This window comes from Pituophis catenifer, unplaced genomic scaffold (genome assembly GCF_029215685.1).
Source record: "Pituophis catenifer annectens isolate HBS135680 unplaced genomic scaffold, rPitCat1.0.hap2 SCAF_15, whole genome shotgun sequence".
Taxonomy (NCBI): Eukaryota; Metazoa; Chordata; class Lepidosauria; order Squamata; family Colubridae; genus Pituophis; species Pituophis catenifer.
The window spans coordinates 12,430,560-12,572,418 of record NW_027256895.1 but is presented as its reverse complement, the minus strand read 5'-3'; the positions used below and the strand labels follow the sequence as shown (position 1 = coordinate 12,572,418).

Below are 141,859 nucleotides of genomic sequence, written 5' to 3'. Positions count from 1 at the left end.
AGTCATTTATGAAGATATTGAAGAATATTGGGCCTAGGACAGAACCTTGTGGTTCCCCGCCGCTTACTTCCCTCCATGAAGATGTAGTCCTGTTAAGGTCTACTCATTGAGTACAGTTTGTCAGCCAGTTACAAATCCAGATGGTGATGTTATCTTTCCCACTTTTTCCTAGCTTACGAAGAAGAAGGTTGTAGTCTACTTTGTCGAATGCCTTGCTGAAATCTAAGTATATTATCTCCACAGTATTTCGCTGGTTTACTAATTTAGTCACTATGTTGAAGAATGAAATAAGATTGGTTTGGCATGATCTGCTTTTAGCAAACTCAGGTTGAAACCCTCGATCAAGAACTGAACGACTTCAGAACAGTTGCTCTAACATCTGTTGTTATGAAGACCTTTGAAAGGCTAGTGCTGGCCCACCTGAAAACCATCACGGATCTGCTGTTAGACCCCCTGCAATTTACCTATCAAGCAAATAGATTGACAGATGATGCTGTTAATATGGCTCTGCACTACATCCTACAACTTCTTGAAACTCCAAAGAACTATGCAAGGGTCCTCTTTGTTGACTTCAGCTCAGCATTCAATATCATCATTCCAGAAATTCTTCTAAGTAAACTAAATCAGCTAGCTGTACCTGACCACACTTATAAATGGATCATAAGCTTCCTAACAGACAGGAAGCAGCAGTGAACCTAGGCAAAATTACATCTGATACCTGTACAATTAGCACAGGAGCCTCCCAAGGCTGTGAGTTCTCTCCATTTCTCTTATCTCTATATACCAATGACTGCATCTCAAAAGATCCCTTTGTTAAAATACTTAAGTTTGCAGATGATACAACAATGATTGGTTTCATTCAAGACAATGATGAACCTGCATACAGATGGGAGTTGAACAACTAGCCTTGTGATGCAACCAGAACAATCTTGAACTAAATACACTCAAAACTGTAGAATTGGTGGTAGATTTTAGGAGAAACTCTCCTGTACTACCACCTCTTACAATACTAGACAACACAGTATCAACAGTAGAGTCCCTCAAGTTTCTAGGTTCTATCATAGCTCAAGACTTAAAATGGACACCTAATATCAAAGACATCATCAAAAAAGCACAACAAAGAATACTCTTTCTGTGCCAACTCAAAAAGCTCCAACTGCCCAAAGAGCTGTTGATTCAGTTCTACAGAGGAATTACTATGCCATCTGCACCTCTATAACTGTTTGGCTCTGCAACTAAACAAGACAGACACAGACTTCAACGGATAATTAGAACTGCAGAAAAAACAATGGCTACTAACCTGCCTTACATTGAGGACCTGTATACTGCACGAGTCAAAAAGAGGGTTGTGAAAATATCGACAGACCCCTCACAGCCTGGACATCAATTGTTTCAACTTCTACCCTCAAAACGACGCTACAGAGCACTGCACACCAGAACAACTAGACAAAAGGACAGTTTTTTCGCGCATGCCATCACTCTGCTAAACAACTAGAATAGAATAGAATAGAATAGAATAGAATAGAATAGAATAGAATAGAATAGAATAGAATAGAATAGAATTTTTTATTGGCCAAGTGTGTTTGGACACACAAGGAATTTGTCTTGGTGCATATGCTCTCGGCGTACATAAAAGAAAAGATACGTTCATCAAGAATTATAAGGTACAACACTTAATGATAGTCATAGGGTACAAATAAGCAATCAGGAAACAATATCAATATAAATCGTAAGGATACAAGCAACAAAATTACAGTCATACAGTCATAAGTGGAAGGAGATGGGTGGTGGGAACGATAAGAAGATTAATAGTAGTGCAAACTTAGTAAATAGTTTGACAATGAATTATTTAACAGTGAATTATTTGTTTAGCAGAGTGATGGCATTCGGGAAAAAACTGTTCTTGTGTCTAGTTGTTCTGGTGTGCAGTGCTCTATAGCATCGTTTTGAGGGTAGGAGTTGAAACAGTTTATGTCCAGGATGTGAGGGGTCTGTAAATATTTTTACAGCCCTCTTTTTGACTCGTGCAGTATACAGGTAAACAACTAATTCCCACAACACTGTCAAAGTATTTACTAAGACTGTATTATTATTATTCTTTTCATTGTTCCTATTACCTATCTCCTCCCACTTATGACTATAACCATGTTGCTTGTATCTTTTCAATTTATATTGTTTTATTTGTTTCCTAGTATGATTTGATTGCTTATTAGTAACCTATGACTATCACTGTTTTATCTTATGATTCTTGGTGAATGTATGTTTTTTCTTTTTATGTACACCGAGAGCATATGCACCAAAGACAAATTCCTTGTGTGTCCAATCACACTTGGCCAATAAAGAATTCTATTGTATTCTATTCTATATTTGCCTGCCACACCTATTTGTCATTGCCCCCTGCCTTTTATCCCCAGAGCTAGGGTGGGGCTTAGCTAGCAGTGGTGGGAAGAGGACCGGCCTATAGATTCTTGCTGCTCTCCTCTTCTCTGCCTTCTGCACATTTGCACATCAGGTACTGGACCCAGCTGTTCCTCCTCCTATTCATCAGCCACTTCTGGATCTGGGGGATGTTGAGTCTCCCTCTGAGGGCTGATGGATGGCCCAGGCCCAGTCTCTGTCTCTATCTCTGACAGCTCCATTCCTTCTTCCCCCTTGGAGCTCTGAGATTGCCTTGATGCTGGCCCCGACTTCCACGCTGCCTCCTCATCTGACTCAGCTGCCGGAGGGGCCAATGGCTGACAGCCCACAACACTCACTTTTAGATCTAAGGTCAATCCCCCTAAAGAATATTGTGGACAGATCTTGAAATTACAGATATGGTAGTTTCTTACCTGCCACCACATCTGATTATGAAATGGTTTCCTTCTTTTTTTCACTATTGTTGTGTCCCTGGATTTGGATAAATACAGAGATTGCAAAGCGTGTGCCACAGCATAGACTGCATTGTAAATATTGTAACTCTGACCACTGATGCGTGTTTCAAATACAGATGTAGGAAGGGTCTCAAGCTTCTCCTGTCCCGTACAAGTTACCTCAGATGTCTCCATTCTTGAGTTTGAGAAGAAACAGTCAAAGGCTTGTTCCCAGAAATCTTTCCGAAAATGATCGTGACGGTCATTGTTTGGACTTAGATTGTGAAGAAATTCCTGGAAATCTTGAACCTCTTTTGTGTGAACTGCAAAGGATAAAGCCCCATGTAGGAAATGGATGTCCCAAGATTTATGAATGGAAAGTGAAGTGAAGTCTGCCTGAGCATTTATAAGCCAGATCTTTTGCTTCTTTGGTATGTCCTCCACTTCTGAAAACTGGAGGAAAGTTCTCAGAACTGATATGGTCTGAATTTTACCATATACGATTATCACATTGGCCCTGCTCTTCATGAGAACACGGTATATCTGTAGTCCTTCATTCATGGCATCAGTAAAATCACTGTAAAAATCTATGTTTGGTAACTCTGCTATGAACTCAGTGCAGATGCCATACTCGGAAAAGGAAGGGACGACCTCCTGGACAAATTTCTCTGCTTTCTCATCCTTGACTACAAGAACCCCAACCCAGATCCATCTTAAGTACTTCAATAGGTGCATGAGGCCCTTATGTTCGTGGGATTCATCTGGAAACATTTGCTGGAAGAAAACTGCCTGAGTCTCTTTATCCATGGCTGGAGCAGAGCCATAGGTCAACTAAAGGAAGACAAACAGATGGAAAGGTCTAAGTGAACCTCCGACACTGTGTATATTCATTTGAGTCTCTTGGTGGCCTTTTGTTTATATACTGAAACATTATGCAACTAGTTGGATTTATTTAGGAAAATCAACCAAGATGTCACATTTAAGGCATTAGGAAATGCCCTTTTGTGGAAATAGTTTGATTGTGAATTTTTCAAATTTGAATTTCATTTCAGTGTGTGGAATTGGGGAAACAAGAGCTTGGAGTTCTTTTAGTCCAACCTCCTGCTCAATCAGGAAACCCTATACCATTTCAAACAAATGGTTGTTTAATCTCTTCTTAAAAACCTCCAATATCCGAGCATCAAGCTGTTCCACTGGTTAGTTGTTCTGTCAGAAAATTTCTCCTTAGTTCTAGATTGGTTTTTTCCTTGATTAGTTTCCATCCATTCTTTCTTTTCCTGCTTTGGAGAATAAGTTGACCCCCATCTTCTTTATGGCAGCCCCTTAGATATTTAAAGCAGGTAACTAACAATCTGAATATATTGGTGCAGATAACTAACACTCTGAACTGGCTTCTCCACGTGTCATCCTTAGTGAGGTGTGGAAACCAGCTTCTCATTTCCTGCATCAGATGAGGAGAGCACATCTTTCTCCTTCTGTCCTGGCCACTTTTTACAGAAGCATAATTGAGAGCATTTTAACAAACTGCATCACTGTTTGGTTTGGGGGCAGCAGCACTTCAGATAGAAAGTTCCTACAGAGAGTGGTAAGGATAATAGGAAACTCACTTCCTGTTATTCAGGATACTGCTTATAAGAGCTATGTGCTTATTGCTCAAAGTATTGTTAGAGACCCCATACACCCACTTTATGGTCTGTTTCGCTTGATCCCCTCTGGGAGGAGATTTTGAAGTATTTCTAGCAGGACTACCAGATTCTGTAACAGCTTTGTGCCCTGTGCCATTCATCTGGTAAACTTACAAGATTCGCTCTTGTTGTTTTTTTACCATGTATATGTATACATCCAAACTAGACTGTTTTATTTATTTATTTATTATTTAAATTTCTATACCGCCCTTCTCCTTTCAGACTTAGGGTGGTGAACAGCCAAAAATAAAACATTTGTACACAAAAGTTAAAATAGTTTTAAAATAATTAAATAAAGTTTGGCCCATAATTTAAAACATTCCAATTAAAATCAGTATCAATTTTAAAAACCAATATAAAATCAGGCCAGCCCGGCTAACTGAAAGAAATAGGTTTTAAGGACCCGACAAAAAGTCTGGAGGTCTGGGATCACTCGTATCTCCGGGGGTAGATTGTTCCAGAGGGTAGGCACCATCACAGAGAAGACTCTCCCCTGGGGGTCTCCAGCCGACATTGTCTGGCTGACGGCACCCTGAGGAGGCCCTCTCTGTGAGAGCGAACTGGCCAGTGGGGGGCAATTGGTGGCAGAAGGCGGTCCCGTAAGTACCCCGGCCCTAAGCCATGGAGCGTTTTGTTTCTTTGTGTCATATAATATATAAGGGTCTATGTATAATTTTGTATTTATTTATTTATTTTGTTTATGTAGTGTATATTGGAAGTGGTGACCCTTTGAGAGCTGTATGCAACAAAATTTCATTTTAACGTATGCTGATTAGTGTGATAAAGTTAGTCTAAGTCTAAGTCTAAGCCTGCTATCATGTCACCCTAATTAGTTTAATTTCATTAAACTAATCCAATTGCTCTTCATATGTTTTAGCCTCCAGTCCCTTAATCATCTTGGTTGCTTTCTGGAGTCTCAACATCTTTTTTTATATTGTGGCAACCAATGTTTAGCCGTATCCAATATCCCCACCATCTGTTCAGAATTATGATTACTCATGCTGCTGTGGTAATCTTATCAAGCAAAAAAAATAATATCTTCGAATCTGAAAATTGTCTCTTTTTTCAGTTAACAAAGCATGCCGACTTCTGGGGAAGTATGGCAAAATAATAATATATATTTTCAGCACATCTTACCTGAGGAACTTTGTAGATGCACAATACAGCTGCCATGTGAAGAGAGATATCAGGTCCTCCAATCACTGCAGCCAAAAGTTTTGGGACTCCACACTTGTAGTTAGGAATGAATTTGCCACGAGTAAAAGGCAGCACCATTGAGGCAAAGGAGGTCCAGCTTGGACTGAAATGGCTGTTAAAAATGTGGAAGCCCAGAGTGATATTGGGAAGGATCTGACGATTTTCATTGATTTCTTTTAGAGTAAACGCTAAGGCCAGGACATGCTGGTAATTCTGAAAAAATACTCTGTAAAGAATAATAAAAACAACAACATTAAGAATGGTCTGTTTCTTGCTTCAACTTCCGGCAGTGACGTAGAGTTGTGGCGGCACAGGAGAGAAGCGGTCTCTCTCTGGTGTCGATTTTCTGAGCTTTGGTGCCTTTTTCGGCGGAGACCGGTCCCAGAGAGATCGGGAATAAGGAGGGGAAGCTTCGGGGGAGGCGAGGAGAGGTGCGATTTCCCTCAATCCAGGCTTGGGAAGAAGCCAGCTGGCGCGGCGAGTGCAGCCGGCCCGGAGACCTGATGAGCCGATTGAGACCATTGGGAGCAAAGGAGTGAGTACAGTGCAAGATCGCTGAGGTTGAGCAGAAAGTGGAATTAATTTGGATTATCTATTTTGGTGCAAAACCGAGGAGAAAGTATTTTCCGGAGGGGCAGTGTGAAGAAAGAAGAACCCAGAGCGTAAATGGGCGGCAACCGAAGAGGCGAGCAAAAAGGAAGGGGATGGAATACAGAGCAGTGAAGAAAGACTAAAAAATATTAAAACAGGGAAGATGAAGGTGAGGAGAAACAGATTTAAATTGTGGAGATTAAAAGAAGAGCGGACATTTCTTGTACCCTCTTTTTTAGCTGCTCTAACGGAAGGATAGAGGTAGTTTGGCAAAGAGCCTTGGTGGTACAGGGGTTTAAAGCACCCTGTTATTAAGCTTATTAAGACCAGCTGCCTGCAATTACTGCAGGGTTCGAATCTCGCCAAGGCTCAAGGTTGACTCAGCCTTCCATCATTTCTAAGGTAGGTGAAATGAGGACCCAGTTGTGGGGGCAATAAGCTGACTTTGTATAAATATACAAAAGGATGAAGGCTATTGCTGAGCACATTGTAAGCCGCCCTGAGTCTTCGGAGAAGGGCGGCATATAAATCAAATTAAAAAAAAAAAAAAAAAAGTAAGAACTGCATACTGTGACTGTGCAGATTAGAGATCGCCATATTGAAACTGGAAAGGACTCCAGCAGTAATAAAAGAACTTGTCTTTTTCCTTCGCTGAAAATATAACGAACAAGGCTTATAAGAACACTGAAAATATACTGCTCCTACTTGCCCTTTTTATTTAGACATAGATAAATTATTATTGGTATTTATTGGAATTAATTAAGAATTATAGTGATATTTATTTATTTATTTATTAGCAAATAAAATAGTGTTTAACAATTTAGAAAAATATTTAAAATTTATAATAAACATAGAGATTTAGAAGTAATTATTGGGATATTTTTCTTCTTGATTTTATATAATAAGTAGGATAGCTACTGATTACTGAATAACCAAATATTAGGCATTAAGAATTGATCAATTGTTTAGTCTTTGATTATATAAGATATATATATATATATATATATATATATATATATATATATATATATATATATATATATATATATATATATATTTGTATTCAAATTTATATTTTTACTACATTTTTACGGAGTATTACATAGAGATAATTAATTATTTAAAGGAATTTATCTAAAGAAAAGAGATCTAGTGATTGAAAGGTTATTGAATTAAACTTTCATAAGAAAAAAGGAAAGGAAAAGAAAGAAAGAAATTATATAGAATTTGGATGGTGATTTGGGAAAAAGTTGATAAAATATTGGGGGAACAATATAGGATTTTGAAAGAAATGACTAGCACCACCACAACACATTGAAGACAGGCAAGAAAACAACATCAATCCTAGTGGGAACATCGGCCTCCCCAGTGACACAGAAAACCTTGGAGGGAATGTTTGCATCAGAGAAGCAACCTAGCACACCCAATATGCCAACAATGCAGGCCACGCTCATAACAATTCAAGAAACCATGGCCAAAATGCAAGAATGCATGACTAGAAATCACGAACAATCTAGAAAAGACATGGACAAGGTAAAGAGAGAAGTTAAGAACGATATCCAAAAGATAGATGGGAAAATGGATTTGATACAAGAAATCATCCCAAAAAATGATCAAAGGATAAAAGAAATAGAACAAAAAACCGAATTGACAGAAGAAAAATTAGAAGCATTGGATACAAAAATGACAGGATTAAATAAGGAACTTGAGAACACCGTGTTGCAATTAGAAATGGAAAAAGCAGCATTTTATCTGCGTTTCCAGAATGTAGCGGAAGACAGGGAGGAAGATCTGACAACGGTAATGGCGGAGATGATAGCAGAGGCACTTCAAAGAGAAAAGGACGAAATAGTTAATGAATTAGATGAAGTCTACTGGGTTCATACAAATTACGCCAGACAAAACAAACTTCCCCGGGAGGTACATATAAGATTTGTAAGAAGGAAGGTGAGGGATATTGTATACAAGATAACAAAGGATGAACCAATGTTCTACAGAAACAAAGAAATAATCACTTTAAAACAAATACCCAAAAGAATAAGAGACTTGCGAAAAGACTATTGGTTTCTGGCCACGTTATTAAACAAAAGATACATACCCTTTAGATGGACAACGCCGGAAGGAATGTTGGTAACGTGGCAGGGAAAGAAAATAAAGGTGGACTCGCAGAGTAAAGCAAGGGAATTATATGATCAAATGATGGGAGTTGAGACAACAAATGGCAGTAAAGAAAAGGAAGGACGGAACACCAAAGGAAAACAGAGACGAGAACGTGAAAGAACCCCACAACAAGGAGGGAAAGTAGACGAAGGAGAGATTCAGGAAGAAGAAGGAGTGCAAACAAGAGGCAAAAAAAAAGGAACAGGAAGAAACAAAGAAGAAACAACAGGAAAGTCAGTAAGAAATGGAACAGACTCTAAAAATTATATCGGTAAATGTTAATGGCCTCAACTCACCATCCAAATGACACCAAATTTACAAAAAAAATTTGAAACAAAAATCAGATATTGTGTGCCTCCAGGAGGTACATATAAGAAAACAGGATATAAAATATATACAATATAAGAAATTAGGTAAAGAATATTCATCATTGGCAGAAGAAAAAAAAAGAGGAGTAGTGGTATATATTAAGGAAGGAATAGATAGCAATATAAGATATGTGGATACAGAAGGCAGAGTAGTGATGATAGAGCTAAAACTTGATTTCAAAAATATATTATTGGTAGTAATATATGCTCCAAACAGTCAACAATTAGAATTCTATAAAAAAGTGCATGAGAAAATTATGGATCAAAAAATGGAAAATGTATGTCTGATTGGAGACTTCAATGCTATTCTAGATGTAAGAAAAGATTATAAATGTAGTCAGCAAAATAAAAATAAGAAAAACGTATTACCCAGAACCTTTACAGATATGGTGGAAGAGTTAAATATGGTAGATAGCTGGAGATTCTTTAACCCCGAAATAAAAAACTTTACATATTATTTGAATCCGCATAAGTCCTGGTCTAGGTTGGATATGGCTTGGGTAACCAAGATGTTAATGATGGAAATTGAAGAGGTAGAAATTTTATCAAATAATTGGGCTGATCACAACCCAATAATGATGACGTGGAGGGGGCAGCAAAGAAAGAAGAATAGATGGACAATGAACACACAAAGAATGTAAGAAATACATGGAAAAGGAGTTAGAATGGTTCTATAAGGACAATACAAAACAACACACCTCACTACAAAACTTATGGGATACAACAAAGGCATATGTAAGGGGCCTCACAATAGCCTATAATGCAAAACGGAGAAAAGAAAGAGAAAAAGAATATAATAAATTACGAGAAGAAATTCAAAATTGGGAATGTAAATTGCAAGGAAACCCAGGGGATGAAAAAATAAGGGTAAATTGGATAGTAGCAAAACACAAATTGAATATATTAGAACAAGGGAAATATGCAATGACTCTGAAATATATAAGGCAAAATTATTTTGAATACGCAAACAAACCAGGGAGGTGGTTGGCGTATAGGCTGAGGAAGGAAAGGGAAAAAAGAACAATTCAGAAGCTACGAGACGATGAGGGAAGGATCCAACAGGGCTTAGAGAAGAAAAAGGAGATAACAGTTCAATATTACCAAAAACTTGGTACAGACCATAGAAACAGAGGAGGAAATTGAACATTACTTAAAAGGGGAGGGATTGCAAACACTAACAGAGGAAGATAAAGAATTATTAGATAAGGAGATTACGATAGGGGAGCTAAAAGAAGCACTGAAGAGACAAAAAAAATAATAAAACTCCGGGGACGGATGGTCTACCAACGGAGTTTTATAAAACATTTGGAGAATCATTAAATGGAATACTATTAGAAACATACAACGAAGCTTTAATGGAGGCAAAACTACCAAATACATGGAAAGAAGCATATATTTCTCTAATACCCAAAGAGGGGGCAGATACCACATTAATAAAAAACTATAGGCCGATTTCTTTATTGAATACCGATTACAAAGTCTTCATGAATATAATTGCCAATAGGATGAAAAAATTATTATATAACAAAATACATCAGGATCAAAACGGTTTTTTGCCACAAGACAAATAAAAAATAATCTAAGGATGGTAATGGATGTTTTAGAATATTATGAGGTGCATCCAGAGAGACAGGTAGCGCTGATCTTTCTGGATGCACAAAAAGCATTTGACCAAGTAAACTGGCAATTTATGAAACAGCAAATTAAAAGTATGAATTTTGGAGAGAGATTTACTAAAATGATAACATCAATATATCAGAACCAAAAAGCATGAGTCTTGGTGAATGGAGAGCCAACAAAATTCTTTGGAATAAATAAAGGAGTAAGGCAGGGATGTCCGCTGTCACCCCTACTTTTTATTCTAACTTTGGAAAACCTGTTAATTAGAATTAGGGCAAATAAAGAAATACAAGGATTAAAGATTAAGAGAGAAGATTACAAGGTCCAAGCTTTTGCGGACGACCTTGTTTTCTTCATAGAAGACTCAATAGAAACAACCCCGAAATTAATAAAAGAGATTGAAAAATTTGGAAAGGTAGCAGGCCTAAAAATTAATAAAGAAAAGACAAAAATGATAACAAAAAATATGACAACGAAACAAGTAGAGAAATTAGTAAAAGATTCTGGACTACAGGCAGTTAAAAAAGTAAAATATTTAGGGATAAATTTGACTAGAACAGCAACAATAAAAGAAGATAATTATGACCCCTTAGTCCAGAAAATAAAAGAGGACTTAGATAAATGGGGGAAATTAAAACTGTCCCTGCTGGGGAGAATAGCAGCGATAAAATCAAACATACTTCCAAGACTCCTTTATTTATTCCAAATAATTCCAATAAAATTAGATAAGAATTTTTTTGATAATTTGGATGAAACAACTATAAAATTTGTGTGGGAGGGGAAAAAATCAAGAATAAAATTAAATATATTACAAGACGACAAAATTAGAAGCGGATTTGGGTTCCCGGCATGGGAAAAATACTATAAGGCTGCAAGCCTATTATGGATCAAAGAATGGATAACCTTGGATAATCAAAGACTGTTAAATCTGGAAGGACATGACTTAATGAAGGGATGGCATGCCTTTATATGGAGCTCAGGAAATAAAATATATAAACATATATTTTATTTAATAACCACACTATCAGGAAGTCTTTAATCAACACATGGCAACAAATCAAACGCAAACACTATATGAAAATTCCCGGCTGGCTATCAACGATAGAAGCAATAACTCACCCCAACATATTAACAAAACAAAAAAATCTTAAGATATAGAGAAATAGTAGATGTTCAGGGGAAATTGAAAACTAGGGAAGAGCTCAAAGAACAAGGAATAGTAACAGACTGGTGGCCCTATTCACAAATAAAGGTAAGATACAGAAAGGACCAAGAGGAGGGAGGAATAGACTTAAAACAAAATCGATTGGACAAATTATTAGAATCTAAAGAAGGGAAATTAATTTCGAAAATTTATAAATATTTACTTGAATATGATTTGGCAGAAGAATTGGTCAAAGGGCAGATGATAGCGTGGGCGAGGAACATTGGACACAGCATACAGTTGGAAGATTGGGAAAGAGCATGGGAAAACAACTATAGCATGACAAAATCGGTAGCTTATAAAGAAAATCACTATAAGATGTGGTACCGATGGTATCTGGCACCCGTAAGGTTAGCAAAAATGTATCCGAATGTAAATCCGGCCTGCTGGAAATGTAAAAAAACACAGGGAACTTTTTACCATGCTTGGTGGCTTTGCCGAGAAATTAAGAAATATTGCAACAAAATAAAAACATGGATATTAGAAATAACAGACTACGAAATTGAATTAAAACCCGAAGTCTTTTTATTAGGCATGATTAAAAAGAATATTAGAAATGATATAAAATATTTAATACTCCACATTATTACGGCGGCTAGACTGGCGTTAGCACAACTCTGGAAAATAAATCGTTTGCCAACTGACCAGGAGCTAATACAAAAAATCTATATATGCGCAGAGATGGACAAACTAACTTTAGAGTTACAGAACAAGGAAGACTCAAAATACTTCACAATATGGAATAGATGGTACCAGTGGATAAACCAGAGGAGGGGGGAATGGTTAAAGATGAAATTTAAAAGAAATCAACATAATTAAAAACAGCACTGTCAGATGGATAGAAAAGGAAATAAGTCACTGTGCGTATGTATATATGTATATATAATAATAGAAAGTAGTCAATAGATGAAGTTGAGTACTGTATATGTACTGTATATGTAATTTTGTCTTTGATTAAGAGAAACTTGTATGTTTTTCTTATATTTGTTTTAAATGTTTTTTAAGAACAAATAAAGTTTGTTTTAAAATTAAAAAAAAAAAAAGAATGGTCTGCTTTGTCACTGCGTTATTTTATTTCCCAGCTGAGCTTCATTATTTCTGGACTGTCAGACTCTCCGTAGCTTGCCAACTTCTTATCAGTAAGCTACGTGTTTCCGTATCCACCCACATTCCTTCACTTGCTCTCTCACACACTTTTTCCTTTGTTCTTTTTCCAGAAAGGTCCGGCTGAGAGATAGCCGGCCCGAATTACTTTCAAAAATGTAGCAATTACTTTTCTTAGTTAGTGAGGTGTTTTATTTTCTTTATAACAAATAAATGAGTTTTATTAGAAACTTTTCCTCACGTTTCTTTTCAGAATATTGCAACTTAGAATAAGCCACGATCCATCTCCTCTAAACCAGGGTAATTAGTCCCAGAGCCAAACATGGGATTAATAAATGCCCTGACATGCTTCATACCATGGCAACTGCAATCTTTCAGTACAACACATTTAGTGCAGTGGTGGGTTGCCCCCCCCCCAGGGTTCGGACCGGTTCTATAGAACCGGTAGTAAAATCAGAGAGAGGCTCCGTTCACTGACCCGGACGTCATCAAAAGTGATCTGCACATGTGCGTGCGGGCACGATGCAAACCGGTAGTAAAGGTAAGTAGAACCCACCCCTAATTTAGTGGAATGTGTTTTAGTAGCATCTTTTCACTGTTCAGCTAAGATCCTGGATATTGCAAAGCATGTCACTAGTTCATATACACCTCTACAGGAACTGGAGTTATTTTTAAGACAAAAATTAACTTGAAATTACAAGCATTATTTCTGAAAACATGAGAAAGGTCAAACCTCAGTTTCAAACCTCAGCTTTTAAGAATGGCTTACATCAGGAGGGAATTGCAGAATTTTGCAGGAATATATATATATATATATATATATATATATATATATATATATATATATATATATATATATATATATATATATATATATAAAATTCTGTGCTATAATTGCAGAAATATTGAATGAAAAAAATTATCATGGGAAATAGATCCCATCCCTCAAATCTTAGCAGTAGTTACATTGTCATAAATTAAGTCATTCATATCTCTATGGTTATAAGTAATTACATGTGATTTATTATAAACTTTTTTCATGGGGAAACGGAAGCTAAATATAACTTCACATTAAATAAACAGCAGTGTCCAATATCTAAGAGGCTGTCATGAAGAAGAGGAGGTCAACCTATTCTCCGAAGCGCTTGAAGCCAGAACAAGAAGCAATGGATCAAGGAGAGAACCAACTTAGAACTAAGGAGAAATTTCCTGACAGTGAGAACGATTAATCAGTGGAATGACTTACCTCCAGAAATTGTGGGTGCTTCAACCTTGGAGGTTTTTAAGAAGAGATTGGAAAACATTTGTCTGAAATGGTATAGGTTCTACTGCTTGAAGACCTCCAATATCTTTGTTTTGTTATCCTATCCTATCCTATCCTATCCTATCCTATCCTATCCTATCCTATCCTATCCTATCCTATCCTATCCTATCCTATCCTATCCTATCCTATTAAGATGTTTCTTTCTGGAGCTTTTGTCATTACAATACATTGAAAATAGTTCAAGCCTCCATCTCTAGTTCAAGCATCATATAATTTAACAGTAAGATCCAGAACTTGACAATGAATGGATGAGGTACTTACATAAGTCCATCCTGAAGTGCCCGAGAAGGATGTTGACTGAAATCAATGGGAGTAGAAAATGTAAACAACGCAGAAATGATGCCAGCGATGTTGATGTCTCCGAGCTGGTGATATGTGTGACGAATCGGAAGAGGCTCCCTATGGCCACATTGACGGCTAGGATTCTTGCACACTATTTGAGGCATTACTATTAACAGCAACTCCATGAAAACGAACATCTTCCATGAGTGTCTTCTTTCTGTGCACAGATGCCTCTGTTTGCCAGAAGATCTTTGAAGTAGATCAGACCGACCTGTCATCTGGAGATGTTTTTCAGACACAAATAGCAAGTGCAACGTACTATCAATTCAATTCACAGAGCTCTGGGGCTCCCAGCCATAGAATGGAGTATTTTTGGGAGAATAAATAGCATTCTTCAGAGTCAGTTTCTCCTTTTTCCATGGGATTCCCGTAGGATCTGGAGGAGAGAAACTGGCTAATTTCTTAATGATAGTGAGACAGTCACGTATGTGAACATCTTCAAAGCAGGTGAAGGTCTCCTGAGGCAGGAAGGCAGGAGTCAGAAGACAAAAATAAAATCATTATATCCCTAAAGTAAGATACAAATATAGGCATTATTATCTAGGTATATTCTATTCTATTCTATTCTATTCTATTCTATTCTATTCTATTCTATTCTATTCTATTCTATTCTATTCTATTCTATTCTATTCTATTCTATTCTATTCCATTCCATTCCATTCCATTCCATTCCATTCCATTCCATTCCACTCCACTCCACTCCACTCTATTCCATCCAGTTGTGAAATCTGAACCAGTTTACTACCAGTTCGCTGGCCGCACATGTGCAGTGCGTGCAAAATGCGAGGTGTGCGGACGCATGAGCAGTGTGAACCAAAAGGAGGCTTGGAAACATAAGTAGAACAGCGTGCGGGCGGGGGGGGGGGGGTGATCAGCTGTGGTGCGTGATCATCCGAGCCTTTTTTCTACCTTTTAAATGTATTTTTTTACTACCGGCTTGGGCGAATAGGTTATAAAAAAGATGCTTTAAAAAAGTAAAAAAAAAGGCTCTGATGATCGTGTGGCACAGCTGTGATCGTCCGAGCCTTTTTAAAAACTTCTTTAAAGCATTTTTCTACAACCTATTCACCTGAGTCGGTAGTAAAAAATGCTTTTAAAAGGTAAAAAAAAAAAAAAAAAGGCTCAGACGATCACAGCTGTGGCGCGTGATCGTCAGAGCCTTTTATTTACCGAACCGGTAGCATTTCACCCCTGATTCTACCCCACCCTATCCTACCTTAACCTACTCTACTCTACCCTACTCTACAATTCTCTAGCCTGGAGTGTCTAGTCTAGTCTAGTCTAGTCTAGTCTAGTCTAGTCTAGTCTAGTCTAGTCTAGTCTAGTCTAGTCTAGTCTAGTCTAGTCTCAATTCAATTCAATTGAAACCTTTATTGTCAGAGTACAACATGTGTACAATGAGATTGGCTGAGCCTCCCTTTGTGCACCTCTCCAACACAATACAACCCATAGTGAAAGACAGAAAATCCCTAGCCCAGTGAATCCTGCTAAACAAACACCCAGTCCTATTGCGCCATGTGAATTTACTGCACATCATGCCCCATCAGCCCCATAAGTCAGTCATACTGTATTGTTGTAGGGTTATTTTTCATTCAGGAGTCTGACAGCCAACAGATAAAAACTGCTCTTCAGCCTGTCTGTGCAGCTGCTTAGGCTTCTATATCTCTGTTGTGGCCCGTCAGCAGCCAATGCAGATTGTAGCTGATTCCGACAACGAGGAGGCTGGTGTTGTGCTGCGCCAGCAGCCTGTGCAGCTGGCGCTCGAGTCAGACAGTGAGGAGGCTGGAGAAGATGTGGTGCCAGAGGCGGGGATTCAGCCAGGGCCTTCAGAACCTCTAGAAGCTCCTTTAAGTGAAGAGGACGAAGAGGAGGAGCCTCTTCTCAATGCATGGGCACGCAGAGCTGCCAAAAGGCAGGAGTGGCTCCTCAGGAGGAGGTCTCCTTGAGAGTAAGCTTGGGGCTAATTGGCCACTCCCTTAGCTTATTTAAGGAGGAATGCTGCTTGTAGCAAGCTGTAGGGAACAACTTCAGTTCACTCTCCTTCGCGTTTGGATTCTCTGCAAAATTGCTTCTGGGCTTTCTGCCAACTCTAGCAAGACTGTGATTACCTTATCTTAGAATTTTGGTAAGCTATTAAGACAGTTTATTAACAGCCTTTGGTTGATAAAGACTAAGTTATTTGAGTAAAATAAGCTTTGAATAGAGTTTGTGTGTGCTGCGTTCTTTGGGGTCCGTAGCTGGGGCAGAACAATCTCCTTCCCGATGGTAAGAGAACAAAGAAGTGCTGACCAGGAAGTGAGTCATCTCTGAGGATTTTCCTCTCTTCTAAGGCAGCGAGCCCTAGCAATGTCATCTAGTGGTGTCAGGGGACAGCCCATGATGTTTTGTGCTGTGCTCACCACCTGCTTTAGTGTCTTTCTATCGATGGCTGTCAAACCAGCATACCACACCGTAATGCAATGAGTGAGGACGCTTTCTATTGTGGACCGGTACAAGGAGGACATCAGTTGTTGTTCCACTTTGTTTTTTTGCAAGACCCTGAGGAAGTGTTGGGCCTTTCTGGCCACCTGGGTTGTGTTGATTTTCCAGGTGAGATCTTCACTGAGATAGACTCCCAGGAATTTAAAGGAGGAAACTCTCTCCATACAGCCCCCTTCGATGTAAAGTGGGGCAGGTTCAGAGGTGGTATTCAGCTGGTTTGGACCGGTTCACCTGAACCGGTAGCGGAAATTGTGGGTGGCTCTGCCCACCCGCCCCAACTCTATGCCATCCTATTTAGGTACGTTTTTGAAGCTGGGAGCATGCACAGAAGATGTGCATGCCAGCAAAGCACATGCACAGAAGGCCTGGCACATGCGTGAACACAAAGCATGCACTCACATTTGTGAACCGGTAGGGAAAGTAAGTGAATACCACCACTGGGCAGGTTCCTCTCTTTTCTTCTGGAAGTCTAACACCATCCCCTTCCTAATTTAATCTTCCCTTCTACTAGACTATGGTACACCACTCCCCCTCTCCATTGCTTTGCTTTGCATTGCATTATGTTCTGTTCCATTCTGTTCCATTATGCACAAAAATGGAAGCATGCCCTTATTCCCACAATTGATGAATGGCTGCAAACCTTAATGGAGTTGGCAGAGATGGCTAAATTGATTGCTTTTATTAATGAAAAAAATATATACTTTTGTTTCTACTTGGAAACCACTTCTGGACTTTGTGCTTGAGATAGAAAAAAAATGAAACTTTGATTTGTGGTGTTACCAATTAGATAGGTTTATTGTTATAGAACTGGCTAGTTTATACTATTATGTAAAAGTAAAAAGTTGATGATTGATGCTATTATTTTACTGTAGAAAAACAGTTGGAAGTCAATGCCTTTTCTTTCTTTTTCCCTTTCCCCTACACTTTTCCCTTCCCTTCCCTTCTCCCTCCCCTATTTTTGTATATTTTCTTTTGCAATTTTGTATTTTATATTATAAATTAATTTTTAAAAAAGGGTGGGGGGAGTCTACAATGGTTTCTTGGTTATCTACAAATAATTATCTCTGATTTGGTCAGGATTAAATACCCTCTTTTGGTTCTTAATAGTGAAATCTTTTCTTAGGTTTTTAATTGGAAACTTTTCCAACAATTGCATCTCATTTCCAAAGTTCATAAGTCTCTTTGTAAATTCTCTCTGCCGTATCCAGTGTTGAAAAATTAGCCTTCAAAACACAGCATTCATCTTGTCAAGAAAATCCAGTCTATCCTTCAGCTATACCCATGGTGGCAAACCTGTGGCATGCGTGCCAAAAATGGCATGCAGAGCCCAGTTTGTGGGCATGTGAGCCGTCGCCCCAGCTCAGCTCCATCACGCAAATCCCACTGGCCAGCTGATTTTTGGGTCTCTAGTGCGCATGTGTAGGGGGCAGGGAACATGTGGGAGTCACGTGCGCATGCATGCGGGGTGGTGGGTGGGTTGCACACATGCATGGGGGGGAGCATGGGGGATACGGCGCACCTCCCATGGCCCATTGTTGGTCCCAAAAGGCTGCAGGGAGTCCTGCTAGGCCGAAAATGAGGTGCAGGGTTGGTGCGGTGCTCCCCGTGACCCGTTTTTGGTTCCAGGAAGCTGCAGGGAGGCCTGCTAGGCCCAAAATGGGATTCAGGGAGCAGTGGAGAAATCTAAAATTTGTTACTACCAATCTGTGGGCGTGGCTTGGTGGCGGGGTAATGTGACTGGGTGGGAGTGGCCAATTTTTTCTTTTTTACTTTTAAAACCACTTTTTCTACAACCTCTTCGGCAATCCAGTCCGAACCGGGAGTATTTCACCTCTGGCAGGGAGGTTGTGCATGCATGCGTGGGGGTGGGGGCGGGGTTCACACAGGCAGCCCAGGGGGACAGACGGAGCATGGGGGGATCGCAATGCATGCATGGGGGGCATAGTGTGGGGGGAGCATCATGCATGCATTGCATTATGGGTGCTGGCAAGTGCATGTATGCTGTTGCGTGCACAAGCACTTTCGGCACACGGAGACAAAAAGGTTAGCCGTCACTGATCTATACCATTATCTCAGAATTTCTTGTATTCCTATTCCTTTCAATCATTTCTGGCAGATCTATAACTTTCAAACCAAATAATTTTTCATGGATGAAGGCAAATATATGTGTCCCAGGATAATGTTGCAGCATCCAATCTGGATCGGGCACCAGGGTTAGAGGCTTCCAAGCTTTTGGACATGTGCTGAAATCTATCCTCAGGGAATTTCTCTCTACCAAAATGTGTGCTTTGGGCTATTTTATGCACCAATTGGAAGGCACCACAAAAATATGACATATTTAAAATGGCTGTGGAGTTTCCGAAAGATGCCCTAATTAATTCATGAGCCATAAGCCAAACTTCAAAAGAAATACAGTCATTTATTAGGAGCACCATTTCGGCAATATTCGGATGCAGTTAGAACTAATCCCACATAGATTTACGTTCCCCTATGACCCTGTCTCTCCCCTCCTCCCTGGCCATGTCATAAATCACATTCTCCAATTAACCACTTTGGTTGGCTGTGAAATCCAACACCCTTCCGCTGATTGCGGAAAGAAAGCATGTATGGAATGTGGCTTCAGTTAGGGAAATCAATCAGCTCTATCAGTTCTCCCTCCCTCCTGCTTATGGCAACTTGAAAGCTTTGCAAGTTGACAATGGTTTTGTGACTACTCTACAATCTATACACCTTTCAAGGCATGCATATTTTTGACATGAACATCCAGAGGATGGGTACAGACATATCAGGGACGTGATGCATGCATGCATTCTGTGCATGCATGTATTCCACACAGGCAAGATTGTGACAGGCATGTTCAGGACATGTTTGGATTTGTCCTAGGTTAGGAAAAGAACTAAGATATATCACATTAATGAAAGTGATTGCAATATAATAATTAAGCCCTGTCATTGTCTGTTATGTCAGACATCCAATTGTATTAAAATTAGTATTTTCATTAGTTGAAACCATCAGTAAAATCTATGATATTTCTTCTTTTAGATAGGAATTTTCCTGCGCATTACTGGAATATCAAATATTCTTAAGGCACGCATCGTAAAAATACCACATCCTTGTTTAATGCGCTGCCAACAAGAAGAAGACCAACTGGGTGGAGTTTATGAAACAGATATTATTAAAAACCATTCAAAACTAACTGGTTAGACCTGAAGAAGCTGATGATATCTTATCCCATGGTGTTGGATAATCTCACCCAGTGCAACATCATTCTTAGTTTTCCTCCAGTGGCACTCTACCAACTTTTGGCCCTTTTCAGCACCTTCACCTTCACTCCTCACATCAGAAAGATGCACCCAGGCATGATCCTGTCCAGGGCCTTGCCTGCTTTCTTATTCCATTTGGGACAAACACCTCCACAGGACATTGTCCATTTGTGAAAAAAATCTCCACAGAGCTATATAGCAGAATCTCTAGGATATCTTCAAGCTCCTTCTGGAACCCAACTGAGTGGTCAAGGATGAACTATTCAAACAGGTGAGCATTGAAAAATCTCAGAGCCACCAGGGCATTGTCTGGCCATGACAGGGATAATGACAGATTCCCCCACCAGATCATATTACTATTGGTTTGAAAAAAGATAATAATATCTGGAGTATGACCATTATCCCAAATCGAGCGTTGGATGATCTGGGGTACACCCATGGTCATCTCATTGGGGTGAGATAGTTTCTCAGATCACCTAGTTGCAATAGCTCTGCAAATTCCAGGCAGATCTTTTGAATTTAGCTCATTTTTCATAGGTAACCCCTACACATGAGGTACAGTAGAAAACTGCGAGTGTTTGCTAACTTCAGAAACAATTCATAAGCCCTAAATTTTAAAATAAAAAGTGCATTTATATTTAACTCCAGATGATCAGTCAAGACAAATTCACAATCCATATTTAATCCATATATTTAGTCAGAGCTGTCCATCATACATGAACTATGTCCATACATCAATTTGTACTATCATTTGTTTACTCGTATGCTTTTATGGTCCCCATTTATAATTGCCTTCCAGAAAGGAAAAAAGTTCTGATTTTTTTTGTTAAAAAAAATGTTAAATCTATGTTAAATCTATGTTAAATCTCAGACACAGGGCAATATAAAAGGCCAATCTTCTATATTGCACATTGTTCTCTGGCTTAAAGGTGCCAGTGGGGAAGATCTCCCATATCTATATCTAAAGGCTATCAGGCAAATGGAAATATTAAAAAAACTTAAAACTTTCTCTTCATGAGCTGATGTTTGTCGTTCAATTCAGGTCTCATCACAATAATAAAACACTTGGGAAGGAAGATGCACATCAATAATCCAGCACTGGAGGAGATCATGGAGAAGATCTCCACAGCCAATGTATATTTTCCCCTTGTGCTTAGATAGGTTGGGATAAAGCACAGCCAAACACTGCAGAAGACCAACATGCTGAAGGTGATGAATTTGGCTTCGTTGAAACTGTCAGGTAACTTCCTAGCTAGGAAAGCAGCAGAGAAGCTAACCAGAGCAAGAAAACCCATGAAGCCCAAAACACAGTAGAACATGACCGAGTCTTCATTGCACTCCAGGATGAGTTCTTCAGATATTGAGTGAGCATCAAAATCTGGGTACGGTGGAGATGTTATCAGCCACACAGCACAAACACACATTTGAACAAGGGAGCAGGCTAGAAGAATGAAACTGACCATTCTTCCCCCCACCCATTTCCTCAATCTGGAACCAGGTTTGGTGGCCATGAATGCGAGAACCACCACAAAGGTTTTGGCCAAGACACAAGAAACCGCCACAGAAAAGATGAGGCCAAAAGCTGGTTGTCGAAAGAGACACACCATCGTATTGGGTCTCCCAAGAAATAGAAAGACACAAAGGAAAGAGAGAAGGAGGGAACCTAGGAGAAGGTAAGTGAGATTCCGGTTATTGGCTTTGACGATGGGAGTGTCTTTGTGTTTCATGAAGATTGTGATGACCAAAGTTGTCATTAAGGAAAAGCAAAGAGAAAGAACAGTCAGACTGATCCCCAAGGGTTCTTCATAGGACAAAAAAGTGATCCGCTTTGGAATGCACATATTTTTCTCAGGATTTGGATATTGATCTTCTGGACATGGAAAGCAGTCATCCACATCTGGAAAAGAACACATTGATTAGAATTGATACAGTGGATTATAGACATTGTTGTACCGTCATGTCTTAATCACATTTTAGTTGGAAATTTCCTACCCTTCGTTTTTGATATTTTCCCCTCTGGACACAGATGGCAAGCATAGCAGCAAAACGACTTCCCTTCTATCTTTTCCTTGCTGTATCCTGTCTCACAAGGATCATTACAGAGAGATAGAGGCAATGCCTATCAGTGAATGAAGAAGATTATTTTAAGATGGAGAGGAAAAAGAAAGTGCTTGGAGAGATATTGTTACTGTGGAATCAACTGCATAAAATGGATTGATAAGGAGAAGTAATGTGATTACATCGATTTGAGATCTAATTCGTCTGAAATAATAATTCATTAAATATCTTCAATTATTGGTATAGATGGCTTTCTACATCCATCAACATCAGATTCCAAAGATAATTTTTGTGCTGGTTAAAGGTGTTTTTTCTCAATTTCTTAATTTTTCAATCACCAGACTGATGAAATTTAGTACACTGGATTGTAGCTCTTACTTTAAAATCATGCATTGTTAACAAAGGCCAAAGTAATGAGTACAATATTCTATGTCAGGGTGTCAAACTCAATTTCATTGTGCGCCGCATCAGGGTTGTGTTTACTTTGGGGAGGGGGGCAGGGACCATGGCCAGGTGAGCATGGCCAGGGTGGGCATGGCCAGATCAATATCACTTGTGTCTGGGGCACCTGTGGGCCCCCCCAGACTCCATATTTGGCTGAGATTGCTGTTGTGGCCCGCCAGCTACCAGTGGAGATGATGGAAAATGGACTATAGGGAGGTTGGGAAGGAACTTGGGCCAGTCCTGGATGCTCTGCATCAGAAGCAGAGAGAGCCAAGGCCATCTGACATGGCCCAGCTGCCTTCAGAGTCAGAGATAAGTGGTGAAGAAGAACAGCTGGTGCCTATTCCAGATGCACGTATGCGCAGAGCTGTCAGGAGAGGAGAATGACTGAGGAACAGGGGCCGACTTGGGGAAAAAGGCACACGTGGATGCTGAATAGCCTCTCCCTGGCCGCGGAATAAATAGAATCAAAAGGGGAGTGGTGGTTGCAGGAGACAACGGTTCGTATTTCGTTTGGAAGATTTGCTTATCGTGGTTCGTGCCTGAGAGACGCTACTTACCAGGAATTAATTTACACTTTGCGACTGGAAGCTCTCGGCCTGGCAATTATCCAAGGATTGATAAAGTCTGTTATTGCAATTAACCTTTGGAAGGATTATTGCCTGGACTTTTTTGTGTGTGAATGCCATGAATTCACAGTAATTAAATAAAGACGTTTTTATCGGGACAAGGAATCTGGTTTTTGGTTCTGCTAAGGCTGGGTTAGAACAATGGCCTCCTACAGAGCTCTGCCAATGAAAACGGACGCAACCCCCATGAGCTCCGTATTTGCTGGCAGAGGCGGGCAGCCCCGCGGGCCAGATCTAAACATTCTGCAGGCCAGATCCCTCCAGCAGGCTTGAGTTTGACACTCCTGTTCTATGCCAACTATTAAAAAAGTAAACATTCTTATAGATATTTTTTCCCTTCTCTAGAACATTGGTATTTAGTTAGTTTACAGAAGGTGCTCTAAGACTTTCATCAATAAAGATATTTTTATGCTACATCAATGAAGGCAGACCAGTCTACATTCAGACAGCTAACCTGATTAAAGCCTACTGGCCACGTGATGGAATCTACAGAAATATTGAAGAACTTGTCCTCTGGAGCTGTGGGATCTATCATCCCAACTTTGATCCTAACAAAGGACTGGTTTGGGAATGTGACCCAGTTGATAATATCATATCCACCGATGAATTCTCCCTTTTCATCAAAGGAGACCTTCTCACCAACACTGTTGTTGAATCTGGCACTTCTCAGAAAAGAATGAAGCTGAAAAACAGGGACAGCCAAAGAGGGACAAAGAGAGAGAAAAGGACAGAGAAGAGAGAAAAAGTTCATATATTCAAAATGTAGATACGGATGTTTAAATAAAGAAAATATAAAAACTTTTATTTTAGCTGTAGGCCAGGATCAAACAAATAACATAACAATAATTCCAACATGGAGGTAAAATATCAGATTACTGAAATAAAATTTACATAGAATTGTAAATTCTACAGCAAAACGTTTTAACATTAAACTTTGTAGTTTAATTGCTAACCTTTTCATCAGGTTCGCCTGATCTGCCAGTTGCGTCCCTTTCTGGATCGGGACTCCTTACGCATGGTCACTCATGCCCTCGTCACCTCCCACCTGGACTATTGTAATGCTCTCTACATGGGGCTCCCCTTGAGAAGCACCCGGAGGCTCCAACTGGCGCAGAGTGCAGCCGCGCGGGTGGTAATGGGAGCGACATGGCGTTCCCATGTAACACCCCTCCTGCACAAGCTGCACTGGCTCCCGGTGGTCTTCCGGGTGTGCTTCAAGGTTTTGGTCACCACCTTTAAACGCTCCATGACTTAGGACCTGGGTACTTGCGGGACCGCCTACTACCACCAATAGCCTCCCACCAGCCGGTATGCTCCCATAGAGAGGGGCTCCTCCAGGTGCCGTCGGCCAAACAATGTCGACCAGCAGCCCCCAGGGGGAGAGCCTTCTCTGTGGGGGCACCTACTGTCTGGAACGAGCTCCCCCCGGAGATACGGAGGATCCCGGATCTGCGCACCTTCCGCCGCACTCTTAAGACCTTTTTATTCCACCAGGCGGGCCTGGCCTAACTTTCTCCCTCTTTTTAAATGATTTTTAATATTTTTTAATATTTTTAATATTCAAAGTTTAATTTGTTTTAAATTGATTGGGATTTTTTAATCTGTCTGGGCCAAACTATTTAATTCGATTTTATTTCTGCTTTTTAAATTTTGTATGTATGTATTTTATTGTTGGCTGTTCACCGCCCTGAGTCCTTCGGGAGTAGGGCGGCATATAAATCAAATAAAAGTAAAGTAAAAAGTAAAGTAAAGATGACTTCTGATAAATATATGTGAAATAATAAGACGTATATAAGGCTAAAAAACTTCTGGAGGCTATTCGTTCCATTGATTAATTGTTCTAATTGTTAGGAAATTTCTCCTTAGTTCTAGATTGATGGAAGCTGGAAGGAAGATGTAAGTTGTGATCACATGAGATCCTTGCTTAAAAAACTGTGCAGTCCTCAATTAACAGTGGGTCTGATCCTTCGCTGTTTCCAGGGTGGCCCCACGGACAAGATCTAAGCACCCTGATCTGGCCCACAGGCCTTGAGTTTTATATGATGTAGAGTGAGTAGAACATATCTTCCATTAACTTGCAGATTAAATTTATGGCAGATTGATCGAACGTAGTAAGGAGTTCGATTCCCAGGATGAAGGGAAAGCATTTCAGAGAAGTAAAAGGCAATTCATTTGAGAGAAAGAAGATGAAGGTAACCCCCTCCCTTATAGTTCACACGGTGTATAGTAGAGACATATAGTAGAATGCTCAGTCCTGCAAGATTTTGCCTACAAGGGCGAAACAATAAAGAAATCCACTTGGAAGAATCATCATGTGTTACCAAGAGGTTTTTGTACTTGGGAGGCAGTCAATGTCATGGACAGAAACACAGTCTAAGTATTTCAAATGGTTAATTCAATGCGACTTTTAGAACTAAGGTCAATCCCCACAAAGAATATGGTGGACAGATCTTGAAACGACAGATATGATGTGATCAAACAAACAAAAAAATGGAGCATGATTCATATTTTAATACAGAAAATTTTGAAAATGTAGATAAAGATAAAACCAGAACTTTCTCTTTTGGGTCTAATGGAAAAAGGCCTGGGGAAAAAAAATTGGAACTTTGTTACTATATATCTCAACAGCAGCAAGACTATTTTATGTGCAAAAATGGACACTTCGATTCCTCCCTATGGACAAATGGTTGCAGAAGTTGATGGAGTTGGCTGAAATGGCAAAATTGACTATCTTGATTAAAGAAAAGAATATAAGCAGGGGAGGGCTGCTGGGGGTTCGCAGGGGTTCAGGAAAACCTCGAGCTAAGATTCTGTGCAGTTCGGAGAACCCCCAAATCCCATTCCTGGCTGGCCCCACCCCATCCTGCCCCTCCCAGGAGTCCCCACGTGGCCCATTTTGGATGCAGGTAAGTGCAGGGTGTGCACCTTTGGGGAGGGCAAAAAACAGGCCTACCGGAAGTTCAGGAAGGCCGGAAACGGGCCTGTTTCCTGTTTCCGGCCTCCAGAGGGCCCTCGGAGCCTGGGGAGGCCATTTTTGTCCTCTCAGAGGCTCGAGGAAAGCCTCCAGAGCCTGGGGAGGGGAAAAGCACCCTCCCAGCCATGGTGCAGGAGGTCAACTAGGCCACGCCCACCCAGCAACCAGGCAGAGAACCCCTTGCTAAAAATTTTTTGAAGCCCACCCTTGAATATAATTACTTTTGTTTCCAGATGGAGGCATTTTCTGAGCTTTGTGCTTGAAGTGGGAAAGAATGAAACTTTGATTTCAGATTTTACCGATGAGACTGATAGATTTTTATAGAAATGGCTTGTTCATTTTATTATGAGAAAACAAATAAGTTGTGATTTGATGTTAATGCCTTATTTTACTGCAACAGAGAGAGTCAGAATTCAATGCGTCTTTTTTCTTTTTTTCTTATCCTTCCACACTTCTCTTCCCCCTCTCCCTCTCCACCGTTTTCCTATTTACTTTTGTATTTTATATCTTATTTTATCTTATAACTCAATAAAAATATTAAACTGAAATTACAGATAGGGTAGTTTCTTACCTGCCACCACATCTGATTGTGAAACTGTTTCCTTCCTTCTTTCACTATTGTTCTGTGTCTAGACTTGGATAAATACAAAGATTGCAAAGCGTGTGCCACAGCATAGACTGCATTGTAAATATTGTAACTCTGACCACTGATGCGTGTTTCAAACACAGATGCAGGAAGAGTCTCAAGCTTCTCCTGTCCCGTACAAGTTACCTCAGATGTCTCCATTCTTGAGTTTGAGAAGAAACAGTCAAAGGCTTGTTCCCAGAAATCTTTCCGAAAATGATCGTGACGGTCATTGTTTGGACTTAGATTGTGAAGAAATTCCTGGAAATCTTGGACCTCTTTTGTGTGAACTGCAAAGGATAAAGCCCCATGTAGGAAACGGATGTCCCAAGATTTATGAATGGAAAGTGAGGTGAAGTCCGTCTGAGCATTTATAAGCCAGATCTTTTGCTTCTTTGGTATGTCCTCCACTTCTGAAAACCGGAGGAAACTTCTCAGAATTGATATGGTCTGAATTTTACCGTATACGATTATCACATTGGCCCTGCTCTTCATGAGAACATGATATATCTGTAGTCCTTCATCCATGGCATCAGTAAAATCACTGTAAAAATCTATGTTTGGTAACTCTGCTATGAACTCAGTGCAGATGCCATACTTGGAAAAAGTAGGGACGACCTCCTGGACAAATTTCTCTGCTTTCTCATCCTTCACTACAAGAATCCCAACCCAGATCCATCTTAAGTACTTCAATAGGTGCATGAGGCCCTTATGTTCGTGGGATTCATCTGGAAACATTTGCTGGAAGAAAACTGCTTGAGTCTCTTTCTCCATGGCTGGAGCAGAACCATAGGTCAACTAAAGGAAGACAAACAGATGGAAAGGTCTAAGTGAACCTCTGAAAATGTGTATATTCATTTGAGTCTCTTGGTGGCCTTTTGTTTATATACTGAAACATTATGCAACTAGTTGGATTTATTTAGGAAAATCAACCAAGATGTCATTTTTAAGATATTAAGAAATGCCGTTTTCTGGAAATAGTCTCATTGTGAATTTTTCAAATTTGAATTTCATTTCTGTGTGTGGAATTGGGGAAATAAGACCTTGGAGTTCTTCTAGTCCAACCTCCTGCTCAATCAGGAAACCCTATACCATTTCAGACAAATGGTTGTTTAATTTCTTCTTAAAAACCTCCAATATCCGAGCATCCACAACCTCCAGAGGCAAGCTGTTCCACTGATTAATTATTCTGTCAGCAAATTTCTCTTTAGTTCTAGTTGGTTTTCTCTTTGATTAGTTTCCACCCATTGTTCCTTGTCTGGCCTTTGGGTGCTTTGGAAAAATAGATTGTCCCCCTTTCAGATTCCTACATATTATTTTTTGTTCTATAAGATTAAGTATAAGATTAAGCTTGGTGGCTGTTATCTGCAGATACAATCAAGGTACGAGAAAGATGTAAAAACATGGGGTCTAAATAAAAAACCAACAACAGTTGAGAAGATCTTAATGGGGACAGATATATATATACCTATACCTATACTATACCTATACCTATACCTATACCTATACCTATACCTATACCTATACCTATACCTATACCTATACCTATACCTACACACACACACACACACACACACACACACACACACACACACACATATATATATATATATATATATATATATATATATATATATATATATATATATATATATATGTGTGTAGGTCTTTGGTTATTCGGGTTTTCTCCCGCGTAAAATTGGAGGTGTCTTGGCAACGTTTTGATGAAGTCTCATTCGTCATCTTCAGGCTGGTGTTTTCGGCTTCATGCTTCTAGGAGCAATGTGTGTGATCGCAGCTGTTTCTTCCTTTTAACTGCCAGTGGGGGTGTGAACTGATTCTGTGGGAGCTTGGCTGTGTTCTGATTAGGTGAAGGTGTGTTCTGATTGGTTGGGGGTTTGGCTGTGCTCTGATTGGATGGGGGGTTGGCTGTGCTCTGATTGGATGGGTGTGTGTTCTGTTTAGGTGGGGGCTTGGTTGTGCTCAGGTTAGTCTGAGTAGCAGGGGGATTTGAGCTGGTGAGCTGTGTTGCTGTTGTTTGGCTTCGTGTTCGTGGCCGTGCCACCTCTTCATGGTGGGTGTCAGTCTGCTTCATGTATGGATTGGAGGGGTTTAAAGTGGCTAATGATGCAGCTGTGGTCTGGCTTCTGGTCCGTGGTCGTGCCTCATCATCAGTGTGGGTTTGAGTCTGCTTTCTGCGTGGATGTGTGGTAGTTACATCCTGCGTGGCTCTCGTGAGTGTGAGTCTGGTGTCATTCTTTGTGTTAGGGACTCGTTTGTCAATAAGGGCGGGTTTCCAAATGGCTGGTAGGCGGGAGGTATCATCTCGTTTATTCATGCTGTGTGGACGTTTTTCTATCTCAATGGCTTCTCTGATTATTCTGTTGTTAAAGTGTTCAGTTTTGGCAATAGTTCTGGTCTTTTTAAAGTCAATATCATGTCCTGTGGCTTTGAGGTGTTGGACCAGGGAAGAAGTTGGTTCCTCTTTTCTGACTGAGTTCTTGTGTTCTTCAATGCGTGCACTTATTCTTCTGTTGGTTTGTCCGATGTATGTGGTGGGGCAGGCGGTGCATGGGATTTCATATACTCCTTGATTTTCTAACTGCCTGCCCCACCACATACATCGGACAAACCAACAGAAGAATAAGTAAATTTATCTAAATTTATCGGCGTGGTTTGGAATAGGTATAATAATTTGGGCAGGATGTTCATCTTTATTCAGGCTATCCAGCCTAGAAGTGATAATTGTAAGTCCCCCATCTTTCTAAATCTTGTTTGATTTTCCTAATCAATGGTATATAATTATCCTCTTTCAAGGCTGAACATCTTGATGTTATCCATATTCCTAAGTATTTGATTTTTTTGACAATTTGTAAGTCCATTATCTTCTCTACTTCTTCCTTTTGTCTCTCTGTCAAATTCTTTACCAACATCTTTGTTTTTTCTTTGTTCAATTTAAATCCAGACATCTCCCCATACCTGCCTAATTCATCCAGAATTTTTTTGCCAGATTCCAATGGCTCTTCCACAATCAACACTATGTCATTGGCAAATGCCTGCATCTTATATTCCTCATTCCTAATCTTCAGCCCTTTTATTTCGTTGTTTTTTCTAATCCTACTTAATAATACTTCTAAGGCCATAATAAATAATAATAGTGATAGGAGGCATCCTTGTCTTACCCCCTTCCTTATTTGGAATGGTTTAGTCATGTCTCCATTTAATATTATATTTTCCCTTTGTTTATTATAGATTGTCTTTATCATTTTTTCAAAATTCACTCCAAATTTCTTTATTTTAATTTGTTCAATCATAAAATCCCAATTTAAATTATCGAACGCTTTTTGGGCATCTAAAAAGACTAGGGCCATTTGCTTTCCAGGATGGGCCTCGTAGTATTCTAAAATGCCAATAATTATTCTTAAATTGTTTCTTATTTGTCTGCCGGGGAGGAAGCCATTCTGATCCATGTGTATTAGGGCACTTAATATTGTTTTCAATCTTTCCGCCACTATACTCATAAATATTTTATAATCTGAATTTAAAAGTGAGATTGGCCTACAATTTTTTATTTGTTTTGGGTCGGTGCCTTCTATTGGTAGTAATGTGAGGTACACTTCCCTCCACAAATCAGGTATTTTGGCATCCAATAGGGCTTCATTATAAATCTCCAATAATTTTGGTAGTAATATATCTTCCAATTTTTTGTATAATTCTCCTGGGAGACCATCTAGACCTGGTGATTTGTTGTTTTTTAATCTAGAAGTTGTCCTCTTTAATTCTTCCATCGTAACCTTTCTATTTAACATTTCCCTTTCCTCTTCTCCTATCAATACAAGTTCATCTTCTGAGAGGTAGTGGGCTATACTTTCTTTAGAAACTTCTTCCTCTTTATAGAGTTCCATGTAGTATTCATGAGCAATTTTGAGCTTGGCTTCTTCTTTGTTTTGCAGCTCTCCCTTCTTATCTTCCAATTGGTGGATACTCTGTCTCTCGTTTTCTTTCTTTAATTTATACGACAGTCATCTGCCTGGTTTGTTGGCATCTTCAAAGTAGTATTGCTTTGATTGTTTAATTTTGTAAGCCAATTCATCCTGTTCTAATATGTTCAATTTATGTCTTAACATTATCCAATTCTCTTTCGTCACTTTGTCTCCCGGATTTTGCTGCATCTCCTTTTCCACTTTCCCCAGTTCTTCCTGGAGGGCATCTTGCGCCTTCCGGGTTTTTTTTGTTCTTATATGCATTATATGATATCGTTATCCCTCTTAAATATGCCTTCATTATGTCCCATACATTAACTCGGGATGTTTCTTGATTATCATTTTCTTTGAAGAATAGTTTTAATTCTCCCCTAATTTTATCTATGAAATCTTTATCTCTCAGGAGTTGTGTATTTAATCTCCATCTCCTCCTTTTTTTTCTCTGTGAGGCCCTCCATCTGATTTCTAGTGGGTTATGGTCAGCCCATATATTAGTTGTGATTTCTGCAGTCTCGATTTCTAATCTCAATTGTTTGGTGACCCACATCATGTTTATTCTAGACCAGGATATTTGCGGATTCAAATAAAAAGTAAATTGTCTCTCATTTGGGTGTAGGGCCTGCCAAATATCTATTAAGTTCATTTTCTCCACTAAGTCAAAAAACGGTTTGGGTAGGGCATCTCTTTTTTTATTTTTCCCTTTGCCACTCCTGTAGTCTTTGTCATGGTCTACAATCCCATTAAAATCACCCACAATACAGATTTTGCTATGTTCCATTTTACTTATTTGTTCATGAAGTTTTTTATAATAATTTCCCTGATTTTTATTTGGGGCATATATAGCTACCAATAATATTGATAAATTGCCTCTTTTTATCTCAATCATTAACGTCCTCCCTTTTGAATCACCATATTTTTTTTTTGCAATTATCCCTCCCTTAACATATATTACTACCCCCCTCTTTTTTTCCCCGCTAGTGAAGTGAAGGCCTTCCCTAATTTTTTGTATTCTAAATATCTTTCATCCTGTTTACGTATGTGGACTTCTTGAAGGCATATAATATCGGCATTTTGTTTGACTAGTTTTGTAAATATTTGTTTTCTTTTTCTACTCTCATTCAATCTGTTAACATTAATTGATGTTAATTTCCAATCTTCCATATATTATTCTCCTGGGTGACTTTAGTATTTATTTGCTCATGTAACTCTTTGGGTTCTTGGTTTCTTTTCTTTTGTGTCTTTGCTTTCTTTTTCTTCTAATTCTTTCTTTTCCAGAGATCCTTCCTGGGGTTCCCATTGGGAATGTATTTCCTCTTCTTGAGCTACTGCTTCGGTATCTTCTTTACTACTCTGCTCTTCCTCCTTCCCCACTAGCTGATCGAGGAAGTCTTGCGCAGTTACTAAGCTGTCAATCTTGATTTTCTTCCCTAGCCATGTAATTATCATACCTTCCAGCAGAATCCATCTAAATAGAATATTTCTCTTGGTCAATTGCATGGCTAGAAATCAATAATCCCTTCTTAGTTCCCTAACCCTTCTGGGAACTTGTTTCAGCATTGTTACTTCCTTCCCCTTATATATCATTGGTTCCTCCCTTGTAACATTATACAGTATATCTCTGACTTTCTTCCTAGCAAACCTGATGTGGACTTCCCTTGGAAGCTTGTTCCTTCTAGTGTAATTGGTCTGTACTCTGTAGACTTCATCCAGCTCCCTTATTATTTGCTGCTTATCTTGTTGCAGAGCTTTCGCTATCATCTCTGCCATCACTTACCCCAGATCTTCCTCTTTGTCTTCCACTATATTTTGAAAGCGCAAGTAAAAGGCCGCCCGATCCATCTCTAATTGGATGATTGAGTCCTCTAATTCTCTATTTTGCACCACCAACTTCTGGTCCACTGATTTGAGCTTTTTCTCATTCTGTTCCACCCTTGTTTCATTATCGTGGATCGATTCTTGTATCTCATTCATTTTGCAATCTCGAGCTTGTATATCTGTCTTCAACTCAGCATGATTATTGGACATTTTTTCTTGCATTTTCATCATTGTTTCTTGGATTAATGTCAGGGTGGATTGCATAGTTTGCATTGTCGGAATAACCAAGGATTTTTCTGCTTTAGATAATCCTTCCGTCAATTTTTGGGTTGCAGGAGAAGTCATAGTGATTGTAGGATTAGAGGTTGTCTTCTTTCCTGTTTTCAGCACTGTTGAAGCAAGACTTGTCATATATTTCAGGATTTTTTTTTGGTCTCTCACTATCCTGTCAATGTTCCTCCAAATTAACATCCACTGGTATCCCCTGATCTACTTGCCTCCTTTGGCTATCTTTATTGCACTTTTTAATATCGTCTTAGGCAGTCTAAATATCAGTCAGTAATAAATTAATCAATTTGCTTATAGTCATAAGTATATCTCAATATGGTATAAGTAAATATATATATAAATATAGTTTAGTTATAAGTATAGTTAATCAATATATCTAGTTAATTTAATTCATTAAAATATACAATTGATCTTAGTTTGCTACTATCTAATTTCTAATTGGTTAACAATCAACTACTAACTTATATCACAAATATATTTCTACTTATTTACTGAATAATAATTACATATTAATTAGATATTAAATATTACTCTGTCAACCATAAAGGGGGAAAGAGAAAAGAGAAAAAAAAAAAAGGGGGGGGTAGAAGTCACCAAGGAATATCAAACTAGAAATAAAATGTTTTGCCTTTAAAGGCTAAATCCAACGTTCTTTTACTGTGTTTTGTTAGTGAAAGTCCCTGTTGTTTAAACTTCCAAAGTCCTCTCAGCCTCAATCTTCTTCTCCACTCTAAATAGTCAATTTCTCAGCTTTATCACAGTTAGTTAGAAATCCACATAAGACATTTTTTTCCAGGTATATTTCTCAGATCTCAGTTCTTTTAGCTCTTTGATCCATTTATCTCCCTTCTGTTTCTTTCTCCGTCAGTTCCTTGCAATGACCGCACTTCCTGCTTCTTTCCTCTTCAATCCTTAAGTCTCTTCTTGACAGCAACGTTGCTTTTTTTTTTCCCCCTTCCCACTTTATTGCTGCTTACAGTGTCCCGCCGGTCTTTCTCTTTGCACTGTAACACCTATAAAGCGCTCTTCTTATTCTCTCGTGCCGACCTGTCAGTTCTCCACTTTTTCAATCTGTCTCCTCCCTTCCAATCGCTGCTCTGTTTCTTTCAGTGAGTTCTTTCGTCTGACACGGCCGACCTTGTTCTCTTCCAGATCTGAGTCACTACAATCTCTACGGTAGTCGGGGCTGTTATAAATCCCTCGTCTCACACTGTCTTCTCTGATCTTCTTCTTTGCTTCCCGTCTCTTTGCTGGTTTATCGTGGCCTCAGGTCCACCATTGAATGACAGACGCACCTGTGTTAGGATCAACAGAGGCTTGTTTCCATACATTGCTTCTTGTCCTGCCTTCAAGTGCTTTGGAGAATAGAATGACCCCATCTTCTTTGCGGCAGCCTCTTAATATTGGAACACTGCTATCATGTCACCCTTCATCATTCTTTTCATTAAACTAGATGTATCCAATTGCTTTTCATATGTCCACTCCCCTAATCATCTTTGTTGCTCTTCTCTGCTCTCTTTTTGGAGTCTCAACATCTTTTTTTATATTGTGGCAACTAATGTTTAGCCATGTCAAATATCTCCACCGTTTATTCAGAGTTATGATTACTCATGCTGCTATCATAATCCTATCAAAAAGAGGGCTGTGGAAATATCTACAGATCCCTCACATCCTGGACATAAACTGTTTCAACTCCTACCCTCAAAACGACGCTATAGAGCACTGCACACCAGAACAACTAGACACAAGGACAGTTTTTTCCCAAATGCCATCACTCTGCTAAACAAATAATTCCCTCAATACTGTCAAACTATTTACTAAGTCTGCACTACTATTAATCTTCTTATCGTTCCCACCACCCATCTCCTCCCACTTATGGCTGTATGACTGTAATTTTGTTGCTTGTATCCTTACGATTTATATTGATATTGTTTCCTAATTGCTTATTTGTACCCTATGACTATCATTAAGTGTTGTACCTTATGATTCTTGAAAAACGTATCTTTTCTTTTATGTATACTGAGAGCGTATGCACCAAGACAAATTCCTAGTGTGTCCAATCACACTTGGCCAATAAAGAATTCTATTCTATTCTATTCTGTTCTGTTCTGTTCTGTTCTGTTCTGTTCTGTTCTGTTCTTTTCTATTCTATTCTATTCTATTCTATTAAAAATAATATCAAGGAATCTGAAAATTGATTCTTTTTTTTAGAGAACAAAGCATGTAGACTTCAGTGGAAGTATTGCAAAATAATAATATATATATATATATTTAGCACCTCTTACCTGAGGAACTTTGTAGATGCACAGTATAGCTGCCATGTGAAGAGAGATATCAGGTCCCCCAATCACTGCAGCCAAAGGTTTTGGGACTCCACACTTGTAGTTAGGGATAAATTTTCCATGAGTGAAAGGCAGCACCATCGAAGCAAAGTAAGTCCAGCTTGGACTGAAATGGCTGTTAAAAATGTGGAAGCCCAGCGTGATATTGGGAAGGATCTGACGATGTTCATTGATCTCTTTTAGAGAAAACGCTAAGGCCAGGACATGCTGGTAATTCTGAAAAAATACTCTGTAAAGAGTAAAAAAACCAACAACATTAAGAACAGTTTGCTTCATATCATGGCACTTGCAATCTTTCTGTACAACATGTTTAATGGAATGTGTTTTAGCAATGCACTTAAACTTATATACCACTTCACAGTTCTTTCCAGCCCTGTCTAAGTGGTTGACAGAGTCAGCCTCTTGCCCCCAACAATCTGGATCCTCATTTTACCCACCTCGGAAGGATGGAAGGTTGAGTCAACCTTGAGCCTGGTGAGAGTCGATCTGTCAAACTGCTGGCAGCCAATGATCAGCAGAAGTAGCCTGCAGTACTGCCCTCTAACCACGGCGCTACCATGGCTCTTAAGTGTCATATTTTCACTATTCAGCTAAGATCTTGGATAATGCAAAGCATATCATTAATTCATATATACCCCTGCAGGAACTGGAGTTATTTTTGAGCCAAAAATTGGAAGCATTATTTCTGAAAACACAAGTTTCAAACCTTAGCTTTTAAGAATGGCTTATATCAGGAGGAAATTACTGAATTTCAGTACCAGAAATATCGAATGAAAATAGTTATCATGGAAAATATATCCTACTCCCCAGATCTTAGCAGTAGTTACAGCTTCATAAATTAAGCCACTCATATCTCTACAGTTATAAGTATATAGATGTGATTTATTATAAATGTTTTTCAACTTAATGGGGAAACGGAAGCTAAATTTAACTTCACATTAAATAAACAGCAGTGTCCAATATCTAAGAGGCTGTCACGAAGAAGAGGGGGTCAACCTATTCTCCAAAGCACCTGAAGCCAGAACAAGAAGCAATGGATCAAGGAGAGAACTAAGGAGAAATTTCCTGACAGTGAGAACAATTAATCAGTGGAATGACTTACCTCCAGAAATTGTGGGTGCTCCAACCTTGGAGGTTTTTAAGAAGAGATTGGACAACATTTGTCTGAAATGGTATAGGTTCTACTGCTTGAAGACCTCCAATAACTTTGTTATCCTATCCTATCCTATCCTATCCTATCCTATCCTATCCTATCCTATCCTATCCTATCCTATCCTATCCTATCCTATCCTATCCTATTAAAATGTTTCTTTCTGGAGCTTTTGTCATTACAATACATTGAAAATAGTTCAAGCCTCCATCTCTAGTTCAAGCATCATATAATTTAACAGTAAGATCCAGAACTTGACAATGAATGGATGAGGTAATTACATAAGTCCATCCTGAAGTGCCCGAGAAGGATGTTGACTGAAATCAATGGGAGTAGAAAATGTAAACAACACAGAAATGATGCCAGCAATGTTGATGTCTCCGAGCTGGTGATATGTGTGATGAATCGGAAGAGGCTCCCTATGGCCACATTGACGGCTAGGATTCTTGCACACTATTTGAAGCATTACTATTAACAGCAACTCCAAGAAAACTAACATCTTCCATGAGTTTCTTCTTTCTGTGTACAGCTGCCTCTGTCTGCCAGAAGATCTTTGAAGTAGATCAGACCAACCTGTCATCTGGAGATATTTTTCAGACACAAATAGCAAGTGCAACGTACTATCAAATCAATTCACAGAGCTCTAAGGCACCAAGCCATGGGATGGGATGGAATATCATGGGGATGATAAATAGCATCCTTCAGAATCTGTCCCTCCTTTTTCCATGGATCCCATAGGATCTGGGGGAGAGAAACTGGCTAATTGCATAATGATAGTGAGACAGTCACCTATGTGAACAGGTGAGTGCCTCCTGGGGCAGGAAGGCATGAGCCACAAGACAAAAATAACATCTTTATATCCATAAATGAAAATACAAATGTAACTTTAGGCATTGATATAGTTACATTCTATTCTATTCTATTCTATTCTATTCTATTCTATTCTATTCTATTCTATTCTATTCTATTCTATTCTATTCTATTCTATTCTATTCTATTCTATCCCATCCCATCCCATCCCATCCCATCCCATCCCATCCCATCCCATCCCATCCCATCCCATCCCATCCCATCCCATCCCATCCCATCCCATCCCAATCTTCTGTTCTGCTCTGCTCTGCTCTGCTCTGCTCTGCTCTGCTCTGCTCCACTCCTCTCCACTCCACTCCCATTCTCTAGTCTAGTCTAGTCTAGTCCAGTTTAGTCAAGTCTAGTCTAGTCTAGTCTACAGTGTAGTCTAGTTAATCACTGTATTATTTTACATTACTGCACTGCACTGCACTCCCATCCCCTTTCCAATTCTGTTACACATGGAAAATACCTAACTATATGTACATACTTAAAGCCATGTAAAGGTTAATCATTAATACATCAATTGTCCCTCCCACTAACTCCTCCTTACCTTTGACTCCTCCTACTGTGTATATATACTGATGTCCTGGACTGCTTGCTTGCCTTGCCTGATGTTCTCCTGTAATAGAAACAAAGAAATAAATACTGTTTATATTCTCATGACTTGCATCCTGATTATTGGGCCTCTATGAAAGAAAAATAGCAACAAGTTTGGTAGCAGAGGATGGTTTAAAGGCCCAACCAATCCAAAAATGCAAGAAACTCCAAAGCTGGATGAAGGTAAAAGAAGACCTATTACCAGATCACTCAAAAAAAGAATGGCAGCTCAACTAACTCCTACAGAAACCACACTGAAAGAAAAGAGAGAGAAAGAAGAGAAACTTTCCAATAATGAGATACTGCCAGATGTCAAAGAACAACAAACCAAAAATGAAGATACCCCATCAGTCATCAAAAAAGAGGATGACATGAAAAAACTGATAGAAGAAATCCCGAACAATCCAAATTTGTTAGCGAAACTCCGCAATCTCATAGAAAATCACAGAGCAGCGACAGATGAGGAAGAAGATGAATCCAGCCAAGATGAAGAAAGCGAGGTAGGAAAACCAAATACTAAATATATAACTGATGATGAAGCCGGCGACGATTTTGTGCCTTTTTCATAGCGGCCATCTTGCATGACTAACTCATTAAAGATGGCTGACCAGCAGCCAATGGGATTCCAAAATTCAAATCCCAAGGCGGGAAGCGGGGCCTACAAAAAAAAACACCTACCAAACAACAGAAACAAATGATAAACTATTAAAAGATAATTTACCTAGCCAGCCTTCCACACTAGAAATAAATAATGCCATGCAAGTATTAACCGCAGCATTTGGAAAGAAACTAAAATTACCGGACCCACAGGCAGACAAACAGAAAAAATCCACTAAACCTACCTATAACAAACAACAAACTGAATTAAACTACATAAAAGAAGAAGCCGCCATAAGCAAAAAGATTTACAAGCCACCACCCATTGAAACCAGCTGCCAGGCACACTCACGAACCTCGCAAGAAACCAGAAATAAAAGATCATACTCACCAATCAGAAGACATCATGCTGAGCAGTCAATGTATTCCGATAGCGATGATCCAGACCAGGCCCAGTTCTGCAGCCGCGCAGAGGAACAGAGCCGCCGGACCCTCCGCTGACCAGCAGAGCAGCAGGAATGCCCCGGCGACTCGAACGACCTCCCAGATGACCATCGACTACTTGAGGCCTCCCAGAGTTGAGAAAGAAGAACATCCTGAAGAATGGGGCCTTCTCCCGAGAGCTGCGAGCACAGGATCCTTCATCGGCGACTGCTGGAGAAAAATGAGATCCGAGCATGCACAGAATGCCTCTGTAAGAAAAAATGCAGAAAACATAGACACAAGTCAGTACAGATATACCTCTAGCATTCCAACACCATATTGTGAGTTCAATAAAGATCTAAACCATGGACAGCGACAAACTGTAAGTAATTCTTCACACAACCCAGGGGCTTTACCAGCAGACTTTATAAAATTAAAGCTAGATGGATCAAACTTATTGGAATGGAGTCAACAGCTCCAAGTTATATATTTAAGAGAAAACATATTATTTTTTATTAATGATCCACCCAGCAAACCCTGGACTTTTGAAATGGACTGTTTACATCATAAAGCTTATTATATTCTCATTGCCACTATATCACCTAGCATTTACCCTAGCATTGAACACAATTTAACTGTTTCTGAAATATTTCAAAAATTGTTTAACTTGTTTCACAGTAAGAGTGTTGCCACAACAACCAAGATTTCTAGGGAGTTTCACTCTGCCAGACTAAAAAGTGGAACACCCACAAGTGAACATATTCTAAATTTAATTGCCACCAGAGCTGAGCTTATTCAAAGGGGGAAAAATATTTCAGAAGGAAGTTTAAAGAGCATTATAATCAACTCATTAGATTCTAGCTGGGATAACTATATAACCCTGTTGGACAGTCTCAGATTAGAGAACCTATCAGAGGATAATCTGAGAAGGGAACGTTCCATGAACCACAGGGAAAGTAGAACTACAAAGAAGGTAGAGTTCCAAAGCAGAGGTAGATATATACCAGAATGTCACACATGCGGTTCAAGGAATCATTATATGAGAGACTGTCCAAAACATACAAGAAATAGGGACCAAGCATATCGCAGGGAGAGGTCAGATAGAAGAGTTAACTTCACAGACAGACATTCACCTGATTACAAATATAAATATAGAGATTCATCCATCACTAAAGATAGAAAAAGTTACAGAGACAATTATAAGGAGGATAGACATGGATCATTATATAGACTAGGAGATAACGAACTCACACCAACAGAATCAAGTAACACATGGCTTATTGACTCCGGAGCCACTAATCATACCACCAATAATAAGAAACTCCTCAATGATTTCATAGAAAAGAGTTACCATGTTAAAGTGACTAATCAAGACAAAGTACTAGTGAAAGGAATAGGCAACACACACATCAAAGGCATAGGAAAAATAGAGGGGGTATTATTTATTCCCGAAATTCCACATAACCTATTAGCTACCCTTAAATTAAGTGAAGAAAAGGAGATAGAAATTACATTCAAAAATGGAAAAGTGTATATGACTAAAAACAAAAGAGATATAGGAAATATTGTTACTAAAGAAGGATTGACATACTTTCACCCAAAAAATGATGAAGGAGCACACACAAACATACTGTCAGGAAACAAAAAATGTAAGATGGGTAATCATGGAGGTATTGAATATGACATGAAAAATGACCACATTAATGATGATGTTTCTATTGAGAAAATATCCAATGGTAAGCCAGTGCATGATGAGTGTGCACATTTACTCCATAGAAAACTGGGACATGCCAGTTTCCCTGTTATTCAAAAAATGTTAGAATGTTCTGATGATGTAAAAGTAAAAAATTGTAAAAATTATTTAGAATGTTCTGTGTGCAAATCTTCAAAACTCAAAAACAAACCTAGGCCAAGAAAAGCCACACACACCACACATTCAATCTTCCAACTGGTACATATGGACCTAGTTGGTCCCATGAAACCATCAATTAAGTATAGAAAAAGATACTTCCTGACCATAGTTGATGACTTCAGTAGATATGGTTTCGTATACACACTCAACCACAAAAATGAAGTGTTTAAAAAATTTAAAGAATTCCACAAAAGAGTAGAGACCCAACATAATATAAAAATCAAGCAAATAATGACAGATAGGGGATCAGAATTTTTGTTAAAAGAATTTTCCAATTGGCTAAGAATGCAGGGAATACTTCATTTCAAAACTTCACCTTTTTCCGCATTCCAGAATGGGGTCGTAGAATGCAAAAACAGTTTATTACAAACCATGGTTAGATGTGTGTTAGATGATGCTGGACTAGGAAAAAATTTTTGGGCCGAAGCACTTACATATTCAAATTATACCATAAATAGACTATGGTCTAGTGTAATTGGCAAAACACCTTACGAAGTCATGTATGGCAGAAAACCTAAAATTGGCCATCTACATATATTTGGTGTCACTGCTGATGTCTATGTTCCAAAACAATTAAGACACAAAGGAGAAAAGGTATCAAAAAGATTAAAATTCATGGGATATGAATCAGGGACCAAAGGGCATCGATTTATAGACAAAAACAATAAATTCATAATATCTAGAATGGCTGTATTCCACGAGCATGCAAATTGGTCCAAAATACATCTAAATGAATTATACCCTGAAGTTGAAAACACAATAGACACTCATAGAAAACACATACCATATGCAACCGAATCCAAAACCCGACAAATTAGCAAACCCAAGCACCAGGAGATATCAAATAGAGAATGGAATAAGAATCATCCCAACATACAAGTAGATACACTAACTAAAAAAGAAGCAAGGTATATGCATGATGCTGAGGCACCTCCAAATAGACCCATCAGATACAACAGAAACACAGTACCAAAAAGATTAGAAGATTACATACTATCCATCAATGCATACAATAAAACACCCAGTACATATGAAGAAATACTAAAATTACCACAAGAGGAGAAGATCAAGTGGGAACAAGCAATGGAAAGGGAGATGGATAGCTTAAAGGAATTAAATGTATATACACACGCAAAACCACCTGCAGGTAAAACCCCCATAGGAACAAAATGGATATTCAAAATTAAGGAGCTAGAAAATAAGGAACTCTTATACAAAGCTAGACTTGTGGCTCAAGGGTTCGCGCAACGGTTCCCAGATGATTATGTAGATACATACTCTCCCACAGTAAGGTCAGAGAGTGTCAAAAGCGCACTAATGATAGCATCCATTCTGAATTTAGATGTGTACCAGTTTGATGTACAAACTACTTATTTACATGCTAACCTTGACAAAGAAATATATGTGAAGGCACCCCCCTGGAAATAATATACAGAAAGGAGAAACTTGGTTATTAAACAAAAGCTTGTACGGATTAAAGCAATCCGGAAAGAGATGGTATGAGTGTTTGGCAAAGATACTTAGAGAAATGGGTTTTTCAGCCACATCCACAGATTTATGCTTTTTTATCAAAAAAGGGGAAAATTCCATAGAGTATGTACTCATATATGTTGATGACATTCTATACTTGGGCAACAAAAACATGAATGTGATGAATTCGCTGAAAAATTGGGCAAACGTTTTACGTTGAAAACCTTGGGAAAAGTAAATAAATATTTAGGTGTTCAAATTGACAAGACCAAAGGGGGATTCAAATTATCTCAAAAAGAAAAAAATATTAGAGCTTTTACAAAAATGCAATATGATTAATTCGAAACCATGTGAATCTCCCATGCAAACTGATTTTATAAAGAACATGAATAACGAAGGTGATCCATTTAAAGACAATACTTTGTACAGATCAGTCATTGGTTCATTACTATATATCTCTAATTGGACTAGCCTGATATCACTCTTGCTGTTAACCTTCTGTCCAGACACGTAAGCAATCCTAATACATATCATTGGGAAGGGGTAAAAAGGGTCCTTAGGTATCTAAAATTCACCACTGATGTTTGTTTATACTTAGAACCTGTACATTCAGAAAAACCTATTCTGTCATGCTATGTTGATGCGGATTGGGCCAGAGATTCAAAGAGTAGAAAAAGCACATCTGGTTATGTCTTTCTTATAAACAATTGTCCCGTATATTGGTACACTGGTAAACAAAATTTAATTGCAACCTCCACAGCTGAAGCTGAATATATTTGTCTATCAAAAGTGGCCAATAATTTAACGTGGTTTGACGATCTGCTATCTAACATCTGGTCTGAACCCAATTATCCCATAGCCATCCATGAAGATAATAAAGCTGCCATAGAAATTTCAACTTCTGAAGCAATAGGCCAGAGGTCGCGCCATATAGATATTAAATATAAACATGTCAGACAGCTATCTAATATAGGATTTATTAAAGCTATTCATTGTGATACGAGTGAACAAGTTGCAGACATTTTAACAAAACCTTTACCAGTTAAACAACACGCTTATCTAACTTCGAAATTGAATATATGTATATAAATTGTAATATTGATAACCGTTAGGTATTTTAGAGGGGGATTTGTTACACATGGAAAATACCTAACTATATGTACATACTTAAAGCCATGTAAGGGTTAATCATTAATACATCAATTGTCCCTCCCACTAACTCCTCCTTACCTTTGACTCCTCCTACTGTGTATATATACTGATGTCCTGGACTGCTTGCTTGCCTTGCCTGATGTTCTCCTGTAATAGAAACAAAGAAATAAATACTGTTTATATTCTCATGACTTGCATCCTGATTATTGGGCCTCTATGAAAGAAAAATAGCAACAAATTCCATTCTAGGAATTGGAAAGAGAATGAGATTCTAATTCCAATTCCAATTCCAATTCTATTCTAGGATGAAAATCACCAAGAATCCATATGGGTCAATATAAAAGGGGAAAAAATGATATTGCTGTAAGTGTATACTACAGGCTACCCAACCAAGCAGAAGAAATAGATGTATTGTTTGCTAATCAATTAACAAATGTCTGTAGGAAATATACCACAATAGTAATGGAAGACTTTAACTACTCTGATGTCAACTGGGAAACAAACTCTGCAGCAAGTGGGAGATCGAACAGATTACTAACCAATTTAGCTGACAACTTAGTTATCCAAAAGGTAGATGAGGGAGCTAGAGGAAAATTATATTGGACCTATTTCTTACTAACAGAGAAGAAGTGAAAGAGGGAGTTGAAGTTGCTGGTACCTTGAGTGAGAGTGACCATGTCATACTGGAATTCAATATAATGCAAACACAAGCAATAGAATATAATTCTATATAATTTGGAAATAACAGAGTTGGAAGAAACCTTGTAGGTCATCTAGTCCAACCACCTGCCCAAGCAGGAGACCCTACCATTTCTGACAAATGGCAGTCCAATCTCTTCTTGAAAGCCTCCAGTGATGAAGCTCCCACAACTTCCAAAGGCAACTTCTGTTCCATTGGTTGATCGTTCTCACTGTCAGAAAATTTCTCCTTATTTCTAGGTTGAAGCTTACCTTGTTTAGTTTCCATCTATTATTCCTTGTTTGGCCTTCAGATGCCTTGGAAAATAGCTTGACCCCTTCCTCTGTGTGCCAGCCCCTCAAATATTGGAACCCTGCTATCATGTCTCCCCTGGTCCTTCTCATGAAATCAAAGAAGAAACCAGCATGGTTGCACAAAGATCCCTCTGATAAACTGAAAGACAAAAAGGATAAGTACAAAAAATGGAAAGAAGGGCACATAATTATTTATTTATTTTTTATTTTATTTATTTCATCAAGCATATATTTTATGACAGATACAAGTGTAAACATAATTATAAATACATGAAAATGATACAAATAAAACAAAACATTAGGACGGGGACGGTAGGCACACTGGTGCACTTATGCACGCCCCTTACAGACCTCTTAGGAATGGGGTGAAGTCTACAGTAGACAGTTTAAGGTTAAAGTTTTGGGGATTTGGGGAAGAAACTGCAGAGTCAGGTCGTGCATTCCAGGCATTGACAACTCTGTTACTGAAGTCGTATTTTCTGCAGTCTAGTTTGGATCGGTTTACCATGAGTTTGTATCTATTGTGTGCTCTTGTATTGTTTTGGTTGAAGCTGAATTATTCATTGGCTGGTAGGACATTTTAGCAGATGATTTTATGTACTATGCTTAGGTCAGACTGAAGACGGCAAAGTTCTAAGTTGTCTAAACCCAACATTTCGAGTCTGGTGGCATAAGGTGTTCTGTTGCAAGCAGAAAAGTGGAGGACTCTTCTTGTGAAATATCTCTGGACTCATTTGATTGTATTAACTAATGCAGTGCGGGTTCCAGACAGATGAGCTGTATTCAAGAATTGGTCTGGCAAAAGTTTTGTATGCCTTAGTTTGCAGTTCAATATTAATGGAGAAGAAGCTATGCAAGATTGGGTTAACAACTCTTAATGCTTTTTTTAGCAATGCTGTTACAGTGAGCTCTGGCATTTAGATCATTGGAGATGAGTACTCCAATGTCTTTGACAGAGTGAGGGTCATCTGTTAGGTCATTTCCATCCATCTTGTATTTTGTGTTCTGATTTGCCAATCTGTAAGACAGAACGTTTGTTGGTTGATTAAGGCAGAATATCAGCAGATAGCCTGGATCCACAAAGATGAAGTCAGGAAACCAAAGGTTCTGAATGAACAAAGACTTGCAACAAAAGTCAAAGATAATAAAAATATAAATAACAAGAAAAAACGTCAAGGAAACAGTTGGTCCTTATAACAGGCAGTAGAGACAGACAGCAGAGCTGTTTAACTCATTCTTTGCCTCGGTCTTCACACAAAAAGAAATTATAGCCGAACTTACCAAAAACATAACTGTAAATGATAGACTAGAAATAAAAGTTAATAAAAGCAAGAAAATGGTAAGATAACACCTGTCTGACCTTAATGAATATAAATCTCCAGCACCTAATAGATTACATCCCAGAGTTCTAAAGGAGCTGGCAGATGTCATCTCAAAACCATTGTATGGTATCTTTAAAAAAATCTTAGAGCACTCGGGAATTGCCAGAGGATTGGAAAAGAGCTGATGTGGTTCCCATCTTCAAAAAAGGAGAGAGAGAGAAAAAAAAAACGGATCCAGGAAACTACAGACGAATCAGCCAACATCAATACCCAGGAGGATACTGGAAAAGATAATAAAAAAATAGAGCTGCCAACATCTAGAAACGAGTAAAATAATAAATAGAAGTCAGCATGGGTTTGTTAAAAACAGATCATGCCAAACCAATCTTATTTCATTCTTTGACAAAGTGACTAAATTAGTAGACCAGCTAAATGCTGTGGACCTAGTATCTTTAGCAGTGCTGAAATCCAATTTTTTTTACTACTGGTTCTGTGGGCGTGGCTTGGTGGGCATGGTGTGGCTTGGTAGGTATGGCTTGGTGGGCATGGCAGGGGAAGGATAGTGCAAAATCTCCATCCCACTCTAGGGCCAGCCAGAGGTGGCATTTGCTGGTTCTCCGAACTGCTCAAAATTTCCACTACTGGCTCTCCAAACTGCTCAAAATTTCCACTACCAGTTCTCCAGAATCTGTTAGAACCTGCTGGATTTCACCCCTGATTTTTAGACTTCAGCAGGGCATTTGACAAAGTAGACCAAAACCTACTTCTTGGTAATCTAGAAAAATGTGGGATAGACAGCATTACCACAAGATGAATTTGTAACTGGCTGACAAACCTTACTCAACAAGTAGTCCTTAACGGTTCTATATCTACATGGAAGGAAGGAAGCAATGGGATACCACAAGGTTCTGTCATAGGCCCAGTACTCTTCAATATCTTCATAAATGACTTAGATGATGGAATAGAAGGGGAACTCATAAAATTTCAGATGACACTAAGCTGGCAAGAATAGCTAATATCCCAGAAGACCTCAGGATCTAAAATGATCTTGACAGACTTGAACAATGGGCTCTACCCAACAAAATGAAATTTTACCCCTGGGCAGGAAAAACCAAAGGTACAAGTACAGATTAGGCGAAACATGGCTCAAAATCAGTAACCATGAGATGGATCTTGGAGTCCTAATGGACGATCGCTTAAATATGAGTCAGAAGTTTGCGGCGGCAGCAGCCAAAAAAGCTAATACAATCCTTGGTTGTATAAACAGGGATAGAATCAAAATCATGTGAAGTATTAATATCGCTTTATCAAACCTTAATAAGGCCACACCTGGAATACTGTATCCAGATTGGGTCATCTCATTACAAAAAAGATGTTGAAACTTTGGAAAAAGTGTAAAGAAAAACAACTAAGATGAATAAAGGCCTGGAGACTAAAACATATTTATTTATTTATTTATTTATTTATTTATTTATTTATTTATTTATTTATTTATTTATTTATTTATTTAAATTTCTATACCGCTCTTCTCCCGAAGGACTCAGGGCGGTGAACAGCCATGAGATAAAACACATAAATACAAAAAATTTAAAATGAATTAAAAACGAATTAAATAATTTGGCTGAATTTAAAATACTCCATAATTTAAAACAAATTAAAATTTACATTTAAAAAGGGAGAAGATTTAGGCCAGGCCAGCTTGATGGAATAGGAAAGTCTTAAGCGCGCGACGGAAGGTGCGCAGATCTGGGATCCTCCGTATCTCCGGGGGGAGCTCATTCCAGATCGTAGGTGCCCCCACAGAGAAGGCTATCCCCCTAGGGGCCACCAGTCGACATTGTTTGGCCGACGGCACCCAGAGGAGCCCCTCTCTATGGGAGCGTACTGGCCGGTGGGAGGCTATTGGTGGTAGCAGGCGGTCCTGTAGATAACCAGTTCCTAAGCCGTGGAGCGCTTTAAAGGTGATAACCAGAACCTTGAAGCGCACTCGGAAGACCACCGGGAGCCAGTGCAGCTCGCACAGGAGAGGTGTTACATGGGAACTCCACATTGCTCCCATAACCACCTGCGCGGCCGCACTCTGCGCCAGTTGGAGCCTCCGAGTGCACCTCAAGGGGAGCCCCATGTAGAGACCGTTACAATAGTCCAGACGAGAGGTGACGAGGGTGTGAGTGACTGTGTGTAGAGAGTCCCGATCTAGAAAGGGATGCAACTGGCGGATCAGGCGAACCTGATGAAAAATCCTCCCGGTCACGGCTGTCAAGTGCTCTTCTAAAGACAGCCGTGAATCCAGGAGGACGCCCAAGTTGCGAGCCCTTTCCGTGGGGGCCAATGATTCGCCCCCAATAGTCAGCGATGGCACCAGCTGACTATATCGGGACGTCGGAAACCACAGCCACTCAGTCTTGGATGGGTTGAGCCTGAGCCTGTTTCTCCCCATCCAGATCCGTACGGCCTCCAGGCACCAGGACATCACTTCAAGGGCATCGTTGGGGTGGTCCGGGGTGGAGATGTACAGCTGGGTGTCGTCAGTGTACTGATGGTACTTCACCCCAAAACCATGGATGATCTCGCCCAGTGGCTTTACATAAATGTTGAACAAAAGGGGCGAGAGGACTGACCCCTGCGGCACCCCACATATGAGGGGCCTCGGGGTCGACCTCTGCCCCTCTGTCAACACAGACTGCGACCGGTCAGAGAGAAAGGAGGAGAACCACCGTAATACGGTGCCTCCCACCCCCAACTCTTCCAACCGGTGCAGCATGATACCATGGTCGATGGTATCAAAAGCCGCTGAGAGATCTAACAGGACCAGGACAGAGGAGCAACCCCTGTCCTGAGCCCTCCAGAGATCATCAATGGTTGCAAGATTTGGGTATGGTCAGTGTAGAGAAAAGAAGGACTAGGGGTGACATGATAGCAGACTCCAGCATTTGAGCGGCTGTCACAAAGAGGAGGGGATCAACTTTTTTCAAAGCACCAGAGGGCAGGACCAAAAACAATAGATGGAAACTAATCAAGAAGAGAAGCAACTAGGAATTGAAGAGAAGCTTCCTAACAGTGAGGACAATTGTCTGGTGGAACAGCTTGCCTTCAGATGTTGTACGTTCATCACTGGAGGCTTTTAAGAAGAGACTGAACAATCACTTGTCTGAAATGGTATACGTTCTCCTGCTTGAGCAGCAGGCTGGACTAAAAGACCTCCAAAGTCCCTTCCAGCTCTATTCTTATTCCCATTCCCATTCCCATTCCCATTCCCTAGTCTAGTCTAGTCTAGTCTAGTCTAGTTTTTCACTGTATTACTTTACATTACTCTCCATTCTCCAATGCACTCCCACTCCCACTCCCACTCCCACTCCCACTCCCACTCCCCTTCTCTATTCTATTCTATTCTATTCTATTCTATTCTATTCTATTCTATTCTATTCTATTCTATTCTATTCTATTCTATTCGACTCTACTCTACTCTACTCCAATTCAATTCAATTCAATTCAATTCTATTCGACTCTACTCTACTCTACTCTACTCTACTCTACTCTACTCTACTCTACTCTACTCCTATTCTATTCTATTCTATTCTATTCTATTCTATTCTATTCTATTCTATTCTATTCTATTCTATTCTATTCTATTCTATTCTATTTTCTATTTGACTCTACTCTACTCCGATTCGATTCGATTCGATTTGATTCGACTCTACTCTACTCTACTCTACTCTACTCCAATTCTATTCTATTCTATTCTATTCTATTCTATTCTATTCTATTCTATTCTATTCTATTCTATTCTATTCTATTCCACCCCACCCCACCCCACCCCACCCCATTCTACTCTAGAGAAGGTTTAGATGTCACTCAAGGGACATGATGTTCCAAGGAACAGGCTCTTCTCCTGGATCTTGCCAGCCTAAATCCCTTGACTGATGGGATCTACAGCATACTTCTTCTCCTGGTGCTGGTGGGGGCAGGATCATCCCAAATGGTTGACAAAAAAATAGTAAGAAAAAATATTGCAGGTCACAGCGTGCTTCCCCTTCCCTCTGCCAATCACAATCACAATACTTAGGTATTTCTTCAGGAAGAGGGGAAAGGTCAAGATGTTAATCATCATCATGCGACCAATACTCTGCCCCTTTTAATCTGGTTCAGGAAAAAGGGGCAGAGTTTCAGCCCCATGGCTGTGGCCACAATCTTTTTTTTTAATCTTTTGCCTGAAGACAGCCCTATATAGCACTGATGATGTTGCCTTGCAGAAACATCTGCAAGAAAATCACTAAGCTAGGAGAGCGTCAAGCAACCCTCAGTTCAACCTTCATACAAATATTTTCTTCGATTGGTACACCCTGTAAAAAAAAAACCCTGAATTTATGCTAGAAAAAAGTGTGATAAAAAAAGATCTGGAGAAAATAGAAAAAATAGGTGAGGAAAATCTAAGCCTAAAGATTCCATCATGTTGAGTTTGTCTTCTGATCTTAGTACATTGGTGTATCATACAACCCAGAAGTTCCCTAAGCTTCTTCCAAGATTTTTTTGACTTTCCATCAAGATTTCTACAATGTCTCCCATCCAAGTTTGAACCAGGTCCAACCCTACTTAGCTTTACCCACTCTTTTTAAAATTTAAATAAATCTATATAGAAAACCTCTATTTCTTAATAGAATATAGAATATAGAATTCTTTATTGGCCAAGTGTGATTGGACACACAAGAATTTGTCTTAGGTGTATATGCTCTCAGTGTACATAAGGAGAATAAAATATATTCATCAAGAATAAAAACATATAACATTTAGTGATAGTCAAGATTACTAATAAGCTATCAAATTGTACTAGGAAACAAATAAAAACAATATAATTGAAAGATACAAGCAACATAGTAATAGTAATAAGTGGGAAGAGATAGATACTAGTAAGGAAGAGAGGAATAATAGTAATACAGTCTTAGTAAATTATTTGACATGTTGTGGGAATTGGTTGTTAAGCAGAGTGATGGCATTCAGGAAAAAAACTGTTCTTGTGTCTAGTTGTTCTGGTGTGCAGTGCCCTATAGCATCTTTTTGAGGGTAGAAGTTGAAACAATTTATGTCCAGGATGTGAGGGGACTGTAGATATTTTCACAGCCCTCTTTTTGACTCGTGCTGTATACAGGTCCTCTACGGAAGGCAGGTTGGTAGCCATTGTTTTTTCTGCAGTTCTAATTATCCTTTGAAGTCTGTGTCTGTCTTGTTGGGTTGCAGAGCCAAACCAAACAGTTATGGAGGTGCAGTTGACAGACTCAATAATTCCTCCATAGAACTTAATCAGCAGCTCTTTGGGCAGTTTGAGCTTTCTGCGTTGGCACAGAAAGAACATTCTTTGTTGAATTTTTTTGATGATGTTTTTGACATCATCAAAAAGCAACAACAATAATAATAATGAAAAAAAAATAAGCAAATGTGGAAAAGACAAATGGGGATAATTTTCCTTTTTCTTTTCTATTCCCCTGAGATTCTCAGCTTTATGAAGTGATGGCAGCAACTTGGGATTTCATCCAAGCATAGCATGGGTGCCCCTTTGAGATCCGATCCTCCCTTCTCCCTTAGCGACAAGCATTTTTCAGATGAGCCTGGATTCCCAATGGATCTATAACAAGGTTGCACAATGTGCATTATTACGAATAAAATATGTGGCACAATTACGTGCCTTTTTTAAAAAAGAGCTTTGAGCAGAGGGACTCCATGTTGAAAAGAGATGCTTGAGAGTGCGACAGAGTTATAGAGACAACGTGAAGTGACTGGAGAGGTAGAGATGTCTTCCGCATAGAATTACTCTGAGAAAGGAGAACAGTTTGAGAAGCTTATTCATCAGAAACAATATTGAACAAGTATTCCATCTCAGTAATGGCTTGATGGGTCTTCGCGTCCATGATAGTAGCTAGCTACCTCTAAACATGGAAAGGATAGATCTTAACAATCGGTAGGTCAGACACAAATAAAATTCTAGTGCCAACCTGGATATTATTTGGCTCTCTCCTTCCTAATGTTCTTGGTTGACAGCTCGGTGTCGTAGTTAGGCAAAATACAAAAAAGAGAGAAACCATATGGAATCGTTTAACATGGAAGCTCTCTTCCATATAGGTTAAATGCTGCTGGAAGAAGAGGTGGTAGCTGAAGTATAAGATTCATGATTGAAGAATTCTCTTTTTACGGGACTTCCCTGATATCCAGATCAAAACCAGGACTTTTAGGTCGAATGAGCCTTAAGATGAAGTGGATCTGTTCAGACCTGCGAATGAAACTTGCTTCTTTGAAGAACCAAGATTAAGAAATCTTTCAGAAATCATGGCATTTCCCCATCTTACACCATCCCCACAGAAAGGTTAGTGCTCTTCAAAAGACACCCCCCCCCCGTGGTTGCTAAGGCTGTCTAAATTGTGTGCATTGCAGAGCTCAACGTCGCCTACGTTGCCTGAAATGGTATGCGAAAACCAAACAACCCTGATGCATTTTGTCCTCTTGGGGTTCCCGTACCCACCCATATTACATGTCCCGTTGTTATTCTTTTTCGTGTGCATCTACCTGTTGACTCTTCTTAGTAACTTGCTGGTTTTCTTGGCCACGATCCACGAGCCTCAGCTACATAAGCCGATGTACTGGTTCCTTTGCCACTTAGCCGTTGTGGATATTGCCACCTCCACCATTGTGGTACCCAAGATGATCGCTTCCTTTCTGGACGGCAACAAAGGCATCTCATTTGCAGGCTGTGTAACTCAGCTTTTCTCCTACCATTTCGTGGGCTGCACAGAATGCTTCCTTTACACCGTGATGGCCTACGACCGCTTCTTGGCCATCTGTTGGCCGCTTCACTACAGTATCTTCATGAACCGCAAAATCTGCCTTTGGCTTTGTATGGGCACCTGGTTTGGTGGGTGCTTGCATTCAATCATAGAGACAACCCTGACTTTTCAGTTGCCTTATGGACCAAGGAACGAGGTGAGCTACATCTTTTGTGACATCCCAGCCATGCTGAAGCTGGCGTGTGTGGACACCTCCTTCAATCAGATGTTCACCTTGATTGACATTGGTCTCGTCGCCATGAGTTGTCTTCTGCTTATTCTGGTGTCCTATGTCTACATCGTCTTTGCTATCCTGAGGATTCGCAATACTGACGGCCAACGGCATGCCTTCTCCACCTGCACGGCTCATGTAATCTTGGTGATAACCTTTTATACGCCTCTCGGTTTCACATTCCTGAGGCCAGGAGCAGAAGTTCACCTCGGAGGGGCGGTTGCTATATTCTATACCGCGGTGACTCCTTTCCTGAATCCGGTTATATATACGCTCCGAAACAAGGAGATGAAAAATGCCATCTTGAAATTAAAAGGCAGGAAATCTTAATTCTTTGATAACCTGGATGACCAACTTTCTGAGTCAGCTTTTGCTTGTACCAGAAGGAGAGATGCTATCTCAAAGTCTTATTTCTGCACCTCAACTCGATCTTGCCCTCCCCCTTTTTTACTCCTTTCTTCCCAGAACTGTTTCCTCCAGAGATTGGATCACACTGGACAAACCACATAGCCTATGTACTTAAGTATTTGTGTATCCTTTCAAATTTTCAATATTTCTGCAAACTTATGACATGATCTGTTTTCCACATTAATCCTAGATAAAGCAAACACAGTTAATCAACAATCGAAAACGTTGTTGTTTATTTATCTATTTCATGATGAAAATGGTCCAAGTCGCAACCTTGGTTAGAGATTTGAATTCAGTGGGAGCCCCTGCTAGACGGTGTGCTTCTGAGCATATGCAGAGTGCTCAAACAATGCCAGGTATTTCAGCAGCAAAAGGTTCCATTGAAAAGAAGAAAAGGCTTTAAGGACAGTTGAATGTAAATGTAGCAATAGCAATAGCACTTAGACTTATAGATCACTTCACAGTGCTTTTACAGCTCTCTCTAAGAGATTTATAGAGTCAGCCTATTGCCCCCAACAATTTGGGTCCTCATTTTACCCACCTTGGAAGGATGGAAGGCTGAGTCAACCTTGAGCCTGGTGAGATTTGAACTGCCAAATTGCAGGCAGCCGGCAATCAGCAGAAGTAGCCTGCAGTACTGCACTCTAACCACTGTGCCACTCTAACCACTGTGCCACCACTAATGTAGTGTTAATTCCGCTGCTGATAGATCTCCATTATATTTGAGCTAGAAATATTTATGTCAGATGTATTCAGAAAAACATAGGATTGAAAAGCCTCACCTCCCTGTAGCTAAACTCCATCTCAAAGAAAGAATACAAGAGAAAAAGAGATAAAAAGTTTTCACCACCTTTGAAACACAGAGAATCGTTTAACTAACAGCTTAGATACACAGATTTTTCCCTTATATTACTCTTGCCATTTTATTGAGTGTTCAAAAGATGGTTCAGGGTGACGAAATAATGCAGTGTCCAACATTTCTGGTGGACAAGATTTGCCAATTGGTAACAAGCTTAGTATGATGGACTATGTGGGTTGAGGGACAAACTTAGTGAAATGGACTTGTGGGTTGAGGGAAAGAGATGATGGTTAAGGAGTGGTCAGACAAGAGAGGAAGGATCCCAGTCACTTAACAGTCAGGAAAAAAACCTAAGGAAAGACCCTTCTTAATGGATCAGGCCTTTAAAAGTGACAGGTATATTTGATTATACATATAATAACTGCAGCGAGGATAGTATTTGCGCAGAAATGGAAAGTAGAGAAAATCCCTTCAGAAGACGAAGTAATTAAGACAATATTAGATTGTGCAGAAATGAATAGACTGACTTTGATAATTAAAGAAAGAGAGGATTCGGAATATTACAAGGTATGGAGACAATTTTACAATTGGTTAGAGAAGAGATATAGATAAATGTATTAATAGTAAACAAGAAAATGTTATAATAAATGAAGTATGGGGAGAATGTTATAATAAAGAAATGGAAAAAATAAAGAAACGATGAAGATTGGAGGAGTAAGAAGAAGAAGAAGATGAAGACACACTAGAAACATCTAGATGATACACTGAATGATTGATTATGTATTGTATGTTTGTTTGTTTATAAAATAAAAAAAATTATATATAAAAAAGTGACAGTGGGAGCTTTGTACCTTCAAATCTACAAGGTTTTGCTAATGAGCTGCGGTGGCACAGTGGTTAGAGTGCAGCACTGCAGGCTACTTCTGCTGACTGCCTGTAATTTGGCAGTCCAAATCTCACCAGGCTCAAGGTTGACTCAGCCTTCCATCCTTCCGAGGTGGATAAAATGAGGACCCAAATTATTGAGGGCAATATGCTGACTCTATAAACCACTTAGAGATGGCTGTAAAAGCACTGTGAAGCAGTATTTAAGCCTAAATGCTATTGCTAATGTAGATTTACAATAAAGCAGAATTAGTTATTCTACTTCTCTTTCCTGACTGGTTTACTTGACACTTAGAGAACATTTTCTTAGAGACTATCTTCTTCCATTGGTGTCTTACGATTGATCTCTTGCTGTTTGTATTTTATGATGAATGATTGTAATTATGATTTATGACCTATGACCTATCCCTCCGTGGCTATATGCGTGTACACCGAGACCTTATGCACCAGAGACCAATATTCCTTGTATGTTCAATCAGACTTGGCCAATAAAGAATTCTATTCTACTCTCCATTAGAAAAACATGGAGATCTTAAAACCGGAACTTTTTTTAATTAGGTATAGCACCAGAAAAATTTGATAAACGAAGTGTATATTTAACATTGCATGTATTAACAGCAGCAAGGATTGTATTCGCTCAGCATTGGAAAAATGAAGAAGTACCACTAGATGAAGAGACAATTAAGAAGACATTGGATTGTACAGAAATGGACAAACTTTCATTGAAGATCAAACAGAAAGAAGATACAGAATACTATCAAACATGGAATTTATTTTATCAATGGCTGGAAAAAAGGGGGTAAAAAATAGGAATATAATTTGTATCGTTCAGCAAAAAAAAAATAACCCAGACAAGACGATGTTTATTAAGCACTAATTAAATGTAGTAGTAGAAAATTAATAGAACTTTATTTTAAAGATCAGAAAGAGACTTTGCTGGTACAAAGACATTTGGAAAAGGCAGAGCTGGAATCTAAAAGAACAGTTGGATCAAAATGGTGGTAATACCAGAAACACACAAACACACAGACACACACACACAAACAAAACCATCCGTTTTGCCTTCTTTCCTTCTTCCGCTTTAAATTATGGGACGTAAAACGACAATAAACAGGTGTTTAAGTGGGTGAGCTTATCCGAGCACAGACAAGGAATTCTAGTATGAATTTGGAAGGAGACAGTTAAGGGACAGTAAGAAGCCAGGTTTAGATACAGATGTGCAGATAATTTGATAATAGACAGAGTTATTATTTAGTGAAAGACAGATAAAAGAACGATAGAGCTCTACCTAGGAATAGCTAGAGCTCAAGATAGCTGATGTATCTAGAGTTATATCCAGAGTTAGATGGATAGATATGGATAGGTGGCAGATTGATAAATAGGATCCCCAGATTATGTTCAAGGTCCGTCTGGGGAAGTGCCACCCCATTCAACACCAAGGACATTAAACTCCTAGATTTCAGCCCCCGCTCCCACACAGCGAGGCCAAGTCTTAACGAGCATTGCTGTCACATGTCTTATGCGCTATGTCTTCTACCCCAGACATAGCGCATAAGCGATGCTTGAGCAGGGTCTACAGGATTGTGTGGGACGCTACACATCCTCTTCACAACCGTTTTTCCTTGTTAGCTTCTGGGAGGGGGCTTCATGGCATCCAAAGCAGAATATCCAGCTTCAGCCACAGTTTTGTTCCACACAGTTTCAACCTTGTGAACGCACAAGCTTCCTCTTTCCACTATGTATTCAAGATGGACTGTGATTAATATTTATACGTATTATATGTTAGGATGTAAGGAGTGGTGCAGTGGACTAGAGGTGGAGCTCTCATCTCACAATCAAGAGGCTGTGATCCTAGGTAGAAGCAGATATTTCTCTCTCTGGGCATAATGAGAATATATCTGCTGAACAAAACTCCGCATTGGTGACAGGAAGTCACCAATTTGGCCATTAAACACTGCTGGCTCCATTCAGTTGGCCAGACTCCACCCCACAAGGAATTTGGGGGTCATTAAAAGATGATGATGATATGTTAGAGTGTAGGTTTACTGTATACATATGTATGTATGTAGCATATCTATAGAGGGATGAGGGGCTCAGTGGCTAAGACGCTGAGCTTGTCGGTTGAAAGGTCAGCAGTTCAGTGGTTCGAATCCCTAGTGCCGCGTAATGGGGTGAGCTCCCGTTACTTGTCCCAGCTTCTGCCAACCTAGCAATTGAAAGCACGTAAAAAATGCAAGTAGAAAAATCGGGACCACCCTTTGGTGGGAAGGTAACAGAGTTCCATGTGCCTTTGGCATTTAGTCATGCCAGCCACATGACCACAGAGACATCTTCGGACAGCGCTGGCTCTTCGGCTTTGAAACAGAGATGAGCAGCGCCCCCTAGAGTCAGGAATAACTAGCACATATGTGCAAGGGGAACCTTTACCTTTACTAGGATATCTATATGTGTGTTATGTATGTGTACACTTTTAAGAGCAGGCAACAGAATTTCATTTTTAATGTGTGCTAGTGTGCCCACAGGAAAAAGATGACACTAAAGGTTATCTATCTAAAATAAAAATAAACACTCTTTGATTAGCCAGCATACACTTCTCTTTTTATTTATTTGTTGAATTTATACCCAGCCCACCTATTCCTTCAAGAATCTCAAGGTGGCTAAATGTACAGGGCAATCTCTATTTTATTCCCAGTGCAACAGTTACTCATGTTGAGAAGAGGTTGAGCAGCAAAATAGAAGCAACTGATGCCGACTGCCCCACCTTTCTGGAAGCAGCAAAACTCCAGTCCCCTTCATGTGCTCTACATGGCGCTACCCTTGAAGAGCATTCGGAAGCTACAGGTGGTGTAGAGTGTGGTGGCATGGGCAATTCTATAGTATTAATCAAAGGTCTTGGAGAATTGTCCTTGGTTAAACTATTTTCTGTCTCCGCTCCTTGGAGAGAAATCATAGAGCATAGAATCATAGGGCTGGAAGGGATCTTGGAGATCTTCTGGTCCAACCCTCTGCTCAAATCAGGAGACCTTATTCTATCCCAGTGGAATAAGTCAAATGTTTATCAAGTCGATTTTTGAAAATCTCCAGTGATGGAATATTCACAACTCCAGAAGGCAAGCTGTTCCATTGATTAATTGTTCTCACTGTCAAGAAATTTGGATTTCTCTTTAATAAGCTTCCACCCATTACTTCTTCTCCAGCCCTCTGGTGAGAGAATAAGTCCCAAAATATCCTCTGTCAGAGTATATTCATCAACTGGAATAGGACAATTTTTTTTTCTATTATGGTAACAAGATGGTAACAAGACATGGTAACAAGATCAGCCAATGTATAGGCATAGCAACTAAGTCAGCTAATGGGAGCAGAGACAGACTGGAGCCAGGGCGTGTCTTAGTCTGCAGCTTCTGAGTCTATGCAGAGGAACTGAATCTAGTCTGCTCTGCTGAAACAAAACTAACTGTTCTCTGCCTTATCGAGGCCCTATCTGTGGGGGCACCTGCCATCTGGAACGAGCTCCCCCCGGAGATACGGAGGATCCAAGACTTACGCATCTTCCGCCGCACCCTAAAAACGTTTTTATTCCAACAGGCTGGTCTGGCCTAACTCTCCCTTTTAAATTGGGTTTTAAATGTTTTTAGATAAATTGGATGTTTTAAATTTGTTTTTGAGCCCAAATTATTTAATCTATTTTTAATAGTTTTTAACTTTTGTATGCTCTTTGTATTTTTATCTTGGCTGTTCACCGCCCTGAGTCCTCCGGGAGTAGGGCGGTATACAAATATGATAAAATAAAATAAAATAAATAAATTTGTGAAAGCCCCTCAGCTACCGGAAGACAGTTATCATGTATCCCCTAAGCCTTTTCTTCAATTGGTCGCTAGACATATCTAGCTCCATCAACTATCCATCATATGGTTTAACTCACAGACTCTTTATCATCCTTGTTTATCAACCACAGTTTGAAATAAATATAATTTCAGTGGTGAAATCTAAAATTTGTTACTACTGGTTCTGTGGGCATGGCTTGGTGGTGGTCGGGGTAATGTGACTGGGTGGGCATGGCCATTTTTTTTTTACTTTTAAAACCATTTTTTCTACAACCTCTTTGGCAAAGAGGTTGTAAAAAAATGTTTTCAAAAGGCTCTGATGAAAAAATGGTTTTAAAAGCCTCTGATGATCCCAGCTAAGTTGCCTGATCGGCAGAGGCTTTTTTTCTTTTAAAAGCCTCTGATGATCAGGCAACTCAGCTGGGATCATCAGAGGCTTTTAAAACCATTTTTTCTACAACTTCTGAATTTTTTTTAAAAAAAGCCTCTGATGATTGCGTGGCTCAGCTGGGCATTGCGGGGGGGGGGGGGGCAGGGATTTTTGCTACCGGTTCTCTGAACCACCCACCTCCATCGCTACCAGATCGGGCGATCTGGTCCGAATCGGGAGCACTTCACCCCGGTATAAGTTTATTGTAAGCTAAAAACACACACACACACTCCCAAGCCCTCCACTGAAGACAGAGTAAAACCCATAAATGCAAATGGCCTTAGTTGTATAACTGTCCCTAGTTATATGTTGAGGTGGTGGTATGCTAGGATCAAAGTTGATTTACTCTTTGCAAAGAGGTCCTTTAGCACTCATATCTTAACACAATGCCACTGTATATCACTGTAATTTATAGAAGTAAGATCTCAATCACAATCAGAATAGAGCTGGAAGGGATCTTAGAGGTCTACTAATCCAACCCCCTGCTCAAGCAGGAGACCCTATATCAGTGATGGCTAACCTTTTTGCTGTCACCTGCCAAAAGTAGGGGGAGCACGGGTAGGTCATGCGCACATGTGCCCACACCAATAATTCAATGCGCCCCACACATGCGCATGCTTCCCCCTGCACTCCCCCCCATTTTTGGCATGCAATGGCATGGTGGGCCTGGTTTTTGCCCTCCTCAGGCTCCAGAGGCTTTCTTGGACTCTGGGGAGGGCAAAAAACAGCCTTCCCCACATCCCTGGAGACCCTCTGGAGGCCAGAAATAGCCCGTTTCCCGACTTCCGGTGGGCCCAGAAGGTCTGAAAATCAGCTGGCTGGCAAATGAATGTGCGCTGGACCTGAGCTAAGGCAATGTTTGCGTGTCCTCAGATATAGCTCCGCATGCCACCTGTGGCATGCGTGCCATGAGTGCACCATCACGGCCCTATACTAAGGGGTGTCAAACTCGTGGCCTGTAGCCCGGCTGCATCACGTGCTGGCCATGTCCACCTCTGGTTTAGCAAAGGGGAAAAAAGTTGTGACATGTCATGTGATGACAACGTGTCATTGCAAGTTTGACAGCCCTGCCCCAGAGGTGGGCTGCTGCCGGTTCAGACTGGTTCGGGTGAACCGGTAGTTGTGATCCGCGAGTGGGCCCGCCCCAGTGCTATTCCATCCTATATGGCTGTGTTTTTGAAGCTATGCGCATGTGCTCACATTTTCGGTGCTGGGCGAACTGGTTGTTACAACCAACAGCAGCCCACCACTGCCCTGCCCTATACCATTTCAGACAAGTGGCTGTCTAGTCTCTTCTTAAAAGCCTCCAGTGATGAAGCACCCACAACCTTTGAAGGCAAGCTGTTCCATTGGTCAATTGCTCTCACTGTTTCTGAGTTAAGGAAGTTTCTCTTTAATTCCAGGTTGCTTCTCTCCTGATTAGTTTCCATCCCTGTTTCTTATCTTGCTTTCTGATGCTTTGGAAAAAAAACCCCTTTTCTTTGTTGCATCCCTTCAAATACGCTATCATGTCACCCCTCATCCTGGTTTTCTCTAAACTAGCCACACCCAATTCCTGCAATCGTTCTTCATAAGTTTTAGTCTCCAGGCCTTTAATCATCTTAGTTGCTCTTCTCCGCACTTTTTCCAAAGCCTCAATATCTTTTTTGTAACATGGTGACGAAAACTGGAGGCAACATTCCAGATGTGGTTTTACTAAAGTTTTATAAAGCGGCATTTTGATTCTGTGCCTCTGTTTATCCAACCAGGGATTGTAGTAGCTTTTTTTGGGTACTGTTGCACACGGCTGGCTCATATTTAAATGATCATCCACTAGCACTCCAGAGTCCCTCTCACAGTTACTCTTTGTAAGCCAAGTTTCACCTAATCTGAACTTGTAACCTTGGTTTTTCCTGCCCAGATGTAAAACCTTGTGTCAGGGTTCCACGTAACACCCCCAATGAAAGAAGACTCCGAGGCTTAAGTTTCCTCAAAGTTCCATTTTATTAGAGGTATCATATTGGCAAATCTGGGAAAACCCAAATCTGAAAGTGTCCAGGTTTTCCCTACCCAAAAGAAAGTTCAAGTCCCTGCCCACCACCCACATGTCCATCACATGGTCCAATCAAGCACCATCCAAAACTGGAGATCTCTCCCAGTCACCTCATCACAGCTGCAGGGCATGGTGGCCTTGACTCTCTGAGAAAAAAATGTTATTTTGACTATATATCACCCATACTCTATTCAATCCCCCCTCCCAGTTTCCCACAGTAGAAAGGCCCAAATGTAAAAGATGGCTTCCAGATCTGACCGGTCTAAACCAGTAGAATCCTAACCCCTGTAACTAGGTAACATGTTCAGTGCTAATCAGTGACTAGCACTGATGATATTACCTAGTTAGGCTAATGAAACTTCTGCAAGAAAACAAGCTATGGGAATGGAAATCCTCCTGAGACCTGGATGGCCCCAAAACCTTGCTTTTCTCCACATTAAATTTCACCTTGTTGGATATGTCCTACTGTTCAACTCTGACAAGATCTTTTTGGATCCCGAGCTTGTTTTCTGGGCACAAGAAGAGAAAAGGATCAGAAAGAATCAGTAAGCAAGTAGTTACTGAAAATCAGCTAGAATCACGAAAAACAGATTGAACTGGGTGAGCCCTGATACACCTCCTCTTAAAAGCTTTGGTGCTCATGCCTATGAGTTAATGCATAGGAAACCATTCCTGTAGAGTTTGTAGAATTAAAAGTCTTCCAATTAACATTGTATAGCAATAAATGTAACAACAAGCACCTTTTGATTAACTGGATTGTCAATAATCATGCTCTGATGGCATCCAGTTCTCTTTTTATTTATTTGAATTTGAATTTATGTCCACCCCAGCCAAACAATCTCGAGATGACTTACATGGTGCCTGTGTTTACAAGTTAATTCCTATAAAATGTATGTATGGAATTTGAAGTCCTCTAATCAACGTTGTATGGCAATGCCAGTAGAGATTCTCTCTACGAGATTCCAGAAATGTTCACAGAACCAGTTTAGGATGATCTCCTCGACAAGTTTACAAGGGCAACTTTTATGTCCTTGTTCCTCAGCGTATAGATAATGGGATTCAAAAGTGGAGTCAGTGAGGTGTAGAAGACAGCCACCACTCCATCCAGTGGATCCTGAGATCCTGGTCTCAGATAGATGAAGACAAGGGGCACATAGTAGGTCACCACCACAGTTATATGAGCAGTACAGGTAGAGAAAGCCCTTTTACGACCTTGGGCACTGCGGATCTTCAGGATGGTGGAGACAATGTACATGTAGGAAGTCAAAATCAGAAGGAAGCACGTGGTGGCCACAAGACCGACATCCACCATGGTTACCATCTCATTGAGGGTTGTGTCAGCAGAGACCAGCTTCAACACAGCAGGGATATCACAGAAGATGTAGTTGACCCGGTTTTCCCGACCAAAGGGCAAGCGAAAAACAAGGGCTGTCTCCATTATGGAGTGAAGGCATCCTCCAACCCAGGTACCCATGGCCAGGAAGAGACACGTCCTATGATTCATGAGGTTGCCATAATGGAGCGGTTTGCAAATAGCCAGAAAGCGATCGTAGGCCATCAACGTATAAAGGAAGCATTCTGTGCAACCCAAAAAGTGGAAGAAGAGTTGACAGACACAGCCTCCAAAGGATATGATTCTCCCACCTTCTAAAAATCCCACAATGACCTTGGGAACAATCACGGTGGAGACTGTCATGTCCAGAAAAGACAAATGGCAAAGGAACCAGTACATGGGCTTGTGGAGATGGGGATTAGATACAACAACCAAGAGGATCAGAAGATTGCCAAACAGTGTCATTAAATAGATGAGTAGGAAGAAGATAAGTAAAGGTTCCTTCAGACTATCGGGATATGGAAAGCCAACAAGGATAAACCCATTCAATGAAGTTTGATTCTTAGCTGCCATCTGTGCAACCAAAAAATAAATAAAAATCAAGGGTATAATCAATCATGGAAAGAGGGCAAACAATAAGCTTAAAGTCTCTATGCCACTCTCTTTGTTCTTTGCTGATCCCCTCAGCCTTGGACATTCCCACAAAAGGCTGCTCAAATGTCTTGTGGGAAGCTTGAAGCTTTCACATCCAACTCCTTTTGCAGCTGCATATATAGATAGAGTAGAATAATAGAGTAATAATAGACCTTGGAGGGCTTCTAGTCCAACCCCCTGCTTAGGCAGGAAACCCTACACCACTTCAGACAAATGGTTATCCAACATCTTCTTAAAAACTTCCAGTGTTGGAGCATTCACAACTTCTGGAGGCAAGTTGTTACACCGATTAATTGTTCTAACTGCCAGAAAATTTCTCCTTAGTTCTAAGTTGCTCCTCTCCTTGATTAGTTTCCACCCGTTGCTTCTTGTCCTGCCTTCAGGTGCTCTGGAGAATAGCTTGACTCCCTCGTCTTTGTGGCAACCCCTGAGATATTGGAACACTGATGTCATGTCTTCCCTAGTCCTTCTTTTCACTAAACTAGTTGTACCCAGTTCCTGCAACCGTTCTTCATATGTTTTAGCCTCCAGTCCCCTAATCATCTTTGTTGTTCTTCTCTGCACTCTTTCTAGAGTCTCCACTATTTTTTTACATCGTGACGACCAAAACTGGATGCAGTATTCCAAGTGTGGCCTTACCAAGGCATTATAAAGTGGTAGTAATACTTCACGTGATCTTGATTCTATCCCTCTGTTTATGCAGCCTAGAACTGTGTTGGCTTTTTTGGCAGCTGCTGCACATGGCTGCATCATATTTAAATGCTTGTCTACTAGGACTCCAAGATGACATTATCTTACCTTAAAAACGTATATCAGGCAATGTTGAAGGAGTAACTTCTGAATTAGACGGCTCCAGATTGGTTACGATCTTAACTTCTTTTCAGATGTCTTCGGTCACATGTTGAGATGCTTGTGGACACTTTCCCAAACCCCTTCCTTCTAGCCCACTCAGATGGAGACTTTGCCGCTAATGCCAACTGTAGTCAGAGCACAATTGAGGATTAAGAGAAGATTATTTCAGGCAGCTTGATAAAGTCTTGCATTTTGTCTTCTCTCCGAGAGTCTGAGAGATGCTGCTCAAGGTAGTGGTAGAAGGAGGAAATGGTTCACGCAATCCGTCCATTGTCTCAATAAGGAGGAAGCTGAGCTCTCCTTTTTAAACTCCAATCTTATTCTCTTTTCTACTGCCTTTAAAACAGTGTTACTGTCTATGCTCCCATGTTGTTCCTCTCTCCAAATCCCATTTGCATTTCCATCACCAAGGACCCAGTCTTCTTAATTCAGCGTCTTTGGATGTCTCATTAAACACCACTGCACCTCCAAATGAATCACTTTGAGACCGATTTAGAAAGTGGAGTGAGCAGATTTCAGAAAACAAACATTGTGGTGGAATCAGCTCTGGGATTATTAATAAATAGAACAGGACAACTAGAGATAGTTTGCTTCCAGGTGCAATTCAAGATGCTGGTTTTGACATTTAAAGCTCTACATGGCACAGGGCCAGATTAGTTGAGGGACCTCCTCTCCCCAGTTATTTCTCCCCAGTCCATGCATGCGCCCGGCCTTCCACGCATGTGTTTTGCTGGCATGTGCGTAAATAGAATGGCATAGAGCCGGGGTAGATGGGCGGGGCTACCCGTGATTTCCGCTACAGATTTGGGCAAATAGGTCCAAACCGGCTGAATACCACCTCTGCTACCCATCCCCTCAGATCCGGAAGCAGAGGTGCGTTGGGGTTCCTGTCTATTAAGAACTTACATCTGACTTTATCGGGACTTTCCCCCCTTCACTAAACTGAGCGTGGACATGACGCATCTGATCCATGGGCTGGGAATTTGGCAGCCCCGCCTTAGAGCCTGATGGTCTAAGGCAGGGGTGTCAAACTCAATTTCATTGAGGACCGCATCAGGGTTGTGTTTGACTTCGGGGGGCTGGGGTGGGTGTGGCCAGAGTGGGTGTGGTTGGCTCAACGTCAGTCATGACAGGGGCGTCTGTGGTGGCCTGAGCACTCTGCCATAAAAAATGGGCTCCCGAGCGCCGGTTTCAGCTGTGACGGCCTCTTGCAACCCTTTGCCAGCAAAAACGGAGCTCGGGAGGACCACATGTTGCCCTCTCGAGCTCTGTTTTCACTGGCAGAGGCTCCACAGGCTGGTCCTTTGCTGTTTCCAGGGCAGCTCTGTGGGCCAGATTCGGCCCATGGGCCTTGAGTTTGACATCTTTGATCTAAGGGACTCCTTTCCTATTAGACATATCTTCTGTTGTTAAAATCCACAGGATGCAAGTTGTATCATATTACTGAACAGCCCCTAGAGTTAAAAATTCCTTTTTCTGGATTATGGAAGCTTGTAAAATCTTCAGCAGAGTTTAGGGAATATTAGTGTCAGTGTTGTTTATAAGGGTTTCAGACAGTGATGGGATTCAGCTGCTTTGAGCTGGTTCAGGCAAACTGGTTGTTAAATTGCTGGCTGGCCCCTCCCCTCCCCACCCCTTCCAGGAGTCCCCATGCGACCCATTTTGCCTCCCAGGTAAGTGTAGGGATGCCTACTAGGCCCAAAACGGGGCTCAGGGTTGTGCGGCATGCCCCTTCCCGCAGCCCGTTTTTGCTCCCAGGGTGCTGCAGGGAGGCCTACTAGGTCAAAAAAGGGGTGTGGGGGTGACGCGCCCCCTAGCTCATTTTTGCTCCCAAAGGGGTGCAGGAGGTCTGTTGTCACACCCCCTGGCCATGCCCACCATGGCCACACCACACCCAGCTGGTCATTAGGGCAGAGAACTGATAAATTATTTGAATCCCACCACTGGTTTCAGATGTGGGTGTGTCAAGTGATGGGTCAGCTGTGAGTCATCAGTGACTCTTGTGATGCGTCTTGTGATAAGGAGATTTCATCAGGTGAGGGTCATTGGGAGGTGAAGTGGTGGTTGGGAGGAGTTGCGTGGGTTGGTTGAGGGTTGGTGCTATCTCTGGTTGGCTGTGTGGTTGATTTGGATTCTGAGGGGTTTGTAGGCTGGTGGTAGGTCAATTTGTCTGTTGATGGAACTGCTTGTGGAGTGCCAGGCTTCAATGAATTCACAAGTGTGGCAGGTGGTAGCATGTCCAATGATTTTTGTGTTGTTCCCATCGAACTGGTGTTGTTTGGTGTCAGTGTGGGTAGAGATTAAGAATTAGGGATCATGGCATTTGACTGCCAGCCGGTGTTCACAGCTCCTGCTTTTTAATTGATGTGATGTTTGTCAAACATTACAATATTTTAATGACAAAAATGGTCAAAAATCAACAAAAACAAGAAAACCACACATCAACATTGACTATACCGGCGCCCTGGTATAGTCAGCTGGCTCCATCGCTGACTATTGGGATATTGGGATTGAGATCCTGGCCCCCACAGAGAGGGCTTGCAACTTGGGTGTTCTCCTGGATGCACGGCTGTCTTTGGAAGATCATATGTCGGCCGTGGCAAGGGGAGCTTTCTATCGGGTTTGCCTGATGCACCAGTTGAGTCCCTTTCTGGACCGGGATGCCCTGCACACGGTCACTCATGCCCTTGTCACGTCCCGTCTGGGCTACTGCAACACTCTCTATATAGGGCTCCCCTTGAAGAGCATTCGGAGGCTCCAACTGGTCCAGAATGCAGCCGTGTGGGTGGTTATGGATGGAAATCGGCGCGCCCACATAACACCCCTCCTGTGCGAGCTGCACTGGCTCCCGGTGGTCTTCCGGGTGTGATTCAAGGTGTTGGTCACCACCTTTAAAGTGCTCCATGGCTTAGGACCGGGGTATATACGAGACGGCCTTCTACGAGACAACCTCCCACCAGCCAATACGCTCCCACAGAGAGAGGCTCCTCAGGGTGCCGTTGGCCAAACAATGCCGACTGGCAACACTCAGGGGGAGAGCCTTCTCTGTGGGGGTACCAGCCCTCTGGAATGAGCTGCCCCTAGAGCTCCGTCTTAGCCCCGACCTGCGTACTTTTCGCCGCGCCCTTAAGACCCTCCTGTTCCAGCAAGCTGGCCTGGCCTAATATGAATTGTATTATGGGTGTATGTGTGTTTTAAATTTGCGGGCCAATTTTATATATTGATTTTAATTTGGTTTTAAATTTTATAAATCTATGTTTTTTAATATGGCTGTACACTGCCCTGAGTCCTTCGGGAGAAGGGCGGTATAGAAATCTAATAAACTTGAAACTTGAAACATTTCTTACACTCCCGTGATGAATTCATCTGATGTTCTTGTCCTTATGTCAGAATATTGGTGAGGACTTCACAGCATTTCTAAAGGCTCTCAGGATTGAGACCATCAATCAAATTTAAGGGAGAGCAACTATTCCACAGGGCAGGCCTCGCAACTCAAAAGGTGATTTATTCATCCTGTTTGAATGTGTCATGTTATTTATTTATTCTCGTATGCATTTGCATCCATCTTTAAAGCGCTCCATGGCATAGGACCCAGGTACCTTCGAGACCGACTTCTGCCACCAATAGCCTCCCACCGGCCAGTTCGTTCTCACAGAGAGGGTCTCCTCAGGGTGCCATTGGCCAAGTTATGTCAGCTGGTGACACCCAGGGGGAGGGCCTTCTCTGTGGGAGCCCCAGCCCTGTGGAATGAACTGCCCCCAGAAATCCGTAAGATCTCCGACCTCCGGGTATTTCACTGTGCACTTAAGACCCTGTTGTTCCACCAGGCCGGGCTATCAACATAATAATTTTAAATTGGGTGTTTTAAATTTCTGGGGTTTTAAATTGAGCCAAATTATTTAATAATTTTAAATTATTTTAATTAATGTTTGTCTTGTGCTTTTAATAGGCTGTAGTCCTTCGGGAGAAGGGCGGTATAGAAATAAAAATAAAATAAAATAATTATTAAATTATTATTATTATTTATTATTATTCTATGGGACTGGAAGCTACTTTGAGGATTCATTTTATCTAGAAAAGAGGCACATATATCAAGCTAATGAATTCATTTTAGAATTGCAATGTGGATCAGGCACAAATCACACAACAATAACAGCAATAGCACTTAGACTTAAATTCCACTTCATAGTGCTTTACAGCACTCTCTAAGGCAGTTTACAGAGTCGGCATATGGCCTCCAACAATCAGAGTCATCGTTTTACTAATCTCAGAAGGATGAAAGACTGAGTCAATCTTGAAACGGTCAGGATCAAATTCCTGGCTGTGGGCAGAGTTAGTCTGCAATACTGCATTGTAACCCCTGTGCCACCAGGGCTCTTCCAAAGCCCCATTTTCAATTACCAACCCATCCTATTTTTGCCCCGGACTCTATTGTTGTTGTTGTTAGTTGCAAAGTCATGTCTGACCCATTGCGACCCCATGGACAACGTTCCTCCAGGCTTTCCTGTCCTCTACCATCCTCTGGAGTCCATTTAAGGTCATGCCTACTGCTTCAGTGACTCCACCTCATTCTCTGTCATCCCCTTCTTCTTTTGCCCTCAAGCTTTCCCAGCATTAGGCTCTTCTTCAGTGAGTCCTTCCTTCTCATTAGGTGGACAAAGTATTTGAGTTTTATCTTCAGAACCTGGCCCCTGGATTCTAATCCACTTTAAATGACTAATTTTGGGGAACTCAGACAACTGCACACACTTCTATAAACCATCACACTTCTATAAACCATCACACTTCTATAAACCATCAGTTTTCCTTAATGAATTTTATGTGCACAGCCCATTCTGATCTTCATAAATGCTTCATGGATTAATTCCAGGGGCTTCAAAAATTTTAGCACAGAGTTCTCTGCCCGGTTGCTGGGTGGGCGTGGCCATGGTGGCCATGGCCTAGTTGGCACCCTGCATCCAGAGCCTGGGGAGGGTGTTTTTGCCCTCCCCGGGCTCTGGAGGCATTCCTTGAGCCTCCAGAAGGGTGAAAACAGCTTCCCCAGGCTCTGGAGGTCCTCGGGAGGCAGGAAACAGGCCCGTTTCCTGCTTTCCCAAACTTCTGGTAGACCCATTTTTCGCCCTCCCCGAGGCTCCATGCTCGCCCTGCACTTATCTGCATCCAAAATGGGCCACGTGGGGATTCCTGGGAGGGTTGGGGCGGGGTGGATGGGGCCAGTCAGGAATGGGATTTGGGGGTTCTCCAAACTGCACAGAATCTTAGCTAGAAATTCTCCTGAACCTCTGCAAACCCCCAGCAGCCCACCCAGTGGTGGGTTGCTCCCGGTTCGCACCGGTTCTCAAGAACCGGTAGTAAAAAAATGTAATAGTTCGGAGAACTGGTAATAAGATTGGCTGGCCACGCTCCCGAACCAGTTCCCAGCCCTGTCGCCGTTCGCTTACCCCACCCATTCCCAATCTATGCTGCCTCCTGAGTCCCATCTGATGACTAGAGGGAAAAAAAAAACTGTTTAAACTCTTGCCCTGGGGCTTCAAAGGGCCGCCCTACAGCTGATCAGTGTTAAAAGAAAACAAATGAGTAGACCGGTGCCTGCAAAAATAGAAAAAGCAGCCCCTTCTAGCTTCAGCATAGGTTAATTAGCACAAGTTGATTAGATCGGCCTCCCGACTCTCAGCTGATTTGCACTCAGCTGTTTTGCACAGGGCTCTATTCTGATGCTAGCTACAAAGAGTGTTGGAGCAGATTTTTTCCCCCTAGCTATGCTGAAAAAATGAAACTGAAAGTAAAGCAGGGTCTTTGCTGCAACGTGACAAAATGAGGCAGAGAGAGATTTCTTTTTCTTTTTCCTCACCAAAAAAGGTAGGTGCAAAACTGCAAACAATGGGGAATTTAGGGCATAAGAGGAGAGTTCAAGATTTTAAAACACAAAAGAAAAAAAGCTCTATTTATCTAGGGAATTGTAATAATTGAGATACTATTAAGTGTATATTGTGTTGAAAGCAGGAATGGTTAAGTTGTGGTTTGGAGGAATATATGGGGGAAATTATTTGGTTTATTATTATTGGTAAATATAATTAATTGATTTGTAAGAAATTGGATTGCATGGAAGTAATTGGAATATTCATGTTCATATTGATTAATATACAAAAAAGATAGTTATATAGCTAATTGATTTATATTAAAATGTTGAATTCGTATTAAAACAACTGTAATATTACATAATTAACAAATGTGAGGATGGATATAAAAATAGATGACAATGGGAAGGGGTATAATATAGAATAGAAGGGAAAAATTGAATTTGATTAAGATTAGAGATGAGGATGAAGGGTAATATTGATTTTTTTAAAAAATAGATGAGGAATAAATATGGCAAAAAGGAAATATAGAAATTGTAAATTTAATTGAAATGACTAAACACTGTTTAAATTTGTGAACCAGCCAAATACTCTGTTCAAAGAAAATACATTGTATGTTTGTATGTGTATTTGTATTTCTAATTATTACTATTTATTCATATTTGTTCTCTTTTATTCTTTAAAGTTTAACAATTCATTCTTTATCTTAATATCTTTATATTTGTTTGGGGTTGGCTTTCTTCCCTTTCATCTTTTTTATTGTACAGCAATCTTTCTCCTCAAACCTACCACCTCTCTCTTTTCTTTCCTTCTTACTTTTTCTTTCCCCCCACCCTCTTCTTCTCCTCTCTACTTCCTCTTCCTTTCTCCTTCTCCTCCTCTCTTCCTTCCTCTCTTACCCTCACTTCCCTTCCTTCATCCCTCTCTATTGCTGTGTCCTTTTATGCATATGGACTACTCAGAGGGCTGAAAAAGTTATTTTTGAGTGGTCCTCGCACTTTTGACCAGTCCTTGAACTTACGACTGTCCTCACATTTTATGTTTTTGCCCTATCTTGTCACCATGGTGAAGAGAAGCAGTTGTGAAATGAGTGACATGGTTGTTAAGAATGCTACAATGGGCATAAATGATCACCAGTCATAAGTACGAAGACCAGTCAAAAGTGTGAGGACCTGTCAGAAATCACTTTTTTCAGCCCTCTGAAAAAAGAGCTGGGTCAGAAAGCCTCCAAAAGAAATAACTCATCCTCCTTCCACAAACCCACCCATCACCTTCGGGACCACTATGGTGGATATTGAAATAACCATGATGGCTAAATGGCAGAGAAACCAATACATTGGTTTCTGTAAGTTGCGTTTAGATGCTACGGTCAACAGGATCAGAATATTCCCAATTACCGAGAGTAAATTGACAAGCAGAAATAAAAGGGATATAGAGCTGTTGAGGATATGGAACGCCCAAGAGGACAAATTCAGTCCAGTCTGTTTGGTTTTCACACCCCATTCCTACAATATTGTAGTCCTCTCTGGGAAATTCAGATTTTTCACGGGTGAAGGATTAGCAGGATTCACTGAGAAATTCTGAGATTTTCTTTCTGGAAATATTTCAGGGTTCAGAAGATTCTCTTTGGGAACTCTGTTGCTAAAGTCTTAGCAGATTCTTAAAGTCTGCTAAGTCACAGAATCATGTTCTTTTCACTCACAACACAAGAGAGATATTGTTGAATTATTCTATTTTTGTTGTTGTTGAAAATGGAAGCTTGGAGATGAGGATTTTAAATTTCAGTAACCTGCCCAAGATACAAGTAAGTTCCACAGAAACTCAGAAGAAAATTCTTTATGTTGAGATACACAGCTGTCTTTGGAGGAACATCTGACGGCTGTGGCTAGGGGGACTTTTTATCAGGTTCGCCTGATCCGCCAGTTGCGGCCCTTCTTAGATCAGGATTCCTTGTCCACAGTCACTCATGCCCTCATCACCTCTCGCCTGGACTACGGCAATGCTCTCTACATGGGGCTCCCCTTGAAGAGCACCGGGAGACTTCAATTGGTACAGAATGCGGCTGCGCAGGTAGTGACGGGAGCTGCATGGCGCTCCCACATAACACCTCTCCTGCGTGAGCTGCACTGACTTCCAGTGATCTTTCGGGTGCGCTTCAAGGTGTTGGTCATCACCTTTAAAGCGCTCCATGGCATAGGACCTGGATACCTTCGAGACAGTCTGCTGCCACCAATGACCTCCCACCGACTGGTGCGCTCCCACAGAGAGGGCCTCCTTAGGGTGCCATCGGCCAAGCAATGTAGACTGGTGGCCCCCAGGGGGAGGGCCTTCTCTGTGGGGGCACCTGCTCTCTGGAATCAACTGCCCCCAGAGACACGAAGAATTCAAGACCTCGGTGCCTTCCGCTGTGCCCTGAAGACCTTCCTTTTTCAGCAATCTGGGCTGGCTTAATGCTTTTTAAATGTTTTTAATATGTTTTGTTATTGTTTTTTAACTTTGGGGCCAAATTTATTTGTATCTTTTTAAATTGCTTTTAATGTTTGCATCTATGTTTTTTACTTTGGCTGTACACCGCCCTGAGTCCTTCGGGAGAAGGGCAGTCTATAAATTTGATTTTAAAAAAAATGGTATTTCTCCATTCAGCATGCCAAGACATTTTTTTCAGTTACTCATCAATCAACATAGTTTTGTAACCTTAAACCATTTGCCTCCAACAACATAGTGCCTATGGTTTGAAGCTGTTTATACAAATTCTTCACACTTCTGACTTAAAATAAGGAGAAGATTTGCTTTAGAAAGTATGACACGACCTGGAGAAAGCTGCTCGAAACACGATATAGATAATCGTGAACATGAGAAAACGCATATCATATGACTTCAAACGCAATCTTGTTTCTTCATTGGAGGCTTAGAATCGTCCCAATTTATTTTCTGTCATTCTGTCATATAATACCTTCCTCTGGTCTTCCTTTCCCAGGTTGTTCAGATCATTTTACTGTAACACTCTCTACATGGGGCTCCCCTTGAGGAGCACCCGGAGGCTCCAACTGGTCCAGAATGCGGCCGCGCGGGTGATTACGGGAGCGACATGGTGCTCCCATATAACCCCTCTCCTGCGCGAGCTGCACTGGCTCCCGGTGGTCTTCCGGGTGCACTTCAAGGTGTTGGTTCTCACCTTTAAAGCGCTCCATGGCTTAGGGCCAGGGTATTTACGAGACCACCTTCTGCTACTGATAACCTCCCACTGGCCAATACGCTCTCACAGAGAGGGCCTCCTCAGGGTGCTGTCGGTTAAGCAATGTTGGCTGGCGGCCCCCAGGGGGAGAGCCTTCTCTGTGGGGGCACCCGCCCTCTGGAATGAGCTTTCTCCTGGAATACAACTGATCCCGGATCTCCACACTTTCCATAAGGCCCTGAAGATGTTTTTATTTCAGCAAGCCGGCCTAGCCTAATTAGTTTTTTTTTATGGGTTAGTTTTTAATTGTATAGCTTTGGGGTTTTAAATTGGGGGCCGATTGATTTAATTTATTTTAGCTATCTTAACTTTTATATTGTATGTATTTTAATTTTGGCTGTTCACCACCCTGAGTCCCTAAGGGGAGAAGGGCGGTATATAAATTCAAATATAAATAAATAAAAATAACATTTTAAGAACAGATATTTTGAAAATAAATAAATAAATTAGTCTTCTAGGTAGCTACATCCTTCACTGCAGAATTTCCATTAGGAGAAAAATGGGGAACAGATTTTATCTGCAAAGCATTTAATCAGAACGTGCTCCTCATCAATACTATTTATTTCTTTAATTAACCATCTGTGAATGTATAATATAAGCAAGGAAAAGATCTGAGCTTTAAAGAAATATTTCCTCAAGAGAAGAGAGCATTTCCTGCTGGCCCTAATCCCCGAAGGTCTTCCTTTTACCAATTTAGAATATGGTATCTTTTAATGATCACTTATTTCTGTTGAACTCTTCCCTTTGGGTATTTTTACTTTTACTATTCCATAAATTTGCCCCTTAGGGATTTCAGAAGTTTAACTCTTTTCTTTAACAGTTAATCCACGATTTACCACTTTCTATTTAAGGAAAACAGTATGTGCTGGGCATGAGAAGAAAACCATTGAGACAACTGGTTTATAAAATCAATCTGTTGCAATATTTTCAGGATCAGACTCAATAAATTTAGCAAGAGTTAAAGATTTAAATATATCTCCTTTTATTTACATTAGGCATTCTATATTCACTGAATATTCACAGATAGAAGCAAGGAAGTGTGTGCATACAACTCCTTATATATACAATGGGTGGAGCTAGATATGGGAGTGGTGAATTATGAATACATTAAGAAGTGAAGAATAAGTTAACCCCTGATACCCCGTTCATATACTATTTACACATTAGAGAATAAGGCATTTACATCTGACAAATCCCCCTCTAAATGCCTATTCTTTATGCAACACCAATTACATTCAGATTCAGGACAGTACAAAACATACAACTTAGAAGTTAAATATTTATGCTGTTTAGAAGGTAAAGGTTTTGTCAATATGTCAGCTAATTGTTCTGAAGTTTCACAATGTACTGCTTTAATAAATCCATCCTGAGATAATTGTCTCACATGTTTAAATTTTATATCTATGTGTCTGGACCTTTGTCCAATGGCGTCAGATCTAGATATTTCAATAGCTGCCTTATTGTCTTCATGCATAACAAAAGGCAAAACAGGTTTTTTCCAAACATCTGAAATCAAATCATTAAACCATACAAGGTTATTAGCAGCTTTAGATAAACAAACATATTCTGCTTCTGTCGTTGAAGTGGCCACTAATTCTTGTTTACCAGTGTACCAGTAAACTGGACAGTCATTTAAGAGGAATATATAACCAGATGTGCTTTTTCTACATGAGGTGTCTCCAGCCCAGTCCGCATCTGCGTAACATGTAAGCTTTGGTTCTTTATTATCGTTAGGTTCCAACATTAAACAAAAGTCTAGTGTATTTTTCAGATATCTTAATATTCTTTTAACAGCTTCCCAGTGGTACATTGTTGGCTTGCTGACATGTCTGGATAGTAAATTGAGGGGTAAAGCGATATCTGGTCTTGTCCAATTAGATATATAAAGAAGTGAACCTATGACTGATCTATAAAATGTGTTATCTTTGAATTCAGGAGATGATTCATCAGCATTTCTTAGGAAATCGGTCTGCATAGGAGTATCACAAGGTTTGGCATCACTTAGATTGCATTTGTTTAAGAGCTCTATGATCTTATCTCTCTGAGTAAGTTTGAATCCTCTTTTAGTCTTATTAATTTGAACACCAAGATATTTGTTTACTTTGCCTAAAGATTTCAATGAGAAATGTTCACTTAGCTTAGTCACAAAAGTTTCTCTTCTCTCTTTATGTTTTCCTATGTATAAAATGTCATCCACATAAATCAATACAAATTCTATGTAATCATCACCCTTTTTGACAAAGAAACAGTTATCAGCAGTGGTGGCATTGAAGTCCATGGTTTTAAGTACTTTTACTAAACAATCATACCATCGTTTACCAGATTGTTTTAACCCGTATAAACTCTTGTTTAACAACCAAGTCTCATTTTTGTTTGTGTATTGACTGTGAGGTGCTCTTACATATATTTCCTTATCTAGTTTTGCGTGTAGATACGCAGTCTGTATGTCATATTGGAATACATCGAGATTGAGTGCTGATGCTACCACTAGAGCTGTTTTGACACTCTCAGTTCTTACTGTAGGTGAATACGTGTCAGTATAGTCCTCCGGATATTTCTGTGCATAACCTTGTGCAACTAGTCTAGCTTTGTATAGGGTATTGCCTCCCTCTAAGTTCTTAATTTTATATATCCACCTGGTACCAATAATTGTTTTATCTTTTGGTGCAACTGCAGGTGTAAATACATTTAATCCTTGTAAGCTTTCCATCTCTTTTTTCATTGCTAATTCCCATTTTTCCTTTTCTTTACGAGGGAGCTTTAACACTTCCTCATATGTATTAGGTGTTGTTGGCTCACCATCCATATGCATTATATAATCCTTGTATTTATTAGGCATCTGATTTCTGGTGTTTCTAATTGTTCTTTCAGGTTTACTATTGTTATCATGCAAATATCTTGCTTCCTTTTTTGTTAGTGTGTCTGTCTTTATTTTGTGTTGGCTATTTATCCATGTTTTGGTTTTGTTTTTATATTTGTTGATATTTTGTTTTTCTATAGTCCCTTTCTCTTGAGATTTTGTATCTTTGTTGTTACTTGGAAATATTTCATTAAGATGTATTTTAGACCAGTTGGCCTGTTCATGGAACACAGCTGTTCTGGAGACTATAAATTTGTTATTATTATCAATGAATCGGTACCCTTTAGTGCCTGTCTCATATCCCATAAATCTGAGTCTTCTGGACACGTTTTCTCCCTTTCTTCTTAATTGTTTAGGTATGTGTACGTCTGCAGTGACTCCGAATATGTGCATGTGTGCCAATTTTGGTTTCCTATTATACATCACTTCATATGGTGTCTTATTTACAATGCTGGACCAGGTTCTATTCTGTGTGTAATTGGAATAATGTAGAGCTTCTGACCAGAATTGTTTGCTTAAGCCAGCATCTTCCAATGTGCATCTAATCATGGTTTGTAATGTTGAGTTCTTCCTCTCTACAATCCCGTTCTGGAACGCAGAAAATGGACTAGATGTGTAATGTAACATTCCTTTGTCCTTTAACCATTGGGAGAATTCTTTAGACATGAATTCACATCCCCTATCTGTCATGATTTGTTTTATTTTGATATTGTGTTGTGTTTCTATGCGTTTATAAAATTCTTTAAATTTTTGAAAGGTTTCATCTTTGTGTTTTAATGTATAAACAAATCCATAGCGGCTATAATCGTCTACTATGGTCAAGAAGTAACGTTTTCTATAAGTGATTGATGGAGTTAGTGGACCAACTAAGTCCATGTGTACTAAATAAAAAATTTTGTTGGTTGATCTAGTAGATTTTCTTGGCCTGGGGCTAGTTTTTAATTTTGTGGATTTACATACTGAGCATTCCAAATAGTTTTCACAATTTTTTATTTTAACACCTTCTGCGTGTTCAGTCATTTTTTGTACTACAGGAAAACTGGCATGTCCTAACTTCCTATGTAAGATGTGAGCACACTCATCATGAATTGGCTTACCTATTTTTGGTTTTTTTTCATTGTGTGCATCTTTATGATCATGAGATATTTTACATTCATCATTGTCACTGTTGCTAATGTTTCCATCATCTACTTCAATACAATCTTCCATATTTGAATCAATGTTATGCAACCATTTTTCCTTTGTTATCAGATAAGGTAGGCCTCCTTTAATCATCACAGTGCCTATATCTATTTTATTCTTCTCTAAAGTCGCTTTTCCTTTAGAAAAAACAATGTTAATATCAGAATCTCTACTCAGTTTTATGGCACTTAGTATGTTATGAGGTATTTCAGGTATTAGCAATACCCCCTCTATTTTTCCTAGACCAGGCAAGGTTACATTCCCTCTACCTAATACTTGAACCTTTTCTTGGTTAGCCACCTTTATTACAAATTTATCTTCTACAAATGAAGACAATATATTTTTGTTATTAGTGGTGTGATTAGTTGCACCAGAATCAATAAGCCAATTATTGTTCTCATTCTGCTGTATGTTAGTGTTGTCTTGTTTATTTAATCCATTCAGTGAACCAGATTTTCTATCCTTTGAATTATCTCTGCCCCCTCTATTCTCTTTGTAATTTGGTGGGCTTCTATATCTATGCCTATCCATGGAAGATTGTCTATAATTGTATTTGTTTCTATATTCAGACCTATGTCTTTCTTTTGAAGTTTTGGGGCAATCTCTTCTATTGTGTTCCCTGGATCCACAGTTATGACATTTAAATGTTTCATTATATTTTTCTTGGAAAGTTACTTTCCTATATGGTTTGTGTTCTATGTGATTGTTAGAACGATCCCTTCTTGAATTGTCTTCTGCTATTAATTTATTGGATAGACTTTCTATGGATAAGTATCCTAGATTGATTGTGTCTAAATGTGACATATAATTGTCCCATGATGGATCAAGTGAGTTGATAATAACACTTTTCATTGTTTGGTCTGAAATCACCTCCCCCCTTAAATGCAGTTCAGCTCTTATTTTGTTTAAATATATTAAGTGCTCACTTATGGAAACCCCTGGTTTTATCCTAGATGAAAAGAAATCTTTAGACATTCTTGTGGTGGTAGCTACACTGTCACTGTGAAACAAATTGAACATGCACTGAATAATTTCTGAAACAGTCAGATTTTGCTTAATGCTGTGATACATTGCAGGAGACACACTAGATATTAATAAGAAAAATGCTCTATGGTGTAAACAGTCTATTTTTAGAGTCCAAGGTCTTTTTGGGGGACTAGTGATAAAAAACAGTAAGTTTTCCTTCATAAAGACAACCTGGAGCTGCTGATACCATTCTTGTAAATTAATGCCATCTATCCTTAGCTTTGGGAAGTCACTGGGTAAATTTCCGACATTATTAAGTCCATTACTTACAACCTGAGGTAGTCCGTGGTCTCGTAAATGCAGAAAGTTACAAAACGGTGTGGGGATGCTCGCAACGAGCCTGCATGGTCTTCTCGTCAATTCATGTCTTCCCGGACCGTCTGCGTAGTCTTGCGCATGCGCGTTGTCCATTTCTTCCCTGGAGTCGTCGTGAGAGATTCTCCTCGTTGCGGCTCGCTCGTTCTGCTCTTCTTCAGACGAATCGGTCTCTGGCTCGATCTTAGGAGTCCTGACGATGGCTGCTGCTCTTCCTCTTCTTTTGAGGGCGTTGGTGCTTGCTTCGGTCTGTGGCGTGGGGCGGTATCGGCAGGACTCTCTGGGTTCGGGCGTCGGCGCTCTCGTAGTCAGGATGGGAGCAGGCAGGTCTTGAGGCATTGGCTTGCTCGTTCGCTTCTTCGTTAGCTTTTTATTAATTCTTAGTTTTGGCCCAAATGCAGCAAAAAGCGTTTTCATTGCTGATTTTATTTGATTGTTTGTTGAATCACCTTCACTTTCTGATTCTGATTCTTCTGAGGTGTTTGAATCTTCTTTTTCGTTTTCGTTGTCTGATAATGTTTTTCGCGCCAGAAATTTTGAATTGAGTTTTCTGATTGGCTCTGCTTCGCTCACCCTGGAGGTCTGTTGAAACCAAGATGGCTGCCATTCAAAATTTCGCACGGGATCACCGTTTTTCTTCTTCACAATAATTTTTTCTGCAGTCATATCACTCACTATTTTTGGGTCTTTTGATTTTTCATTATTGATGTGCTTCTCTCTCGCTGCTCCGCTGTTCTTCAGCATATCTTGGAGTTTCGCGATGAGGCTTTCATCATTCTTCTGGCTCTTCAATAGTTTTAATATCTCTGACCTGAGTTCGTTATTCTCTATTTCGATTTCCTCTTGATCATCATTTTCATCTATTATTTCTTCGTCTTCAGTGGTGTATTCTTCGGATTCTCTCGAAATCGCGTTTGTGGATTCGTTGATTATTTCTTGTTCTGTTTCCATTTCTTTGTTGTATGCCCTGGTGTTGGGCCTATCTTTCTTAGACATTTTTAATTATTTATTGAGTCAATTAACCATCCTCTGCTACCAGCTTGTTGCAATATTTTCAGGATCAGACTCAATAAATTTAGCAAGAGTTAAAGATTTAAATATATCTCCTTTTATTTACATTAGGCATTCTATATTCACTGAATATTCACAGATAGAAGCAAGGAAGTGTGTGCATACAACTCCTTATATATACAATGGGTGGAGCTAGATATGGGAGTGGTGAATTATGAATACATTAAGAAGTGAAGAATAAGTTAACCCCTGATACCCCGTTCATATACTATTTACACATTAGAGAATAAGGCATTTACATCTGACACAATCAATCAATCAATCAATCAATCAATCGGAATAGAGCTAAGTGGGTTAAGTGGTTAAGTGGGTTAAATTGGTCATTTAAAGTGAGCAAAAACAGGGCGGTGGGACAGGTGTATGAAATGAGGCTTTGTGTGACCTGTCCTTGAAATTTTTAAATTAATCCATTAACATGCTGTATATGTCACTTTGCCATGTAAAATGGAAATCCTCGAAGCAGGGTTGAAATCCAGCAGGTTCTGGAGAACCACTAGCGGAAATTTTGAGTAATTTGGAGAACTGGCAAATAGCACCTCTGGCTGGCACCAGAGTGGGATGGGAATGGAGATTTTGCAGTATCCTTTCCTTGCCATGCCCATCAAGCCATGCCCACCAAGCCACACCACGCCCACAAAATCAGTAGTAAAAAAATTTGGACTTCACCACTGCCTCAAAGTAGCTCCCAGTCCCATACAATGCAAAAATATACTAGGCAGGGATGGGATTCAGCCGGTTTGGGAAAACTGGTTGTTAGATTGCTGGCTGGCTCCGCCCACCCCATCCCGCCCCTTCCAGGAGTCCCCACGTGCCTCGTTTTGCCTCCCAGGTAAGTGCAAGGAGGCCTACTAGGCCCAAAATGGGGCAGCGGGGGTGTGTGGGGTCACCCACTCATGGCCCTTTTTCACTCCCAGGAGGCTGCAGGGAGGCCTATTAGGCCCAAAATGGAGTGCAGAGGGATGCGGCACGCCCCCCCCCCCCCCCATGGCCCATTTTTGCTCTCGGGGGGGGTGCAGGAGGCTGAGTGCTGCCTGTCACACCTGGCCACGCCCATCATGTCCACACCCACTCAGCCCGTCATTAGGGCAGAGAACTGGTTGTTAAATTATTTTAATCCCACCATTGATATTAGGCAAAATAAATAAATAAATAACACATAACAGGCAGGATGAATAAATCACTTTTTGAGATGTGAGGCCTGCCCTGTGGTATAATCACACAATGCGGCCGCGCGGGGGATTATGGGAGCGACGGGGCGCTCCCATGTGACCCCTCTCCTGCGCGAGCTGCATTGGCTTCCAGTGGACTTCTGGGTGCGCTTCAAGGTGTTGGTGATCACCTTTAAAGCGCTCCATGGCTTAGGGCCGGGGTACTTACGGGACCGCCTTCTGCCACCAATAGCCTCCCACCGGCCGGTTCGCTTCCACAGAGAGGGCCTCCTCAGGGTGCCGTCGGCCAGACAATGCCGGCTGGCGACCCCCAGGAGGAGAGCCTTCTCTGTGGTGGCACCTACCCTATGGAACAATCTACCCCCAGAGATACAAGTGATTTCCGACCTCCGGACTTTTCGTCGGGCCCTAAAAACTTACTTTTTTCAGTTAGCCGGTCTGTCTTGATTTTAGGGTTAGTTTTAAAATTTTGATATTGATTTTAAATTGACAAGTTTTAAATTACAGGCCAAATTTATAAATTATTTTAACTCTATTTTTAATTGTAATGTTATGTATAGATGTTTTTATTTTGGCTGGTCACCGCCCTGAGTCCGAAAGGAGAAGGGCGGTATAGAAATTTGAATAATAAATAAATAAATAAATAAATAAATAAATAAATAAATAATCTCTCCCCTTTAAATTTGATTGGTCCCAATCCAGAAAGGCTCTGAAGATGTCATCGATGTGAGCATTGGGACAAAGGCATTAGATGAGCTAATTATGGGAGATGTAAGAAACGTTGATGTGTGTTTTTCTTGTTTGTGTTGATTTTTTTGAAAATTTTTATCCTTAAGAACATTGTAATTGCGTTTTTAATCATTGTATAATACAGAGGTCTTCAAACTGGACTCCACCCAGTTATGCTGGCTGGAGAATTCTGGGAGTTGAAGTCCACAAGTCTTAAAGCTGCCATGTTTGAAGACCTCTGGTATAGCACTTGGGTCTTGCATTTATGAGTGTTGAGCAATCCATCCATAAACAGACAGACAGACCTTTAGCAATCTTAGCAATCAAGATTAGCAATCTTTTTCATCTTTCTAGTGAAAAAGATGCAATCTTTCAGATGTTCAGATTGTTCTTTGAGTTGGGACCAAACCCTGGGTCAAGGGGTTGCATTGCACAGGCTGTCAGCTCCACTAGGTAGACCAGATCAAGAAATCAACTCCCCAGTCAGGCTAGAGAAGAGAAGCTTGTGGAGGAAGCATTGGCTGCAATTAACCTTATCAGGCGTTTATAAACAAATACTGCCAGGATTTGCCTTTTTGCTTAAGCAGAGGGGAGAGATCAGGGGTGGGCATGGCTTACTCGGCTTCCTGCACCATGGTGGTGGTTGTGGGCATTTTCATCCTCCCCAGGCTCTGGAGGCTTTCCTCGAGCCTCTGAGAGGGCAAAAACAGCCTCCTCCAGGCTCCAGAGGCCAGAAACAGGCACGTTTTCAGTTTTCCAGAACTTCCAGGAGGCCCGTTATTTTGTCCTCCCAGTTCCTCTGCGTGGGCCCTGCACTTACCTGACATCCAAAACGAGCCACGTGGAGACTCCTGGAAGGGGCGGGGTGGGATGGGCGGGGCCAGCCAGTCCTTGCAACTACCAGTTTGGCAAACCAGATGTAAAATTAGCATCCCATTCACCCGAACCGGTCTGAACCGGCTGAATCCCTCCCCTGGGAGAGATGGCTCCTCATTAGAAAGCCTTACTAAGAGGAAAGTAAGAAGAACCTAGAGGCTTCCCAAGTAAATAATTGTCTATGTCAGTTGTTTTCAACTTGTCTACATTAAGATTTGTGGTCTTCAACTCTCAGAATTCCACAGCCAGCCTTGCTGACAAACATTAACGTATACGGTATGTTCAAAGCCAAAGTTAGAAGGCACATTGAGACCATTTGCTGGAGACAAAGAAGTCTCCATTCTACCAGGCCCATTTACATCCTTGGTTTGACATGTTGGGTTGGCAATATATAAACCATCAATATAGCTTTAAGACTGCTGTATTGCATCATGCTGTGTCCTGATTGGTTAACTATGTAGCCAATCTCCTTAAGAGGGAGCTAGAAACATGGTTTGTTTCTCTTTGCTGTCCTTGCTCTCTGATATCTCTGTATGCTACTGTTTGCAAATCCAGAAGAACTGTTTATTGTGAATGACTACGACGACTGGTAAGAAGACTTTGTTTTGGATTATCCCTGGACTGTAATTTTGCTATCTCCTGCTTTATATGTGAATGACCTGGACTGTTTATTGGACTGTGCCTTACTATTTCCTGAAAGTAAACACAACTCAGTGTATCTGTGTGTTGACTGGGTTTATTCATATCTACTCTCAATCGCTTTCATGTACACACCCTTGCTATTCAAGGGTTACTCTGCGAATTCCTTAACACTGAGTTCTTGGCTTGGATGGTTGACACTCTACAGAGTCAGTTTTAGATGACAGCCCCTGCTCCTGAATGCTGAAGGATCTAGGGCAGGGGTGTCAAACTGGCGGTCTGCCAGTCGGATGCGTCAGACGCAGGCCATGCCCACCCCAGCTCTGCAAAGTGAAAAAAACAACAACATCGCAATATATCATGTAACAGCAATGTGACGCCTCAAGTTTGACACTGTGATCTAAACTGTAGTAGGTTTTCTACATCTTTGGAAAGTCCAGTATTTCCTTTCTGTTACTCACTAGTCACCTTTCTGTGTAGTAGGGAAAGGGAGGTTCCGAGAACTCATTTATATTATTGGAGGTGCCTCTGGATTGATGGCAGACTCCACCTCCCCTCCTTGTTCTCTGCACTCTACTGGTCCATTTTTCTTTTTTCATAATCATATAGCAGAATTTCTTGTTCTGTCCTTTTTATTGTTTATTTTATTGCACTATTACAATGTTGGCGAACCTTTTGGCACCGAGTAGTTAGCATTAAATACAAACAGCTCGAAAACAAACAGACTTTATTAGAACAGCTGAGAATTAACTAATTCTCAGCGTAGTCCAAACTAAATTAAAGCAAATTCTTCAAAACACCATTCCACAGTTTATCACCTGACCTTGAGATAATTAGACAAACTGTCAAAGGCTTTTCTTAGCAAAAGTTCAGAAGCAGAAGATGCCGACAAGAAATGAATACAGTGAAACAAGAAGCAATTCTCTCAATGTTGTTTTCCGGCAAAGAGGCCAAGAGCCGTTGCTGGTCTTTTAAGCCTTATGGGAGGGGCCAATCATCTTCCGAGTCATCCTTTCTGCTTTATCTGCTCCTGTCTTCTGGCAGCTCTTCTCATATGTGCACTAGGAACAGGCTCCTCCTGTTCCTCTGCCTCTCTACTGTCAGCCTCTGGAGGCTCCGAAGTCTGCACATCACTCCCCGATAGCCCTGGCCCCATCTCTGCCTCTGACGCAGAGCCCTCATCCGGGCCTTCCCCAGCCTCCAGGACTGGCCCATGTTCTTCCTCAGCCTCATCGCTGTCCAACTCCACTGCTAGCTCCACAGGCTGCTGGCGGACCACAACAGAAGGCACATCGAGACCATTGCTGGAGACAAACTAGCCTCCATTCTACCAGACCTATTTACTTCCTTGGTTTGATATGTTATTTATGCTGAATTCTTGGTTTGGATGGTTGACACTCTACAGAGACAGTTTTTGATGACAGCCCCTGCCCCTGAAAGCTGAAGGATCTAGGAAGAATTAACTGTAGTAGATTTTCTACATCTTTGGAGAGTCCAGTATTTGCTTTCTATTACTCATTAGTCAGTTCCCCATCTCTCTCTCTCTCTCTCTCTCTCTCTACAAGAGACACTGTCAACTTGACATTGTTGAATTACATGGAGGGAAGTAAGCAGTGGAGGGTACCACAAGGTTCTGTCCTAGGCCCAGTATTCTTCAATATCTTCATAAATGACTTAGAGGAGGGAATAGAAAGGGAATTTACCAAATTTGAGGATGATACTAAGCTGGCAGGAATAGCCAACACCCTAGATCCATGATGGTGAACCTATGGCACGCATGCCGGAAGTGGCATGCAGAGCCATTTTTCTGAGCACATGAGCTGTCGCCCAACTCACCTGCAGCTGCGCAGGTGTGCGCCTCCCAAGCTGTGGTTCGGTCCTCCGGTGCATATGCATGCAATTCAGGGGACACAGCTGGTCTTTGGAGCTCTCCTGCACGAGTGTTTGTGCATGCACATGAGAGTACTGGTGCACAGTGCATGCATGCACAGATGGCATTCACTCGTGTGCATTGCATGCGTGAAAACCACGCACATGCTCAGATGGTGCGATTGTGCACGCAGTGCATGGGGGAGCCGTGTGAAACCTGTGCGTGTGCGCAGATGGTGCAGTTGCATGCACAGCACATGGGGAAGGAGCTGCTTGTTAATGTAGATGGCACGTGCGAAGAAGTGCATGAAGTATATACCTGTTTGGCACTCAGTGAGTAAAAGCTTTGTCACCACTGCCCTAGATGATAGGCTCAAGATCCAAATGGATCTTGACAGACTTGGACAGTGGGCATTATCTAACAAAATGAAATTCAATGTAGAGAAAAGTAAAGTCTTACACTTAGGCAAGAAAAACCCAAAGTACACATATAGACTGGGTGAAACCAAGCTTAATAGCAGTAACTGTGAGAGGGATCTTGAGAGTCTTAGTGGACAAACAAATATGAGCCAGCAGTGGATGGCAGCAGCCAAAAAAGCCAATGCAATCCTAAAGTGCATTAACAGAGGGATACAATCAAGATCAAGGGAGGTACTAATACCACTCTGTAAAGGCTTAGTAAGACTACACCTAGAGTACTGCATCCAGTTTTGGTCACCACACTATAAAAAAGATGTTGAGACTCTAGAAAAAGTGCAGAGAAGAGCAACAAAGATGATTAGGGGACTGGAGGCTAAAACATATGACGAACAGTTGCAGGAACTGGGCATGGCTAGTCTAGTGAAGAGAAGGACCAGGGGAGACAGGATAGCAGTCTTCCAGTATTTGAGGGGCTGCCACTGAGAGGAGGAGTCAAGTTATTTTCCAAAGCACCTGAAGGCCCAACAAGGAATAATGGATGGAAACTGAACAAGGAGAGATTCAACCTTAAAATAAGGAGACATTTTCTGACAGTAAGAACAATCAACCAGTGGAACAGAAATTGCCTTCAGAAGTTGTGGGAGCTTCATCACTAGAAGCTTTCAAGAAGAGACTGGACTGCCATTTGTCCAAAATGGTGTAGGGTCTGCTTTGGCTTTTTACAATGGGTGGACCAAAAAGTATTGGAAATAGGTAGTCCCAATGTTTAGGGTTAACAACATTGATGGTCTATAGAAAGTCCTGGGAAGTAGGGAAAGTCGAGGCACTGAGAACTGTCATATTAAATATGCTGAGAGTCATGACTATATTTATTAATTCGGTATCTTCTTTTTAATTTCCTTTAAATTTTGTTTTCCCATTCGAGTGCCCAATAGCAAATTACAACATGTAAATTCCGAACATCCGATAAAATTATTTCAATTTGAGAATGAGAGATTAATATGAGGAACTCAGTTTCAATGGAGAAATAGTCATTTACGCAATGTACATGGAAAAACCCCCTGCTGGAATTGGAATTGTTTAGTATCTTTAATATCAGAAGAGCAAACTTACCCTGGAACACAATATCAACCCCAAATTTTTGATTGACACAACCTCTGAGGAAGACACACAAAAAGGCATTGAGTACTACCGCATTTCTAGGAGGTTGTGTTCACTTTTCTCTATTCGGGTGATTTCGGGTAATAGAAAAATGAAGTAAAAACAAGCTTGTTTACTTCCTGCCTGCTACTCGGAATTTCCTCTCCACAATTTCACCAGTGCTGTCTTCATCTCCTTGTTCCTAAGTGTGTATATCAGTGGATTCAAAAAAGGCGTTACTGTAGTGTAGAACACGCTTACCGCACCATCCATGGAGCCCTGAGAAGCTGGTCTCAGATAATGATATATCACAGGCAGGTAATAGATGCCCACAACAATAAGATGGGCAGTACAAGTTGAGAAAGCTTTGTTCCGTCCTTCACTACTACTAATCTTCAAAATAGCTAGGATGATGTAGACGTACGATGCTAAGATAAGCAGAAAGCAGGTCATGGCCACAAGGCCAATGTCAATGAAGCTCATCAACTCATTGAGTTTTGTATCAACGCAAGCCAACTTCAGCATGGCAGGAATGTCACAGAAGACATAGTCAATGTAGTGTCTATGTCCATAAGGCAAGTGGAAGGTAAGAAAAGTCTGAAACGTAGAATTGAGGCTGCCTCCAATTACGGTACCCAAACAAAGGAGGAGGCATACTTTCCAATTCATGATGTTGCCATAGTGGAGTGGTTTGCAAATGGCCAGGAAGCGGTCATAAGCCATCAAGGTGTAGAGAAGACTCTCTGCACATCCCAGGAAATGAAAAAAGTAGAGTTGAGCGACACACCCTATGAAGGAAATGACTTTTCCTCCAGGAATAAATCCTGCAATGACTTTGGGGACCACCACGGAGGAGAAGGCCATGTCTAAGATGGAGAGATGGCAAAGGAACCAATACATGGGCTTATGCAACTGAAGGTTAGAGATCACCACCCCAATGATGAGGGAATTTCCAGAAAGAGTCAGGATAAACATGACCGAGAAGAAGAGAAGTAAGGGCAGCTTGAGCCCTTGTGGGTATGGAAACCCAGAAAGGATAAATTCATTTGGAGCTGTTTGATTTGGGCACTCCATGTAGTATCTTTTCTTTTAATCACCTAAACTGTGGAGCAGGGGAGATATTCTATGATATAATCAGGTATATTGAAGTCCGAGGCACTTATTCAATGTTGTTTCGGAAAGAAATAGTATCTGGCTAAGAAAGAGAGGAAGGGTGCGGTGGCTCAGTGACTAAGACGCTGAGCTTGTCGATCAGAAGGTCAGCAGTTCAGCGGTTCGAATCCCTAGCACCGCATAACTGGGTGAGGTCCTGTTACTTGTCCCAGCTTCTGCCAACCTAGCAGTTCGAAAGGATGTAAAAAATGCCAGTAGAAAAACAGGGACCACCTTTGATGGGAAGGTAACAGCGTTCCGTGCGTCTTTGGCATTGAGTCATGCTAGCCACAGGACCATGGAGACGTCTTCGGACAGCACTGGCTCTTTGGCTTAGAAACGGAGATGAGCACCGCCCCCTAGAGTTGGGAATGACTAGCACGCATATGCGGGGGAACCTTAAAAAAGAGAGGACTCTTTTTAATATCTACATTTCACATATGAGATACGAATCCAACCCAACACAATAAGGATATACGTGTTTAGTCGCTTTGGGAAAGAAATCACTTTTGAAACTCGATTTATCAATGTCTTGTTTTAATACCATGAGGCGTGCAAATAGATTCTCAATTCCTGTTCTTTCTCTAAGACCTGTAAGTACTTATAAAACGGAACATGAATTCATTACATTCATTCGTGTTTCACTCAAAGAGCAGTTTTCTATCTTATGTGATTGACACTTGTAGAGACCGGACATCCCCATTGCTAGCTTTTACAGTCATGAAGGAGGAATGTTATTCAGGAAAGACGGTTTTCTCATATGCAATTGTGTGTTGGAGCCCATAAAATCCCATTTAACAGACATGCAGCATGAATTGACATGCCTTCCTCCCAGTGGTGAAATCCAATTTTTGGTTACTACCGGGTCTGTGAGCGTGGCTTGGTGGGCGTGGTAGGGGGAAGAATATTGCAAAATCCCCATTCCCACCCTACTCCAGGGGAAGGATACTGCAAAATCCCCATTCCCTCCCCACTCCTGGGGGAAGGATATTGCAAAATCTCCATTCCCTCCCCACTCTGGGGCTAGCCAGAGGTGGTATTTGCCGGTTCTCTGAACTACTCAAAATTTCTGATACCGGTTCTCCAGAACCTGCTGGATTTCACCCCTGCTTCCTCCTATTAATCCCTTTTATTAGAGGTTTACTGTACAAGATCTTTAGAAAAATTCCTGCAAAAATCATAAATATATTGAAGGAGAAATTATACAATCCAATTTCCTGTGTATCTGGATAATATACACCGATACATTTTTTCTGCAGGAGCAATGGCAGCTGGCTTTAATATTCCCTGGAAAAATTGCAAAACACATGTCAAAGGATTTTGGAAATATTTAAATGCTTTATAGGATAATATTAGTCAAAGCATACTCACTAACTTTCCGTTGCTTTAGTTTGGTTCTGTTCAGAAGTAGATTCATGACAGCAAAATAATTTAAATTGTCCCAAATAGATTTCACCCAGATCGAGTATGCAGACAAGATTCCAGGTTTTAGATTTCCTCCTAGAGAGAAAGCTGGGTTGATCTACTGAAGAAAGATTAATTATGCAGCACCAAAAAAATCCTATAAACTTGTTATACAATTTCTCATTCTGTTGCTTGGAAGAAGATTGAAAGATATTGATGGGCCACTTAAGCAAGAAGTCACCAGCATAAACTTTTCTTATGTGTGTAGAAGGTTCTTAGAAGATTTCTCTGATAGTAGATCTATCAATGATTTCTGTGAGGGCAATGAAGACTAAATTGCTTTCACTGAGACTTGAATTTGAGATGAATGCTCGGTCCCAAGGTTTCTTTTCAGAGTGAGACCAGTTTTAATTTGCTATGGAAGACAATACCTTAGTGTGAAAGAAAGAGAGACTTGTGAAGTATAAACTGGCTGAGACTAGGACTACACCGAGAACTTCCCAAGCATCTTAGGTTCTTCTCACTTGCATTATCATGTAGCCTTTCCCCCCAGATGGCATGTTTAGATGCTTCCTTAGAAGACCGTATTGTCATTAGCATGGTATCATCTTTACAGAATAAAGAATGAAAGAAGATTGCTATAGCTTGAGAACTTGAGACAGAAGAATGGAGGTCCAGCAACGATGATTTCTTTCAGTTCTGCAGTTCTTGACCTTTATCTCTTTAGACTTATGGAGCTTCTGTAACTCCCACATCTTCTCAGTCTTCTTTTCTTGAATGTACACCGTTATTGCTTCCTTCAAAATTCCTCTGGGTGTTTAAATTTAAATGTTTATTTAGAGGAAAGGCAATTAACGTTATCAGAAAACCACTGAGGAACAGTTAGAAAACAGTTGGTTGCACCCAACGTTTGGTCTCAGAATAATCGATGTGATGGATTAGGCAAGAAACAAGAATCAAAGATACCTCAGTCCTGAGATTATTTACTTATTAAATTTATATGCTTTCCATTTAACAATCCAAAGTGACTCTGGATGACTTACAAAGCCATGATAACATAAACATAAAATTCAAATTAATGGTCTAGGAAGATTCTCAGTCATCCAGGTCCTGGTTGTCGCAAGGTACTTTTTCAAGAGGCAACTGGACTTTTTTCTTTTCTTTTGAAGATGTTTCGCTTCTCATCCAAGAAGATTCTTCAGCTCTGACTGGATGGTGGGGAATGGAAGGATTTTAGCTGGTTGTTTGCATCCTTTTTACAGAGTCGTTTAGGCCACCTGGAGGTTTATCTGTGTCCTCAAGGTCACCTGAGTGGTGCAAATGGTTTCTGTAGTCTGCAATTTTTCTGGAAATCCGTTCATACTCTAGTGCCATGTTGGCGAACCTATAGAACACAAACCATCCTGCGGGATGCGTGGCCTCGTTAGCTCCTCTTCTGCATTCCTGTGCACACACGTATGCCTGTCAGATGATCTTCGCGCACGTGGGAATCCCCGAAACCTGGAAGGGAAGTGTTCTGGTGCGCATATACGCCAGTGGTGGGTTCCTCTCGGTTTGGTCCAGTTTGGCTGAGCCGGTATCGGTGACGAGATGACGTCACCGAACCGGTTCTCCCCCCCCCGCCCTCCCCCCCACCCACGTTATTCTTACCTTTTATTTGGTCCCACCCCCAATCTATTGCTGCCTCCTGAGTCCCAGCTGATGACTAGAGGGAAAAAAACTGTTTAAACTCTTGCCGCGGGGCTTCAAAGGGCCGTCCTACAGCTGATCAGTGTTAAAAGCAAACAAATGAGTCGGGTCGTAAGTGCGAGGACTGGTCGTAAGTGTGAGGACCTTCCAGAAATGACTCTAACCAGCTAGCCACGCCCACCTAGTCACATGACCTCCAAGCCACACCCACAAAATAAGCCACGCCCACTGAACCGGTAGTAAAAGATTTAGAACCCACCCCTGGTTTCAGTGCTCACGTATGTGCGAAGGCCAGTAAGGCCACGCGGTCCAGGAGGGATGGTTTTGCGTGCCATTTCCGGCACGCAGGTTGGCACACGGTGACGTAAAAGGTTAGCCATCACTGCCCTACTGCATACTTCAGTTTAGACTTTTAGCTATGCGCTTTGGAATGAACTGCCAACGAATAGTGTGGGCATATGAATGGATTTCCAGAAAAATTGCAGACTACAGGAACCATTTGCACTACTCCGATGACCCTGAGGACATAGATAAACCTCCAAGGGCCTCAACGTTAGCTGTGCTGCTTTATGCAATTTTTCTTCGAAATAGCTGCTTCTGCTGAGTTTCGTTCCCGTAAAAGGCTTCAAATATCTTTTCCGTTGGTACTTATTTTTCCACCTTTTTTTTTATTTTGGTATTGGCATTGTAGTGCAGAAAAGAGCAACAAAGATGATTAGGGGGCTGGAGACGAAAACATATGAAAAATGGTTGCAGGGATTGGGTACGTCTAGTCTAGTGAATAGAGATGTGGTGGCTCAATGGCTAAGATGCTGAGCTTGTCGATCGAAAGGTCAGCAGTTCAATGGTTCAAATCCCTAGCGCTCTGTAATGAGGTGAGCTCCCGTTACTTGTCCCAGCTTCTGCCAACCTAGCAGTTCGAAAGCACGTAAAAAATGCAAGTAGAAAAATAGGGACCATCTTTGGTGGGAAGGTAACAGCGTTCCGTGCATCTTTGGCATTTAGTCATGCCAACCACATGACTGGCCACATGAGACGTCTTTGGACAGTGCTGGTTCTTCGGCTTCGAAATGGAAATAAGCACCTCCCCCTAGAGTCGGGAATGACTAGCACAGATGTGCGAGGGGAACCTTTACCTTTACCTAGTCGAGTGAAAAAGGGTCTGGGATGAATTGACAGCAGTCTTCTAATATCTAAGGGGCTGCCACAAAGAAAAGGCAGTCAACCCGGGGGTGAAATCCAGCAGATTCTGACAGTTTCTGGAAAACTGGTAGAGGAATTTTTTTAAAAAATTTTTTTTATTTATTTTTCAACATAAAACACAAAACAACATCTTTTTAGAGCAAGGGTTTGATCCGGTATAAAATAAGTATAAATTCCAAATTTCCTCAGTTAACATCTTAAAGGGAAAAAAAAAGAAAAAAAGAACAAATCTAAACCCAATTTTTATCATTCAATCTAACATCTTATTCTAACATTTAATATTTTATTATGTAATCACCCTAAATCTTAAACTTCAAATCTAAACAGCTCTTTATAATATTCATCTATCATTTTAACAATCAGCATTTCATATATTTTCCTTACTTCAAAGACCCAAATCAAATCAATGTTTCTTTTAACTCACATCTAATAATCAACATAAAGTATTTTATTCCTCTCTTAAGAACATTTCAAAATCAGTAACTGTTCTTCAAAAATATCTCCTTCACTCCTCCTAGGTTTATTTTTAACTGGATTGCAGCTTAATTAGCTGGTTTCCAGGGATGCTTTCCTTCACTCCTAACCTTATTTGTTGGCTGGATCACAGTTTAGTTTTAACTGCTTTCCAACATTTTCTCCTTCACTCCTCCTAGGTTTATTTTTAACTGGATTGCAGCTTAATTAGCTGGTTTCCAGGGATGCTTTCCTTCACTCCTAACCTTATTTGTTGGCTGGATCACAGTTTAGTTTTAACTGCTTTCCAACATTTTCTCCTTCACTCCTCCTAGGTTTATTTTTGGCTGGATAACAGCTTTTCAGCTGTTTTCCAGGGATGCTTCCCTCCACTCCTAACCTATATTTCGCTGGTTCACAGCGGAAAATTTGAGTAGTTCGGAGAACCGGCAAATACCACCTCTGGCTGGCCCCAGAGTGGGGTGGGAATGGACATTTTGCAGTATCCGTCCCCTGCCATGCCCACCAAGCCACCCCATGCCCACCAAGCCACGCCCACAGAACCAGTAGTAAAAAAAATTGGATTTCACCACTGAGTCAACCTATTCGCCAAGGCACCTGAAAGCAGAGCAAGAAGCAATGGATGGAAACTAATCAAGGAGAGAACCAACCTAGAACTAAGGAGACATTTTCTGCCAGAACAATTAACCAGTAGAACAACTTGCCTCCAGAAGTTGTGGATGCTCCAACACTGGAGGTTCTTAAGAAGAGATTGGACAGCCGTTTGTCTGAAATGATATAGGCTTTCCTTCCTGAGCAGAGGGTTGGACTAGAAGACCTCCAAGGTCCCTTCCAACGCTGTTATTCTATTCTTTTCTGTCATGAGTGAAATACAAGAAACCAATATAAAGCCTTGGAGTTCTTAATGTTAGCGCTTTTATTTTATTTACTTTGTTAGAAACAAATGCTTCTAACTTAAACCCGATGACAATGATAGGATTCGGATTTCCATTTTCTTAATAAAAAGAATGTTTATGTTCTCAGACACAACAAATTATCTGCAGCCGAGATGAAGCCAATTCTTTTGAAACAACCACGAGGGTGACTATACTGGAGTTGTTGGAAAAATATCCAATATACTTTCATTAGGGGAAAAAAAATCACAATATTATATGAGTGTTTATCTATTCCTCCATCTAAACTATCATAGATCAGGGAATGTAATTTAAATGCCAAGGTTATACGCAGTAGTGGGTTTCACTTTTGTTCGCTACCAGTCTGCTCATGGGCGGGTGCGGGAGTGCACAACGCTTCTGTGCATGCGCAGAGATGTCCAGGCAGGTGGGTGGAGCCTCCCACCGCTACCAGTTTGCCTGAACCAGGACGAACCAGTAGCAACCCACCACTGGTTATACAAGGTATAAGATACTGAAATGATCCATATTAATAGCAATAGGTATTATACTACTTCATAGTGCTTTACAGCCCTCTCTAACCAGTTTACAGAGTCAACACATTGCCCCCCAATAATCTGGATCCTCATTTTATCGACCTCGGAAGGATGGAAGGCTGAGTCAACCTTGAGCCCATCAGGATCGAACCAGTGGTGGGATTCAAATAATTTAACAACCGGTTCTCCCGGGGTCAGGTTGGCTGTCATGGGAGATGTGACCCATGTTCTGTCCCCAACCACACACACACCCACCAACAGACGTTCAAGAGTTAAAGACCAAACCAGCTGGCAAAATCCTTTTCCTTATGATAACGGAACTTGGCCACAACCTAGTGGCTGCCTGCCAAGAGTTTATTATTTACGAAGAGGAGAGATAACTTCTCCCCACTTCTGATACATCAAAAGAAACAGCTCAATAATTACGGAGTCAATCAAGTCCAGAGATAATCCAGCAAAGTCTATAGCCAAAAGTCCAGCAATGCAGAATGGCATGGAAGCTTTCAGCTTTGTTCGTCACAAGGTTTGACTGGCCACCACGCTCCATTTTATATCCTGTGGGGTGTGGTCCAGTGACTCAGCCTAATCTCGGGCACGCCTTTTCTTCTGTTGTGCATGCTTATCTCTGCGACGCTGGTGTGGATCCAGCCAAGACTCATTACCCTCATCACTGTCCATCTGTGGCTGTGTGGATGTGCTTGGCCCCGGCCCTATCTCTTGCCCTTCGGCGGACACCAAAGGCATTGCCAGAGAGGAGGGTCCTGGAGAGGGAGGCCTTGCCAACTCCTCTCCTTCACTCTCGGAGTCCTCTCCTGCCAATGACACAGGCTCAGATGATGGAGCCACAACAACCCGTCCCCATCCTCCAGCTCCAACACACATGTCAGATGAGCCTCTTGCAATGGCCAACCTGACCCTGGGCAAACCGGTTGTTAAAGTACCCCTCCCGCTATCAAACTGGATCCTGGCCGCTGCACTGCAGTGGAGAAATGGGAAATGGAGTGGCCAGCACGAGGGAAGGAGGAAGAGCAGGGAGAAGAAAGAGGGAAAGCAGCCTTCTCCTTTTCTCATGCCGGCCGCTCCATTACTTGTTTCTCCATTGCAGCTCCCAGGATCCACTTTGATAGCATGGAGGGGGCGGGGGTAATTTAACAACCGGTTTGCCTGAACCGGTGTGAATGGGTTGAATCCCACCACTGGATCGAACTCTAGACTGTGAACAGAGTTAGCCTGCAATACTGCATTCTAACCAGTGATGGGATTCAAATTTTTTTTACTACCGGTTCTGTGGGCATGGCTTGGTAGGCATGGCATGGCTTGGTGGGTGTCATTTGTTGGGCATGGCAGGGGAAGGATACTGTAAAATCTCCATTCCCACTCCGCTCCAGGGGAAGGTTACTGCAAAATCCCAATTTCCTCCCGATCAGCTGGGACTCAGGAGGCAGAGAATAGATGGGGGCAAGGCCAGTCTGAGGTGGTATTTACCGGTTCTCTGAACTACTCAAAATTTCCGCTACCGGTTCTCCAGAACTGGTCAGAACCTGCTGAATACCACCTCTGATTCTAACCACTGCGCCACCTCTAAGATGCAACTTAGAAATCAGGACCAAATAAGATTGACGGTGAATCCATGCAGTTTGGATGAGTCAAAAGCCAGAATCAACAAGTCAATAAAGATGTGGGCCATCCCATTGGTTCAGAAGGACTCTGTTCCTTAAACGAAGATGATCAGGAAGTCATCTTAGTACATTTTCTCTCCAAAAGCTTAGGAAGTTAGATGAACAGAGACCTCAGCATGACACAATCAGAACACAATGCGAATAGGCAGCGTTTGAACATATTTTGGAATCTCAGGAAAATATTGGCATAATCTACAAAACTATCAAACAAAGATAATGCTGTTTCAATATTTCTGCAGCTTTTACTGAAAAGGAATGGTGTATAATATTTCCAAAATAAACAATATCCTCTGTTACAGTTCCCTTTTAAACAATAAAAGAATAATAGAAGAGTAAATTTTATTCCAAAGTGAATGTATTTTAGTCTACATCTGATTGAGACAACCATAAGAAAATAAGTAGAAATGCACACAGATATGCAAGAGAAAAACTAAACCGAAGTTTAAAAATTATATAAAGAAATGGTACAGGATTTCCTGCCTGAGCAGGGGGTTGGACTAGAAGACCTCCAAAGTCCCTTCCAACTCTTCTCTTCTCTTCTCTTCTCTTCTCTTCTCTTCTCTTCTCTTCTCTTCTCTTCTCTTCTCTTCTCTTCTCTTCTCTTCTCTTCTCTTCTCTTCTCTTCTCTTCTCTTCTCTTCTCTTCTCCGCTCCTCTCCTCTCCTCTCCTCTCCTCTCCTCTCCTCCCTTCCCTTCCCTTCCCTTCCCTTCCCTTCCCTTCCCTTCCCTTCCCTTCCCTTCCCTTCCCTTCCCTTCCCTTCCATTTCACTCCACTCCACTCCACTCCACTCCACTCCACTCCACTCCACTCCACTCCACTCCATTCCATTTTATTCTTTTCCCATGTATCCACTCCAGTGGTGGGTTTCCAAATTTTTTACTACCGGTTCTGTCGGTGTGGCCTGGTGGGCATGGCAGGGGAAGGCTACTGTAAAATCTCCATTCCCTCCCGATCAGCTGGGACTTGGGAGGCAGAGAATAGATGGGGGCGGGGCCAGTCAGAACTTTTACTACCGGTTCTCCAAACTACTCAAAATATTCACTACCGGTTCTCCAGAACTGGTCAGAACCTGCTGAAACCCACCTCTGATCCATTCCAATAATCATGGCTGAGCTACAAAAAAGTTAATAGATACTGTAGTTCTGAACTGTCTTCCTATTCTCACTTGCACATCCATACACTAAAGTAAATTAGAATTCACATCTAGTCATCTAAACTTGACGAAAAATATATGGTGCACACACCTGTTGCAATCTACTCGGGATTCCTACCCCAGAGTTTTACCAGAGCAGTTTTCATCTCTTTGTTCCTAAGGGTGTATATTATGGGGTTCAACAGAGGAGTGATGGTGGTGTAGAATACACATACCACACTCTCCAGGATGTCCCGAGAAGCCGGTCTCAAATAACGAGAAAACAAGGGCAGGTAGTATATGACCACCACAGTGAGATGGGCAGAGCAAGTGGAGAAGGCTCTGTGTCGTCCTTCATGGCTACTGATCTTCAAAATGGCGGTAATGATGTAAGTGTAAGATGCTAGGATGAGGATAAAGCAGGTGATTGTCACAAAGCCCATGTCGATGATGATAACCATTTCTATCAATTGTATCTCAATGCAAGCCAGCTTCAGGATGGAGGGAATATCACAGAAGATATAGTCAATATTGTTGTGCTCTCCGTAAGGCAAATGAAAGGTAAGAGAGGTCTGAAAGGCAGAGTGGAGGGTCCCTCCAATTATGGTACCCAAGGAGAGAAGGAGACAGGCTTTTGAGCTCATGAGGTTGCCATAGTGGAGTGGTTTACAAATGGCCAAGAAGCGGTCATAAGCCATCACAGTGTAAAGAAAACACTCTGTACACCCAACCGAGTTCAAAAAGAATACCTGTGAGATGCACCCGGAGAAGGAAATGATATTTTTCGGCTGGATGAATCCTGCAGTCACTTTGGGGACCACCACAGCTGAGAAGGCCATGTCCAGGATGGAGAGGTGACAGAGGAACCAGTACATGGGCTTGTGCAGTTGAAGGTTGGTGATCACCGCCAAGATGATCAGAGAATTTCCACAAAGAGTGAGTGCAAAAATGACAGAGAAAAAGAGAATCAAGGGGACCTTCAAGTCTTCTGTACAAGGAAACCCGGAGAGGATGAATTCATTTGGGGATGATTGATTTGGGCACTCCATGTAGTACTTTTTTTTTTTACACTGGCTCTTCGGCTTTGAAATGGAGATGAGCACCGCCCCCTAGAGCCGGAATCGACTAGCACACATGTGCGGGGGAACCTTTACCTTTAATATACCTTTTACTAACTATGTTGAAATTCCCGAAGACTCGTCGATCATCACACAGCATGGAAAATAGCATTGCACATAGATTTTGTTTGGCATCATTTGCCGCTTCACAGATCTATTCCAACATTGTACAATATACGCCATCCAGAATCCCTCTGTGGTTTAACGATCTGATAAATTAAAAAATAAATAAAATCTCAGGGAAGGCGTGATTTAATTCATTTCTCTCCCCCACCCCACCCCAACATGCTAAGTTTGCTGGTGTGAAATTGACTGGAACGGTAGAAATGTGAATATTTCTTAATGCTGTTCCTGGAAGAAGAGGTGGAAAATCCTGATGGAGTCTTTGAATGATTTCAGTGGTGGAATGCTGCCAGTTTAACAACTGGTTCGGTGAGTGTGCACTTTGCACGTGTGTGTGCCTAAGGCACTTGCATGAAGCGCTGAAAATGGAGCATTTAGAAGCTCAGCTGCTTACCTTCCAAGTCAGCAACGGTAAGTAGATCAGCGACGGGGAAAAATATCAGCTGTGCCGCGCGATTGAGATGAGCTACAAAGCAGGAAATAAAGGACAGGATAGAGCGGGGTTGGGTGGGTGGGGAGAACTGATCATCGTCACTACCGGTTCGCTTGAACCGGTCTGAACCAGCTGAATACTACCTCTGAATGATTTGCTTGTTAACTTGTAACCTTGTAACTTTTCATTCTCTTTCTGTTCAGAAGACTCACTGAGCACTTCATGGGAAACAGATAAATTGTCTCTTGATGGAAAAGCAATGTATTTTTAGTTTCTCCAAGAGGAATCCTAAACTGAGCATGGAGACGAAGATCTCAGACTTTCTGTTTCTAAACTTCAGCTGGTTTAATTAATTGCAAAACCCCCAGCAAATGTAATTTCAAGTTTTAAAAAAATAGTCAATACCTTATTGTGAAATACAGCTAGAGGTATTTGGATTTGTGTGCTGAAGATCTTACGAACTCCTGCTTGATATGAACTCTGGATGTGAAGTGAAGAATTAGGCAGAGTCAGAATAACAGAATAACGGAGTTGGAAGGGACTTTGGAGGTCTTTTAGTCCAACCTCCTGCTCAGGCAGGAAACTGTATACCAGGTCAGACAAATGCCTGTCCAATCTCTTCTTAAAAACTTCCAGTGTTGGAGTACCCACAGCTTCTGGAGGCAAGATGTTCCACTGGTTAATTGTTCTCACTGACAGGAAATTTCTCCTTAGTTCCAGGTTGGTTCTCTCCTTAATTAGTCTCCATCCATTCTTTCTTGTCTTGCCTTCAGGTGCTTTGGAGAACAGGTTGACCCCCTCTTCTTTGTGGCAGTCCCTCAAATATTGGAACACTGCTATGAATCGTACATCTTTGTATCTCCAGATAGGAGCAGTTACACTCTTTTGTTTCCACATCTTTTTATAACATTGTAGTTATTCAGTGAACGTTCTGCCTTTATTCCCTAGAGTTGGTAAACGTTATTTTCAAATATGGTTGATTTAGGAGAAAGGCAATTAAATCTGCCCAGAAACTCCCCTGGGGAAACAATTACTTTCACATAATAGTGAGTTTGAAAGTTTGCACACATAATCATGAAAAAGATCAATCAGCCATGAGCTAAGATCCTAATGTTTCCAATGGGAATTAATTGAGAACGGTTATTTTATTCCAGAGCTGACTGCTCAAGTCATTTTTCCGTCTTATTATTTGGATTATCTTTTTTTCCTTCTCTAAAATGCATAGCTTGAATGTCTGTTTTTCCTTTAATTAACCATAAGGCTGTCCTCATTTTAAAATCCATGATCCATCTTGTCTCTTTCCTGATTTATTCTTACACTTCTGTTACACTAATCTAGATTTACTACTCTAGTCATGGATCATCACTAGCCATCAAACAAACATTATCATCTCATGGCAATTTGCATCTGTTCTGGATATGATGCATGTTTTTAGCAAGAAATGGAGGGATTCAGTTAAGACTAAAAATGCACCCCCTACTATATATGATCTGGTCTTGTAAAATAATACTTCCCTTTTGATTACATATTGCTTTTCATTTGCTTCTATGATTCTATGTTAATTTTGCTTTGGAAGATACCCTGTTGTTGTTTTTAACTACGGTTTTAATGGGAGAAAAGGACAAGGAAAATGGATTTTGTATGCATTTATAGTTGCAAAAAAAAAAGGGGGGGGGAAGTGGTAAGCACCTCTATTTGTCATGATTTGCACAAAAATCTCAGCAAAATACATCGTTCACTATATCCAAAGAGGTATTCCCTTGCTATGAATCTGAACTAATGTAGGTTAATTCGCTCCTCATAGCTACATTTGGTTGTGAAAGTTGGAACTTAAAAAAGCAAGGCAAGAGTGCCAGGGACTTTTTACCACATGTGGTGGGAATGCCCAAAAGCTATAAAATTTTGTCATCAAATCATCATTGGCATTCTTCAGTCTCAAAAGACTATGGTATTGTCCTCTGGAAAGAGGTCCTAAAACAGTATCTAGTGTGACTAAAAGGGCCACTTCGAGAGTGGCAATCCCTTCCACACTGAGGGCAGATATATTCTGTCCCCTGCCCAGCCTCCAGATTTCGCTGGTTCCAGGACTGCCTCTTTGCCTCAGCCTGCTGAACAAGTGTCTCTTCGAATTGGAGAAGGCCATGCTGCGTCTTTAGCCTCCAAGCTGAACAATCGGAGGTCAATTTTCCCAGTTGTTAATGTCCATTCCCTTTAGGTCCCTCTTGCAGATATCCTTATATCGCAGCTGTGGTCTCCCTCTGAGGCGCTTTCCCTGCACTAATTCTCCATACAGGAGATCTTTCGGAATCCGACCATCAGCCATTCTCACAACATGCCCCAGCCAGCGTAGATGTCGCTGTTTCAATAGTGTATACATGCTAGAAATTCCAGCACGTTCCAAGACTGCCCTATTTGGAACTTTGTCCTGCCAGGTGATGCCAAGAATACATCGGAGACAGCGCATATGAAAGGTGTTCAACTTTCTCTCCTGCCGTGCGTAAAGGGTCCAAGACTCACTGCAGTAAAAGAGTGTGCTCAGGACACAGGCTCTATAGGCCTGGATCTTTGTATGTTCCATCAGCTTCTTATTAAGCCATACTCTCTTTGTAAGTCTGGAAAATGTGGTGGCTGCTTTACCAACATGTTTATTCAGCTCAGTATCTAAAGAGAGAGTGTCAGAAATAGTTGAGCCAAGGTACACAAAGTCATGGACGACCTCCAGTTCTTGTGCAGAGATTGTAATACAGGGAGGTGAATCCATGTCCTGACCCATGACTTGTATTTTTTTCAGGCTGATTGTTAGTCCAAAGTCTTGGCAGGCCTTGCTAAAACTGTCCATAAGTTGTTGAAGGTCTTCAGCAGAGTGAGAAGTGATGGCATCATCATCAGTGAAGAGGAAATCCCGTAAGCATTTCAGCTGGACTTTAGACTTTGCTCTCAATCTAGAGAGATTAAAGAGTTAATACAATGGTTAGAAGAGATATTAAGAAGATCTCATCATTGGAATACAAGACATATGTGATAAAGTTGAGAATTCAGGATTGAATTAGACAAAAGGAGCTGTTCAAAACCCAAGAAAGAAAACCCTCAACTCCACTGAGGTAGAGAAGAGGTACTTTTACTGAGTTTGAAATGATAGCAGTGAAAGCAAGGCAAGATCTGATTCAAAAGGTACAAAAGTTACAGTTTGAAAGTTTCCCCAAATCCCTCCCCCCAAGGACCCAGGCCGAATATTCAATCCACATCGCTCATAATGTCATGTGAAGCACATCTTCAGGTATTTTCGTCCATCTGGAGTTCTAGGATGGTTGGCCTTGACTGAATGTAAACAATTCCACTCAGCAGTGTAGTAATTCTTGAGAGCCTTTTAACTAAAATCTTCCTTTTAGTTCACCTCATCAGCTCACTTCCCAAACCCAAATGCCATGCCCCCCTATCAGAGTTTGCAGTAGAAATCAAATCCAGAAAGCACACACAGGTAAACAGATTCAGCAGGATTCATTAACTTCTTTATATACATATAATATATGAAGATAAATGTACAATACCAATATAGATTCTTCTTCAGCGTAGTAGCAGTTACAAGCAAAACACAAGGCAGGAGAGAACAGTTAGTTTCATTTCAGCAGAGCAGAATAGTTTCAGTTTCTCTGCACAGACTCAGAAGCTGCAGACTAAGACACGCCCTGGCTCCAGTCTGTCTCAGCTCCCATTGGCTGAATTAGTTGCTATGCCTATACATTGGCTGACCTTGTTACCATGTTCTATTCCAGTTGATGAATATACTCTGACATCCCCTCCCCATTACTATGGCAGCCAATAGCAAGGGCATCAAAGTAAAAACCCATGCTGGAGATCTGGCTGACACTCAGGAAGATATTGTTTTTCAAGTAAAAGCCATCTGGAAAAATGATTCTCATATTCCTTGCTGTTTAGGGCAAGTGTCCTCCTGAAATTCAGTAACTCACTATAGGAGACATTGCACACAGATCTCCATAGATCTTGCCCAGTGGTGGGATTCCAAATCTTTTCCTACCATTCTATGAGAGTGTGCTTTGCGCACAGCACTCAAAGACCACCCTTGGTGTCAGCACTGGTGAACTGAGCTGTTGTCTAGCTCAGCTGAGGCATGACAATTGCTCTGCTGCGTGAATCAGATGAGCTAAAAAACAAGGGAATATAGGACAGGGAATGGCAGGAGGGCGAGGCCAACCAGAGGTGGTATTTGCCAGTTCTCCGAACTACTCAAAATTTCTGCTACCGGTTTTCTCAAACCGGTCTGAACTGGCTGAATACCACCTCTGAACTTGGCAAGAGCACAAGAGAAAGCAGCAGTATTTTACCATGTCTTTGCTTTTCTGGAAAGTGTAAGCTTCATTGCAAGAATATTCTTGTAAATGAAAAAGGTTTCATAATTATTGTCTCTGCTGCATTTATACAGGAAATCTATTATTTATTATTATCTGCAAATCTAACTTTAGAATGAGGTGGGGTGGCTCGGTGGCTTAATGATGCTGGATATGATTTCTGCTCCAGCGGTTTGAGTTCTAGCATTATGTGTTGGGGTGAGTTCCTGTCACTTGCCTCAGCTTCTGTCCACCTAACAGTTCAAAAGTATGTTCTATGCAAGTAGAGAGATAGGTACCACTTTGGTGGGAGATGAGTTGGTGCTCTGTGAAGGCAGTCAGATTCCTGACTGATGTGAACCTTCCTGGTTGCGGTATCCATTTGTAAGGCAACTCCAGGAGGAGAGGGAACTTTGGATCACACTGCAGGAAATGCTGCTCATCTTTCTCTCTGGTGTGAAGCCAGCTCACCCTCCTCTGACATACCTTGGTAAGCGTGCAAGCGTGTCATACAACAGAACTGGTACCTTGGCAAACTAAACTACTGTGGTCTTCTGGCTACTGTAACAATGCCACACACTAATAATAGAATGTTACATTTCTCAAGTTTGGTGAATAAAGTCAGGAAACAACAATGTTTATTTAAATTACAACATCAAAAAGTTTCGTGCATCATGGGAAAAGCACATGGCAATACATTCAGAAAAGATATTAAATGCATTTTTAAAACATACAGTCATGTATAAATTTTCCATTAAAATAGTTGCTAAATAATTCTCTCTCTGATTTTTTTTCCCTACAGTACATGCCTCCATTGAGATCTCTTCACAAACTGGTCTTGTTGGAGGCAATGGAAATGCAGCCAGCAAATATGACATCTTCTAAAGCAGGGGTGTCAAACTCAAGGCCTGCGGGCCAGATCTGGCCTGTGGGACCACCCTGGAAACAGTGAAGGACCAGCCCGCAGTGCCTCTGTCAGCAAAAACAGAGCTCGAGAGGGCCACATGTGGCCCTCCCAGGCTCCGTTTTTGGCTGCAATGGCCTCCTGCAGCCCTCTGCCAGCGAAAATGGGGGGAGGGGGCTTCATTTTTGCTGGAAGAGGGCTGCAGGAAGCCATTGTGGCTGAAAACTGAGCCTCAACGAGTGATGTCTATCGAGGTGGCCACACCCACCCTGGTCACCCCCTGGCCTCCGAAGTCAAACACAACCCTGATGTGGCCCTCAATGAAATCGAGTTTGACACCAATGTTCTAAAGAGACATCATGAAGAGTATAATTTGCTGGAATTCCTAGTCTTATTTGTCCAAGAGAGCAGGGGTACCTGAGGCTACCTTGTCTCCCCGAAAATAAGACTCTGTCTTATTTTAACTTACTGTGTATGGTTTGCCAATTGCACAGTGGCAGATAGGACAGCGCTCCAGAGGGTTAACGTCATTGCCCAGAGGATCATTGGTTGCCCTCTCCCCTCTTTGGAAGAGCTTTATAGCTCCCACTGGCTTAAGAAAGTTCAAAACATTCTTAAAGATCCCTCTCATTTTTTTTGAACTATTACCATCTGGCAGTCGGTATAGGACAATAAAAATAGGCTGAAAACAGCTTCTATCCCAGATCAGAAACTATACTGAATTCTACTGTATAGTGCAATATTAATGCAATGTCAGGGGTTTTCAATTCAATTGTATAGTATGGTATGGTATGGTATGGTATGGTATGGTATGGTATGGAATGGAATGGTATGGTATGGTATGGTATGGTATGGAATGGAATGGAATGGAATGGAATAGAATAGAATAGAATAGAATAGAATAGAATAGAATAGAATAGAATAGAATAGAACAGAACAGAACAGAACAGAACAGAATAGAATAGAATAGAATAGAATAGAATAGAAATTGGAAGGGACCTTGGAGGTCTTCTAATCCAACCCCCTGCTAGGAATAGAATAGAATAGAATAGAATAGAATAGGATAGGATAGGATAGGATAGGATAGGATAGGATAGGATAGGATAGGATAGGATAGGATAGGATAGGAGTTGGAAGAGACCTTGGAGGTCTTTTAATCCAACCTCCTGCTTAGGCAGGAAACCCTACACCACTTCAGACAAATGGTTATCCAACATCTTCTTAAAAACTTCCAGTGTTGGAGCATTCACAACTTCTGGAGGCAAGTTGTTCCACTGATTTAATTGTTCTAACTGTCAGGAAATTTCTCCTTAGTTCTAAGTTGCTTCTCTCCTTGATTAGTTTCCATCCATTGCTCCTTGTCCTGCCCTCAGGTGCTTTGGAGAATAGCTTGACTCCCTCTTCTTTGTGGCAGCCCCTGAGATATTGGAAGACTGCTATCATGCCTCCCCTAGTTCTTCTTTTCATTAAACTAGACATACCCAGTGTACCCAGTGTACCAGTGGTGAAATTCAATTTTTTTTACTACCGGTTCTGTGGGCATGGCTTGGTGGGTGTGGCAGGGGAAGGATACTGCAAAATCTCCATTTCCACCCCACTCTGGGACCAGCCAGAGGTGGTACTTGCTGGTTCTCTGAACTACTCAAAATTTCCACTACCGGTTCTCCAAACTACTCAAAATTTCCACTACCGGTTCTCCAGAACCTGTCTGAACCTGCTGGATTTCACCCCTGCAGTATACCCAGTGTACCCAGTGTACAGATTGTGAAGGATGTGTGTTTTTACATGTATAATGTACACTGAAGATGGCATTTAATTTCATTGAGCAAGGTGCAATGACACTAAACTAAACTAAACTAAACTAAACTAAACTAAACTAAACTAAACTAAACTAAACTAAACTAAACTAAACTAAACTAAACTAAACTAAACTAAACTACATCTGAATTCCATCTGGAAATGATGTCGTCAATTTGACTACTCACCATATTTCTTTTTTAAAAAAAAAAAAAGTTTAAAAATGTCTTGGGTATACTTCCTGCTGCCTACTCTGGATTACCAACCCAGAATTTCAGCAGAGCCCTTTTCATCTCCTTGTTCCTAAGCATATATATCAATGGGTTCAACAAAGGAGTGATGGTGGTGTAGAACACGCTTACCACACTATCCATGGAGTCCTGAGAAGATGGCCTCATATAACGATAAAACACAGGCAGGAAATAAATGCACACCACCGTAAGATGGGCAGAGCAAGTGGAGAAGGCTCTGCGTTGACCTTCACTGCTAGTGATCTTCAAAATGGCTGTGAGGATGTAAGCGTAAGAGGCTAGGATGAGGAGAAAGCAGGTCATCGTTATGAAGTTCATGTCAACAATGAACATCAATGCGTTGAATTTTATGTCCACGCACACCAGCTTAAGGATGGATGGAATGTCACAGAAGACATAGTCAATGTAATTGTCCTCTCCGTAAGGCGCATGAAAAGTGATCGAGGTCTGAAATGCAGAATTGAGGCTGCCTCCAATTATGGTACCCAAGGAGAGGGTGAGACAGGTTTTCCAGCTCATGAGGTTGCCATAGTGGAGGGGTTTACAAATGGCCAAGAAGCGGTCGTAACCCATCAAGGTGTAAAGAAAACATTCTGCACACCCGACAGAGTTAAAAAAGAAGACCTCTGTCACGCATCCAGGAAAAGAAATGATTTTCCCTCTGAACTGAACCCTGCAATCACTTTGGGGACCACCACAGCTGAGAAGACCATGTCCAGGATGGAGAGATGGCAGAGGAACCAGTACATGGGCTTGTGCAGTTGAAGGTCAAAGATCACCACCAAGATGATCATAGAATTCCCAGAAATGGTGAGTGCAAACATAGTGGAGAAGAAGAGAATCAAGGGGACCTTTAAGTCTTCTGTACAAGGAAACCGAGAGAGGATAAATTCATTTGGGGCTGTTTGATTCGGACACTCCATGTAGTACTTTTGTTTTACTTTTGTTCACCTAACCTGTGGGGCAGATGAGATATGTTAATAGAATAGAATAGAATAGAATAGAATAGAATAGAATAGAATAGAATAGAATAGAATAGAACAGAACAGAATAGAGTAGAGTAGCGTAGAGTACAGTAGAATAGAGCTGAGTAGAGTAGAATAGAATAGAGTAGAGTAGAGTAGAGCAGAGTAGAATTGAGTAGAGTAGAGTTGAATTGAGTAGAGCAGAGCAGAGCAGAGCAGAGCAGAGCAGAGCAGAACAGAACAGAACAGAACAGAACAGAACAGAACAGAATAGAATAGAATAGAATAGAATAGAATAGAATAGAATAGAATAGAATAGAATAGAACAGAATAACAGAGTTGGAAGGGACCTTGGAGGTTTTCTAGTCCAAGAAGGCAGGAAACCCAAATCCACTTCAGACAAATTGTTATCCAATCTCTTCTTTAAAACTTCCAGTATTGGAGCATTCACAACTTCTGGAGGCAAGTTGTTCCACTGATTAATTGTTCTAACTGTCAGGAAATTTCTCCTTAGTTCTAGGTTGCTTCTTTCTCTTTGATTAGCTTCCACCCATTGCTTCTTGTCCTGCCCTCAGGTGCTTTGGAGAATAGCTTGACTCCCTCTTCTTTGTGGCAGCCCCTGAGATATTGGAACACTGCTATCATGTCTCCCCTAGTCCTTCTTTTCATTAAACTAGACATACCTAATTCCAGCAACCAAGTATAGAATGATAAAATGAGTTATCTTAAGTCTCAATGTGTGAGTTAAGGATGTTCCTGAAAGAACTTGTACCTGGCCATGAAAAACAAGATTCTAAAGTCTAAAATCTTGCCTACAAATGTATGGATCCAGACAGCGCATCCATAATGGACCAACCCTGAACTTGTGGAAGAGAAATGCTCCTTATGTCTCAAAATTCTATGTTATTTGGAAAGAAATAAGAGCTGGAAAGTATTACCAAGTTGAAATACACGTCTGTGTTTACAGGTGAAACTCGAAAAATTAGAATATCATGCAAAAGTTCATTTATTTCAATAATGCAACTTAAAAGGTGAAACTAATATATGAGATAGACTCATTATATGCAAAGCGAGATAGCTCAAGCCTTGATTTGTCATACTTTTGATGATTATGGCTTACAGCTCATGAAAACCCCAAATTCACAATCTCAGAAAATTAGAATATTGTGAAGAGGTTCAATATTCTAGGCTCAAAGTGTCGCACTCTAATCAGCTAATTAAGCCATAACACCTGCAAAGGGTTCCTGAGCCTTTAAATGGTCTCTCAGTCTGGTTCAGTAGGAATCACAATCATGGGAAAGACTGATGACCTGACAGTTGTGCAGAAAACCATATTTGACACCCTCCATAAGGAGGGAAAGCCTCAAAAGGTAATTGCAAAAGAAGTTGGATATTCCCAAAGTGCTGTATCAAAGCACATTAATAGAAAGTTATGTGGAAGGGAAAAGTGTGGAAGAAAAAGGTGCACAAACAGCGGGGATTACCGCAACCTGGAGAGGATTGTCAGGAAAAGGCCATTCGAAAGTGTTGGGGACTGTCACAAGAAGTGGACAGAGGCTGGAGTCAGTGCACCAAGAGCCACCACACACAGAGGGATCCTGGACATGGGCTTCAAATGTTGTATTCTTCGTCAAGCTGCTCCTGAACAACAAACAACGTCAGAAGCGTCTTACCTGGTCTAAAGAAAAAAAGAACTGGTCTGTTGCTCAGTGGTTCAAAGTCCTCTTTTCTGATGAGAGCAACTTTTGCATCTCATTTGGAAACCAAGGACCCAGAGTCTGGAGGAAGAATGGAGAGGCACACACTGCAAGATGCTTGAAGTCCAATGTGAAGTTTCCACAGTCTGTGTTGATTTGGGGAGCCATGTCATCTGCTGGTGTTGGTCTACTGTGCTTCATTAAGTCCAGGGTCAATGCAGCCATCTACCAGGAGATTTTGGAGCACTTCATGCTTCCTTCTGCAGACGAGCTTTATGGGGATGCTGACTTCATTTTCCAGCAGGACTTGGCACCTGCCCACACTGCCAAAAGTACCAAAACCTGGTTCAATGACAATGGGATTACTGTGCTTGATTGGCCAGCAAACACGCCTGACCTGAACCCCATAGAGAATCTATGGGGCATTGCCAAGAGAAAGATGAGAGACATGAGACTGAACAATGCAGAAGAGCTGAAGGCTGCTATTGATCTGGTCTTCCATAACACCTCAGCAGTGCCACAGGCTGATAGCATCCATGCCACGCCACATTGAGGCAGTAATTGATTTAAAAGGGGCCCAAACCAAGTACTGAGTACATATGCATGCTTATACTTTTCAGAGGTCCGATATTGTTCTATGTACAATCCTTGTTTTATTGATTTCATGTAATATTCTAATTTTCTGAGATAGTGAATTTAGGGTTTTCATTAGCTGTAAGCCATAATCATCAAAATTATGACAAATCAAAGCTTGAACTATCTCGCTTTGCATGTAATGAGTCTATCTCATATATTAGTTTCACCTTTTAAGTTGCATTACTGAAATAAATGAACTTTTGCACGATATTCTAATTTTTTGAGTTTCACCTGTATCTTGTCCATATTTAAATAAGGTCGGGTAGATTGGGTTATAATTCTTTTAGAGCTGTATCATAGAGCTGTCCAAAATTTCTTCTCCTTTACTTATCAGTTGGCTGACCATATCGCATCCTGTCTTAGCAGCAAACGAGATACACCTAATCAATATATATAAAAGCCAAATACCACTCACTCATCACAAAATCTCCAGAACCGCAAAGCCTACAAACTTGAAATTTGGCACGTATGTTCTTCTTGGCTTCTAGGTGCTTGCTAAGAAAGGATTTTTCGAAATGACCATCAGAACATTAGTATTTCATATACAATATTATTGTATTATATTCAGATGCTTATATTCACGTGCTTTGATGCTAAAGAGCGAGATGTTCTACTCCCCCGCCCCACTGAAAAGAACTCTGTTCCAACTGCCAATTGCCTTATATTAACACACTCTGATGCTAAGGAGTTAGACATTCTACTCCCTCTCCCCACCTGAAAATAACTGTTCCAACTGCCAGTTGTCTTATAGTAACATGCTCTGATGCTACCCCTTCACTAACTGGGTGTGGGCATGGCCAGCATGTGACTCATCCGGCCTGCAGGCTGGGACACTCTATTCCCCCTCCCTCTCTGTTCCAACTACCAGTTACCTTATATTAACATGCTCTGATGCTACGAAGTTACACATTCTACATTAAGTTTCAGGCTTTAAGTGGCAATTTATCAAGCCTGATCACATAATTTCGTAGCGAAGCACAGGCGTTATTTATGTCTGTTCCAATAGAAGAGACTGTTTATACCTCTCCTAATCTTGTTGGATTCTGGATAATGAATAATGGTAGTTTTCCCTCAGGAACAAGCATTGACCAACAACTTGGGCTGCAAGAGAGCCAGTGTCACCAACTCAGCTGGTGAGGTCAGAAATGTCAGAGAGAGATCATTTTCAAATCATTTGCCAGATAACCCCTTGAGAAGAACCGAAGGCCACCAAGCAAAATCACCGAAATGTTTTCCTTCACTCATCAAACTGATAAGACAAATGAAATATGGATCTGGAGCAGGGGTGAAATGCTCCCGATTCAGACCGGATCGCCTGATCCAGTAGCAATGGTGGTGGGTGGTTCGGAGAACCGGTAGCAAAAATCCCTGCGCCCCCCTCACCGTCCCCCCATGCCCAGCTGAGCCGTGCAATCATCAGAGGCTTTTTTTTAATTTTTAAAAGCATTTTTTCTATAACCTCTTCGGACAAAAAAAATGCTTTTAAAAGTAAAAAAAGGAAAGCCTCTGATGATCGTGCGGCTCAGCTGGGATCGTCAGAGGCTTTTCAAAGCATTTTTTTCTGCAACCTCTTGGCCGAAGAGGTGGTAAAAAAAATGCTTTGAAAAGTCTCTGACAATCCCAGCTGAGTTGCCTGTTCGGCAGAGAAGTATTTTTTAAAAAGCCTCCCTGACGATCCCAGCTGAGTTGCCTGATCTGCAGAAGCTTTTCAAAGCATTAGAAAAAATGCTTTGAAAAGTTAAAAAAAAAAAGTTGGCCACGCCCACCCAGTCACATTACCCCCCCCCCAAAGCCACGCCCACAGAACTGGTAGTAACAAATTTTATATTTCACCCCAGATCTGGAGTTGTTCTGCAAGTCCTTTTACAGGAGTGGAAGAAATCCTGCATATAAGCTTGATAGGAAAAAGATAGGAGTTAAGCTTCTGTCAATCTAATAGAACAGTAGACCCCAACCTTTTGGGCACCCAGGAACTGGTTCCATGGAGAGACGTTTTTCTGCGGACTGGAGGAGGGGCTGCCTGCATCCCCATGGATGGGGTGTTGCTTGTTTGCATGGCCCACTTGCTGGCATGCTGCAGCTCGGTCCCAGTCCACAGACAGGATATCGGAGACCCCTGTGATCGAAGATTCTGTAAAGTTGGGGAACAAACAACTTTTACACTGTTGGAAGAAATATCCATCCGGGTTCAGTTCCAAGTGTGGATAAAGACACTGGAAACATGTTGGCTGTTTGGAAAGATGGTTTAATGGTGGACAGGACCACATGGTTTTGAGGGCCTGGGCAAAAAGGCACATGGAGTGGAGAGAGGATTATATTTATACACACTCTTGGGCCCTGCCTTAGAGTTTCCTGTTCCTGTACAATAAATGTATCCCATTGGCTGTCAGACTCCCAGGGGGCGGGGATCTTAGCTAATTTAGTAGGCTGTCTGTGTCCCAGGCTTGGTTGAGCCTTTCTGGGTGATGTAAACTTCCCAGGTGCCATGTGGTGAGATGGGTAGAGGGCTAATCCTATCATGTCCTGTGGGCCATGTCTTAATCCCATCACCCTGGAGCTGAAGGTGGGGGGAGGCAAGGAGCTGCAGAGAGCTTTGTCTTTAAAAACATGTTTCTCCTTTTCTCATCCAGGGAAATATAATATTCTGCCTCTTTAATATTTTCTAGACTATTTCATTCTTCTAGGAGGGGTGGGTGGGTGCCTCCTTCCTACAACACCATGGAGGAAATCATGCAATTCTTCATTATATCAACTGTAAAGCATCTCATGTGAAAATACGAAGGACCAGATCCAACTCAAATTTCTTATTTGCACATCCACACACCATATACAAGTTGAAAAATGTCCACCCTCAAATGAACATGTGGCCCAGAGTCACCTTATAGAGGATAGGAAGGGGACATAAAATAAATGTGAAAAATAATTTGCGTTAGCCTAATATACCTTTTAATATCTCTGTTGAGATTCCGGGAAGATTCATCGATCATCGCACAACATGGAATCCAGCCTTGCGGATAGATTTTTGGGACATCGTTCACCTCATTCACAGACCTATTCCAAATTGGTATCATGTACAATGCTTAGAGTCTCCCTGGTTTTAATTTTGATAAATCAATACAGTGTTGAGGAAGGAGTGACTCCATCCATTTCTCTTCTTTTCCATCATACTTGCTGGTGTGAAATTGATTGGGAGGGTTGAAAGGCACAGTAGTTCTAATGCTGCTCCCAGAAGAGCCGGTGGAATATTTTGATGGACAAACTCATAGGTTTGTAACTTTTAATTTTCTTTCTTAGGTTTGCTGGACTTCTTATGGAAAACAAACGAACTTTCTCTTGATGGACAGTGATGTATTTTTACTTGCTCCAAGATAAGAGTCCTAAATTTAGCATAGAGTGGAAGGTCTCACCTTTTCTTTCCAAGCTTTAGCTGGCATAACTAATTGTAAAAAAAAAAAAAAAATCCAACAAATGTAACCTCAGTTTCACAACTATTGTGAGATACAGGCGGGGTGAAATGCTACCGGTTCGGACCGGTTCGGCTGAACCGGTAGCAATGGCAGTGGTGGTTTGGAGAACCAGTAGCGACGGCAGCACGAGGCTCCACCCACCCACCCGGTCGTCATTACTTCCTGGTTTTAACCAGGAAGTAACCTGTTTTTTACCCTCTGCACATGTGCAGAAGGGTTTGTGCATGTGCAGAGGGTCCGCGCACGCGTGTGACTCATGCACTTCCAAACCGGAAGGTAAGTAGATATCACCCCAGATACAGGCTTGTGCAGGGGTGGGATTCTACCAGTTCGGACTGATTTGGGCGAACCGGTAGCTCCGACGATCAGCTGGGAGTGAACCGGTTCGCTCTGACGATCAGGTTGGCTTGCCTTCCCACCCGCACGCTTTACTTACCTTTATCTCCTCAGCTGATTGGCACGGCAGAGCGGATTGCCGCGCCTCAGCTGTGTAACTCCCAAGCGGTAACACAGAAGGTTAGTATTTCTAAAACTGTGCACGCGCATGCAGTGCGTGTTAGGCGCGTGCATGTGCAAAGCGCACGATCACCGAACTGGTTGTTAAACCGGCAGCATCCCACCACTGGTTTGTGGCATGCCAAGTCTCCACCAAGCCATGAGCCTTCTTCTCAGTTTTGCTGAGATATTTTTCCCCTTTCAAATCTAGAGCTACTTGGAGTTCTGAACTGAGGATCTTATGAACTCCTAGTTAATAAGGCCTCTCAATGTGAAGCGAAGAATTAGGCAGCATCATACATCTTCATGTCACCAGGTAGAAGCACTTCAGACTCTTCTGTTTCCAGCTGTTTTTATAACATTGCATCTTCAGTGAACGTTCTGCTCTTATTCCCTAGAGAGTTAGTGTACGTTGTTTTAAAACGTGGCTGATTTAAGAGAAAGGCAATTATGATTTCCAGAAAGTCCACTAGGGAACAATTTCTTTCAAACAATAAGTAAATTTGAAAGTTTGCACACATCGTCACAGAAAGATCAATTAGTCACGAGTTAAGTTTCCAATGTGAATTAATTCAGAACAATGATTTTTTTAAAAAATTTGATTTATATATTGCCCTTCTCCGGAGACTCAGGGCGGCTTACAATGCGTTAGGCAATACCCTTCATACTTTTGTATATTTTATACAAAGTCAGCTTATTGCCCCCACAAACTGGGTCCTCATTTCACCTACCTTAGAAAGGATGGAAGGCTGAGTCAACCTTGAGCCTTGGAGAGATTCGAACCAGCAGAAATTGCAGGCAGCTGTGTTAATAACAGGGTGTGTATCCCACTGTACTATCAAGGCTCTTTTATGTCAGAGCTGACTGCCATGACTTACCACCTGGGTTATCTTTTTCCTTCTCCACATATCTAGATCGGTGATGGCTAACCTTTTTGCCATCGCATGTCAGGAGCGGGTGGTGGTGCTGGTTCTCCAAATAAGAGTTGGAAGGGACCTTGGAGGTCTTTTAGTCCAGCCCCCTGCTTAGACAGGAAACCCTATACCATTTCAGATAAATGGTCATCCAATCTCTTCATAAAAACTTCCAGTGTTGGAGCATTCACAACTTCTGGAAGCAAGTTATTCCGCTAATTAATTGTTCTAACTGTCAGGAAATTTCTCCTTAGTTCTAAATTGCTTCTCTCCTTGATTAGTTTCCACCAGTGGTGGGTTCCTCCTGGTTTGGTCCGGTTCGGCCGAGCCGGTAGCGGTGACGATATGACGTCACCGAACCGGTTCTCCCCCCCGCCCTCCCACTCCCCCACCCCCCCATGTTATTCTTACCTTTTATTTGGTCCCACCCCCAATCTATTGCTGCCTCCTGAGTCCCAGCTGATGACTAGAGGGAAAAAAACTCTTTTTTAAACTCTTGCCACGGGGCTTCAAAGGGCCGTCCTACAGCTGATCAGTGTTAAAAGCAAACAAATTACTCAGGTCGTAAGTGCAAGGACCTTCCAGAAATGACTCTGACCAGCTAGCCACGCCCACCTAGTCACATGACCTCCAAGCCACACCCACAAAATAAGCCATGCCCACAGAACCGGTAGTAAAAAAATTTAGAACCCACCCCTGGTTTCCACCCATTGCTTCTTGTCCTGCCCTCAGGTGCTTTGGAGAATAGCTTGACTCCCTCTTCTTTGTGGCAGCCCCTGAGATATTGGAACACTGCTATCATGTCTCCCCTAGTCCTTCTTTTCATTAAACTAGACATACCCAATTCCACCAACTGTTCTTTATATGTTTGAGCCTCCAGTTCCCTAATCATCTTTGTTGCTCTTCTCTGAGCTCTTTCTAGAGTCTCGACAACTTTTTTACACCGTGGTGACCAAAACTGAATGCAATATTCCAAGTGTGGCCTTACCAAGGCATTATAAAGTGGTATTAACACTTTACGTGATCTTGATTCTATCCCTCTGTTTAAGCAGCCTAGAACTGTGTTTGCTTTTTAGGCCGCTGCTAATATAGAATAGAATAATAGAGTTGGAAGGGACCTTGGAGGTCTTCTCGTCCAGCCCCCTGCTCAGGCAGGAAACCCTATACCATTTCAGATAAATGGTTATCCAATCTCTTCATAAAAACTTCCAGTGTTGGAGCATTTACAACTTCTGGAGGCAAGTTGTTCCACTGGGTAATTGTTTTCACTGTCAGGAAATTTCTCCCTAGTTGCTTCTCTCCTTAATTAGTGTCCACCCATTGCTTCTTGCCCTACCCTCAGATGCTTTGGAGAATAGCTTGACTCCCTTCTTCTTTGTGTTAAGTATGTATGTGTTATTTTTTTCTTGTTTTTTAAAGACACCTTTTCTTCTAAAACTCATAGATATGTACAAACTCTCCAATAAAAATTAGTTGTTAAATAATTCTTCTTTTCCCTCTCTGATTTCCCTCCTACGTGCCTTAACTGATATCCCTTCAGAAATAGGCCTTGTAGGAGGCAGATGAATCTCTGCTAGTAGTCCAGAAAGAGGTAGAAATATCATAACTCCTAAAGAGACATTAGCGAGATGTGGTGGCTCAGTGACTAAGATGCTGAGCTTGTCAATCGAAAGGTCGGCAGTTCAGCGGTTCGAATCCCTAATGTTGCGTAATGGGATGAGCTCCCGTGACTTGTCCCAGCTTCTGTCAACCTAGCAGTTCGAGAGCATGTAAAAATGCAAGTAGAAAAATAGGGACCACCTTTGGTGGGAAGGTAACAGCGTTCCGTGCGCCTTTGGCATTGAGTCATGCCAGCCCCATGACCACAGAGACATCTTCGGACAGCGCTGGCTCTTCGGCTTAGAAACGGAGATGAGCACTGCCCCCCTAAACCCCGAAATGACTAGCACGCATGTGCGGGGGAACCTTTAACCTTACCTTAAAGAGACATGGTGGAGAGGATGGTTTGCTGGAATTCTTTCTCTTCCATTCCGACGCAACAGAATTAATTGAAACTGGGCTGAAGAAGGTCATTGTGAAGTTCTATGAACAAGTTCTAGTTGGATGAGGATCTCTCTAGGACAGGAGCTAGGCAACACCACGTGGGGAACTTCAGGGTTCTTTCAGCATTGCTTATATCTCAGATCAGTGGTGGGTTTCAAATTTTTTTACTACCGGTTCTGTGGGTGTGGCTTGGTGGGCATGCCAGGGGAAGGATACTGTAAAATCTCCATTCCCACCCCAATCCAGGGGAAGGTTACTGCAAAATCCCCATTTCCTTCTGATCAGCTGGGACTCAGGAGGCAGAGAATAGATGAGGGCAGGGCCAGTGAGAATTTTTACTACCAGTTCTCTGAACTATTCAAAATTTCCGCTACCGGTTCCACAGAACTGGTCAGAACCTGCTGAAACCCACCTCTGTCTCAGATACTTCCCTGACCATCTGTTCAATCTTTTTTTGGATATGACATGCAGATAAGAGGACCAACAAGTGATTCCACTTCTTTACACCTCAAAGCAAGTCATTCACCCCATCATTAAGAAAGAAGTGATTACACTCAACAGACTGTGTGATTTGAAACAATCCGCTGATGCCCATGTTTCTAATCAGCTCCTCTGCTTTCTCCTAAATATGCTTTTTCTTTTCAAGAGGCAACTGTTTTTTTCTTGAAGACGTTTCGCTTCTCATCCAAGAAGCTTCTTCAGCTCTGACTATGGATAATGATCCATTCCACACCATCCAGTCAGAGCTGAAGAAGCTCCTTGGATGAGAAGCGAAACATCTTCAAAAAAACCCCCCAGAAAATCCAGTTGCCTCTTGAAAAAAGCATATTTGGGACCACCATGACCTGGATGACTAAGAATCTCCATAGATATTTAGCTATCATTTGCTTTCTATGCAATTTGACCCTCTATATCCGTGATGGCAAACCTATGGCACGGGTGCCACAGGTGACACACAGAGCCATATCTGTGGGCATGCGAGTGTTGCTGTAGCTCAGCTCCAGCACACATGCATGCGCCGGCCATCTGATTTTGGGGCCTTCTGGTCCCACTGGAAGTTGGGAAATGGGCTGTTTCCAGCCTCCAGAGGGCCTCCAGGGGGTGGGGAAGGCCGTTTTTGCCCTCCCCAGGCTCTTAGAAAACATCTAGGAGCCTGGGGAGGGTGAAAAATGGGCCTACCGGGCCCATCATGCCATCGCGTGCTAAAAGCGGGGGGACTTGGGGGGGGGGTCACACGCGCATTCATGGGGGCGGGGTGCATTGAATTATGGGTGTGGGCATGTACATGGGCGACCTTCCCGCGCTCCCCCCACTTTTGGCACGCGACGGCAAAAAGGTTAGCGATCACAGCTCTATATTATTATTATTTATTATTATTATTTATTCAATTTATATCCTGCCCTTCTCCAAATGGACTCAGGGCAGTGCACAGCCGGAACTAAAACACATACCAATACAAAATTTAAATTTTTTAAAAGAATTATATGACTTTGGCCCACAATTTAAAACATTCAAACTAAAACCCATTGACAATTTAAAAAGCTAAAAAAGCTAAAAAAAAGGGGGGGGGGATCCGATATCCTTCGTATCTCCAGGGGCAAATGTTCCAGAGGGCAGGAGCTGCCACAGAGAAGGCCCTCCCCCTGGGGGTCGCCAGCCGACATTGCCTGGCTGACGGGATCCCGGAGGAGTCCCTCTCTGTGGGAGCGTACTGGTAGGTGGGAGGCTATCGGCGGCAGAAGGCGGTCCCGCAAATATCCATTCTTTAACAGTGGTTAATAGAAATTTTGAGTGTTGCCATACAATAGATAAAATATAATGAAAAACTTTGACAGTTCATCATGGTTTGTTTTTGTTTTTAATCTTAAATGTCTTGGGTTTACTTGATGCTGTCTAGTCTGGATTCCAACGCCAGAGTTTCAGCAGAGCAGTTTTCATCTCCTTGTTCCTAAGGGTATATATTAGTGGGTTCAACAAAGGAGTGATGGTGGTGTAGAACACGCTTAACACACTATCCATGGAGTCCTGAGAAACCGGCCTCAAATAATGATAGAACACAGGCAGGAAGTAGAGGCACACCACAGTGAGATGGGCAGAGCAAGTGGAGAAAGCTTTATGCCATCCTTCACTGCTACCGATCTTCAAAATGGCGGTGAAGATGTAAACGTAGGATGTTAGGATGAGGAGAAAGCAGGTCAGCGTCACGAAGCCCATGTCGATGATGATAATCAGTTCTTTGAAATGTATGTCACTGCAAGCCAGCTTTAGGATGGGTGGAACATCACAGAAGACGTAGTCAATATGGTTATTCTCTCCATAAGACAACTGAAAGGTGAGAGAAGTCTGAAAGGTAGCGTGGAGGCAGCCTCCAATGATGGTAGCTAGGGAGAAGATGAGGCACAATTTCCAGCTCATGATGTTGCCGTAGTGGAGGGGTTTACAAATAGCCAAGAAGCGGTCGTAGCCCATCACGGTGAAAAGAAAACATTCTGCATACCCAACAATGTTCAAAAAGAATACCTGTGTAACACACCCTGAAAAGGATATGACCCTTCCGAAGACGTTGAATCCTGCAATGACTTTAGGAACCACCACGGATGATAAGGTCATGTCCAGGATGGAGAGATTGCACAGGAACCAGTACATGGGCTTATGCAGTTGAAGGTCGGAGATTACCATCAAGATAATCAGAGCGTTTCCAGAAAGGGTGAGTGCAAACATGATGGAGAAGAAGAGAAGCAAGGGCAGCTTAAACCCTTGTGGGTATGGAAACCCGGAGAAGATAAACTCATTTGGGGCTGATAAATTAGAACACTCCATGAGTCAGTTATTCTTATATGTATCCAGGTGTTTGAGCAACCGTCCAATCTAATGGAACAGTTTGCTTGGAGTTAGTTCCTAAAATCTCTGACAGTTTCGGTCTCTTTTGTAGGCCTTGAGTTTACTTACAATGCTGCATGCTTTTGTTTCAGATGTAGAAAACTACCACGTCATCCTCATTCTGTCATATGTCAAGGTGCTGCTGTAGAAAACATATTTAAAAACTATTAAATTAATAAATATTCAATGTGATAGAGAAAGAGCTACTGTCTTCCCCTTTATTTCATATCTATCTATCATCTATCAAATAGTGGAGTGGGACGTGGTGGCTCAGTGGCTAAGATGCTAAGCTTGTTGATCAGAAGGTTGGCAGTTCAGCGGTTCAAATCCCTATGATTGTTATGCCTAACTGGGTGAGCTCCTGTTACTTGTCCCAGCTTCTGCCAACCTAGCAGTTCGAAAGCACGTAAAAAATGCAAGTAGAAAAATAGGGACCACCTTTGGTGGGAAGGTAACAGCATTCCGTGCGCCTTTGGCATTGAGTCATGCCAGCCACATGACCACAGAGACATCTTCGGACAGCACTGGCTCTTCGGCTTTGAAATGGAGATGAGCATCGCCCCCTAGAGTCAGGAACGACTAGGACATATGTGCGAGGGGAACCTTTACCTTTACCTATCAAATAGCGAATAGTCCATTTCACTAATAAAAGGAAACTCCTTGAAAAGTAGCTCTAGGTGGAACACTTATTTAGGGAGTTGTCTCTAGCAATCATCATTTTTCAACGACCCCAAAATCCCTATGTGCCCAGAGAGAAATATCTACTTCTGCCTAGGATCAAACTCATAGCCTCCTGATTGTGAGGGCGAGAGCTCCATCTCTAGGCCACCGCACCACTTCTGGAGTAGCAATCCTGAATATAAATAAGTTTGAAAAGTCCTTCCCTTCCAATGACTGATTGGAAAACCACAAAGATCCTGTGGCTTATTATAATATGGTTTTGTCAACTTGATACAATCTGCATCTGATATGAAAAAGAAAAAACAATATTCACTCATAACAATCATACATTTTAAGAATAAATCAGTAACCGGCAATCATAACACAGCATTAAAGAGACCTTTGAACTCATTCAATGGATTTTTTTTTTTTTTGGAGGGGCATAACTTGCCTCTTCAATGACACCTAACATGGACACCTAATGTCAAAAACATCATCAAAAAAGCACAACAAAGAATGTTCTTTCTGTGCCAACTCAGAAAGCTCAAACTGCCGAAGGAGCTACTGATTGAGTTCTACAGAGGAATTACTGAGTCTGTCATCTGCACCTCTATAACTGTCTGGTTTGGCTCTGCAACCCAACAAGAGAGACACAGATTTCAGAAGATCATTAGAACTGCAGAAAAAAACAATGGCTACCAACCTGCCTTCCGTTGAGGACCTGTATACTGCATGAGTCAAAAAGAGGGCTGTGAAAATATAGACAGACCCCTCGCATCCTGGACATAAATTATTTCAACTTCTACCCTCAAAATGACATTATAGAGCAATGCACACCAGAAGAACTAGACACAAGAACAGTTTTCCCCCCGAATATCATCACTCTGCTAAACAACTAATTCCCACCACACTGTCAAACTACTTACTAAGACTGTATTACTATTCTTATCCTTACTAGTACCTATCTCTTCCCACTTATGGCTATATCCATGTTGCTTATATCTTTACAACTTATATTGTTTTTCTTGTTTCCTAGTACTATTTGATTGCTTACGTATCTTTTCTTTTATGTACACTGAGAGCATATGCACCAAGACAAATTCCTTGTGTGTCCAATCACAGTTGGCCAATAAAAAATTCTATTCTATTCTATTCTATTCTATTCTATTCTATTCTATTCTATTCTATTCTATTCTATTCTATTCTATTCTATTCTATTCTATTCTATTCTATCCTATCCTATCCTATCCTATCCTATCCTATCCTAATTAGTATCCTATGACTATCACTAAGTGTTGTATCTTATGATTCTTGAGAAATGGGATAGCTGGATAGCTCAACAGACTAAGCACTGTGATTTAACATCAGCTGTCTGCAATTAAAGTAAGATCGAATCTCGCCAGGCTCAAGGTTGACTCAGCCTTCCATCCTTTCTAAGGTAGGTAAATTGAGGACCCAGTTTGTGGGGGCAATAAGCTGACTTTGCATAAAAATATACAAAAGTATGAAGGCTATTGCTTAAGGCACTGTAAGCCGCCCTGAGTCTCTGGAGAAGGGCGGCATATAAATCAAATTAAATATATATATAATTTTTTCTTTTATGTCTACTGAGAGCATATGCACCAAAGAAAAATTCCTTGTGTGTCCAATCACACTTGGTCTATAAAAGAATTCTAGTCTATTCTATCTGCAGCTGATATGAAAAAACAATATTCACTCATAACAATCATACATCCTAACAATAAATCAGTAACCGGCAATCATAACACAGCATTAAAGAGACCTTGGAACTCACTCAATGGATTATTATTATTATTTTTTGAGGGGCATAACTTGCCTCTTCAGTGACCATTTCCAACACTATGAACATGTCGGGGAAGAAGCTTTCGAATTCCCTCCGAGCTGTAGTGGCTCGTGTATAATGGATTGCAACCGGCAAAATTATATCTTCGTTAGGACTGCCACAAGTTGCTAATGCAGTTGCAGAGTAGCAGACGAAAGCTGTGGATGTGGATTCAGGTGATTTGCTTGCTGAGTTTTAGCTTGATAACACGTCATTGAGTTTCCATTGGGCAATTTACGGACAGCAGTTGATCTTTCTTTTCAGAGACTGCAATTTTATTTTGAGTTCTACCAAGGAGATCTTCAAACAGAGGTGTCCTTCACACAATTTAACAACTGGCTTGCCCAGAATTGAAAAGGTGAGCTGGCTCGCCTTGTGCACATGTGCGCTGCATCAAAAACACGACAATTGTATAGGACGGGATAGCACCGGGGTGGGGGTGTGGGCCCAGCCACTGGCTGTTAACTACCGGTTCACCGGAACCAGTCCGAAATGGCTGAATCCCACCCTGTCTTCAACCAGATTGAGAATGGAGGAAAAGATCTAAAAGAACTACTTTACAAAATGGGAGACTGAATTGCAAGGTGTTGAAGTTCCAAAAAAAAACCCCAGTCAGCCATTTTGAAAAAGGAGCTTGTTTGAAGCTTATATGTTGTGAGTTAGTATGATATGCCAAGTCTTTGGATGCCTTCTTAATTAGGAGTAGATGTTTTCATTCTTCTCCATTCAGAGAGCTTTGGAGGTCGGTTGTGAAGTTCTGATGGTCTCTTGCTTGATATGAACTTTCAGTGTGTAGTGAAGAATTAGGCAGACTCAGGTATCTTCACTTCTCCAGGTAAGAGCATTTAGATACTTCAGTTTTCATATCTTTTTAAAATATTGTGTTCTTCAGAGAACACACCCTGCCTTTATTCCCTAGAGATAGGGCATGTTATTTTAAATATTGCTGATTTAAGAGAAAGGCAATTACGATTGTCAGAAAGTCCACCGGGTAACAATTACTTTCGAACAATTGGCAAATTTGAAAGTTTGCACACATAATAATCAAGGAGATGATTAGCTATGAATTATGATCCTATTGTTTCCAGTGGGAATTAATTCAGAACAATTCTTTATTTTTACTCCGGATCGGACTGTCAGTCATTTTTCTGCCTTACCATTTGGCTTATCTTTTTTCTCCTCACATGCATAGTTAGAATTTCTGCTTTCCCTTGGATCAACCATAATGTTGATTTTATCTTGAAATCCATAATCCATTAATCAGCGGAATAGCTTGCCTCCAGAAGTTGTGAATGCTCCAACACTGGAAGTTTTAAAGAAGAGATTGGACAACCATTTGTCTGAAATGGTACAGGGTTTCCAGCCTGAGCAGGAGGTTGGACTAGAAGACCTCCAAGGTCCCTCCCAACTATTCTATTCTATTCTATTCTATTCTATTCTATTCTATTCTATTCTATTCTATTCTATTCTATTCTACTCCATTCCATTCCATTCCATTCCTCTCCACCCCACCCCACCCCACCCCACCCCATCCCATCTCATCCCATCCCTTCCCTTCCCTTCCCATTCCATCCCATTCCATTCCATTCCTGATTTATCTTTACCCATCACAGACAGTGAAATTTGCTGCCCTAGTTGTTGTTGTTGTTGTTGTTGTTGTTGTTGTTGTTGTTGTTATTATTATTATTATTATTATTATTATTATTATTATTATTATTTGAATTTATATCCTGCCCTTCTCCCCGAAGGGACTCAGGGCTGTGAACAGCCGAAAATTAAAATAACATACAATATAAAAGTTAAGATAACTAAAAATAAATTAAATTAATCAGCCTCCCAATTTAAAACCCCAAGCTATACAATTAAAAACTAACCCATAAAACCTATTCAGGCCAGGCCGGCTTGCTGAAATAAAAACGTCTTCAGGGCCTTACGGAAAGTGCGGAGATCCGGGATCAGCCGTATTCCGGGAGGTAGCTCATTCCAGAGGGCGGGTGCTCCCACAGAGAAGGCTCTCCCCCTGGGGGCCACCAGCCGACATTGCTTGACCGACGGCACCCTGAGGAGGCCCTCTCTGTGACAGCGTATTGGCCGGTGGGAGGTTATTGGTAGCAGAAGGCGGTCTCGTAAATACCCTGGCCTTAAGGTAGTTATGGAACATCATAAGCCATAGCGATAAACAGATAACTGTTTCATGTATTCGGGATACAAATATGTGGTTTTAGGAAGAAACCCAGGGATTTGGTTAATTCTTGGGTATGCTATACTAAAAACGTACCTCCAGTGTATGTGATCTGGCCTTGTAGGAGAGAACTTCCTTTTGGGCTGAACATTATTTCTCGTTCGAGTCTATGGTTCTATCTTAATTTTGATTTGGAAAACACCCTGTTGATTTTGATGCTTATGTTTCCAGTAGAAACAAAAGGACAAAGAAAATGGATGTTGCATGAATTGATAGTTGAAAAAAATGATAACAAAAGTTATCTGTAAAGATCCACCCTGTTCATTACTATGATATAGGAGATGACCAGGCTGAGCCCAAAAGCAGGGTAAAATGCACCATCAGTTTGGAGTCACTACATGTTGAGTGACCACACACACAAAGGTTGAGAATATATGTGGTAACTTTATTGTCTTACATAGTGACATTATATAGTTTGTTACTTTCAAGTTACAGCATACTTGGCAGAATATCATTGGCTCACAGAATCTTCCAGGTAACTTAAATCATAGGTTAATCATTACTGCTGGCTTAAGCACTTCTAATATTTGGCTATAATTAAAATCTAACACACATCACACTTCCTCTCCTCCTGTTCCTCTTGTTTACAGAATTAGGGTCTTATCTTCTAATGTAATTTCCTGGCCCTTACGTGCAAGTAACCTTCCTTATCTGAGGTTTGCCATCCAAGATAGGAAAATCCCTGCACATATGCAGATTGCGGATTCCTACAACTACACTCTCACGAGAGACCTTACTTCAACCACCTGTGAATTCCATTGATTCTTATTTAGTTGTCTTGACTATTAGTAGATCGGTTACTTGTGTATAGATAAAAATGTAATAAGTTTGAAATGCATAGAACTCAATTCCTGTTCCTGGTCGCTTGTGGTTGACACAGGATTTCCAAAGATTTAGAATAGAATAGAATAGAATAGAATAGAATAGAATAGAATAGAATAGAATAGAATAGAATAGAATAGAATAGAATAGTGGGGTTATGCCTGCCTTCCATTGAGGACCTGTATACTGCACGAGTCAAAAAGAGGGATGTGAAAATATTTACAGACCCTTTGCATCCTGGACATAAACTGTTTCAACTCCTACCCTCAAAACAACACTATAGAGCACTGCACACCAAGACAACTAGACACAAGAACAGTTTTTTCCTGAGTGCCATCCCTCTGCTAAACAAATAACTCCCTCAACACTGTCAAACTATTCACTAAGGCTGCATAACTATTACTATTAGTCTTCTCATCGTTCCTATCATCCATCTCCTCCCATTTATGACTGCATGAGTGTAACTTTGTTGCTTGTATTCTTACGATTGATATTGATATTGATTGTTTCCTAGTATGATTCGATTGCTTATTTGTACCCTATGACTATCATTAAGTGTTGTACTTTATGATTCTTGATGAATGTATCTTTTTATGTACACTGAGAGCATATGCACCAAAGGTAAATTCCTTGTGTGTCCAATCACACTTGGCCAATAAAGAATTCTATTGAGAGAGAAAGAACTATGCATGGTATCTGCATATTGAACTTACCAAGTGCTATTGCTCAAGTTCAGCGAATAACAAAGCAAAAGGATAATGCTAATTCAAATTATAATATCAGAAATATTATTACGGCATGGAAGAAGTACACGCAAAGACATACAGAAGAATTATTAAATGTATTTCAAAAACAGTTACAGTCATGCATAAACTATCATAGTTTTTTATTACAACTTAGTTGCCTAATAATTCTTCTTTTACCCTCTGATTTTTTTCCTATATGTGGAGATCTATTCACATAGGTGGTCTTGTAGGAGACAGTGTGGAATGTCAGACAGTAGTGCAAGAAAAGTCTAAATAGACACGGTGGAGGGGATGATTTGATAGAATTCTTTTTCTTCTGTGTCAAAGACAGCAGAGCTCACAGAAGATGGCTGAAAAAGGACTTTGTGAACATCTGATTTTAAGGTCTGGTTGGATGAGGTCTTCTCTAGGAGAAGAACAAAGAAACACTTGATGGGAATGATTGCTCTGTAAACTTTAGGCTTCCTTCAACATTGCTTTACATCTCAGATGCTTTCCTGGGCATCTGCTCAAGCTTTCTCTGGAAACCACCTGCAGGTGGAAGGACTATTGAGATACTTGATATACTGATTCTTTACACCTCTAAGCAGATAATCTTCACCTCCTAGATTAAGAAGAACATAGCACAGACTCACCCCCAAATTTCTAATGAGCTCCTTGTGGCTTTCTATGGAATTTGACTAGTTATACCCATAGTTTAAAGGTAAAGGTTCCCCTTGCACATATACAGTATGCTAGTTGTTCCTGATTCTAGGGGTTGGTGCTCATCTCCATTTCAAAGCTGAAGAGCCAGCACTGTCCAAAGATGTCTCCATGGTCATGTGGCCGGCATGACTAAATGCCAAAGTTGCATGGAATGCTGTTACCTTCCCACCAAAGGTTGGTCCCTATTTTTCTACTTGCATTTTTTACGTGCTTTCGAACTGCTAAGTTGGCAGGAGCTGGGACAAGTAGCAGCACTAGGGATGTGGTGGACATGGTGGATGCAGTGGCTCAGTGGCTAAGACGCTGAGCTTGTTGATCGAAAGGTCGGAAGTTCAGTGGTTCAAATCCCTAGTGCCGCGTAACGGGATGACCTCCCATTACTTGTCCCAGCTTCTGCCAACCTAGCAGTTCGAAAGCACGTAACAAATGCAAGTAGAAAAATAAGGACCACCTTTGGTGGGAAGGTAACAGCATTCCATGAGCCTTTGGCATTTAGTCATGCCGGCCACATGACTATGGAGACGTCTTCGGATAGAGCTAGCTCTTTGGCTTTGAAACAGAGATGAGCACCGCCCCCTAGACTTGGGAATGGCTAGCACATATGTGCGAGGGGAACCTTTATCTTTTTACCCATACTTTAAGAGTGGTTAGTAGAAACTTTCAGTAGATCCATAAAATACCTCAGATTTCCATCCTGAAATGATGAAGTAAACTTGACAATGCACCATGTTTCTTTTAAAAAAATGCAAACATTAGGTAGGCATAAATCTTATTGTCTATTCTGGATTCCCAGTACAGAGTTTCACCAGAGCCGTTTTCATTGCTTTGTTCCTAAGTGTGTATATCACAGGGTTCAACAAAGGAGTGATAGTGGTGTAGAACATGCTTACCACACTATCCATGGAGTCCTGAGAAGCTGGCCTCATATAACGATAAAACACAGGCAGGTAGTATATGAACACCACAGTAAGATGGGCAGTGCAAGTAGAGAAGGCTCTTTGACGTCCTTCACTGCTACGAATCTTCAAAATTGCTGTGATGATATAAGCATAAGACGCTAGGATGAGGGAAAAGCAGGTCATTGCAATAAAACCCATGTCAATGATGATCATCAATTCACTGAATTTTACATCAACGCAAGCCAGTTTCAGGATGGACGGAACATCACAGAAGACATAGTCAATATAGTTGTCCTCTCCGTAAGGCAAATGAAAGGTGAGCGACGTCAGAAATGCAGAGTTGAGGCTGCCTCCAATTATGGTACCCAAGGAGAGAAGGAGACACACTTTCCAACTCATGATGTTGGTATAATGGAGTGGTTTACAAATGGCCAAGAAGCGGTCATAAGCCATCAAGGTGTAAAGAAAAGATTCTGCACAGCCAACAGAGTTCAAAAAGAAAACCTGTGTAACGCAAGAGGCAAAGGAAATGATTTTCCCTCTGGAACTGAACCCTGCAATCACTTTGGGGACCACCACAGCTGAGAATGCCATGTCCAGGATGGAGAGATGACAGAGGAACCAATACATGGGCTTGTGCAGTTGAAGGTCAGAGATCACCACCAAGATAATCAGAGAATTTCCTGAAAGGGTGAGGGCAAACATGATGGAGAAGAATAGCAGCAAGGGTAGCTGGAATCCATGTGGATATGGAAACCCAGAAAGGATAAAGTCATATGGGGCTGATTGATTTGGACATTCCATCTGTCTTTTACTCTTATATATACTTGAAGTCTTTGCTGAATGAGCTACTCTAAGAGGCAAGTTGTCTGGAGATATTTCCTACTGGATAGATATCCCTGAGGGATGCAGAGGCTCAGTGGCTAAGATGCTGAGCTTGTCAACCAGAAGGTCGGCAGTTCAGTGGTTCGAATCCCTAGCGCCACATAATGGGGTGTGCTCCCGCTACTTATCCCAGCTTCTGCCAACCTAGCAGTTCGAAAGCACGTAAAAAAATGCAAGTAGATAAATAGGAACCATCTTTGGTGGGAAGGTAACAGCATTCTGTGCGCCTTCAGTGTTGAGTCATGCCGGCCATATGACCATGGAGACGTCTTTGGACAGCGCTGGCTCTTCGGCTTTGAATCGGAGATGAGCACCGCCCCCTAGAGTTGTGAACGATTAGCACGCATGTGCGAGGGGAACCTTTACCTTTAGATATCCCTGACAGCTTCTCTGTGTTTTGTAGGACTTGAATTCACTTACTGTGCTGTGTTTTTCTTCCCCCAGATCTTCAGAACAATGTTACATCATCCTCTTTCTGTCATATGTTAAGTGGGCATTACATGCAATACATTTTTAGAAAAATAGTAAATCAATATTCAATGTGGTGGACAAAGACCTATTATTTTTACTTTTTATTTCGTATCTCTCTATAATCTATCAAAATTATAAGCAGGCCGTTTCACTAAGAAACAGATGCTTCTAGGAAAGTATCTAGAAATGAAACTTATTTAGCAAATTCCCTTTAGCATTCCTGAATATATACAATTTTGAAAAGTATCTGGCCCTCACAAACGACTGTGGAAAAGCACAGAGATCCTGACATCTATTACTATTTGCCTTACCATAATGTTGTCTTTTTTGACTAGATATCTAGTTGAAATATGTTGTAATAATAGGGACGCGGTGGCCCAGTGGCTAAGATGCTCATCTTGTCAATCTGACAAGCTGACAAGCCTGGTGGCTCAGCAGACTGATAGCATTGTGATTAACACCAGCTGTCTGCAATTACTATAAGTTCGAATCACACCAGGCTCAAGGTTGACTCAGCTTTCCATCCTTTCTAAGGTAGGTAAATTGAGGACCCAGTTTGTGGGGGCAATAAGCTGACTTTGTATAAAATATACAAAAGAATGAAGGCTATTGCTTAATGCATTGTAAGCCGCCCTGAATCTCCGGAGAAGGGCAGCATATAAATCAAATTAAAAAAAAAATATCAAAAGGTCGGCAGTTCAACGGTTCGAATCCCTAGTGCCGCGTAATGGGGTGAGCTCCCGTTACTTGTCCCAGCTTCTGCCAACCTAGCAGTTTGAAAGCACATAAAAAATGCAAGTAGAAAAATAGGGACGACCTTTGGTGGGTAGGTAACAGCGTTCCGTTCGCCTTTGGTGTTTAGTCATGCCAGCCACATGACCATGGAGACGTCTTCGGACAGTGCTGGGTCTTCGGCTTTGAAACAGAGATGAGCACTGTCCCCTAGAAGCAGGAACGACTAGCACATATGTGCGAGGGGAACCTTTACTTTTATCTTTATGGTCTGCAGAAGATACGAATAAGTGATATTCCATCATTACAATCATAAATCATAACGATCCATCCTTGGTCCTAACACAATACTAAAGAGACGATTGCATTCACTCGGTGGTTTCTGATTTTTAGCTTTATAACATGCCATTCAATTGCTCTCGGGCATTTTATGAAAAGCAGACTGCATTTTGTTTTCCAGTTGTAGCCAGAAAATCTTCAACCCAATTGAGAAGGTCTTAATATTACTTTCCAAAATGACAGCAGAGAGAATGAGTTGCATGAATAGCAAAATAAGATGTCACAAATTCCAAAAACATGGTCAGCTGTTGTGAATTCTTGGCTTGTTGTAAGCTTTTGTGTTCTAATTTTGTAAAATATTCCAAGTCTTGTTGATTCCTTCTTAATTTGGATTAGATGTTCTCTCCCTTTCTCATCTACAGAAGATGCAGTATGCTATGGAGATATTATGGATTCTTTGAAGATATGGACCCTCTGTTTGAAATAGAGAAGTAGACATTCATGTATCCTGCTGCATCCTTTCAGCAGCATTGCTATATTTCTCCCATGACATCTTTTAAATGTTGTGTGTTTATTGAACACAATGGCTTCATTACCCAGCAATAGGGAAAGGAATGCTGTTGAATGTTCCATCAAATTCCATTGAGTATTATTTTAGAATATGGCTCATTTAGGAGAAAGGCAATTACGATCTCCAGAAATTCAACTGGGGCACAATTATTTTCAACAATAGATTATGTTGAAAGTTCAGACGTATAAATAATTCAAGAGAACAATTACCATATTTTTCGGAGTATAAGACGCTCCGGAGTATAAGACACACCTTAATTTTGGGGGAGGAAAAAAAGAAAAAAAAATTCTGCCTCTGCCTACCAGCATCCATCAGTATTTATCTGGCTAGCGTCCTGTCAGTGTGTGAGACTGTTTGGAAACTGAAACAGTATTTGCTGTGTGAGCAACAAGGAAGGAGACAGCAAGGAGCCTGGATGTGGCTTAGGTCAATTGTTCTAAAGCTGCATGCTGTGCTGATCTCTGAAACTAAAACTGAAACTGAAACTCCTCTCCTCTGCTTGTGTTTTGCTTGCTGCTTCAAACTCTGACAGTCCTTGCAGCAAATAGCGAACAGCCAGGTCAGCTTCAGCACATTATTGCAGCCTGATTCAGCATGAGCAGCTGATTGGCGAGTGGATCAGCCTCCCGGAATACCCCCAATCAGCTGTTCCAGGCTGCAGGAATTGCCAAAACCGCGAGGCACAAGGATCGCCTCTTCATGTCTCATGGTTTTGGCTACATTCGGTGTATAAGATGCACCCAAATTTTCACCCTCTTTTAGGGGGGGAAAAGTGTGTCTTATACTCTGAAAAATACGGTAGCTATTAAGACCCCATTGTTTCCAATGGGAAGTAATTTGTTATACCTGTTTATAGCAATCCAAGTGTTTTATGACAATTTTATTGAAAGCTGGCAATTATTTCCAATTTTCAGCAAAACCGGCCCCATTGTGAACCATGGGTTCACTTAATGACTTTAGTATTCATTTAACAACCATGCAAAAAGGTTGTAAAAAGGTGTCGGTCATCTAGCTGACCTGATTTGTGACCATTTTGACATACAGGCACTCCTCGACTTACAACCATAGTGAACCCCAAAATTTCTGTTGTTAAGTGAGACATTCATTAAGTGAATTTTGTCCCATTTTACGACCTTTCTTGCCTCAGTCGTTAAGTGAATCACTGTGGTTGATAAGTAAGTAAGCCTGTGGTTAAGAGAATCTGGCTTCTCCATGGACTTGGCTTCTCAGAAGGTCGCAAAAGGGGATCGCATCACCTTGGAACACAGTGATGGTCATAAGTATGAACCTGTTGCCATGCATCTGAATTTTGATCACATGATCATGTGACGACACACGCATGTATGGATGGCATGCGCACCCAAATCGCCATGTTTTGCGATGCTGCATGCATGTGTGAATGGCACGCGTGTGAAACGAGTGTGCGCCCGCGCACACTCACATTTCCGGTGCTGGGCGAACCGGTTGTTACAGTATATATGTATGAGTATGTACTCATTTCTAAAGATCTAAGTGAATGAGCCCACTGTAACAACATTGCCAAAAAGGCATTAAGAGTTGTTAACCTAATCTTGCATAGCTTCTTCTCTGGTAATGTTGTATTACTAACTAGAGCATACAAAACATTTGCTAGACCAATTCCTGAATACAGCTCATCTGTCTGGAACCTGCATTGCATATCGGACATAAATACAATCGAGAGAGTCCAGAGATATTTTACGAGAAGAGTCCTCCATTCCTCTACCCGCAATAAAATACCTTATGCCACCAGACTCCAAATTTTGGGCTTAGACAACTTAGAACTACGCCGACTTCAGTCTGATCTAAGCATAGTACATAAAATTATCTGCCATAATGTCCTTCCTGTCAATGACTACTTCAGCTTCAACCACAACAATACACGAGCAAATAATAGATACAAACTCAAGGTAAACCGTTCCAAACTCGATTGCAGAAAATATGACTTTAGTAACAGAGTGGTCAATGCCCTGTCTACTGTTGAACTCCCCCCATTCCTAAGAGGTTTGTAAGGGGTGTGCATAAATGCACCAGTGTGCCTACCGTCCCTGTCCTAATATTCCTTTTTACTTACTCTTTTCATGTATCCAAATTATGTTTATACTTTTACCTGTTATCTTATATATGCTTGACAAATAAACTTATGGTTATGATTATGGATGGAATGCAAGAAACAGGCAATAGAGATGAGAAATGAGACCAGTCAGAAGAAGAGGTATGGCTGAGTGTTGACAATTTAGAAGAAAATCAGAATGTAGTACTCAATGACTCCTCTAGGAAAGCTCATACGGAAAACAAAATGTATTGTATTTTTTTCTTGATAGAACCTTGGCCTTCGGTAATTTTTCAGAGGAGACTGCTGCAAACAGATCTCTACATTCTTGACAAGAATATTTATTTATTTATTTATTTATTTATTTATTTATTTATTTATTTATTTATTTATTTATTTATTTATTTTATTAGGCTTATATGCCGCCCTATCTCCAACGGACTCAGGGCGGCTCACAACAATAAAAACCACAATAATCCATTATACAAAGTTAAAATGCCTAATTAAATTCGATAAAGCTAAAAAAACCCATATAAAACCCCATCAGTCCAGGCCGAAGGACTCGAATAACCAAGTTTTTAATTCGTGGCGAAAGGTGCAAAGGTCAGGGGCCAATCAGAGCCCCAAGGGGAGTTGATTCCAGAGGGTGGGCGCGCCCACAGAGAAGGCTCTACCCCTGGGGGCCACCAGCCGACATTGTCTCGCTGACGGCACCCTGAGTAGGCCCTCCCTATGGGCACGAACCGGGCGATGGGATGTTGTTGCTGGCTGCAGGTGGTCTGCCAAATATCCTGGGCCTAAGCCATGTAGGGTTTTATAGGTCATCACCAGCACCTTGAATCTCACCTGGAGGGCAACGAATATACAGAAAGGTAATCTATTTCAAGACACTGTGCTCCTCAGAAAAATATTAACATCATAGCAAGAGTATCATTGCTGGGACGATGATTTTATTATGAATGTCACTACCGTATTTACAGAAAAAAATACATCCCCGAATGATCTCCAAATCTAGAAATCTGCTATTTCTTATGCTTTAATGAATACAAACAACAAAGAACAAAGCTTATTTACACAAATCGCTATATACAGTATCTGACTGAAAAAAATCATTCACCCAAATCATTCTATACAGTAAATTCATATAAACTGTCTGGTAGCTTTTATTGAGCCTCCGTAAAAACTGCAGCAAATGACTATCTCTATTTCTCTCTATTTTGTTGTATTTGCATTAGTTGATATTTCTTTGGAATCGGGTCTTCTGAGAGATAATGGAACTCCATCCAACTGTCAGGAAAGAGTTTGAGGGACCATATCTCCTAAAGATATATTATTGGAGAAGATGAGTTCCTGAAATCCACTGTGTCCAAGAGAGCAAAACACATGCAGGTTACTGGACTGAGGATTATATAAGCATCAGAATTTAATATATGGATGGATCATGATAGTCCAGGAGAGGAACTCATTAACACTTGTGGCTCCATGATGTAAACCTCAGACTTTCTTCACTGCCTTCAGAAACCCTGCAAAAATCTCTTAGATCAGAGATTACTTCAGGGCAGGGGTGGGCTTCAAAAATTTTAACAAGGGGTTCTCTGCCCGGTTGCTGGATGGGTGTGGCCTAGTTGGCCTCCTGCATGACTGTGGGGTTTTTTTTGCCCTCCCTGGGCTCCGGAGGCTTTCTTCGAGCCTCTGGGAAGGTGAAAATGGCCTCCCCAGGCTCTGGAGACCCTCTGGAGGCCAGAAATGGGCTTGTTTCTGGCTTTCCTGAACTTTCGGTATTTATTTATTTATTGTGATTTATATGCCGCCTTTCTCCCTAGGGACTCAAGGCGGCTTACAACTTCAATACAAATCACAAGACAATACAAAATTAAAATCAGTAACCCAATTAAAAAACAATTTAAAATTATACCAGTGTACCCCCAAACGGATCAGTTTAATTGGCGGAAGAGCCACGTCTTCAGCTTGCGACGGAAGGAAAGAAGGTTGGGGGCTGTCCTGAGCTCAGTGGGCAATTCATTCCAGAGGGTCGGGGCTCCCACAGAGAACGCCCTCCCCCTGGGGGTCGTCAGCCGACATTGTTTGGCCGATGGCACCCTGAGGACTCTGTGAGAGCGCACAGGACAATGGGAGAATGGCTGGAGATGGTCCTGCAAGTACCCTGGGCCTAAGCCTACCCCGGTAGGCCCGTTTTTCGCCCTCCCCGAGCCTCCGTGCGCACCCTGCACTTACCTGCATCCAAAACGGGCCGCAAGAGGATGCGTGGGGCGGGATGGGCCAGCCAGGAGTGGGATTTGGGGGTTCTCCGAACTACACAGAATCTTAGCTAGAGGTTCTCCCGAACCCCTGCGAACCCCCAACAGTCCACCTTCCGGGGAATCTTTGGAATCTTTGTCTTGGACCAACTTATGTTTCTTCTTCTCTTTTCCCTTCTAAGCAAGATATCATTCCTTGAATTATGAAAGAAAGATGACACAAAATAGCCTAGTTCAGGGGTGTCAAACTCGATTTCATTGAGGGCCGTATCAGGGTTGCGTTTTACCTCAGGGGCCAGGGTGGGTGTGGCCAGAGTGGGCGTGACCAGCTCAACATCACTCGTGTCAGGGGCACCTATGGTGGCCCAAGCACTCTGCCAGTGAAAACGGGATCCCAAGCTCTCTTTTTGGTGGCAATGGCCTCCTGCAACCCTCTGCCAGTGAAAAGGGAGCTCAGGAGGGCCACGGGCATTCCTCCCTAGCTCCATTTTTGCTGGCAGAGGCACCCAGGCTGATCCTTTGCTGTTTCCAGGGCTGCCCCTTGGGCCAGATCTAAGTACCCCATGGGCCATGTTTCACACCCCTGACCTAGTTTGTAGGGAAGGAGCTATTTATCTGCTCTTTTTCAAAACTTGCTTTGTCTAAAAATTAATCTAGCTCCAATTTCTTAACAGTTCCTCAAAAATTAGAAGAGCCCCTAAAATAGGCTAATGTACACATTCAGAACATGACTCGTGACCATTGAATTTTTGAAAAATACATATAAAAATTGTTTTACATATTTCTTGCTACCTACTCAGCAGTGGTGGGTTTCAAATTTTTTTTACTACCGGTTCTGTGGGCATGGCTTGGTGGACGTGGCATGGCTTGGTGGACATGGCTTGGTGGGTGTGGCACGGGAAGGGTACTGTAAAATCTCCATTTCCTTCTGATCAGCTGGGACTCGGGAGGCAGAGAATACATGGGGACAGGGCCAGTCAGAGGTTGTATTTACCAGTTCTCCAAACTACTCAAAATTTCCACTACCGGTTCTCCAGAACTGGTCAGAACCTGCTGAAACCCACCTCTGCTACACCAGATTCCCACCCGAGAGTTTCAGCAAAGCATTTTTCATCTCCTTGTTCCTAAGGGTATATATTAATGGGTTCAACAAAGGGGTTACTGTGGTGTAGAACATGCTCACCACACCATCCATGGAGCCCTGAGAAGCTGGTCTCAGATAATGGTACACCACAGGCAGGTAGTATATGACCACAATGGTAAGATGGGCGGTGCAAGTTGAGAAGGCTCGGCGCCGTCCTTCACTGCTACTCATTCTCAAAATAGCCATGATGATGTAAACATAGGAGGCTACGATAAGGAGAAAGCAAGTCATCGCTACAAGACCAACATCAATGAACGTCATCAATTCATTAAGTTTTGTATCAGCGCAAGCCAACTTCAATATGGCCGGAATGTCACAGAAGGCATAGTCAACATGGTTTCTTTGTCCATAAGGCAACCAAAAGGTCAATGATGTCTGAAAAGTAGAGTTGAGGCAGCCACCAATGATGGTACCCAAGGAGAGGATGAGACAGAGTCTCCAGCTCATGATGTTGCCATAGTGGAATGGTTTACAAATAGCCAAGAAGCGGTCATAAGCCATTAAGGTGAAGAGAAAGCTTTCTGCGCATCCCAGGAAGTTGAAAAAAAATATTTGAGTCACACATCCAGAAAAAGTGATCATCTCGCCCCCAGGGTTGAACCCTGCAATAACTGTAGGGACCACCACTGCTGAGAAGGCCATGTCCAGGATGGAGAGATGACACAGGAACCAATACATGGGCTTGTGGAGTCGAAGATCAGAGATCACCACCAAGACGGTCAGCGAATTTCCAGCAAGAGTGAGTGCAAACATGACCGAGAAGAAGAGGATCAAGGGGAGCTTAAATTCTTCTAGATAGGGGAACCCCGAGAGGACAAAATTGTCTGGGGAGGTTTGATTTGAGCAGACCATGTATCTGCTTTTCTTATGCTTACTTCAGCGCTTTGAGGAGTGAGAGATTTTTAGGAGGAATGTTTCATTTACAGCTAGTTCTTAACTGAGAAAAGTCATTGGCAACTTATTTGCATTCTGCAAGTTTTGCTTTTATGGCCTAAGGAGGTTTAATGGACTCCAATTCAATCTTCTTTGAAACATAGAAACCTGCATCACCTCATCATTAACATCAGCACCTTCCTTATATGACAGAGTTATCTCTCAATTATTTCCTAGGTAATTGAAAAGTATAACAGCTCTAATAAATTAATGTCCATGTCAAAGAGAAGCCACTGGATATCTTAGGTGGAAGTAGCATTATGTCAGTTCTCAGTCACATCTTCGACCATATTATTAGTTCTTTCTTGTCAACATTCTAGTCTTACAGATGTATTTATACTCTCTCTTTTATTAGGGACAACTTGGGAAAAACACCACCTCTCAAAATCCAAGACAAAATTTTGGAGTTAATGATGTTCTAGGAAAAAAAGAGAGGGGCTCAAACTATTCTCCAAAACATCTGAAGGCAGGACAAGAAGCAATGGATGGAAACTTATCAAGGAATTAAGGGACTGGAGGCTAAAACATGCTATGAACGGTTGCAGGAACTGGGCATGGCTAGTCTAGCGAAGAGAAGGACCAGGGGAGACATGATAACAGTGTTCCAATATTTGAGGGGCTGCCACAGAGAAGAGGGGGTCAAGCTATTTTCCAAGGCACCCGAAGTCCAGACAAGGAATAATGGAGGGAAACTGAACAAGGAGAGATTCAACTGGGAAATAAGGAGAAATTTTCTGACAGTGAGAGCAATCAACCAACGGAACAGAAGTTGCCTTCGGAAGTTGTGGGAGCTTCATCACTGGAGGCTTTCAAGAAGAGATTGGACTGCCATTTGTTGGAAATGGTGTAGTAGGGTCTCCTGCTTGGGCAGGGGATTGGACTAGATGACCTCCAAGGTCCCATCCAACTCTGTTAATCTGTTTGGAGAGAAGCAAGCTAAAACTAAGAAGAAATTTCCTGACAGTTAGAACAATTAATGAGTGGAACCCCTTGCCTCCAGAAGTTGTGAATGCTCCATCACTGGAGGTTTTTAAAGAAGAGATTGGACAGTCATCTGTCTGAAATGGTGTAGGGTTTCCTGCCTGAGCAGGGGGTTGGACTAGAAGACCTCCAAGGTCCCTTCCAACTCTGTTAATCTTTTATTCTGTTAAGATAGTTTTTTTAAAAAAATAGTTAAAATTTGGCCAACAAATAAATGGATTGTAACAGTACAGGTAGTCCTCAAGTTACAACAGTTCCTTTAGTGACCTTTCTAAGTTGCAACAGCACTGGAAAAAAGTGAGTTATTGCCGCTTTTCACACTTACGACCATTGCAACACCCCCCGATGGTCATGTGATCAAAATTCAGATGCAGTGTCCTGAGGTCATTTTTATGATCTTCAAACAAGCAAAGTCGACGAGGAATCCAGATTCACTTAACAACCACGTTACTAACTTAACAACTGCAGTCATTCACTGTAAAGCCGTGGAAATAAAGATCGTAAAATGGGGCAACAGTCATTGAACAATTGTCTCACTTTGCACCAGAAATTTTGGGCTCCATCTTGGTCGTAAATCAAGGACTACTTGTATATTCCTAGGCACCTGGAACTGTGAAGGTGCAATACTCTTGGTGGCCTAGAATTTTGTGAAATTTGTGCCGGGGAAAAAAGCTATTCTAAAGTTAGAAGCGTAATAATTCTCAATATTGTTCTCTATTGTTATTTATTTTCTAACATCTAAAGAGGCATGAGGAAAATCTGTTAATTCTGTTGCAGCATGAATGATCTGGAAGGGACTTTGTCCCCATGTGTAGGTACCTTTGTGTCCAATCCTTCCTCTTTGAGTGCCAAATCAGATCCCAAAATTTATTTACAACTCATTATGAGCCATGGTGGTGCAGTGGTTAGAGTGCAGTACTGCAGATTGGCTATTTCTGTTGCCTGCAAATTTGGCAGTTCAAATCTCACCAGGTTCAAGGTTGACTCAGCCTTCCATCCTTCTGAGGTTTGTAAAATGAGGATCCAAAATTGTTGGGGGCAATATGCTGACTCTGTAAACCGTTTAGAGAGGGCTGTAAAGAAGCGTAAAGTGGTATATAAGTCTATTGCAATTGCTATTATAATCCCACTCCAATTTACTAGGATTTTGAGTGATGAACAACAATTGAAAAATGAGAGTTTCCTCAACAAAGGAATGGAAAAGAGGGGAGGAGTAGAGAAGGGAAAGTAGGGGAGTTGGGAGGTGAGAAGAAGAGAAAAGAAAAATGGGAAAAGGAGAGGAAGAAGGAAGGGAAAAGAAGATCAGGAGAGAGGGTAAGAAGGGGAGGAAGAAGAGAGGAGAGGGGAAAGAGGAAAGGAAGTAGGAAAGGAAAGGAGAGGAGGAATGAGGAAAGGAGAAAGAAAGGAGGAGAAAGAAGGGAAGGGAAAAAGGAAAGGTTGTAGTAAAACAAAAGAAGGAAATGGAAAGAAGAGCAGACTCGAACAAAATAATTGATTAATTACCTAATGGAAGTTAAAGAAGAAGATGAACGAACAATGTATAAGGATGGATAAAAGACTGTACATTTAAACATGTTGATGAAAAATAAAAATAAAAAAACTTTTTTCAAAAAACAAAACAAAATAAGAGTTTCCTCAACCTGGTTGGGTTGTAAGGGAGGAAGTGGGTCTGAGCCAGCAAGTGAGATAAGACATGCCAGAGAGACCAATTTTAAAATGTTTGCAACATTTCCACTCAAGGAGAAGCAAACGATTATCAAGCAAATGGATAGGAACCTGTTACTTGGATCAACCACCTGATATAAAAGGAAAGCATGAGTTTACACCGAAGAAAGTACTTTGACATGGATGGTGGACATCACACGATTCTGACTAATTGGACAATATTTGATACACAAATACGAAGGATGAGTTGCTGTTCTCATATACATATACAGGACATGGGTCATATGGAAGCTCAATAAATTCTGCTCTGAATTCACCATGTAGAACATCATGAAGATCCTGGTCCTCAGATCATTGGCCTTACCTTCATATGGACAGTGCAAACCTTCAGAAGACTCACAAGGTCAAAACACAACATGGAAAACATCCTTGCACGGAGAATTGTTTTGGGATAATTTCCCTCTTCATAGACCTAGTCCAACTTATCAATGTCTTGGCAAAAGAGCAACTCAATCAATTTTTCATGTCTCAAGAGCTATGCTTGCTGGTTTGAAATTACAACAGACAACTTGACTAGGTGTGCCATTAATGTCTAATGCCACTGTTGGAAGAGAAATTGGAAACTATCCAGTCTGGTAGCATCTCATTCTCTTCCTCTTCTGTTCTAGAAGGTTTACAGGAGAAGTATAGACATGAGTTGTTCTTGACACTCTCTGAGCTTGCTTGATTTCTTGCAGATGTTTCATTACCCTAACAAGGTGACATCATCACTGCTGTATAGACAGCAGATAGTCTTTCTCTTCAGCAATGTAATTTGAGTTGCACTAACTATACCTTCACCCAGGTAGAGTTATTCAGAGGGAAGAGACCAAGATTTCTTTTCAAAACAATGGTTGAGATAATTAATTGCATGGACCTCAACAAGGACGGTGTACTTCCAAAAAGAGATACTTATATTGTGAACTATAAGCACGATGTGATCCAGATTCTTTCCAGGTCATCTGGATTCCTTCCGAATTAGGATTAGGTCTTCTTTCCCTTTCAGATCTTAGAGATCCTTGAAGTTCTGTTCTGAGTTTATTATGGATTCCGGCAAGATAGATATGCAAAAAAAAGGAGGAGGCAGATTCATATCTTCTGGAGCATTCAGGTAGGAGCCCTTTGACATTTCACAGCTTTTTAAAACATTTTGTCTTCCAAGAACATTGTCACCATTCCCTAGATAGTGACACAAGCTCTGTTGAGATTTCTACTAAATTCCAATGTGCCTGGAAACTACAATATTTTTTTTACTGACTTAAGAGAAAGGCAATTACTGTTGCCTTATATTCCATGGAGCATAATTACTTTTGAATAATCAAGTTAGATGGAAAGTTCAGTCGCATAATAATCAATAAGGTCCAATTAACCAGATGTTAAAGTCCCACTGATTTCAAGAGATATCAATTTAGAACAATTCTTTGATCCAGTTGTTGGAAGAAATGTCCACCTGGGTTCAGTTCCGAGTGGGGAGAAAGACACTGGATTCATGGAAGTTGCTTGGAAAGACGGTTTATTGAGGGCAAAGATGCTGAGAGTGCATCTGGGTTTTATGCCCTCTGTTGGGCTTTTGAATTTGAGCTTGTGTTCTGATTGGTTGTCAGACTCCCATGGGGCCATGCAGGGATAACTTTGTAGGTTGTCTTTTGAGTCCCAGGCTTGGTTGACTCTTGCTGGGTGATGATGTAATGAAAAGGGCTTTGGGCAATTCCTAATATGGCTCTGCCTGAAGGAGGTAGAGCTTTGTTATGTAGAATAGACTGGCCCATTGACAAAGGTGTGTGTGGGGGGGTTGAGTTTCTGCCTCCCTTTTAGGGGAAATATTCTGTCCTTTTAATATTTGCTAAAATATCTCATTTTCCTAGGAGACGGGTGGGTGCTAACTTCCCACATACCCTGTTTCCCCCCCAAATAAGACATCCCCTGATAATAAACCCAATCGAGCTTTTGAGCGCATGGCAATAAGGCCAAGCGCTTATTTCAGGGTTCAAAAAAATATAAGACAAGGTCTTATTTTCAGGGGAAAAAGGTTGTACTTGACTGCCAAAAATCTTTTTTGCCATCTTTTCTCTTTAAATGCTCCTGCTTTCTCCTGGTGAATTTTAAGATACAGACAATTAACATTGTCCGTATCTTAAAATCCATAATTTCTTTTGAGCCTCTTCTGATCTTCTCCGGCAAGAGGCTTTTTTAAAATAATTTTTTATAAACCTTTATTAACATTTAAAATCCAAAAATACAAGTTAAAATACATCCATAATAATTATACAATTCAACATCATTCTGACAGTATATAATTCTTAACTTTATTCATCTATCCCCACATATTCCTACTTAATCGACATATTTAAACACATTTTGTATCTTATTTTATTCTCTACATTCCTTATTTTTAATTTCTATCCATTGATACCAATTTTCCCAAATTGAGTAGTATCCCGAGTCTTCCTTATTATTTAGTTCTAAAGTAAATTTGTCCATTTCTGCACATTTTCTGAAAAAATTCCAGATTATTGCACAGTCTGTAGGTATAGTGGACATTTTCCAGGCTTGCATGAGTCCAATTCTTACTTCTGTAGTTATATTAATAATTAAATATTTAATGCTTTTAGGATAATTTCCTTTAATAATCCCCAGAAGAAATAGGTCAGGTTTCAATTCTATTTTACAGTGTTTAGCCATTTTTGTATTTTAATCCAGATTTTTTTAACTTCTGGGCAAAGCCATCATACATGGAAGTAGGTACCTTGTACTTGTTTGCATTTCCAGCAATTAGGTTTTAGGTTGGGGTACATTTTTGAGAGTCCTGGCAAGAGGCTTTTACTTCTCCTGAAGCATCAGTTTCAACTTCAACTTCAAAGTGTTTGGTTTCTGAATAGCTCTACTTTTAAAACCCAACAGGTCTTCGTAATAAATCCAAATGTATTTTTAATACGCGCTCTGTGTGTTTTTAGAAAAAAAAACCCTGAGGGATTAAGTTGAGTATTGAATTCTAAAAATACAGTGTGTTTGATGTGGTCTTGTGCCATTTGTGTTTTCTTTTTGACCTAGACTACACATTTTTTCCCCTCATATGACTCAGTGGTAATATTGAAAGACTCGATGATTATCCTTTTTGGTTGTGTTTCCAGGAACTTCGTGACAAAGAAGAGGACAAAGAAAATGAATGTTGCATGCTTTTCAATAGTGAGACCTTTTCTCCATCAATTATGCAA

At 41.1% G+C, this 141,859-nt stretch overlaps 10 protein-coding genes across 10 annotated transcripts in view; 1 reads left to right on the top strand and 9 right to left on the bottom strand.

The window, feature by feature from the left end:
- Positions 1-5,710, bottom strand: part of LOC139324656 (vomeronasal type-2 receptor 116-like) — a 10,491-nt gene extending 4,781 nt beyond the window's left edge. Inside the window, exons 1-2 of the mRNA XM_070954389.1 lie at positions 5,675-5,710; positions 2,832-3,683 (exon numbers count right to left, since the gene is read on the bottom strand). Of these exons, the coding sequence (XP_070810490.1) occupies positions 2,832-3,683; positions 5,675-5,710 (888 nt within the window). The remainder of the gene's footprint in view (positions 1-2,831; positions 3,684-5,674) is intronic.
- Positions 5,711-21,189: 15,479 nt separating this feature from the next.
- On the bottom strand, positions 21,190-35,328 carry LOC139324655 (vomeronasal type-2 receptor 116-like). The gene is made up of 5 exons (XM_070954388.1): positions 35,293-35,328; positions 26,868-27,719; positions 23,777-24,004; positions 22,184-22,310; positions 21,190-22,088 (listed from the first exon to the last, which is right to left on the bottom strand). Exons 1-5 carry the CDS (start codon positions 35,326-35,328, stop codon positions 21,190-21,192), a joined length of 2,142 nt encoding a protein of 713 aa, XP_070810489.1.
- Positions 35,329-38,981: 3,653 nt separating this feature from the next.
- LOC139324382 (olfactory receptor 10G6-like) lies at positions 38,982-59,846 on the top strand (the record flags this gene model as incomplete). The annotated part of the gene is made up of 3 exons (XM_070954094.1): positions 38,982-39,350; positions 52,241-53,172; positions 59,831-59,846. Coding segments are annotated over exons 1-3 (1,317 nt in total), but the record flags the coding sequence as incomplete, so codon positions are not given.
- Positions 59,847-62,224: 2,378 nt separating this feature from the next.
- On the bottom strand, positions 62,225-63,145 carry LOC139324381 (olfactory receptor 10G6-like). Its single transcript, XM_070954093.1, has one exon. The coding sequence runs from the start codon at positions 63,143-63,145 to the stop codon at positions 62,225-62,227; it is 921 nt and encodes a 306-aa protein (XP_070810194.1).
- Positions 63,146-86,614: 23,469 nt separating this feature from the next.
- LOC139324380 (olfactory receptor 10G6-like) lies at positions 86,615-87,541 on the bottom strand. Its single transcript, XM_070954091.1, has one exon. It carries the CDS (start codon positions 87,539-87,541, stop codon positions 86,615-86,617), a length of 927 nt encoding a protein of 308 aa, XP_070810192.1.
- Positions 87,542-96,751: 9,210 nt separating this feature from the next.
- On the bottom strand, positions 96,752-97,678 carry LOC139324379 (olfactory receptor 10G6-like). The gene has a single exon (XM_070954090.1). The coding sequence runs from the start codon at positions 97,676-97,678 to the stop codon at positions 96,752-96,754; it is 927 nt and encodes a 308-aa protein (XP_070810191.1).
- Positions 97,679-105,598: 7,920 nt separating this feature from the next.
- On the bottom strand, positions 105,599-106,524 carry LOC139324378 (olfactory receptor 10G6-like). Its single transcript, XM_070954089.1, is given in 2 exon segments — positions 105,599-106,266; positions 106,269-106,524. Coding segments are annotated over 2 exon segments (924 nt in total).
- An 11,187-nt stretch (positions 106,525-117,711) lies between these two features.
- On the bottom strand, positions 117,712-118,638 carry LOC139324376 (olfactory receptor 10G6-like). Its single transcript, XM_070954088.1, has one exon. The coding sequence runs from the start codon at positions 118,636-118,638 to the stop codon at positions 117,712-117,714; it is 927 nt and encodes a 308-aa protein (XP_070810189.1).
- Positions 118,639-126,492: 7,854 nt separating this feature from the next.
- On the bottom strand, positions 126,493-127,419 carry LOC139324375 (olfactory receptor 10G6-like). Its single transcript, XM_070954087.1, has one exon. The coding sequence runs from the start codon at positions 127,417-127,419 to the stop codon at positions 126,493-126,495; it is 927 nt and encodes a 308-aa protein (XP_070810188.1).
- Positions 127,420-134,951: 7,532 nt separating this feature from the next.
- On the bottom strand, positions 134,952-135,878 carry LOC139324374 (olfactory receptor 10G6-like). The gene has a single exon (XM_070954086.1). The coding sequence runs from the start codon at positions 135,876-135,878 to the stop codon at positions 134,952-134,954; it is 927 nt and encodes a 308-aa protein (XP_070810187.1).
- Between the last annotated feature and the right edge of the window lie 5,981 nt (positions 135,879-141,859).

What these genes read in the sequence shown, in the direction of transcription:
- LOC139324379 (XM_070954090.1), bottom strand. Translation starts at nt 97,678, where the DNA reads ATGGAGTGCCCAAATCAATCATCCCCAAATGAATTCATCCTCTCCGGG.
- LOC139324375 (XM_070954087.1), bottom strand. Translation starts at nt 127,419, where the DNA reads ATGGAATGTCCAAATCAATCAGCCCCATATGACTTTATCCTTTCTGGG.
- LOC139324381 (XM_070954093.1), bottom strand. Translation starts at nt 63,145, where the DNA reads ATGGCAGCTAAGAATCAAACTTCATTGAATGGGTTTATCCTTGTTGGC.
- LOC139324374 (XM_070954086.1), bottom strand. Translation starts at nt 135,878, where the DNA reads ATGGTCTGCTCAAATCAAACCTCCCCAGACAATTTTGTCCTCTCGGGG.
- LOC139324376 (XM_070954088.1), bottom strand. Translation starts at nt 118,638, where the DNA reads ATGGAGTGTTCTAATTTATCAGCCCCAAATGAGTTTATCTTCTCCGGG.
- LOC139324380 (XM_070954091.1), bottom strand. Translation starts at nt 87,541, where the DNA reads ATGGAGTGCCCAAATCAAACAGCTCCAAATGAATTTATCCTTTCTGGG.
- LOC139324655 (XM_070954388.1), bottom strand. Translation starts at nt 35,328, where the DNA reads ATGGCAGCTATACTGTGCATCTACAAAGTTCCTCAG. An exon ending in GCATCTACAAAGTTCCTCAG is followed by an intron (nt 27,720 to 35,292) that starts GTAAGAGGTGCT and finishes GTCTTCCTTTAG; the next exon opens with TTGACCTATGGTTCTGCTCC. An exon ending in GGCCAGTAGGCTTTAATCAG is followed by an intron (nt 22,311 to 23,776) that starts GTTAGCTGTCTG and finishes ATTCACTGATAG; the next exon opens with GCATTGCCTCTATCTCTCTG.